At 40.5% G+C, this 144,179-nt stretch overlaps 1 protein-coding gene across 3 annotated transcripts; it reads left to right on the top strand.

The window, feature by feature from the left end:
* The first annotated feature begins 24,158 nt into the window (after positions 1–24,158).
* On the top strand, positions 24,159–100,093 carry UBE2E3 (ubiquitin conjugating enzyme E2 E3). 3 transcript variants are annotated; one of them, XM_060177625.1, is made up of 7 exons: positions 24,159–24,398; positions 24,865–24,908; positions 25,629–25,847; positions 28,067–28,117; positions 92,676–92,808; positions 97,485–97,632; positions 99,454–100,093. In XM_060177625.1, the coding sequence occupies exons 3-7, from the start codon at positions 25,654–25,656 to the stop codon at positions 99,549–99,551; spliced, it is 624 nt and encodes a 207-aa protein (XP_060033608.1). In that variant the 5' UTR covers positions 24,159–24,398; positions 24,865–24,908; positions 25,629–25,653; the 3' UTR covers positions 99,552–100,093. The 3 variants fall into 3 exon arrangements, with proteins under 3 accessions (XP_060033608.1, XP_060033609.1, XP_007522215.1); XM_060177626.1 differs by lacking the exon at positions 24,865–24,908 and having other exon boundaries at positions 24,258–24,398; XM_007522153.3 differs by lacking the exons at positions 24,159–24,398; positions 24,865–24,908 and adding an exon at positions 25,070–25,128.
* Positions 100,094–144,179: the final 44,086 nt, after the last annotated feature.

The raw sequence follows: 144,179 nt of genomic DNA, 5'->3' as shown, positions 1-144,179 counted from the left end.
GTACAACATCCAAACATTAGCTAAGGAAATAATAACAGGAGTGAGTAAAGAATTTGAAAAAATTGTAATCATAAATGCAGGAACAACAAATGAGAATATGGAAGAAAATTTTAATAATCGCATGGTTATTAGAGAGCTGAAAGCTGAAATTGCTGAGCTAAGAAGGCAACTAGCTGAACAAGCTAAAACAGTATCAGAGCAGGGCAACAAAATAGATGAACTCCAGAAAGCAGTAGAGGGCAGAGAGAATAGAACCAATGAGGCTGAAGACAGAATTAGCAAGATTGAGGATGAATTAGAGACAACTAAAAAAGAAGTAAGAGATCTCAAAAAGAGATTAAGAGATGCTGAAAGCAACAACAGAGTCCTATGGGATGACTTCAAAAGAAACAATATACGCATTATTGGCTTACCAGAGGAAGAAAGAGAAGGGGAGGAAGAAAGCGTTCTCCAGGCCATAATAGCTGAAAAATTCTCTAGTCTAGACAACACCAAAGACATAAAGATTCAAGAAGGCCAGAGGGTCCAAAACAGAATTAACCCAGACCTAAAGACACCAAGACATGTCATACTTAGATTGGAAAGGAATAAGGATAAAGAAAGGATCCTCAAGGCTGCAAGAGAAAAACAAAGAGTCACCTACAAAGGAAAACCCATAAGATTAGCAGCAGACTTCTCCATACAAACACTACAGGCCAGAAGAGAATGGCAAGATATCTATCGAGTGCTCAGTGAGAAAGGCTTTCAGACAAGAATACTATATCCTGCTAGATTGTCATTCAGACTAGATGGAAGCATCAAAACCTTCTCAGACAAGCAACAGTTGAAGGAAGCAACCATCACCAAGCCTGCCCTGAAAGAAGTTCTGAAAGGTCTCCTATAAACAACCAGACCACCACAAATAGGACATATATCAAACCACTCTAAAACTCTACAAGAATGGCGTTAAAATATCTTCAATATTTATTTATTTATTTATTTATTTATTTATTTTTTATTTAAGAAAGGATTAATTAACAAAACCATAGGGTAGGAGGGGTACAACTCCACACAATTCCCACCACCCAATCTCCATATCCCACCCCCTCCCCCGATAGCTTTCTCATTCTCTATCCCTCTGGGAGCATGGACCCAGGGTCATTGAGGGTTGCAGAAGGTAGAAGGTCTGGCTTCTGTAATTGCTTCCTCGCTGAACATGGGCGTTGACTGGTCGGTCCATACTCCCAGTCTGCCTCTCTCTTTCCCTAGTAGGATGGGTCTCTGGGGAAGCTGAGCTCCAGGACACATTGGTGGTGTCTTCAATCCAGGGAAGTCTGGCCGGCATCCTGATGACACCTGGAACCTGGTGACTAAAAAGAGAGTTAACATACAAAACCAAACAAATTGTTGAGCAATCATGGACCCAAAGCTTGGAAAAGTGGAGAGGAAGTATTAGGGAGGTACTCACTGCAATCTCTAGTATACTTCTGCTTTTTTACTTTGGTGCCATACTCCAAACTCAGTCAATTTCTGCTTTGCGTTTCTACTTCTTTTTTTTTTTTTACATGCATAACATTCCCCAGATTCCCATTTAGCAATACAACCCCCACTATTTCATTCATCATTTTTCATGGACCTGTATTCTCCCCACCTACCCACCCACCCCAGAGTCTTTTACTTTGGTGTAATACTCCAATTCCATTTCAGGTTCGACTTGTGTTTTCTTTTCTAATCTTGTTTTTCAACTTCGGCCTGAGAGTGAGATCATCCCATATTCATCCTTCAGTTTCTGACTTATTTCACTCAACATGATTTTTTCAAGGTCCATCCAAGATCGGCTGAAAACAATGAAGTCACCATTTTTTACAGCTGAGTAGTATTCCATTGTGTATATATACCACAGCTTGCTCAGCCACTCATCTGTTGTTGGACACCTGGGTTGCTTCCAGGTTTTGGCTATTACAAATTGTGCTGCCAAGAATATATGTGTACACAGATCTTTTTGGATGGATGTGTTGGGTTACTTAGGATATATCCCCAGGAGGGGAATTGCAGGGTCATAGGGTAGGTCCATTTCTAGCCTTCTGAGAGTTCTCCAGACTGTTCTCCACAGAGGTTGGACCAATTGACATTCCCACCAGCAGTGCAGGAGGGTTCCTTTGACCCCACACCCTCTCCAGCATTTGCTGCTGTTACCTTTTCTGATGTGTGACATTCTCACAGGAGTGAAGTGATATCTCATTGTTGTCTTGATTTGAATTTCTCTGACAATCAGAGACTTGGAGCATTTTTTCATGTGTTTCTCAGCCTTTTGGATCTCTTCTGTGGTGAATATTCTGTCCAATTCCTCCCCCCATATTTGGATGGGGTTATTTGTTGTCTTGTTGTTGAGTCTGGTAAGCTCTTTATATATGTTGGTTATTAAACTCTTATCTGATGTATGGCATGTAAAGATCTTCTCCCATTCTGTGAGGGGTCTCTTGATTTGGGTAGTGGTTTCTTTTGCTGCGAAGAAGCTTTTTAATTTGATGTAGTCCCATAGGTTTATACTTGCCTTAGTCTTCCTTGTAATTGGATTCGTTTCATTGAAAATGTCTTTAAAATTTATGCGGAAAAAAGTTCTGCCAATATTTTCCTCTAAGTATCTGATAGTTTCTGGTCTAACATCCAAGTCCTTGATCCACTTGGAATTTACTTTTGTATTTGGTGAAATACAGTGATTCAGCTTCATTCTTCTGCATGTTTCAACCCATTGTTTCCAACACCATTTGTTGAAGAGACTCTGCTTTCCCCATGTAATAGTCTGGGCCCCTGTCAAAGATTAGATGTCCATAGGTGTGTGGCCTCATTTCTGGGCTCTCAGTTCTATTCCACTGGTCAGTGTGTCTGTTCATGTTCCAGTACCAAGCAGTTTTGATGACAATGGCCCTATAATATAGTTTGAGATCTGGCAGTGTGATGCCTCCGGTTCTGTTCTTTTTTCTCAAGATTGTTTTGGCAATTCTAGGTCTTTTCTGGTTCCAGATAAACATTTGTAGCATTTGTTCTATTCTCCTAAAAAATGTATTTGGGATCTTGATGGGGATAGCATTAAATTTGTAGATGGCTCTGGGTAATATATTCATTTTGATGATGTTAATTCTTCCAACCCATGAGCCTGGAATATCTTTCCACTTCTTTGTGTCTTTTTCAATTTCTTTGAGTAGTGACTCATAATTTTCAGTATACAAGTCTTTCACTTCTTTGGTTAGGTTTATTCCTAGATATTTTATTGTTTTTGTTGCTATAGAAAAAGGAACTGATTTCTGGATTTCAATTTCTTCTAACTTAGTGTTTGCATAGAGGAATGCCACTGACTTTTGAATGTTGATTTTATAACCTGACACCTTACTGTATTGCCTGATGATTTCCAAAAGCTTCTTGCTAGATTCCTTAGGTTTTTCCATGTATACTATCATGTCATCTGCAAATAAGGAGAGTTTGACTTCTTCTCTTCCAATCTGTATGCCTTTAATTCCTTGCTCCTGCCTGATTGCTATGGCAAGAACTTCCAACACTATGTTGAATAGTAATGGTGATAGTGGGCAGCCCTGTCTAGTACCTGATCTGAGGGGAAATGCTTCCAGTTTTTCACCATTGAGTATGATGTTGGCTGTAGGTTTGCTATATATAGACTCCACTATCTTCAGGAATTTTCCATCTATTCCCATTTTTTGTAGTGTTTTGATCATAAAGGGTTGGCTAGAATTTTGTTCAATATTTTCGCATCTATGTTCATCAGAGATATTGGTCTGTAGTTTTCTTTTTTGGTTGTGTCCCTGTCTGCTTTTGGTATCAGGGTGGTGTTGGCTTCATAGAAGCTGGCAGGGAGTATTCCAGTGTCTTCAATCTTCTGGAAGACTTTTAAAAGTAGAGGTATTAGTTCTTCTTTGAAAGTTTTGTAGAATTCATTTGTAAAACCATCTGGTCCAGGACTTTTATTTTGGGGAAGATTTTTGATAACTTTCAATTTCATTAGCTGTGATGGGCCTGTTCATGTTATCCACTTCCTCTTGACTTAGCCAACCAGATACAGCAGTATATCAAAAAGATTGTTCATCATGACCAAGTGGGGTTTATCCCAGGCATGCAAGGTTGGTTTAATATACGTAAATCAATCAATGTGATCCACCACATCAACAAAAGCAAGACCAAAAACCACATGGTCATATCAATAGATGCAGAGAAAGCCTTTGACAAAATACAACATCCCTTTATGATCAAAACACTACAAAAAATGGGAATAGATGGAAAATTCCTGAAGATAGTGGGGTCTATATATAGCAAGCCTACAGCCAACATCATACTCAACGGTGAAAAACTGGAAGCATTTCCACTCAGATCAGGTACTAGACAGGGCTGCCCACTATCACCATTACTATTCAACATAGTGTTGGAAGTCCTTGCCATAGCAATCAGGCAGGAGCAAGGAATTAAAGGCATACAGATTGGAAGAGAAGAAGTCAAACTCTCCTTATTTGCAGATGATATGATAGTATACATGGAAAAACCTAAGGAATCCAGCAAGAAGCTTTTGGAAATCATCAGGCAATACAGTAAGGTCTCAGGCTATAAAATTAACATTCAAAAGTCAGTGGCATTCCTCTATGCAAACACTAAGTTAGAAGAAATTGAAATCCAGAAATCAGTTCCTTTTTCTATAGCAACAAAAACAATAAAATATCTATGAGTAAACCTAACCAAAGAAGTGAAAGACTTGTATACTGAAAATTATGAGTCTCTACTCAAAGAAATTGAAAAAGACACAAAGAAGTGGAAAGATATTCCAGGCTCATGGGTTGGAAGAATTAACATCATCAAAATGAATATATTACCCAGAGCCATCTACAAATTTAATGCTATCCCCATCAAGATCCCAAGCACATTTTTTAGGAGAATAGAACAAATGCTACAAATGTTTATCTGGAACCAGAAAAGACCTAGAATTTCCAAAACAATCTTGAGAAAAAAGAACAGAACTGGAGGCATCACACTCCCAGATCTCAAACTGTATTATAGGGCCATTGTCATCAAAGCTGCTTGGTACTGGAACATGAACAGACACACTGACCTGTGGAATAGAATTGAGAGCCCAGAAATGAGGCCCCATACTTATGGACATCTAATCTTTGACAAAGGGGCCCAGACTATTACATGGGGAAAGCAGAGTCTCTTCAACAAATGGTGTTGGAAACAATGGGTTGAAGCATGCAGAAGAATGAAACTGAATCACTGTATTTCACCAAATACAAAAGTAAATTCCAAGTGGATCAAGGACTTGGATGTTAGACCAGAAACTATCAGATACTTAGAGGAAAATATTGGCAGAACTTTTTTCCGCATAAATTTTAAAGACATTTTCAATGAAACGAATCCAATTACAAGGAAGACTAAGGCAAGTATAAACCTATGGGACTACATCAAATTAAAAAGCTTCTTCGCAGCAAAAGAAACCACTATAGAAACCAAGAGACCCCTCACAGAATGGGAGAAGATCTTTACATGCCATACATCAGATAAGAGTTTAATAACCAACATATATAAAGAGCTTGCCAGACTCAACAACAAGACAACAAATAACCCCATCCAAAAATGGGGGGAGGACTTGGACAGAATATTCACCACAGAAGAGATCCAAAAGGCTGAGAAACACATGAAAAAATGCTCCAAGTCTCTGATTGTCAGAGAAATGCAAATCAAGACAACAATGAGATATCACTTCACTCCTGTGAGAATGTCACACATCAGAAAAAGTAACAGCAGCAAATGCTGGAGAGGGTTTGGGGTCAAAGGAACCCTCCTGCACTGCTGGTGGGAATGTCAATTGGTCCAACCTCTGTGGAGAACAGTCTGGAGAACTCTCAGAAGGCTAGAAATGGACCTACCCTATGACCCTGCAATTCCCCTCCTGGGGATATATCCTAAGTAACCCAACACATCCATCCAAAAAGATCTGTGTACACATATATTCTTGGCAGCACAATTTGTAATAGCCAAAACCTGGAAGCAACCCAGGTGTCCAACAACAGATGAGTGGCTGAGCAAGCTGTGGTATATATACACAATGGAATACTACTCAGCTGTAAAAAATGGTGACTTCATTGTTTTCAGCCGATCTTGGATGGACCTTGAAAAAATCATGTTGAGTGAAATAAGTCAGAAACTGAAGGATGAATATGGGATGATCTCACTCTCAGGCCGAAGTTCAAAAACAAGATTAGAAAAGAAAACACAAGTCGAACCTGAAATGGAATTGGAGTATTTACACCAAAGTAAAAGACTCTGGGGTGGGTGGGTGGGGAGAATACAGGTCCATGAAAGATGATGAATGACATACTGGGGCTTGTATTGTTAAATGGGAATCTGGGGAATGTTATGCATGTACAAACTATTGTATTTACTGTTGAATGTAAAACATTAAAAAAAAAAAAAAAAAGAAAGAAATTTAGTGGTAACTTCATGTGGATGGCATTAAATCTGTTCTCTGGGTAGGATAGTCATTTTGACACTGTGAATTCTTCCAATCTATGAGCACGGGATATTTTCATGTCTTTGTATCTCTATTTCCTTGAAGAGAAGGACAACCACCAAATGATCTCACTTATATGTGGAACTTAAGAAATAAGTTCAGAGAGGAAAATCACAAAACGAAACTGACACTGAGTGTGGTGTACTGCACCAAAGTGAAGGACTTTGGGAAATGCGAGGGAGGAAGGGAGGGGGTGGAAAGAAACTTGAGGTTCTGTTGCATGATGAATGTGGAGATAAGATTGATCCTATGTATCAGCAGCTGTGCTGGAAAACACTGAACCCCCATAAAAAACGAGAAGCTAATATAAGTTTTAAAATGTCACTGGATTAAAGGCAATATGATCATTGTGAAAAAAGGAAAGAAGGAAAGAGGGAAGGAATGAAGGAAGGAAGGGAGGAAGATAGAAAAGAAGAAAGAATCCTGAGCTAGAATAAAGATATGTTAAAAAAAAATTATGTTCCTCAAACATAGCTAAGAGTGGCTTAACTAAGCTTTTAATTCTCATGTGTTGGAATCTAATCACTGCATTGTATATTAATCATATTGATTATATCAAAACAAATCAATCACTGCTCCCGACTTATGAAATAACTTTAAAATTAGGGATCTTCTCCTGTTTCTACTATAATTAATCTTCTTTATGGGACAATGCTTATAAAATACCTCAGGAATACATACTTTACAAAAACGAACAAATTTCAAGGGTTTTAATAGCACAAAATTGGGATTTATCAGATCCCCATAAATTGAGAATGATTAAAATATACTTGCCAAGAAAACTGCTACTACATCCAATTACCATTTGAAAGTTATTAATTTGCTATCATGTCTACACAGCAGTATATACATTAAATATTTTAAAAACATTTCTGCTAAGTATCTATTCAAGACTACTTCTTTAAAAAGGAACTCACAAAGTAGAATAAAACTGAAGAGGTTTTATATACTGAGATAAGGGTAGTATTACAAATATACTGCAAATTTAGTAATTAAACACCTTAGTAATATAAGCATTGCCTTCCGATGTAACAGACATGGAATTAAAGTTATGATTATCAAAGAAATCAGAAAAATAGCTTAATGTCTTTCTACATTCCAGTAACCTGTCACTGACTTTTATTCTTTTAAAATTTTTTTATCATCTTTATTTATTTATTGGAGAGAGACAGCCAGAAATTGAGAAGGGGGAAATAGGGAGAAAGATGGGGCCGGGCGGTGGTGCACCGGGTCAAGCACACAAAGACTAAGCACAGGGACTAGCGCAAGGATTCGGGTTCAAACTCCCGCTCAACCCCACTTGCAGGGACCACCCCCCACAAGCGGCGAAACAGGTCTGTGGGTGTAGATCCTTTTCTATCTCCCCATCCTCTCTGTCCTATCCATCCAGTAAAATGGAAAAAATGACTGCCGGGAGAAGTGCTGGCACCGAGCTTCAGCGATGAACCTGCAGGGAGAGAGAGGGGGAGGGGGAAGGGGAAGGGAAAAGAGAGAGAGGTAGGGAGAGAGAGAGAGAGAATATGAGAATGACAGAGAGACACCTGCAGCATTACTTTACCACTAGCGCAGTTTCCTCCCAGCAGGCGGGCACCGCAAGTTTGAAACCCAGTCCGTGTGCATTGCAACATGTGCGCTCAACCAGGTGCACTACCACCCGGCCCCCCTGAATTGATTCTTTTTATTCTTTTTAATCACTTTATTGGAAGAAGACAGTGGTCCATAAGATTTTTTTAAAAAAATATTTTATTTATTTATTAATGAAAAAGATAGGAGAGAAAGAACCAGGCAGCACTCTGGTACAGGTGCTGCTGGGGATTCTACTCAGGACCTTGTGCTTGAGAGTCCAGTGCTTTATCCGCTGGGCTACCTCCTGGGCCACATGATCCATAAGATTGTTATTGTCATTTCCCTCCAACATTGTATACTGGATGCTCAGCCTGCTTTCAACTCCTACCTTTAGAATATTTATTCTTTTAACTTAATAAATGCATGTGTTTTTCTTTCTTGTTTTTGTTTTTTTTTTTTTCTTTCCCCTTTCACTGATTTCCAGCACGTCTGCCACCAAGTAGTTCTCAGTTGTGACCACCCTGTAGATGCTTTAGTGTCCCGGAGCTCATCTTCCAGAGCTTAAGATTCAATTGATCAGAAGAGTGAAGAGTGATCTGTATATAACGTTTTTTGTTTGTTTGTTTGTTTTGTTTTTTGTTTGTTGTTGTTGTCATCCGTTGTTTTAAGCAGAGCACTCTTCAGCTCTGGTTTATGGCCATGCGGGGGATTGAACCTGGGACTCTGGAGCCTCAGGCATGAGAGTCTGTTTTGCATTACCATTATGCTATCAACCCTCCACCCTATATCACGGTTTTTTAACAACTTCCCAGTCATCACCAGAATTTTAATATGCAGCCACTAATATAAAGGACTAGATAACAGAAAACACATCTGTGAGTCTGGTAAAAATAGTTAGTTTGAGTGGTTTAACAGTGATTCTTTTGCATTTAGCTACAGATTCTGATGTAGTTTATATCTGTTTCTAGATAATGGAGACTTGGTTATGTTGCCAAATAGCCTATCCATTTCTTGAACCAAGAAATATTACCAGATCATTAGCTCATTGTCACTCTGCTTCTAAAAGTATCTTGTTTGTTTCTGGAATTCTGTAACAAATTTGTATTTGGAGTGGAGCACCAGAAAATTTAATAGGACTACTGTCTTGAAGGAGGGGAGTGGGAGTACATAGTAATAAGGCTTAAAATTTATAATTTATCATCTTAGGCAGTAATCCTGGCCAAGTTTCTTAAAAGACAATTTGATATACTAGTAGAACTTCTGCCAAAATAATCTTTTAGAGAGCCAGTGTAACTTTAGGTATGATAAACTGGCCCCAGCGCATGAATTTATGAAACAAATGTTACTCCTGCTATCAGGAACAGGCTATGTTACTCCTTGATGTTTTTACCACAGTACACACAAACACTAGATTTTGCATAGCAAGTGGCAGAGATGCCACTAGGCCCCAAATAATAATTTCTATTCACCCACAGTTTTATAATGTTTTCAAAGCATCTTGACAATAAAGTTCTTTACTTGGTTTCTGTGGTGATTTAAAGTCACCTCATTTCTTGGTAACGGTCCCTCTTAAATAAATGTTTCTACAGCTAAAGCAGTGAACTAATAAGGTAATTTAAAAGGAAATTCACGATTGGTTGGTGAGAAGCTATCACGCCACTGTCAAGAAGGATAAGGTAAGTCACTATGATATTTATACCTGGCGTTATTGCTGTTTCTACTTAGCATATATACCTGTGGTTCAGGCTTCACATCAGTGTACATCAATACTCCACTTTGCATAACTCTTTAGTGTTATGTCTTCTAAATAAATGATTGGCAGTCGCCATATCAAACACTCTAAGACTTCTTCAGAGGGAAGTGTCACTAATGGGGCTTGATGTCAGTGAATGAATATTCATTCAAATAAGCATCTGCCCCTTCCACAAGCCACTGTAGTAAATCAGTTTTAAGAAGCTATACAGAGTGGTCTGGGAGGTGGTGCAGTGGTAAAGCTTAGGACTCTCAAGCATGAGGTCCTGAGTTTGATCCCCAGAAGCACATGTGCCAGAGTGATGTCTGGTTCTTTCTCTCTCTTCCTGTCTTTCCCATTAATAAATAAAATCTTAAGAAAGAAAGAAAGAAAGAAAGAAAGAAAGAAAGAAAGAAAGAAAGAAAGGGCTATACAGAGATGAATATCACATCACCTTTCCTCAACCCAAATCAGTCTCTTTAAAATGAAACCTTTTTCCTTGGAATTTTATATTACACCCACCACACTGAACCACATTGTGGCGCTACTCGCTGATGTCAGTCTCTGGTAACGATTGTTCTATGTCTGCATCACCTAGGTTAGGTAGTTTGTCAAGTGATGTGGTTGTGAATACTATAATCTCAATCTTTGGTGGTTTTTTATTTTATTTATTATTATTATTTTACTTTTTTTTTAATTGGAGAGTTAATGTTTTACATTCAATAGTAAGTACAATGGTTTGCACATGCATAACATTCCCCAGTTTCCCATATAACAATACAACCCCCACTAGGTCCTCTGAATCCTTCTTGGACCTGTATTTTTAGCATATATTTTAGCATTATTATTGTGGTAAGTGATTTGTATGTGCGTATATATATATATATATATATATATATATATATAGTGTGTGTATATATTCATGTATCTTGCTAATTAGAATAAAAATACTCATATTAAATCATTAACCCATACACTATTTGTGCCAGACTTCCTCTGGATATTTGTAAATGATTATTAAATTTATATACCCACATATTTGTACAGCTATAACTTGTCAATGTTTCTTTGTTGTTTTCAGAGATATCAGTGTTCTATAAACTATCTTCAGTTAACATTAAATATATACAAATGTTTGTTCTTGTTCTAAAGAGTCTAATCTGGGCGTGGGTAGATAACATAATGGTTATGCAAAAAGACTCTCATGCCTGAGGCTCTGAAGTCCCAGGCTCAATCCACCACATGACCATAAACCAGAGCTGATCAGTGATCTGGCAAAAATAAATTAATTAATTAATTTTAAAAAAAAGTCAAATCACAGTTAAAGAGACAGCAAAAGATTTTTATGCCTAAGGCTCAGTGGTCCCAGGTTCAATCCCCAGTACCACCACAAACCAGAGCTGAGCAAGTCTTCATGTCTTTATTTGTGTTTCTCTCACTAAGACAAATAATTGAAATTTTAAAAACTAATCTAATCAATATTCAGATGATCTCAAATCTAAATTTAGAGATTTTTTTTTAAATGTTAAAGAGAATGTTAAATTTCAACATGAAGAAGCTGTGCATATAAGCTTAGGCCATCCATTCCAAGATTTGTTTCAGAGTATTTTATTTTGAAGGGGTCTTTCACTTTGGGAGAACTTTCTTCTACTGAGATTTAATGATGGGGCAGTAATTGAGGATCAGCTCAACACAGGTTTTTTGTTTGTTTGGTTTGTTTTTGCTTTTTCTAATAAAGTCTTGCTTTACTCTCTAAAAATAAAACAATTGAAAAATATTAACTGTGGTCCGGGAGGTGGCACAGTGGATAAAGCACTGGATTCTCAACCATGAGGTCGTGAGTTCGATCCCCGGCAGCACATGTACCAGAGTGATGTCTGATTCGTTCTCTCCTCCTATCTCTGTCATGAATAAATAAAGAAAGAAATTATTTTTAAAAATATTAACCTATATTGTCCCACACGAATAAGAAATAATATTGAGTAGCCTGGGAGGTGGTGGAGAGTTGGACTCTCAAGCAAGAGGTCCAGAGTTTAATCCCCATCAATGCATACACCAATGATAACTCTGGTTCTTTACTGATCACTCTTATAAGTAAGTAAATAAATAAATAAATCTTTCTTAAAAAGAAACAATTGTAAAAAATTTTTTTAATGGTAGTAAAGAGAGGAATGGTATATAAGTTGACTTAATAAATGCAATAATTTAAAAATTAAGCCTGGAGGCCGGGTGGTAGCGTACCCAGTTAAACTCACAGAATGTGAAGCGTAAGGGCAAGTTTAAGGATCCCAGTTCGAGCCCCCAGCTCCCTACCTGCAGAGGGGTTGTTTTGCAAGCAGGTCTGCAGGTGTCCATCTTTCTCTCCCCCTCTGTCTTCCATTCCTTTCTCAATTTCTATCCAACAACAACAGCAGCAGTAACAACAACAACAATGGAAAAAATGGCCTCCAGGTGCAGTGGATTTGTAGTGCAGGTACCCAGCCCCAACGATAACCCTGAAAGCAAAATAAATAAGTAAATAAATATAAATTTAAGTAGAAATATAATTAAAAAAATTAAGCCAACATTATAAGAAGCTAGATGGGGTAGTAGATAAAAATGACAAAAAAAAAAAAAAAAGAATGATATTACAAAGGAAATGATTTAGAAAGAAATTGGCAGGAGAAAAAGTCTCCAGGACAGTAACAAGTCATATCTGATATTATTACTGATGTTGCTAATTTTTTGGTCATCAGTGTGGCTTCACAGTGATTTTTTTTCGTGACAGAAGGACAGAGATAGGGAGACAGAGAGAGACATCAAAGCACCGAGGCTAGGATTGAACCTAGGTTTTGCTCATGCAAACACACTCTCCAAGTGAGCTACCTTGCCCACACCATTGCTAATGTTTTTTTATTATTTTTTAAATTTTTAAATATTTATTTATTTAATTTATTTTTCCCTTTTGTTGCCCCTGTTGTTTTTCATTGTTGTAGTTATTATTGTTGTTGTTACTGATGTTATCTTTGCTGGATAGGACAGAGAGAAATGGAGAGATGAGGGGAAGACAGAGAGGGGGAGAGAAAGACACTTGCAGACCTGCTTCACCGCTTCTGAAGCAACGCCCCTGAAGGTGGGCAGCCGGGGGCTCAAACCGGGATTTTTACTCTGGTCCTTGCCTTCCAAAGACTGTCCAAAAGAACATCTCTTTAGGAAACCTAAGAGCAGAGCACTTCACCATTCTTCACTGGCTGCCACTATTTCAGTTGTTCCCAAAGGTCCAATTTATTTCTGTCTGATTGTGAAACCAGTGATGCTTTTAGATCCGTGGGCTCTCCTCTACCCCCTCCTTTGGAGTGTCACTTATTTATTTAGAAGTGGCATAACTGCCTTGGAGGTGGCACAGTGGACAAAGTGCCGTACTGGCAAGCATGAGGTCCTCAATTTGATGCCCAGTGTCATATATGTGCCAGAGCACTGCCCTTGTCTATCTGTCTCTCTTTCCCTCTCCTCCCTCTCCCTCTCAGATTTTCTATTTCTCACTCAAAGCACTTATCACGTGTAAGAGAGAAAAAAGCCTTCATGTTGAGTGGCAAGGGAAGCGACTCAGCTGTTAGAGCGCAGGGTCTCCATACCTAAGGTTTGCTGTTCCGTCTTGGGCACCACAGGTGCTGAGTGATGCTCTGACTTGTCTCTCCTCTTTGCCGCAAATCAATTTCTCTCCATGTAATAAATTAAACATCTTTTCTTTCTTTCTTCCTTCCTTCCTTCCTTCCTTCCTTCCTTCCTTCCTTCCTTCCTTCCTTTCTCTTTCTTTCTTTCTTTCTCTCTCTCTCTTTCTTTCTCTCTCTTTCTTTCTTCCTTTCTTCCTTCCTTTCTTTCATTAGAAGGATAAAAGTGGTCTTGGAGGTCGTGTAGCTGATAAAAGTATTGGATTCTCAAGCATGAGGTTCCAGATTCAATCCCCATTAGCTTTTGTACCAGAGTGATGTCTGGCTCTTTTCTTTCCTATCTTTCTCATTTATAAATAAATAATTTTTTAAAAGTAAGATAATCAAGTAATAAAGAATTGTGTTTTTATTTTTTTGCTAATGTTCATAATTTACTAGTAATATGACCTTGAGCAAGTTAGTTAATCTATGTGTGTCTGATTTATTAATGTATAATCATAGTACTTGCCTTATTAGGGCTACTGAGAGTATTAAATTAGTCACTGGATATTTAAAAAAATAACAGCATAGGAGACAATAAATGCAATCAAAATGATTGCTATATTTAGTCAATAAAATGGATAACTTACTGCCATGTGAAAATATTTCAACTGCTTTTTTTTAACCATATAATTATCCTAAGATAGAACCACTTTTTTAAAAAAAATTTATTATTCATTTATTATTGGCTAGAGACAGAAATTGAGAGGTAAGGGAGGATAGTGAGAAAGAGAGATAGACACCTGCAGCCCTGCTTCACCACTCATAAAGTTTTCCCCCTCCAGGTAGGGACCAGGGACTTGAACCTGGGGCCTTGCACACTATAATGTGTGCACTTAGCCAGATGCACCACCTCCTGACCCCAAGAACCACTTTTCCATCTATTCAACTTTTGTCTGTTTTTTCAGAACTTTTTTTAAAATTTTTAAAAATTTATTTATTTATTATCCCTTTTGTTGCCCTTGTTTAACATTATTGTGGTTATTGATGTCGCTGTTGTTGTATAGGACAGATAGAAATGGAGAGAGTCTCAGGCAGAAGTTGAAAAACAAAATCAGAAAAAAAAAAAAACACAAGTAGAACCTGAACTGGAATTGGCATATCGCACCAAAGTAAAAGACTCTGGGGTGGGTGGGTGGAGAGAATACAGGTCCAAGAAGGATGACAGAGGACCTAGTGGGGGTTGTATTGTTATATGGGAAACTGGGGAATGTTATGCATGTACAAACTATTGTATTTACTGTTGAATGTAAAACATTAATTCCCCAATAAAGAATAAAAAAAGAATAAAGAATAAAAAAATAAATAAAACTTAAATTAAAAAATTAAAAAATAAAAAGAAATGGAGAGAGGAGGGGAAGAGAAAGACAGACACCTGCAGACCTACTTCACTGCTTGTGAAGTGACTCCCCTGCAGGTGGGGAGCCGGGGACTGGAACCGTGATCCTTACACCGGTTCTTGCACTTTGCGCCACGTGGGCTTAACCCGCTGTGCTACCGCCTGACTCCCTTTTTCAGAACTTTTGTGTGTTTGCTGTGTGTGTCTAAAGGACCTGCCATTTACCTTCAAAACTAGTCTTCTTACTGAACTGGTGCTTTTTGTACCAATGTTAAGGAAGCATGTAGAGCCCTCTTTCACATCCTCTGGCTTCTCTCTAAGATAGTTGAAAGCAGTAAAGGCACAATGCGAAGGGACTGTTTGTTGCATGAACAGTAATGAATGAAATTCACCAATTTTTTTTTTTTTTAAGGAAGTAAGCTTTTGTCTTTGGATCTTGAGTCTTTCCTTCTTAAACAACTCCACTATATTATAAATCTTGTAGAGCACAAATGTTATTGTATTTTGCTTGGTACACATATACTACACTGTGCTTAGTCCTCCAAAAGGCGCAGACATTCCCTGTTTCTGCTCAATGAATAAGGTTTCAGATAGGCAAATAACTGTATTTCTTAAGTTCGGTTTTGTGGGACTTCCTGTATGTGTAGTAGAATTTATTAGTTTGAAGAAATTTAGTCTAGAACCAGTTTAACCAAGAAGTAGAAATCTCATTAGATATAAACATTATAAAAAAGTGCTGGGAAGAGAGGGCTGGACGGTCGTGCATCGAGTTAAGTGCATCTAGTAGGAAGCACAAGGACCCATGCAAGGATGCTGGTTCAAGACCTCGGCTCCCCACCTGTGGGGGGGGGGGGCACAAGTGATGAAGCAGGTCTGCAGGTATCTTTCTCCCTCCCCCACCACCCCTTCATTTCTCAATTTCTCTTTGTCCTATCCAATTAAATGGAAAATAATGGCCTCCAGGAGCAGTGGATTCGTAGTGCTGGCATTGAACCCCAGTGATAACCCTGGAGGCAAAGAAAGAAAGAAAGAAAGAAAGAAAGAAAGAAAGAAAGAAAGAAAGAAAGAAAGAAAGAAAGAAAAGGACCTAGTGGGGGGTTGTATTGTTAAATGGGAAACTGGGGAATGTTATGCATGTACAAACTATTGTACTTACTATTGAATGTAAAACATTAATTCCCCAATTAAAGAAAGAAAGAAAGAAAGAAAGGAAGGAAGGAAGGAAGAAAGAAAGAAAGAAAGAAAGAAAGAAAGAAAGAAAGAAAGAAAGAAAGAAAGAAGAATGGCTGGGGAGACAGCATAATGGTAAAAGATTTTCAGGCCTGAGGCCCTGAGGTCCCAGGTTCAATCTCCAGCTCCACCATAAACTAGAGCGGATGAATGAGTGTTCTGGTGCCTTTGTCTTTCTGTATGTCTCTTTCATTGAATAAACAAATATTTAAAAAGAGATTTTCATTTTAAAAAATCCTGATAAAAATGACATTTGTGTAATCTTTCCAAAATTCTAAATACCTAAAATTATTGATACACTTTTGCACTTAAATTGACAAGTGGTTTTGAGATATGTAACTTTTTTTTTCATATGCCAAAATAACTGTGGTGATATAAATTGAAGTTGCTTGTTATGCCAGCCTTTATATAAGAGAGAAATCCAAATTTTTAAAAGCCAAATTAAATGTTCACAATTAACTTGTGCAGATATATATATATACCATATATATATATATACACACACACCATATATATCCTTAAATCATTGCTGGCACAGTTCTTGCCATTAAGCACTGTTAGTGCTTGAAAAAATGCATTACCAGCCATGTTAGCTAATTTAGTTTGCTCAACAAACTAAAAAGCAGTTCCTTGTGATTTCATAAGGATTCCAATATTGGAAAGAACCTCCGTACTCTTTGATTTTTTGCTGGCAAGTAGACTGGGAAGTGGAAGGGAAAGTGATACAGTCAGAACTAGCCAACATGGGAGACTTCTGGGCCATGGACACGATAGTCTGGTGAAGGGCTACTGAAACTTGGACCAAATATCTAACATTTTTTGTTTTCTTTTTTTTTTTTTATTTTTTTTATTTATTTAAATTTTTAATTTAAGAAAGGATTAGTGAACAAAGGCATAAGGTAGGAGGGGTACAACTCCACACAATTCCCACCACCCAATCCCCATAACCCACCCTCTCCCATGATAGCCTTCCCATTCTCTAGCCCTCTGGGAGCATGGACCCAGGGTCGTTGAGGGTTGCAGAAGGTAGAAGGTCTGGCTTCTGTAATTGCTTCCCTGCTGAACATGGGTGTTGACTGGTCGGTCCATACTCCCAGTCTGCCTCTCTCTTTCCCTAGTCAGGTGTGTCTCTGGGGAAGCTGAGCTCCAGGACACATTGGTGGGGTCCTCAATCCAGGGAAGCCTAGCCAGCATCCTGGTGGCATCTGGAACCTGGTGATTGAAAAGAGAGTTAACATACAAAGCCAATCAATTTGTTGAGCAAACATGGATCCCAAGATTGGAATAGTGGAGAGGAAGTGTTGGGGAGGTACTCACTGCAAACTCTAGTGTAATGCTGCTTTCAGGTATATATTTTGCAGTAGTTTATGGATACGTGTGCACATACGCTCTCTCTCACAGAAACTGGTATATGTCTAGGTTATGGGACTTTGTTAGAAAGTGAACTACCTGAGATGAAATTAGAATTTTTTGTTTTCTTCATTTAATCTTTTTAGTGAGAAAATTGAGGGAGAGTAGTGAGAGTTTGGCTCCATCCTACACAGTATGAGAGATCTCACCCAAGTCCTGGCACACGCAAAGCACTATCTTCTAATCATATTTTTCTATCAGTCCTAATACTTTTGCCAGTGAATCCAAAATTGATTGAGGTTGATTTTCATCTCAATGTCTAGCGTTCAGCTTTATAGGACATATAACTTGATATCTTCTGTGTAGGTACATTATTAGACAGTTAGAAACATGTTGCCTGATAGTTTAGGAGATAATTTAAGCTAATATTCAGTTTTTAGCCATTGTTCTATAAGAAGTTTGGTGAGCAAATGTGACAGTTGCTCTCTTGACATCTGTCTCAGAAGACAAAATCAAATGTAAAATAATCCTAACTCATTTGAACATATGGAATCATTGTCCTTCAGTTTCTCTATTTTTGGTCACCTAACTTTGGCATGTGCTACTTTTGTGAAAATGTGGTTCACTGGTATACTAGACAGCATAAAAAGATCTTTTTTATTGTTGTTATTCTATTTTTAAAGTATTTTTATTTATTTATTATTGGATATATATATATATAGAGAGAGAGAGAGAGAGAGAAATTGAGAGAGGTGGGGGAGGTGGAGAGGGAGATAGAGAGAAATTGAGAGAGGCAGGAGAGGGAGAGAGACAAAAAGACCCCTGCAGACCTGCTTCACCACTTGGGAAGCTTTCCCACTGCAGGTGGGGAGTAGGGGCTTGAACCTGGGCCCTTGAGTACTGTAATGTGTGCAGTTAACCAGGTGTGGTACCATGTGGCCCCTATTGTTGTTTTTCTGTAACATTCCTTTCCATTGACTTTGAGTGTTAAAGTAACTTGGTCATCCGTTTTTGTTTTTTTTTCCATCCAGGAATTAGCTGCTACATATTATATGGCAAACACTATGAACGGCTCAAAAAGCATATTATGATCCTGGTCTTCATTTTAGTGATAGGAGAAAAATACTAAAGAGATATTCCATACAAGTAAATATTTGCTTACAAACAGCAATACATTCACATCAGGGGGAAAATGGCCTCCGGGAGCAGTGGCTTCATAGTGCAGGCACTCCGCCCCAGCAATAACCTTGGAAGCAAAAACAAAAAGCAATGGCGGTGCAGGGAGAGAGTGAGTTCAGTAGTTCAGCATTACCTCAGCTACCTGAAACCGGACTTGGTCCCTGGTACCCCATGTGAGCAGCAAACACTCTACAGATGTTGGAAAGATGCTTCACTTCATCTTCCTCCTCCTCCTCCCACCCCCAGACCTGCTCTTCTAAAATGTAGTATAAAGCTTGGGCCAGTGATGTGGATGCATGAGCCCAGGGGATCAATTTCCTTCACTACATAAAATAAAATAAAAGTGTTAGTTTTCAAAAAGAATATGTCCTTAGTGTGTGATGGGAATGAAGAGCACATTCAATTTGGACTCATAAAATAACGACGACTTGATACGCATACGTATCACTCAAGAAGAGGATATTAAAGTACTGGGCATTTTGAAACAAGGAGTCTGGGTCTCACAGGTACACAAAGGCTGAAAGGGAGTCTGGAGAAGTTTGAAATTTCAACCTCGATTCATTAAACTGTCATAGCCAGCATGTCACAAAGTCACCAGTTTCTGTACAGGTCACTGAAAGGATGGCATCAGAAAATGTTTATAAGTGTAATGGTCTTTTTCTCATCCTAGTTCATAAGTATGAGAAATACCTTATCTAATGGAGTGTCTTATCTCTGGAGGCAAATAAAAACACATATATCTTGAATTTGGACTAAAAAAATAAAAGAAAATATTAGCTTAGAAGCAGAAAATATTAATCTGATGTTACGTATGCGATACTATGAAAAATCTCAGGTTAAGCTGATAAAATATGAAGTAAATGTCCAGGTGAGCTATCTTGCAGTTCCAGAACACCTGCTTTGCCAAATGCCCCACCTAGCCTCAAATCTGGCCTCCAGAACACTGGAGGAAGTTTCAGAGCTGTGGTGTCTTTTCTTTTCTCCTTTTATCTCCCTATCTCTTTCTATCTGAAAAGTCTACTCAGTCTTGAAGAACTGGTAACAACAACAAAAATAAAGAGATGAGGCATAACATCTTTTCTTGGTCTTATTGACTAAGCAGGAGCTGATCTCATTAAAAAAAGGGGAGGTCCCCGTGGGGAGACTGATGGTCCAAAACAGTAGTCGTAGTACTCACCGCTTTATTTATTTATTTTTAATGATCTTTATTTATTTATTGAATAGAGATAGTCAGAAATCGAGAGGGAAGGAGAGATAGAGAGGATGAGACACAGAGAGACACCTACAGCCCTGCTTCACCACTTGTGAAGCCTTCCCCCTACGGGTGGAGACTGGGGGCTCAAACCTGGGTCCTTGTTCACTGTAACATGTGTACTCAACCAGGTGAGCCACCACCCTATTTATTCTTTACTAAATCACTGCTCAGCTCTGGCTTATGGTGGTACAGGGAATTGAACCTAGGACTTTGGAGCCTCAGGCATGAGAGTCTGTTTGCATAACCATTATGCTGTCTACTCCTGCCTGTACTCACCACTTTACATTCATGTTTGAGTGAATGGACCATAATTTACTAAAGCACACTCTTTATGTTGGGTAGTGTGAATGATTTTCTTTTTCTAAATAGTGTAAGTCACACTGGGGTAAACATGGTCAGGCATTTGGCATTTTTTAAAAATCATTTGGATTATCTCTTTAGGATGAAATCCCAGAAGTTGAATAACGAGGCTAAAGGGTATGAACCATTTGATGACTCCTGAAACATGTCGCCACCATGCTTCTCCCTGCAAAGATTAATCAGTTTGTGGTGCCACTGGCAGTAGAGGAAAGCGCTCTTTTAGTAATACTCTTCCAGGTGTGGCATCATATTGGTTTTGGATTTGTAAATTTTATGGGCGGACAGGAATGTCATTCACTAAAATTCTCACTGGTGTTATCTTTCCTAGATTTTAAAAAAAGACAGTATATAGTTAAAATATCAAATTTCAAACATTCTTTAAGTATCATAATGCTTTTTAAAGTATGTAGTTGTATGTGATATATAATAATTCTTTAACTTGGTGCATCTATGTGTGTTGAGAAGCATGTTGGATTTTTTTTTATCTAGTTGAATACATTTTGTTTCTTGTTATATGTGTTTTCTCCTATGATTTTTTTTTCTATTTAGTTTTTAATGTAGTGTAGCGTAAGTCATTTTAATCTATAGTATGTGTTCAAATTATTATGATTTTTGAATTTATGTGTAATTTACCCTGATGTATCTAAGACATTGTTCACTTCATATTTTCCATACTGATTTTATTTTATTTATTAATTTCTCCTTCTCCTTCTCTTTCTTCTTCTTCTTCTTTTTTTTTTTTTCTTCCAGAGCACTGCTCAGCTCTGGCTTATGGTGGTGTGGGAGACTGAACCTGGACTCTGGAGCCTCAGGCATGAAAGTCTGTTCGCATAACCATTATGCTATCTGCCCCACCCTATATTTTCCATACTGATAACTAGATACTTCAAACATCACTAATTGAACAAGCTTTGTGTTTTGTTTGTTTGTTTGTTCTGTTTTAGAAAGTCTTGTTACTGGGGCCAGGTGGTGGTGGTGGTGGTGGTGGTGCGCCTCGCTAAGTGCATATATTACAGTGTACAGGGACCCAGGTCCAAGCCCCTGACAGTGGGGACCTGCAGGGGGGAAGCTCCACAAGTGGTGAAGCAGGGCTGCAGGTGTCTCTCAGTCTCTCCCTCTTTAACTCCTCCTCCCCTCTCAATTTCTCTGTCTCTATCCAATAAGAAATGAGAACCTTAAAAAAAAAAGTCTTGTTACCTATTAAATCATCTAATTCTTTCTCTCTCTCTCTTTTTTTTTAAAGTTATTTATCTATCCTTGAGGCAAAGCCTATTGCTTTATTTTATGTAGAACCTTTTTACAAGACTTTTAAAATGGTCCTGTCCCCAGAAATGGCAGTTTGGGCAAAAGAGGACCTTTCTTTTCTTTTCTTCTTCTTCTTTTTTTTTAAAAACATATCCCAACATACACTTCTATAAATATTTTTTTAAGTTTATTTTAATGAGAGAGATTCAGAGACAAAGACCTTAGGGGAACTATGGTGCTTCTATTGGTGGTGGTGGTGGTGGTAAAGGCACGTAACTTTGGTGGTGGGAGTGGTGTGAAACTAAACCCTAATTCTTATAGTCTTGTAAATCACTATTAAGTCACTAATTAAAAAAAATTTACAGAATTGGAAGAGAAAGGTGGAAAGAGACCATTCTAGAGCATTGCTCAGCTCTGGTTTCAGGAGCTGCTAGGACTGAGTTTGGCACTGAGTAGCCTCAGGGATAAAAGTCTTTTGCATAACCATCATGCTATCTCCTCAGCCTTAAGAGGAACCTTTGACACCACCTTTTACTTATGAAAAAATGAGCAAGTCACTTGTTTGAGATTACACGCTTTAGGCAGGATGAGTTTAGAATCCAGTTCCCTTCCCTTTTGGCCTAATAGTGTTTCTTTCTTTCAGAGATGAAGCTACCCAGACCAGTCTCCACCCCGGAGTTTACTGACCCCACCCAAATCCTATCAGCAACTGATCTTTGGATCTTCAGGCTATTTCTATATTAAATTTCCCGAGATAGTTCATTGTGATATATAACTTTTTTTTCTCACAGCCCTCCATTCCAAACAAAGCAGAACCAAACTCCAAATTGGCTTTCTTTTGCTGAAGTATTTCATAGTGCAAAAGTTGGGGGAAATCTGTATATATTTTCACTAACAAGCTCTTTCCACAAGCACCCTCTGAGGCAGCCTAATTAAAAGACACACACACACACACACACACACACACACACACACACACACACACACCCAGGCTCTTTCTTCACTATTTCTTGAGACATGTTGTTCATTTCTGACTAGACTAGCCTTTCCTCCTTACTGACCTGATGAACTTTAATGATCCAATTCCTCTTTAGCACGGACCAGAGAAATGGTTTTAGTCACACTGTAATTGAATACGTAAAATTTGAGTGTTCAGCACCCAGCAGCACAACTTTTGATAGTTAGCTGAAAAGACAGTATCTTTGGAAAATAACAGAAATTTACATTATCCTAGGCAACTCTGTACCCCCTAAACTTTTCTAATGGAGAGATGGGGGGTGTTGGTGGTGAGAGGAATGAATAATTATGTTGGTTCATTTCTTGTTTTTCGGTTTTTTGTTTGTTTGTTTGTTTTGGTTTGGTCTTTGACTGTAGCTCCTGTATAATGATTCCACCATTCTCAACCCCAAAGTGAATTCCACCTTCTCATCAGCACAGTCCTTGGACACTTGTGGGTGGGAGACGCAGCTACTAATTCATTAGAGTCAATTCTTCATAGCTGGAGGAGGATGTCTTAGTTGGAAACAGGAAGTTTTTGTACTTTTGGCTACTTTGTGCCTGGGGCAAAAACTACAGTGTCCACCCAGCAAGCACAAGACAGAAATGTTAAAACAAAAATCTTCATTACCTCCCCAACCCCAATCTGAAGCTTTTTTGTGCGGGGTGTTCTGACTTGGTTCCAGCCTTGGTTCCTAGCTCGCGGGGTGGTACTGCCCAAGTCTGATCCACCTGCCCTCACCCCACCTCCAATTCCCCACTAATTTTAAAAAACAACTTAAATTGGATGATTATTATTATCATTTTTAAAGTTGGTTTGGATCTGCAAGTTTCCAAAGCATCCGCACGACTGTCACTTTCGGGAAGGCTGTGGGCCAAAGAAAAGTTGAGGTCGGCCACCTAGTCTGGAACCCGAGACCCCATCTTGGCTCTTGAAGTCATGCTGTGCTGCACCCGCTCCTCCGCAGCCTTCCCGGGCGGCGACGGGCTCCCACCTCGAACCCGGGGCCCTTTCTTGGGATTGGGGGAGGGGGGGCAGGGCCATGCTGCTCCGTCCCCGCCCCAGCCCCAAGGATGACCTCGGCCCGCCCTCTACCAAGGACCGGGGTCCAGCCTGCGGGTCGGTTAGCCCAATGGGCAGCCTCGCTTTGGAGGCAGGCGCAGGCCGGAAGCCACCCCGCGAGACGGCGCCCGCGCCCCCGCCCCCACCGCCACGGGATCCGCGGCCAAGGGCGCCGAGGGGCGGGCGCGCGCGCGCGCGCGGGGGGGGTGGGGAGAGCCGCTGGGTCCCCGTCGCGCTCTTTGTCCTGGCCGCGCGCGGGCGGCCGCGTGCGCCCCCCGGGTGAAAGGAGGCGCGGGGGCGCGCTCGCGGACACGCGCAGGGACGGCTCGCGCCCGTCGGCCCTCGGCGGCGCGCGCTCCTCCGCCAGGCCGGCAGCGAGCACGCGCGCCGTCGCCGCCGCCGCCGCCGCGCCCGCCCCTCCCCCGCGCTCGCGCGCTCGCCTCGGAACTTGCTGACTGCGCGGCCGGGAGGAGCCGAGCCGGGCGGCGGCGGCGGGCGGCCACAGCGCGCGGGGTCTCCCGCGTCCCCTCCTGCGCCGCGCCGCGCCGCGCCGCGCCTCGCCGAGTTCCCACCACCGCCGCCCGCCGACCTTTCCCCTTCCCCCCTTCTCCTCTCTTCCCCCCCGAAGGCGCGGGGCGGCGCCACCCTCCGGCCGGAGCCCGGCACTGCACAGCCCCCTCCGACTTTCGATGTTCCACACTCCCCGGCCAGAGCCTCCTCGGCGGCTTTTTTTCCCTCCCCCCCCGGCCCCCCCCCCGGCCGCCTCCATTTCCTCAAGGAAGGGCTCCGCGCTCTCTCCCTCCCCCACAGCGTAGCGGCGCGCGAGCGGGCCGGGCGGGCGGCCGAGGTAAGGCGGCGGGGCCGGGGGGCCGCGTGGGGGGCGGCCGGGGCGGCGGCGCGGGCGGGCGCGGGCGGGCGCGGGGGCGGCGCGGGCGGGCAGCTTTGTTCGCGCGGGGCCCCGAGCCGCCTCCGCGGGCCCCGGCCGGGCCGCTCGCATCACTTGGCGGCCGGCGCGGTGCGGCGCGGCGCGGTGCGGTGCGGTGCGGCGAGCGCTGCCCCTGCCCGCGGCCCCCGCGCGGCCGTCCCTCCCCCCTCCCCCCCCCCCACAAAGGGCCGCGGGGCTGCTCGGCCGGGCGGGCGCGGAAATTTGTTGCGCTTCTCGGCGGAGGGCGGGGAGCGGGGTGGAGGGGGGGGCTTTGTGTGTCTGTGTGTCTGTCTGTGTGTATGGGGGGGTGTTTGTTTGTTTCATCCATTTTTTTTTTTTTCTTTTCCCTTTTCGTGATTTTCGGACAAAATGTCGGTCCGTGATGTAGAGATGGAACGAGGAACCTTGGTGGCACGGGGAGCTTTGCAGAAGGTGCAGTTTGCATTCTGCTTTTTCCCAGGGTGGCAGCTCGGTCTTGGCCGGATGAATCTAAGCTGCTTGCTTGGCTCAGGCAAAGCTTGCTAGTTGATTGATTGATTTATTTATTTTTATAGATTCCTAAGTTTTTTTTTTTTTTTTTTTTTAATTTAAAGGCTGAACGTGCACCGAGGAGGAATCGCCACCTTAAATAAGCATATGGGCGATTAACAGGGTATGTTTTCCTCCCGGGAAGGGAATTGAGTAGCATTGACCAATGTCAGTGTGTAAATATTTAGACGTTATTAGTGACTTTTAAACATTCCCCCCCCCCCCCAGCGAGATCTGTTATTTACATGTCATATGTTATTCATGCTCGTTGCCTAAGTTCCCTGGGCAAATCTGTTTTCAAGCCTTTTTGAGAAAGTGGACAATTGATAGATTGTCCAAGCGGTGGAAAAAGAAAAAGGAAAAAAAAAAAAAGTGAGTGGGTTTTCCTAACTTGAGTTCGGTAAATCCCTGAACGCTGCTGGGGAGACACCACCATCTCCTCTGCTGCAACCTTGTCGTAAAGTGAGAGAAGTGTGAACACTTTTGAAGCTTTTTTTTTTTTTTTTTTTTAATTTTTTTGAAAATTTCCATTGCTAGGGAGAGGAAAAAAATGCCACTTTTCCAATTTTGTCAGACTCAACATTTTCTTCTTCTTCTTCTTCTCCCCTTTTTCATCTGGAAAAGTTTCCCCAGGAGTAAGTTCACCAAGATGTCCAGTGATAGGCAGAGGTCGGACGATGAGAGCCCCAGCACCAGCAGTGGCAGTTCAGATGCGGACCAGCGAGACCCAGCCGCTCCCGAGCCTGAAGAACAAGAAGAAAGAAAACCTTCTGCCACCCAGCAGAAGAAGAACACCAAACTCTCCAGCAAAACCACTGCTAAGCTCTCCACTAGTGCTAAAAGGTAACGGCGAGAGAGCGACAGGCAGGCAGGCAGATAGACAGACAGACAGACAGACAGACACAAGCTCCTTGCCAGGCCGTCTTCTCCTACAGGGAGGGACACCGCTTGGATTCACACCCGGAGCCATAGGTCAGAGAGCTGGTGATCAGTTTTTACTTGCACTTGAGTGAGTTGTCATTTTTTTTTTTTTTTTTAGGGGCTGTAGCTGAGCCACCCCCTATCCTAGTAGATGGTTTTCAGTCAACTTTGTTCTTAGCATGAGCGTGTCCTTGCATAGTTGGGACCAGCGTCCGGAGAGATTGTTTGAGGAGTTGGCAAAGGGTGACTCTGTGTAAATGTGTAAATGAGTTGGTCGGTTGAGGACGGCTTCCTCTCAGAGTCATCAGCTCTCCTTCCTTGAAGGTGACACTCCTGGATGGCTTGCACGGCCCCTTTGCAATGAAGCGTAGTGGTCAGAAGTGATCGGGGCTACTTTGCTAGAAAGTGTGCACATTCATATTGGGAAAAAAAAAAAAAAAGATTTAAGATGAGGTTCCCAATACGCTTTCAGTTTTATGAACATTATCCCAAGGTATTATTATTATTATTATTACTATTATTATTATTCAGTGGTGGTCTCCCCTCTGTCCTTGTCAGGGCGAATGAGACTGGAAAGTAGCCACCTACAGTTTTTCCATGGCACATGGCGATTGAGAACTTTGATGGTCTCTGTGCCTCTCCAGTCTAAAACTTGTGGATACGTTTGACACATTAATACTTAACAGCAGGAGAAACATATTTTGTGGGGTATAAGTGAAAGATCATTTGTTTTCTGTTGATTTTTATTATTTGTGATGGTGAAAAAAAGATCTGTCAATGGGACTTCATCAGTGGTAGTAGTGCTGGAATATCTGTGACATTAGCCAATATATGTTTTCAAGGAAATATTTTATGAGAGAGAGAAACTGAGACACAGAGAGAGACAGAGAAAACTCACACTCTGGCATATCTGTAGTGCCTGAAATTGATCCCTGGGCCACGTGAACACAAGGAATGCGCTCTACCCACAGAATGACCTCCCCGGGCCACAATATTAACCAATATCGACATTGTGTTACGTTTTATTGATCACAACTAACAAAAAAGAAAGCGTAAAATAGGGGCTGGGCCGGGCGGTGGGGCACATGGTTGAGTGCACACATTGCAGTGCACAAGGACCGGGGTTCAAGCCCCCAGCCCCCACCTGCAGGGGGAAAGCTTCAGGAGTGGTGAAGCAGGGCTGCAGATGTGTCTGTGTCTTTCTTCCGCTTTTATCTCCCCCTTCTCCATTTCTGGCTGTCTCTGTACAATAAATAAAGATGATTAGAAAATTAAAAAATATATTCTTATATGAAAAAAAGTATCAAATGAGTCAGATACGGTGTTCTGTAGGAATTCAGAGGTGCACTTGTGGAGACAGTCACCTTATTATCAGCAGTTATGAGTAACTTGAGACCATTTTATTTAATAACAGCTGACTTTGAAATAATTTGTAATCATTCTTAATTTGCTGTAACCTTGTTGAAGAATATAATAAACACTTCTTAAGCTGTTAAAGCAACTTACGTTTGAATGGAATCAGAGAACTGCTTTCTAAAAGCTATATGCTATATCTTAACACCCCCCCCCCCCATTTATTAGTTAAGAGCTAGGAAAACAGATTTGGTTAAAAAAAAAAAGAGCCGTCAGTGTCCTTTGGAAGTTTTTCACTTGTAAAGATATTTGTGAATCTTTAACTTTTTTGACAGGTCAATTGCTGTGAAGTGTTATGTGGCCTTGCATTGCTTGCTGAGTCAAGTCTTACCTTGGTTAGAGTGACTTGAAGTCACTGCCAAATACTCTAGCGCTTTCCCTCCTCCCTTCATGTCTCATTTGCATATAAGCTTGAAAAGAGAATTTCCTTGGTAAAAAGTGTCTTAAAATCTTTTCGCCGTCCTTTACTGTGTACTAGTGGAGGACTAGTTCTCCAGTCGGGTGAACGACTGACTTATTTACAGTAGCAAGTGAGAAAAAAAGCTGCAAAGTTTCTGCTCAGGGATTTGGGCTATGCCTCTGAGAACAAAGAGGAAGCAGCCATGTTAGCATTACTGAAGGCAAAGCCAGCCTGCATTCAGCTGCGCGGTGGTAGAGGGCAGTGTGAGTCCCCAGTTCTTCTGCAGACTATCTCAGATCCTTTTTGTCTCTTTTCATTTCACTAACAGAATTCAGAAGGAGCTGGCTGAAATAACCCTCGATCCTCCTCCTAACTGCAGGTAAGAAGCAAACTCTGTTGTTTTGATTTTCAAATCGTAGAAGAAATAGCAAGAGATGAATGTGTCATCTCTGGGTGTGAGTGCCACAGAAGAGGCTAAGTCTGTTCTCTAGCTTTGCAAGTGGCTTAAACCACTTGTGCCATGTATAAATACTCTTGTGCCATGTATAAAGCATAGTGTTGATTTTGTGCTTACTGAGATGAGTGAGAATGGTAGAATTTCTTGTTCTGTTGTAGTATTTCTGTGGACTTTATTCAGAAGTGTTTTGCAGGAACTTCTAAAATTTTGCTAAGCTTTAAAGTTATTGCTTGTGAGCTATCTGAATTGACCTTCCAAATTTAGGAATTGCTGAATGTGATGCTACAAAGTGTAAATGCGGTGGCCTAGAGTAGAGTTAGTTGTTTCTCTGATTTATTCGGTTGCTTGCCTGAAGGACAGATTTTATGTGCTTTGCTAATTATTTTAGTTGTTTTCTAGAGAATCCATTATTGAAAGTATTTACATTTTAATCATCCGTCCTAATTACCAGGAAATTTAGTAATTTTGATACTTGAAGTAGATGTACAAAAAGTATTAAGTGAATTGGAATTATGGGAAGAATTGGCCTTAGTGAGGCTCCATGAGAATCATTTAAGGATAAAGGATATATTGTTTGTTAAGGAACTTTACAAGTTGGCCAGGTTGATAATGTTTCTCCTGAAAAATTATTTCAATTCATCTATATAGTTTTCTGTTTTTAGCAGTGAGCGTATAGCTTTCAGAACTCATCAGTTTTAGTCTTGGAGGAAATAAAGAGAAAGAGTGATGTGCTCGAGGAGAGTGACTACTAGAAATAGTGTCATGATTTGATAGGAAATTGCTTAGTGTCTTGCCTGTATTTCCTGTACAAGTTGTGATGGTCGGTCAGACGTAGCTCCAAAGTTTTCTTGAGATGAGGGTTTAATCCAGTGACTTGTGTTTAATAGATGCTCAAATAAGATGATTTTAGCCTGATTGATCCGGTGACTTAAGTTATGCTCATTTGTTATAAACTGCTTCAGCTCCGAAAGGAAACATGAATATAAACCAATTTTAAACTGATACGGGTGTGTTGCCGTAACCACGTGTGATTACTGATGACTTTAGTTGTCGCTGGTTCACGTTGAGATGGGCTCAAAGTATTAAACACACGTTGAGTTTTGATTTTTAAAAACATTTATTGCATGTTGAAATTTCATGTTATATTTTGGATGTGTTGGATGTATCTATTATGTATGGGCGTATATAACATGCTTTACGTTTATTTATTTTTACTATTTCAATGTGACTATTAGATGATTTGAGATTACTTGCAAGGTTTGCCTTTTATTTCCATTGCACATGACTGCTTTAGAGAATAAAGAAATCGAAGTATTTTTCTCCCAGGCTTCTAAATGGTGTGTCAAATCTGTAGCCACTTAGGGGAGCTAAGTTGAATATGCTTTCTGGAAGAATGACTTTACCTGAGTGTGTTCTCTTATTTCCCTCGAATTGGAAACATGTAAAGATCTCTAGTTAAGATTCTTACTCTAAAATTGCGTGCAAGGTAAACCTTCCCTGAGGACGGCAGTAACTAGTACACATGCATATATCTAGAACATCCAGTAAATATACGAATGTCCTCAGAGCAACAGGTTAGCTGTGCTGAAAAACAGTTTTACAGCTAACCTACAGATGGTTCCACATTATCACTAAGGATTATTTTGGAGCAGAGTGATGATTTCTAGGGAATAACATGTTCTCACTTGTTTTTTTCTTTTTATTTCATTTCAGTTCATGAAGTAATGATTCACATTTGGTGGTTTGTTACTGTGTAAACCTTGAGCTTGCTTATAAACTGGGAAATCATCGTGCTTTTTTTTTTTTTGTCACCTGATGATTGTTGCAAATGACATCTCTCAATTCTCTTAATTCTTTTTAACATGTCAGTTTTTTTTTTTTTTGAGGTATGTGTGTGACGATGAGGTATTAAAAAAACATAGGGTTAGTTGGGGCTGGGAGAAGTCGTTTCTTAGTAATTTGGGACGTTTTCTCCTATATACTTTAGATAGAAATTACGAAGATACCTTTGTGTATTTTCTTGTAAATGTCTTCAGGTTATTCTGGTGGAAGATCCTTGGTACAGAAATTTGGAGTGTTGATTAGTGGGAGGCATTTTAGAATTTTGATAGGTGAGCCTGAATTTGTAGTTTCACCTTCATATACATTTAGCAGATTGTGGTGTGATGGCCTCACACTTCACAGGTTGCATCGATGAGAATTTTAGCATTAAGGTGATTATGCAGTTTAACTCAATTAATTTATGTTATACTTAAAATGGGGTTTTATATTCATAAGTTTTAAAATAAGTGAATTCATATGCCTGAAATCTAATGCTTTTGACTTTCATGTGTAGTTAATTAATCAGAATTCCATTATGGCTTTGAATATGAATTTTACAAGCTTGTCAAAGTACGTGACAGATTTAATTCTTCCTTAGGGAAGAAATATAAATTGTATCTGTGTACATTCAGGAGAAAGTGGCATGAAAGTCAGAAAAACTAACTTTAAACTAGATTAGCCTAAATTCTTTCCTGTGTTTAATAAAATGATTTTTATTATATACCTGTGTCTAGTACCTAGGGTAATGCTAAGATAGAATTTGGTGTATCAGTTTTGAAAGGATTTGAGTGTATTTTGATACTGAATTTTTTTCCCAACTATAAAAGTTTGATAAAAGGCTCTTTCTAATACTTTCATGACATTTTCATTTTTAAGTGTTGAGTGCCTTGGACCAAAACATGCTATTAATTTGATGACTTCGGTTTATACTCTTTTAAAAAAATATTTATTTATATTTATTTTTCCCTTTTTGTTGCCCTTGTTTTTTTTATTGTTGTTGCTGATGATGTCGTTGTTGGATAGGACAGAGAGAAATGGAGAGAGGAGGGGAAGACAGAGAGGGGGAGAGAAAGATAGACACCTACAGACCTGCTTCACCGCCTGTGAAGCCACTCCTGGGGGGGGGGGGCTGGAACCGGGATCCTTACACTGGTCCTCCCAGTTTATGCTCTTTATACACTATATTCTGTTTGTTATGGTTTAACTGGTACACCAGTGAAATTGCAGGGTCCCTGGTGCAGGGCAGGGGGTTTGTAAGGAGAGGAAAACTTCAGGAGCAGTGGAGCAGGCATCCAGCTGTGTCTCTCTCCCTTTCTTCCCCCAACTCCCTCTGTTTCTATCATAAAAATATGCAGGGAGCCGGGCGGTAGCGCAGCGGGTTAAGCGAACGTGGCACAAAGCGCGAGGACCAGCGTGAGGATCCCGGTTCGAGCTCCCGGCTCCCCACCTGCAGGGGAGTCGCTTCACAGGCGGTGAAGCAGGTCTGCAGGTGTCTGTCTGTCTCTCCCCCTCTCTCTCTTCCCCTCCTCTCTATATTTCTCTCTGTCCTATACAACATCATCAATAACTACAACAACAATGAAAAAGAACAAGGGCAACAAAAGGGAAAATAAATAAATTAATTAAAAAAAAATTCTGCCCGGAGCCAGGCGGTGGCGCAGCAGGTTAAGCGCACGTGGCGCAAAGCGCAAGGACCAGTGTAAGGATCTTGGTTCGAGCCCCCGGCTCCCACCTGCAGGGGGGGGGGGGTAGCTTCACAGGCGGTGAAGCAGGCCCGCAGGTGTCTTTCTCTCCCCCCTCTCTGTCTTCCTCTTCTCTCTTCATTTCTCTCTGTCCTATCCAACAACAATGACAGCAATAACAACAACAACAACAACAACAATGACGACAATAGTAAGGGCAACAAAAGGGGACAAATAAAAAGATTAAAAAGAACAAATGCTGTCACCCAGACACCCGGAGAGATGGATTCCTTGTTAAGGTGCTGGGCCCTGCTATAACCCTGGTAGCAAAGAAAGAAAAGGAATTGCGCTGTGGGCATCAGCCTGTCTGATGGATGGCACAGCAAGTTGTTAAACAGAAACATCGAGATGCTTTGAAGACACCTGTATTCCATCTGCTGTCCGAATGGTGTCCTTGTCCTTTCCCAGTCACTGCTTGCACGGGTGACAGAAATTTAGAAAGATACTGCATTTTTAACCCAATTAATTTTCCCCATACGTGAAGAGTATTGTTCGGGAATATGCCCATATTGAGTCTGAGGTGCCTAGTGGAAAGGCCCGTTGGAGGGAGCTGTTAACTTTATAAAGTTATAGAGTATTAGTGATAGGCTTTACTTGTGAAATCTCTAAGTAGCTAGTAACTAGTACTTGAAAAGTTTGTTAATTTTCTTTAAAAAGTTAGTGAAAGAGGCAGTTTAATTCTTAAAGTTGGTAACCTTTGATTTGCTAAGTTTAATTTTCTTTCTTTTTTTTTAAATACTTTATTAATGAGAATGATAGGAGGAGAGAGAGAAAGAACCAGGCATCACACCAGTACATGTGCTGCCGGGGGTTGAACTCGGGACCTCATGCTTGAGAGTTAAGTGCTTTATCCATTGCGCCACTTCCCGGACCACAAGTTTAATTTTCTTAACTTCAGGTGAGTTCTACCTCTATTGAGGAGAACTACCACTTTCCACCATTTTCTAGGGTTGATTTAAACTTTGCTGCTGGGAGTCTCTCTCCCCCTCTGTCTTCCCCTTCTCTCTGCCCTATCTAACAATGACGACATCAATAGCAGCAACAGTAATAACTACAACAACAATAAAAAGCAAGGGCAACAAAAGGGGAAATAAAAAAACCTTTGCTGCTTAAAGGAAGAATGATCTTTTAGTCAGCAGGTAAAATTATTAGAAATTCAGAATCTTACTGTAGACTAGAATCACAGAATGAATTGCTGTGAGATGCTAACAGTGAGCTGTATGTGTATTGAGGTTTCAAAGATGCTAGCACTGGGGCTAAGCTGGGTTCAGGTCCCTTCACTTTACTACCTGTATTACCTTACAAATAAGAGAATGATTTTTCAGTTTTCTTCACTGTCAAGTAGGGATTTTCATGATAACCCTAGCTCTACCACCTTCTATTCCTGAACCTTTGTTGTGAGGATTATATGAATTAATATGTTTTAAAGTTTGGAGCGCTGTAAATTGCACCTGGTGTCTCTAAATAGATTTAAAATTGGAGATGTAAGTTAGCAGCAGGCTCTCAGTGTTGGCTTGCCCTGCCTTTCCTTTCCTTCTTTTGCAACTTTAGAATTATTTCTTCTTAAAATCTGTCTTATTTATTTATTTTGTTTTGTTTACCAGAGCACTGCTCAGCTCTGGTTTATGGTGGTGTGGGGGATTGAACCTAAGATTTTGGAGTCTCAAGCACAAGAGTCTCTTCGTGTAACCATTATGCTATCCACTCCCACACAGTGTTGGCATTTTTTTGTTTTTAATTTTACTGATTTAATAAGGATTGACAAAGCCCTTGGATAAGAGGGGTACACAGTTCTCACCACCAGAGTTACGCATCCCGTCCCCTCCGTTGGAAGCTTTCCTATTCTTTACCCCTCTTGGAGTATGGATCTGGGGTTTTTATGGGATGCAGAAGGTGGATGGTCTGACTTATTCAGATAGAAAGGGCTGGCAAGACAGCTCATTTGGGACAGTACCCCTGCTCTGCCCTGTACACGACCCGGGTTGAGCCCAGCACCCAGTACCTTGGGGGAAGCTCCAGTGCTGTGGTCTCTCTCTGTCTTTGAGAAAGAAAAAAACGAGGTTGGCTGAGAGCAGTGCAACCACGGTGGTGACAACAATAGCGGAAGAGAAGGAGGGAACGACAGCACTGCACCACAGCTTCTCTCTGCGTGGTGGGAACCGGGCTTGACAATGGCTTGCAGTTGACGGCCGAAACGGTCACCTTTTCAGCTGAGTTACCTTGCTGGCCTTTTCTTTCTTTTTTTTTTTTTAATTCTGAAAACAACTCTGTGCATTATCACTCCAGTTAGATTCCAAGTTTTTTTTTAATTTGCCTAATGTTATAAATGTACTGCATATAAATAAAAGATCCAAGGCAAATATCTAGGTTTATTTTAATTCATTTTTTTTTTTTTTTACATGAAAGTTAGCACTTCCCCAAGTGCTGCTTGGGCTTTGTAGTCAGAGTTGATTACAAGTCTGTATGTATGTGCTTTAGTGGGAGAATATCCCATCTGTTTGCGTCTAGCCTCTGGAGTGATCCAGTCATTTCTGAAGGTTATGCCCCGTCGGTCAGTCGGAAAAAGGAGACACTTTTCTTTGGCTGGTGGGTGCTTGGTCTTTCTTTCTTAAAAAGAAAAATATCATTTTAGAAACAGTCTCTTTTCAAGAAGCATTCCTCAAGTTGCTTTCCCCTCCCCAGTTCTCTTTCCTTGTAAGAAAAAGGATTGCCTGTTACCGTAATGAAAAAAAGCAAGCCTTCCGTCTCCGCCCTGTAGTTGTTTGTGTCTGGCTTTCCAGTGGGCAACCAAACAGCCTTACATCTCTCTGCTCCTTTGGGGTATTGTGAAGCTGGCCATGTCTATGAATTGCTTTAAAGTTGATAAACTGTGTCTCTGTAGATAAGAAGTTGGAGTTTATAGAGACAAGTTTCAGTCACATAGGATTTCAGGAGAACTTCAGTGCTGATTGCTCAGCAACTCGTGCAGATATCTTTACTGTAACTAGATCTGACATTTTACCAAAAATCTGACTTTGTTTTAGATGCCTCTTTGTCTTGTTTTATTTAAATACTGCTTTTCCTAAACTTGTAAATATATGTAACACTTTGCAAGTATTTGTTTGGAGATTAACTTTTCTCCTTTGAGCCTCTAAAAGGAGAAGTAAATAAATTGGGGGCTGGGTAATGGTGCACTTGGTGGAGCACACAAGCTACAAGGACCCAGGTTCAAGCCCCCCAGTCCCTGCCTACCTGCCTGGGGGAAAACTTTACTAGTGGTGAAGCAGTGCTGTAGGTCTCTCTCTCTCTCTCTCTTTCCCTCTCTTTCCCTCCCTCTCTCTCTTCCTCTCTTTCCCTTTCCCTCTTCCCTTCTCCGCTCAGTTTCTGTTCTGTTGAAAAGACAAAACAAAACAAAACAAAACAAAACCCTAAACATAAATAAATCGTTAAAAGTAAAAGAGAAGAAAGTTGTACTTGCCTCTGATCCTTGGTCTATAGTTGTTTTAATCTTACGGTTATTTGCAGCACACAGCTGTGAGAGCTCTTGCAGCACTTGGAGTGTTCACTTGTTGGCCACTGTTTTGTGGTCGTGTCCCTCCACCCCCACCCCCCCCCCCACTTTTTGGAGGCATTTGGACTAGTTAAATCAGTCCAGGGGTTCTTTGCTGCTTCACTGTCCCATGGCAAATACACTTTGTCATTCTGTTTAACTTCTAACTTGTCTGGGGAAAATAAAGACATCTCTAGTTTGAAATTGCTTTGGGGACTATAGCTCCACATGTTTTGGTCTGAATGGAAAGGCCTAGGGAAACATGAATTTTGTTACCTTTTTATTTTATTCTCCTTAACTTATAAATCATCATGATGATATCCTCCCCTTACAGCCGTGTGTCTCACTTTCTATAAATGCGATTATTCCCTTTCTGAGAGTGGTTATTTAGACTTTGTTTTTCCATTTACAGTCTTAAAGGTCTTTTACAAATGGATCATTTTTTCACATTAAATTTTAGTAGGTCAAGAATCCATTTATTCAGTGTCCCCAAGAGAATCGATCCTAGAAGATTGTTGCTGCACATTTTCTGTGGTCTCCTATTACTTTCCTGTAGTCTCTCAGTTTAAATAGTAGCAACAACAAAGTCTAAGGGCACCACCCTGGCTTTTTGCTCTTATTTTTGTTTCATACATTTGGTAAGGTTTGGTTTAGTTTGTGATTATGGTTGCAGTAAATTCACCTGCTATCACAAGGAGGAAATGCTTGACTCTAAAGTGTCTGACTCTGAAGTAGATGCATGGGATCCATGTGTAAATTCAGTGCTGGTTTTAACTAGTAGACCTTTAAATTTATTTGCACCAGTGTGTGATTAGATTTTTAGAACATGTTTTTATTATAACTTTCCAGATACTTAACATCCTCCACCTTCCCGGGTGCTTAATATCCCCATATCCATTAGAGGAATATGCCAAGTTTTCATTTCATTCTTTTAAGAAGCCTCAAACATTTTTCCAGTTGTTGGTTTAGCCTCTGGCTGAGGTTTTCCTTAAGTTTTTCTAAAAAAAAAATTTATTTTTATGTATTTATTATTGGATAGAGACAGAGAAATTGAGAGGGAGGAGGAATGGAGGTAGAGATGGAAAGAGACAGATAACCTGCAGCCCTGCTTAACCACTTGTGGAGCTTCCCCCTGTATGGGGACCCAGGCTTTGAACCTGGGTCCTTGCGTACTGTAATGTGTGCACGTGACCAGGTGCACCACTGCCTGGCCCCTCCTTAATTTGTAAATCAACCTTCTGTTATGGAGAACTTGAAATGTAAGTATGAGGAGAAACATCAGTGTTGCCTTCACTCATTTTTTTTTTTTTTAACCGGGGCACTGATCAGCTCTGGTTTATGGTGGTGTGGGGGATTGAACCTGGGACTTTGGAGCCTCAGGCTTGAGAGTCTTTGCATAACCATTATGCTATCTACCCCTGCCCTCACCCATTTTTTTTATATAAACAAAGTTTTTATTTTTCTTTTTATTTATTTTCCTTTTTGTTTGTCCTTGTTGTTTTATTGTTGTAGTTATTATTGTTGTTGATGTCGTCGTTGTTGAATAGGACAGAGAAATGGAGAGAGGAGGGAAAGACGGGGGGGGGAGAGAAAGACAGACACCTGCAAACCTGCTTCACCGCTTGTGAAGTGACTCCCCTGCAGGTGGGGAGCTGGGGGCTCGAACCGGGACCCTCATGCCGGTCCTTGCACTTTGCGCCACATGCGTTAACCGATTGCGCTACTGCCCGACTCCCAAACAAAGTTTTTCTTTAGTAACTTAGGTTACTAAAGTATACAGAGTGAAAGAGAGAGAGAGAGAGAGAGAGAGAGAGAGAGAGAGAGACACCTGTGGGGGGGGGATGCGAGGGAAGGAGGCAGGGAGAGAAAGGTAGAGCCAGAACATTACTCTGGCAAGTGCAGAGCCAGGGATTAAACTCATTCCATTTCCTGAATCGCTCACCATTTTCAAGGCTGACCTGTAGCCAGTCTTGCTTCATCTATGAGCCTATTCATCCCACCCTCCCACGTCACACTGATAAATCATTTTAGCTACATATTTAAATAACAGACTGCCAATGTTTTCTCTTTTCTTTCTGTAAAGGGAAGCACTTACTTTAACTTGGTCACTTTATCATTATACCTCAAAATTGAAGTTGCTTAATCAGAAGCATCTCATACATGTTATGGACACAACTGTCCACCACCTTCCGACCTCCTCCTCAGTTTATTTGAATCAGTGTCAGATAAAGTATGATTGGCTGACAGATCTTTTATGCACACACATTTATTTAACATTTTTTATTATCTTTACTTACTGGGTAGACAGCCAGAAATCGTGAAGAAAGGGGGCAATAGAGGGAGAGAGCCAGAGAGACACCTGCAGCACTGCTTCACCACTTGTGAAGCTTTCCCCCTGCAGGTGGGGACTGGGGGGGCTCTAGCTCGGGTCCTTGCGCACTGCAGCATGTGCACTCAGCCAGGTGTGCCGCCTGGCCCCGATATATCGTCTGTGTATCTTACATTTCTGAGTTCCTCTGGTTCTCTAGGACTTGCCTGTTGCTTCCCTGTGACATAGTTTAATTTCTTCCTTTTGAGTTTAGTGTTTCTTGTAAATTTGGGAATTAGGTCAAGGTGTTTGATCAGATTTAGATTTGCGATTATTATTATTATTATTATTATTTTCCTCCTCCAGGGTTATTGCTGGGCTCGGTGCCTGCACCATGAATCCACCGCTCCTGGAGGCCATTTTTTTCCCCCCTTTGTTGCCCTTGTTGTAGCTTCGTTGTGGTTATTATTATTGTCCTTGTTGATGCAATTTGTTGTTGGATAGGACAGAGAGAAATGGAGAGAGGAGGGGAAGAGAGAGAGGGGGAGAGAAAGATAGACACCTGCAGACCTGCTTCACCGCCTGCGAAGCGACTCCCCTGCAGGTGGGGAGCCAGGGGCTTGAACCGGGATCCTTACGCCGGTCCCTGCGCTTTGCGCCACATGCGCTTAACCCACTGCACCACCGCCCGACTCCCCTTGCGGTTATTTTTTAATTGCCTCACAAAACAGCTGCTTCATATGTGTGCTCTCCTGTAGGAGGTTTTTCTGGCTGTCTCTGTAATGCTACAGTTATCACTACACATTTACAGAGAAACTGACGAGAATTATCTTTTACATAACACAAACAGTGGCTGATTCTTTACTTGCTTACCAGTTTGAATTTATTTTTCTTTCTCAAAATAATTCAAGACCCGGGTTCGAGCCCCCAGTCCCCATCTTCAGACAGGAAGCTTCACGAGCAGTGGAGCAAGCACTACAGGAGTCTCTCTGGCCCCCCTCCCTCTCACTTCCTCTCTGACCCATCAAGTAAAGAAAATAAGAAAATAAAAAAAATACTTGTGAGCCTGTTTTTTGTTTTCGGCTCTGCAGAGGAAAAGCCAGGTGTGCCCACATTATAGTTGTAAAATGACTATGACAACGTTTCAGCAAGAAAATGTGTAAATATTGGCAAAGCAGACAGATCGGCCCCCCGCTGCCAATCCATGCAGCTAGCCCCCAGAGTTTCCTTTTTACGTCTAGGAGGTTCACATGACTTAGATAAAGGACTTTGGAGTTAGAAAAGACAAGTCCTAGCCCCACAAAGTCATTAGGGGATTGCAAACCGGTTATTTCACTTCTGTTAACTCAGAAGGGAGACTCACAACTTAATATATCTTTTTTAAAAGTATAAGTATGTGAGTATTAAGATAGGTTGGGCTTGTGGTACGGAAGGCTGAATGATCTGATGGCTTATCTAAGAACATTTGTGAACATTGTGAAAACTGAGGTGGTGTCACCAGTTTCAATGCCACAAATTTAAAAAGCATTGTTTCAGATCCGCAACACTAGTGAGTAGGGAAGAACAAAAACTATTACTAAAGTATAATAATTTATTTTTCTGGTAGGACTTGCATTTAGTAGCTGTCTTTTGCATTTTTATTAGCATTTAGACTGGCTTATATAACACATAGATTGTGTACACATGTACTTATAAGGTTGACATTCTCCAGGAAAATGATCTGGCTACACTTCACCTTTCATATCTCTTAATATACTGTTTTTAATGTGAACGAGAATATTTTACACTTAATATTGCTAATCTTCTAATAAGATGATGTTAGAAATTTGGTGACTTAAAAAATGTTGTCGGGAGTCGGGCTGTAGCGCAGTGGGTTAAGCACAGGTGGCGCAAAGTGCAAGGACTGGTGTAAGGATCTGGGTTCGAGCCCTGGCTCCCCACCTGCAAGGGGAGTTGCTTCACGAGTGGTGAAGCAGGTCTGCAGGTGTCTCTTTCTCTCCCCCTCTCTCTTCCCCTCCTCTCCATTTCTCTCTGTCCTATCCAACAACAACTACAACAATAAAACAACAAGGACAACAAAAAGGGAATGAACAAATAAATATTTAAAAAATTTTGTCTATATATTTTTTTACAAATTTTTTATTACCTTTATTTATTGGATAAAGACAGCCAAAAATTGAGAGAGCAAGGGGAGGTAGAAAGGGAGAAAGGCGCCTGCGGCACTGCTTCACCACTTGCAAAGCTTTCCCCTTGCAGATGGGGACCGGAGTCTCAAACCCGGGTCTTTGCACCCTGTAATGTGCATTCAACCAGGTACAACACCACCTGGCCCCTTGTCTATGTCTTTATTTTAGTAACAGAAGTTTACATGGAAATTACACTTTTCTAGCCATCGCATGTGAAGCTCAAGGGCTTTGAATATCACAAGCAATAGGATATGCAATGACACAGAAGCCAAATTGGCATTAGCTGGAAGTGGCCTTTCACATCTAGCTAGCAAATGAAATCCTAAGGATTAGGCTGGCATTATTTTGGCGTACCAGCCACCTGGTAGGCTGGATTTGCTTTAATGGATTTCTGTTTTGATGAAAATGGGCATCGCTTGTTGGCTGTGCAGCAGAAGCACTAGTATATTAGTAATGATGTTTTCAGTTTTTGTATTTTGTATTGATTTATTTTATATTGCTCACTGTCTACGAAGGCATCCCAAGAGGAGTATAGAAAGTATGGAATGGCAACAGAAAATGAAGTTGGTTTAAAGTAGAAGACACGTCATTTAAGATTTTCTTAATTTTTATGTTGAGACAGTGAGGGGGGCGAGAGAGAGAAAGAGAGAGAGAGAGAGACAGAGACAGAGAGACAGACAGACACCCCGCCATGGAAGCTTCCTTTAATGCAGTGGGGTTGGGCTTGAACCTAGGTCATGCCTATGACAAAGCAAAGTATGCTATTTTGTCAGGCCTCTCCATTAATATATAAAACATCATTTTAAATTTATTTAGAGACTGGCTTAGGAATAATTAATTGTGAAGAAAAGTCTTTAAACTTGAATTAGAATAGTGCTGCTCAGTGGAAATGAAATGTAAGCCACATATAACAGCTTTCCAGCCTTCTTGAAGTCACCTTAAAAATCAAAAAGGGGGCCAGCAAAGTAGCTTGCTTGGCTGGTGTGCTCTTGTGTGCTTCATCTGAGTTCCAGCCCCAACCCTCACCGCTATGGTCTCTCTCACACTTTCTGCTTCTCTGTATCCAACAAGCAAACAAACATCAAAAGGAAGGAAGTGAAATATTTATTCAAATAGTCAAAATTATTATTTCAGCATGAAAAAACACATTATTATTAATCTATTTCACTTGTTTAGTATGAGAGCTCTGAAATGTGGTACATAGTTTACATTTACAGTTAAGTTCAAATCGATCACTTTGTAAGTATTTGATAGCTAGTTAACAGCCACTGTACTGGACAACATGAATTTAGAATGTTTGACCTATGTTCTTACATTTTATCATGGATTCATTTGACTTGATTTTACCTTTTATTTTATGTAGCTTTTTAAGAACTGGGGCACACACACTGTTGTGCAGGGAAGATTAATAATCCCTTGCCTAGAGGTAACTAGCTGTCTCAAAGTGAGTTTAGAACCTAGTAACAGAAATGCAGACTTTTCCTAAAGGATTTTGTTTTGAAGCACTTCTCAGTATGCCATGATTTTTCATTATTGTCTTACCATACTTTTTTTAGCTAGTGATTTAATAATGATCAGCAAGATTATAGGATAAGAGGGGTACAATTCCATACAGTTCCCACCACCAAATTCCATATCTCATCCCCTCCATTGGAAGCTTCCCTATTCTTTATCCTTTTGGGCGTGTGGATCAAAATTACTTACGGGGAGCAGAGGGTGGAAGGTCTGGCTTCTGTAGCTGCTTCTCTGCTGAACACGGACGTTGGCATACTCCCAGCCTGTTTCTATCTTTCCCCAGTGGGGTACAGCTGTGGGGAGGTGGGGTTCCAGAATACTTATTCATACTTTTTGAGAGGGAATGGGCTTGTTTGTTTGTTTGTTTATTTTTGAGAATGGAGTTTCTTTTGTTGATGTGATGAAATAATGTATCTTCATTACTTTTGTGGCAAAAATAAAGTAATACATTATTACTTATATTTGGCTAGACAGTTTATTTACAAAGCAACTTATCTTGCATTTAAATATTGTCAGTGATTTCCTAAGGTGAAATTTCTTTTGTTACAATTCTAATTTTTGTACATTAACACCTTTTAAGCAAAGGTGAACTAACACTTTCAACTAATTTTTCTTGTAATTTTGCAGTTAGCAATACTCTTCTTTCAGACAGTATCTATTGAACAGATACGGTGTGCTCACTCTGAATGTCTGGATAGTACTTCTGTACATGTGTTCAATTCCAGTTATTTATGTCTGAGGAACTCTAGGGAGGATAATTTCTCAAGCTGTAAAACTGGCTTAATATAATTATTACTGATCTTTGTTATAAACTAAAGTTTAAGGTAAGATCTAGTTTAGTTCTCTGATTTTCTTTACTGTAATCTTTATTCGGTACCCCAGTGCCATAGTATACTGTCTTTGAAAACCAAATTTGTCTATTACAAAAAACTTGATTAAAATTTCTTTGTACTTAGTACATGCTAGAATCAGACTATGTCTTCTAAGACTTTCAGTCTTGTACATTTTAATTATCATTTTTTAAATATTTTATTTTTAAAGCTTTTATTTATTAATGAGAAGGATGGGAGAGAGAGAGAGAAAGAACCAGACATCACTCTGGTACATGTGCTGTCGGGATTGAACTCAGGACCTCATACTTGGAAGTCTAGTGCCTTAGCCACTGGGCCACCTCCTGGACCACTAATTGTCATTTAATTTGTTCCTATGTGATGAATTACAAGTGTCAGTGGCAGGGATGCAGGCCAGTCTGAGACAACAGTTACTATTTATTTGCTCTCTTGGGTGCCTTGTTAGGTAATTTAAACCTGTTATTTTATCAAGTCTCTCAGTATCTTATTATCTTTTTAGAAATTGGAATAGTACATCTTTGAGAGATTATGTAACTGAAGACATAAGGATAGAGGCAAGATTCAAACTCAGGTCTGTCTGATACAGATGTTGATCCCACTGCCTCAGGTAGACGGATGCCATCTGGAGTGGGGGTGGGGTGGAGGTGGGAGTGAAGATGTTAGGATAGTCAGTCTTGCACAGTACTGTCACAAATACTTGTCAGTTTATATTTGTGGTGTATTCTTATGGTGAGGACTTGTCTTTTTATAGAGATCAAGGAATTACAGTTTGTTATACAGTGGGGGGGGGGCTCTGTTTCTTCTTGGGCATTTGCTAAATATAGTTCTGAAAGCTATTGCCACCTGTATGGTGAGTCCTTTTTTATTGCTAGCAGCGCTGTCGAAGGGTAGTCTCCCCAGTGGGTGAGGAGGGGGGCCTCCTTGGTAGGCAGAGCCCTTGTGTTCCTTAGATAGGAAAGAATTCCAGGGGATGCAGTGCTAGTGGGCAACTAGCCGTGTTTATTGAGAAGAAAGTTAAAGAAACAACAGTTTTTACAGGAAAAGAAACTGGCTAGGCTAGCACATGTTTTTAAGGGGCTAGTACACTTTATATTTTATTAAGTAAACAAGAGAGTTCACTTAAAGTCTGTTAAAGAATAATACACTTCCAGAGTGGGAAGCGGGCACAGGAGAGCTGCAGTGTTTCCCTCCAGACAGGAATTTTCGGGTGTCCCCCACAGGGTTGACCCCACACCCTCCAGACAGACAGGAATTTTCGGGTGTCCCCCACAGGGTTGACCCCACACCCTCCAGACAGACAGGAATTTTCGGGTGTCCCCCACAGGGTTGACGGGGCAGTTTTGCTGAATAGGTTTCCTTGGGCTCGCCTAGTTCAGGCACCAGGTCTCCCGGTGCTCAGGTGCGGGATAGAGATAGATACTATGTCAGCTGATACTGGCATCCTCAGGTGCGGGATAGATACTATGTCAGCTGATACTGGCATCGCTTGTCTTAACCAACCCTAAAGAACTGCTCTAAAGTTGCCTTTAGGACTGAACTGTCTTTTTTGGTTACTATCATTGTCTTATTCTTTTAGAGTGAGGGGTGGGAATCTTGTCATAGACCCGGAGAAACTGAGGTTGTATACCTTCAGGGACTTTCTCATGTACTTAAGCCTGTAACCGTACTATTTGTCCCATGGTACCTTCTCTATCCATCTTTGCGTCTTAGGCCAGTGTTACTGACTGTCACACAGGCCCTAATATTTAGACCCTGACGGTGCCTGAGAATGAACTCAAGTCTTCTAGGCTTTCTCAGCAGTATCACTGTTGCCAGCGTGAACTGATTTCCCTTCCTCTATCCAGAAAGGGGGTGGGGGGGGGGAGATATCACTGCTCTACCACTTATGGTACTTTCCGTGTGGTGCTAATCCATTGGTGCTCCCATGCTCCCAGGGCCTCGAGAGCATTCTTCCCTCTCCATATATTAAATCTTAAAGTAGATTATATCTTACAAAGAGATACAGTGAAAGTATTTTAAATAACGTTCAAGAGTTTTTGAGTATTGGGAGTCTGTAAGCCGAAATCAGCACTGTGTATTTGTGAGTTATTAAAAAAAAAAGACTTTGTACTTATTGGGACTCATTTGTTGCAGTAGTAGAAAGTGCAAACCAGTTGGGTTAAGGAAAATATTAATTTGTTGGTTTGCATAACTGAAAAGGTCAAAGTTGATTTGACTTTAGGAGATCATCACCATTTGACTTAACTCTTCACCTGCTAGTTCTGCTTTCTCTTAGTTGACTGTTACTAGAGAAGCATTCTCATGCCAGCTAAAGATAACTATTAATACTTCTCAGCTACAGCTTTGTTCAGATACAATATGAAGTGGTGTGAGAATCTTGACTCTTCCAGTATTTTCTTCGGAATTCTCTTTAATTAGTTTTGTCATTGAACCAGTTTTAGTGAGGTATTAGAATAGTGGTCACACTGTTATGTCATCCTATGCAGCTCATTCCTTGAGACTGGAATGCTATGAACTCCACTGGGGGCATATAGGCTGTGAGAAGTAAAAAGAAAAAGGTTACCGCAGTCAAGGGAGCAGCAAAATCAGTATATACGGCAGCTCCATCCTGAAATAATGACATCATTCTACTGAACTTTGTTTTTACTGTTAATGAGGGAAAATCATTTCTAATAAGGGCCACTGTGCACATTCTCCCCACGTCTGATTGAGTTTTCTTCAGGTACTGATTTCCTTCCTTGAATTAAATAGGTTTGTGTTGAGTTCATTGATGTCCCTCAGTTTTCCCACTGAGAGAGGGGGAGGAAGGGAGAGAAGGAGAGGGAGAAGATGAATGTGTATCTTATGTGTGAGTACACCTTGTAATGGAAGAGGATGTATTGTTCAGTTATTTCCCTGAGCCCTGGGTTATATTAACTAGGGGTTAGGCTCTGGCCACTTCTGACCCAGAACTGGAATAGGCATGTTGGAGAAATGAATAAATGATAGATGAATACAAACAATATTGACTATTCAAAGTGTTTGAGGTATTTAGAAGTTTGATGTTTTTTTTTTTTTTTTGTATGTGTGTGGGTGACTTGAAATATAATGGTTGTTTATATAAAGTAGGCTGTGGTAAAAGTGGCTTCACTATGTACTTCTGTTTAAAACCACTTTCTAAGAATCTATCAATGATGTTAAGAATTTGCTATACCCTGTTTAGGCTAACATTCTATATCATCATGTCACTCATTCTCAACATTAAACTGCTTGACTGACTCTTCAGAAACATTTGGGCTTCGTTGCCCTGGTTAACAACTTTATGATATCAGAAATATTGAAGACTTTGTTATGGTTATATAAATGCCTATTTTGTCCACTGTATTCAACATTTTTTGTTTATCTTTAGTTTTTTATTTCGTTTTTAATTTTTCTATTATATTTATTTTCCCTTTTGTTGCCCTTGTTGCTATTGTTATTGATGTCGTTGTTGTTGGATAGGACAGAAAGAAATGTAGAGAGGAGGGGGAAGACAGAGAGGGGGAGAGAAAGATAGACACCTGCAGACCTGCTTCACCGCTGTGAAGCAACTCTCCTGCAGGTGGGGAGCCAGGGGCTCGAACCGGGATCCTTACGCTGATCCTTGCGCTTTGCGCCACGTGCGCTTAACCGCTGTGCTACCACCCGACTCCCATCTTTAGTTTTTTGAATGTTTGTGCCTTAAGTATTTTTGTGAATGTAAAATTATATTTGACTCATGGAACAGCCAAGATGTGTATTAAAAATTTGGGCTAATTAGTTGAATGATGTCATTCATCAATATTACTTTACTTGTCAGTTATACCCTTAGCTAGACATCTTAAACTGCTTCTGGCACTTTTTAGAAGATCCTGTAATCACATTTTGTTGTTTATGTATAGTTACAGCCAAATCAAGAGCTGTTGACGTAAACAGTAGTGGATGAGGGAGAACTAAGCAGCTGTCATGGCCCTCGCTCTGGAAGGGAGAGGACGTTAGCCTACTCCTTTTGCACGGGCCTTTTCAGAGTGCGTGATTCAGAGTTCAGAGATGAAGCCAAACAGGAGTGGGTAGTAGGGTGGTCTGTAGCACCACTAGGGATTTGTGGGAGCTAGAACTGAGCACAAGCACTATAGAACATTCATCCAGAAAGGCTTTATTGCATCACCACTACTTTCAGAGGTAGTTTGTTGTCCTAGTCATGTCTTTGCTTGTTTTTAAGGTGCACCTCCCTGCCCAGCATCTGCATTTACTCCCTTTATGGTTGTGATTTTAGATTTTGCTGACTTCTCTTTTCTAAAAGTTTACAAAAGGCAGAGAAAGAGAGACTGAGGCTGACCCAGATGAGACCATTGCCCTGGCATCTGAGGTGCAAGCAGTGGGAGAGCTGGGCCTCGTGGATGCAAGTCGTCTGCGCCTGTCACCTAGCCACCTCCCTCCCTTTGCCTTTGTGAACTCCATAGAAGCTGTTACGAGGGCAGTCAGACAGGATTCAGACAGGATACGGGGACAACATCAGATCCAGACTTCAGGTGAATAACAATAAGGCGTTAAGTATAAGCTTCTCCCAGATGCACACGGGGCAAACTTGGCTTCAAAAGTTCAAACTTGCTTACCTAAATCGACATTTAACCGGGTACCCTATGCTTTTCTGTTAAGCTTTAGTTTTGAACTAATTGTAGATTCATCCTCAGCTCTGTTTTTATTTGCTAAATTTGGTGATCCTCTCTGCATTTTTTTTTATCATCAGACAACCAGACTGTGAGAGAATATTTGTATTTTACAAATAACAAATATTAATTAGAAATCTTCCATGATTCTTGTACTTCAGAGAAGACTGGTTTCAAAAGAATAAGCTTTGAGGCAAGATTATTTAATAATCTTTCTAGCAATTCAATGTTTTGGAAGTGTTATGAACCCTGTGTAGTCTTGAGTCTCTCTGTCCCTGAGTCTCTCCTATGAAAGGGAGCTGTGTCCCATGCATTTGTCACCACTGCTCACTGGGAGGCCAGGCAAGGCTGGAGAAGGTCGGTGGAGTAGTTGCTGCTTTTCCACTAGTGCTGTCCAGAAGAACTTTCTACAGTGGTGGAGAGATGTTTGATGTCTGGTACATGTGGGAGCTAAGCACTTGAGATTTGACTAGTATGAATAAGGAACTGAGTTTCTCATTTAATTTTGCCGATTTAAAACTAATAGAGCTAATGGCTGCCATATCAGGTGTGGAAATTTTTCTATTTTGATTTCTTTGAATATGTTCTCGGCTTCTCTCTCCCTCTCTTTATCCTCAGGTATCCCAATAGCTCTCACATTTATTATTATTTTTTTTTTCTTACGGAATCTGCTATTTTATAGAGAATTGCTTTGTTTTTTTTATAAACCTTTCCTTCCCCACGGCCCTGGACTCAGAGAATGTGGTGGTTTTCTCTTCTAGCCCTGGTGCTCTCCTCAGCCTGAGTTAGTTAGTTTATTCATTAGGCCTGCTACACAAGTTGTAACTCCCTGTAAAGTGCCCTTCACATCCTGTAGCACTATTCAGAGTTTTCTTTGAGTGTTTTGCAGCTCTTAGGTGAAATGATTTCTGATTTTTTTTTTTTTTTTTGCCACCAGGGTTATAGCTGGGGCTCAGTGTCTGCATGATGAATCCACCACTCCTGGTGGTCATCTTTTCCTTATTGCATAGAACAGAGAGAAATTAAGTGCGTGTGGGGTGGGGGACGGGGGTGATTGGTAATGAGAGAGTCACCTGCAGCACTTGTTTCACCACTTGTGAAGCATCCTCACTGCAGGTGGGTCAGAACACTGCAGATACTTAAGCTAGACCAGCTTCTTGCAAGTAACATTTATCATTCAAATGAGCTATATCGCCAGCCCTGTAAATAATTTCTGATTCTGTATTTAAAACGCATGTAATACTTCTGGTTGGAAATATTATAAACTTCATAATTTTTTTAAACTATGGATAAGTAGCAGTTTCTGGCCCATTTTAATTATACACATTTCCCAACCCAAGAAACTAAATCTTCCTCCACTATCTTTATCATATCATACCCAGTCTCCACCCTGCTAGATTCTGGCACTGTTTTTTGCACTGCTCTCAGTGATAACAGAACTGGGAAACCTTCCCTTACATAGTAGGGCTACAATATATGTCCTCAGACTCCACCTAGAACCAAGTATGTATTTTTCATCAACAGTCAGCTTTAAGTCATTAAAAGCAATGCCCAAGAACCAATATAGTGTAGCAGTTAATAACATGCCTTCTGAGTCAGACTAAATACAGGTTTTGACTCTACACTTTACCAACTACACTTTACAACCCATGGCGAACACACAAAGACCTAGGGAAATGTCAAGAGATAGAATCCAGAAAACCCACTATGAAGGCAATTCAGGAACTCACAGATGAGATGCTAGGCAGTAGCACACTTGTTACCATGTGCAAGGGCCTGGGTTCCATGCTCTCACCTCTTGGCGTGTTTTCTGTCAATAGTGAGGCAGGCTGCCGAAACCATGCAGGTTTTCAATACTTTGTCAGCGTGAAACCTCTTCTTTCTATAATGTAAAAAATCCTAGTACTGTTGGCACTGTTTCAGTAATTTTTTTATGCCTGAAAAAAAGGGATTCAGAAGTTACCATGTGCACTTGGTGTCACAGATACAAAAGGAAGTTGTTTCAGTAGTGTAGTGGTTATCACGTTGGCCTCACAAAAGGAAGGAGTTGCTAGCAGCATTTTCCTCAGCATCCTGATATATTTTCTTTTAAATATGTAAACACAGTTTTCTAGTGGGACTAAGGAATGACACAGTCCTTGACTGATAAAACCAATGTGGAGGGAAAACTCCGTTTTCATAAGGATGTATGGTGCCGTAGAGTATTGAATCCATTCCCCTCCTGCTTTTCCTTATCTTCTGTATTTACTGACATTTTACTCTCATATAGATTCTCTTACAGTCGGTATTCAGACTTTTATGTGTACTTTGAGTTTTCATAAAATGAACCTATTGATTTATAAGTGTCTTGAGCTAAAAATTCCTGCTTGAAAACTTTCCTTCAAGGGTCTTTATGAGTACAGCTGCTACAGATTCCTGCCTTGTTAGTAATATCAGGGAGCGGGACTGGGTGGTGGTGTGTCTCAAAAAATGCACATTGATTTGTTCAAATCACCCTTTCTTACTAGGCTAGAAGACATGTACAGGGGGGTGGGGGAGAGGAGATAGGATAAAGGATAAAGTCTAGGTTCTATCCCCAGCAGCTCCTTAACCTAGATCTGAACAGTGCTTTGGTAAAATGAAACCAGAGACAAGAAGATACGTACATTGATTTTTGAAATTACAAATATGTTAAGTAAAACTAAGAAAAATCATGGTGTTTGATAATGTTCTATATCGGTACTGAGTAAGTCACCCTACAGTTCAGTGACTAAAATAGAAACATTATTTTCCGTATTTTCTAGTCAGGCATTAGTTGAGTGGTTCTGGTTCACGGTCTCCCTTGAAGTTGCAGTCAAGTTATCAATGAGCTGTAGTTATCTTTAGATTTGATTAGATTGAATGATCCTTTTTCAAGATAATTTACTCACATAGCAGTTGGCAGAAGGTTCTGAGCTCCCCACTGACTGTTGGCAGGAGGCCTTAGTTCCTCGCCAAATAGGCCACTTGACAGTTGTCATTAATTGCAGTTAATTTCCTCTAGAGTAAGCAAGGAGTAGGGATGAGAATGTGAAGCATGACCTTTCTGAGTGACTTGAGAGGGAGAAAGAAATATAAACTATTTGGAAGCCTTACTGCCTTATCTGATCTAGTCTTGGAAGTCATTCAGTATCACATCTGTGGATGCTGTTCATCACTGACTGTAGTCACAAAACCCCACCCATATTCAAGAGAGGAGAGATAAACCATACCTCTTAATAGTGAACAGCAAAGTTCTAGAGGAATGTTTGAACCACAAGTAGTGGCTTTCCCCCTCCCCACAAATGCAGTCTGTTGTAGAAGGGAGAGCTGGAAGATCAGCTAACTACTTGGTGCAGTAAAGGAAGGAGACTGACTCTCCTACTAGCGATGGAGCCAGGGAAGGCGTGGATAAGAGGTTTACCTGCAGGTGGGCTGATGCTGCTATTGGTGAAAATGATGTGGATGGTGAAAAGGATGGAAGAGTAGGGGGTGACTTAATGTTGTTGATGTGAATGGTTAGAGATTTATAACACTATATTCTAGATAAAGGCCAAAGTGGAGATGAAACTTTTGTTCTTGTTTTCAGTAGTTACAATTGTTGGACTTAGTGAGGAGGAAGACTTGAACTAAGTTCGTTGCTGGAGGAGATTGATTGAGTTGTTTGGGGGATAGTTATTAATAGTTATTAGATATAGAATGTTGATTAGCAAATAGAAACATTGAACTAGAAATATTTGAGAATTTTAAGTGTATAGAATGGCAGTGCTTGCAGAGTTTATGTAGATCATTATAAACTGAGAGGTTATGGGGTGGAATCTCTCAGGAATATCAGTTTTCCATGGTTCCTTTGGTTAGGCCACATCAGAAATTAAAACTACAAAGAACTGGTGTGACAGGAAGAAAACTGTATATTTACATATAAACTTTTGTGCATGTATGTGTATGTGTACCCATGTGTATATATATCCTCCCAAGTAAGCCTAAGAAAGATATCTCTCTCTCTCTCTCTCTCTCTCTCTCTCTCTCCTTGCCACTAGGATTATTGCTGGGGCTTGGTATGTTGGCACTATGAATCCATCACTTCTGGAAGCAACTTTTCCTTTTCTTTTCTCTTCTTGCTTTTTCTTTCTATTTTATTTGGTAGGACCAAGAGAAATTGAGAGGGGTGGGGGAGATAGAGAAGGGAAGTGAAAGATAAGACACCTGCAGACCTGCCTCACCTCTTATGAAGTGCCCCCCTTGCAAGTGGTGAGATGGGGCTCAAAGCCAGGTGTGCTGTTGCCCGACCCCTGAAGAAGAGTTTTTTGAGGTTGAATCAAAGTCAACTCGGTTGAGAATTGAATAGTTTTTAGATTTGGCCCCTTGGAAATAAACAACTATCAAAATTGTTGTTTGTAGTGGCAGTGGAAGGAAAATGTTAGCGTTCTTGGAAAAAATGAACATTTTCCGTTACTTGTTGAAGACAGATTACTTTTAACTCTGAATTTACCCTTTCAACAGGTAAAGATAGGTTAAAAACTAGCTAATTAGCTTAGGGAATCCCCAAGAAATAACAGACACTAAAAATTAGGAGCTTCCCTCCCCCCCCCAAAAAAATAAATAAAGATCCAGACAAAAAAGGACAAACACTTGATTTTTATTCACATGTGGTGTACAGGGAAAACAAGCAGTTGAACTAACAGTAGTGAGCTTTTGGACTGTGAGGTTAATTAATGCTTTTGTCAGAAAGGAAAGGGGAAGGCTTAGGTGTTGGGAGTGAAAATTAGGTCGAGGGAATGCTCATGTTGTCTTTCAATATTGTGCACTTGAAATTTATGATTCTGTAATTGTGATGCTTCAGTTAAACATGAGAACTTAACACAAAGACATCCGGACTAGATCTAACGATGTTTCTGTTCCATAATAACAGTGATGTCTGACCCTTCCCCGATTACAGGAGTGTTTTAAGACTACCAGTGCGTAACAGATTCTCTCTATCTTACGATTTTTCTTATGCCTATATACTTATGATAAAGTTTTATTTATGAATCAGTCAAAGTAAGAGGAACAACAAAAAGCAGTGATTAAAGTTATGGGGATATGGTCTCTCATAATTGTACTTTTATTTGCAGTGGCATAATGGAATATATTAGAGTTGTGTGAATGAGACTAGAGTGGTTGCCGATGAAGATGAACATTCTGTCTGATGAAACACAAATTCTAAAGCTTACCAACACTTACATGTCACCTCTGGCATTTATGTGGCAGACTCTGTGATAGTGAGCACGGCGATAGATTCAGTGTTAGGGAGAAATACGTTTTACCCCTAAATCTGCGAGCAGTTCAGTTGCTCAAATCTGGACATGGCTCTCAGGGAGCATTGAACATCACGAGAAGACAGAGGAGATTATCCATGCTTTTGGACCAAGACAGTAACTAAAGAAAATCCCAAATTTAGTAGTACTGGATAAATGTAAAGAGGACATCAAAACTAAGGATACTCACCAAAACGAGAAAAATCACTGGAAGAAAATTTCAGCAAAGCCAGAGAAATAAGGAAAGTCGTAATAATAGAAATTAGAGAGTAGTTGACCTGAAAAATACTATAGTAGTATCAAATGTTTTGGTGAATAAGTTGGAGTAGAGAACAGAGGAAACTATCAAGAAAATCCAGCAGAAATAAAAATGGACTGAAACAAGTGAAAACAATGTGAAAGATATGGCCCATCATTAAGAGGAACAATATTTGTATCATAGGAGTCAGGAGGAAAAGAAAGGGAAAGGAACAGAAGTCTTATTTTGAAGAAATGCTAGCCAAGAATTTCCCTTGAAGAAGACAGAGAGATAGACCTTCTAATCCAGGAAGCTCTGATATATCCAAAGCAAACGTCAGTTCACCAAGGCACATAATAATTAAAGTGGCAAAGATAAACAGGCTTTTCAATTTTTATTTTGTAAATATAGGTAAGAGAGGCAGGTAGTGACAGAGGCCACACAACACTTGAAGTTTTTTCTTCAGGGCAATGGGTGCCAGGCTTGGGCCATACACATGGCAAAGCAGTGCACTGTGTGTATGAGTTGTCTTACCAGCCCAAGATAGTTTTAAAGGCTGTGAGAGAAAAACAGAGACATCTTTAAAGAAAATTTGTCTATGAGACTCAGTTGATTTCTCAACAGAAGCTAAAGGCCAGAGTTGGCAAGATACACTCCCAAGTTTTGAATTACACCCCCCCCCCCAGCTTATCTGTCACTCAGCAGTGATGAAGATCTTTCCAGACAGTGAACAGTTAATTTGATACGACTTAAGTCATTCTCACAGGAAATATTGAAGGGACTTAAAGAGAATAATTTGACCCATATGGGGTAAATGAAAGTAGGGAAAACTAAACAGAGTCAAGTAAATAGAAACCATAGAACTGCAGAACTAAGTTTACCAAAGTGGGCTGATGGGAAAGAATGGTTTACAAGGTTGAAGGGAGACCAGTAGGCTTTGGTGGAGGGATATTGATTCTTTGGTGGTGGGTATGGCATAGTAACACATTTTGAAGAGATGAAATCGTACTTTCTCCACCCCTTTTGTTGCCCTTGTTTTTCATTGTTGTTGTAGTTATTGTTGTTACTGATGCCGTTGTTGTTGGATAGGACAGAGAGAAATGGAGAGAGGAGGGGAAGACAGAAAGGGGGAGAGAAAGACAGACACCTGCAGACCTGCTTCACGGCCTGTGAAGCGACTCCCCTGCAGGTGGGGAGCCGGGGGCTCAAACCCTAACCCTTACTTGGTCCTTACGCTTTGCGCCACCTGCGCTTAACCCGTTACGCTGCTGCCTGACTCCCGAAATTGTACTTCTTAAAAGCTTACTGTCTTGTAAACCAAAGTTATCTCAGGCAAAGAAAAAAAAAAAAAAAGATAATCAACTTCCTTAGTGACTGTTTTCAAATACAGTCTCATTTTGAGGTACTGTAGTTCAGGAATTCAGCATAGCTCTTAAAGGAGGAAGTCAAATCATTAATGACAAGATTATGATACTATTAATGTACTAAAATCAGACGGACTTCCTTTTCCTGCTTGTTTTGTAATCCTTTTGACACTGTGAGAATTATTATTCTAGCTGTTGAGTAAATGCTAGTCAATAGATTTCATTTCTGTCATGTAAGAGCAAGTAAAAGCTTTGGTATAGAATACTAGAGCTATACTCAACATAAAGCCAGGGGAAGAATGTGAGCAGTGGGGCTGGGAAGATAATATAATGGTTTTGCACAGACATTTTCATGCCTGAGGCTCCAAAGACCCAGGATTCAGTCAATCCCCAGTACCACCATAACCCAGAGCTGAGTAGTTCTCTGGTTAAAAAAAAAAAAAGTGTGTAGTTAAAAAGTAGATTCCATTTGTAATACATAAGAAGAAAAAAGTTGAGTTGTCATAGGAAGAAGAACATTTTAACTTCACTTTAACATACCCAGGAATTAATGTGACGTGAGTGAAAACCTAGTGGCTTGTAGCTGACTGGGTGGATTAAAATGTTAGATTTAGGGAATAATAGAAGATGAAAAGAAAGGGGAAGTTTTGTCTTTCCGTTTCCCAATCGTTTCTCTGGGAGTATTTTAATGTTTTAATATGTATATATTCAGCACTGATGAAAGGGTTATTGCTTACACTTTCAAACAGTTTTATAGACTGTTATACATAAAAAGCAGTGATTATTTCAGAAAAGGTGGTTGGTTTCATGGGTAAAAAATACAGAGTAGACAATTGCTACAGCAGTATACCAGTCTTTGTGGAGTTGGGTGTATAACAACATAGTAGTAAGTAAAAAACAGGATTGTTGTGTTTGGACAGGCAAAACAATTCAGTCTCAGTAAAATACTGTTTTCTCTTGGCTGTGAAATGGCTCAGTTGGGTAGTGCAGTGCTTCGCCTGCTACGGTGCGTCACCCTGGTTCAAGCCCACACCCACTGCCTTGAAGGAACCTTTGGTGCTGTGGTCTCCATGTCTGTCTGTGTCTGTCTGTCTGTCTGTCTGTCTGTCTGTCTCTCTCCCTCCCTCCCTCTCTGGACACCCCCTATTTTCTATTTAACTTAAAAAAAAGTATTCTTTTCTCTCTTGAAATTGTGTTCATTTAAAATACATTTTCCTACTCTTGTCCATGATTTACAAATTCATTATTCAAATCATGATAAGCCTCCCCAAGTTACAGTTTTTATTTATTAATTTCTTTTTAAAGATTTGCTGTAGCTAGATCAGAGAGAGAGAGAGAGAGAGAGAGAGCTCTTCCGTATCATGTGACGCTGGGGATTAAGCCCCGGGCTTTATGCATGGAAGCCGCGTGGCCTGCTTGCTGTGCTGAGCTGTTCTCTACCCACACGGTGTTTCTTTTAGATTCGCCATATCAACGTTCATGTTTCTGAAACTTAGTAATTTAATAATGGTGTTAGAACTCAAGAGAGCCATTAATTTTAATGTTTATTACTATTTATTCTTAAGGGATTATATGTAGATTGGAAAATGGTTTTGGATTTTGCTTTCTTTATTTAACTGATTTCTAACTGTACCTGTAAGATTGAAGTACCAGTCACGAGGATCCATGAAATTTTATCGTATATGTGAAGCCAACATTGCTTTTCTTTTTTGATCAGGGTCTTTGTTTTGTGACCTTGCTGCTGTGGTTTCACTACTCCTGGCTGATTTTTTTTTTTCAAATAGAAAGAGAAGAAAAAGGCACTATGACATCACAACTTCCAAACTCAAACTTGAGTCATGTACAAATGGCAAAGTAGGCTCACTACCCAGGTGAGCTATTTTGCTGTTTATTTTTTAATCAGTTTTAAGAGAAAAGGTTATCTTGATTTCTTTACAACTTTTGTGAAGATAAAATGTTACTGTATTATTTTGAGAATGATAAAATGCTGTACAGCTGTCATAAAGTATTTTTCCATGATTTTAGAACTTAAATCGATATCTTCTGATTATTTGTCACAAATATTTATGTCCAGAAAGCATAGATTACTTCAAAAATGTGTGTTTTGTAGATGAGAGTTTAAAAATGTTTATCTTAGAAATACGGCTCCAAAGTCCCAGGATTCAGTCAGTCCCAGTGCCACCATGACCCGGAGCTGAGTAGTTCTCTGGTTAAAAACAAAAAGTGTGTGGCTAAAAAGGAGATTCCATTTGTAATACATAAGAAAAAAAAGTTTATCTTAGAAATAAGATTTTTTTTTTGGTCCGTTCCATTTTGGAAAATTAGCAGATAGTTGGAAAAAGTTCATTTGGTGCTCATTATTTGTAGTGGTTATTATAATTATTATTATTCTAGTGGCTTAATAATGATTAAAATGTAGTGATTATATTTTATAATATTGCCACAAATACACTGAATTAGTGGCGACCAAACTATCGCTTTTAGGGAAATATAGGGCCAAGTTCTTTCTTGTCTCTGGTTATAGCTATTTCCTCAACAGAGCAATACAGAATCTTGTCCATATTTCTGCTAAATCGTAGCTTATATTCATTATCAGTTGATTAATATTGAGCCTTGGCAAAGAGTAGTGTAAACTATTCCTTAATATGGTTTCTCTAATACATAATGTTTTCTTATAAAGGAAACATAAACATAATGTTTTCTTATAAATGTTTTCTTATAGAGCCTTCTTCACTTATGGACACCAAGCAGCATTTTATCACTATGTGTGGGAACCAATTTAAACTTGTGATTTATGATGATATTATAAAGTTGTAATTGTGGCCTTTTGGTATGTAGATATGGATCAGTGCTATAGTAATCAATCTCAGAATTTAATTTTTATTAATTTTATTATCTTTATTTATTGGATAGAGATAGCCAGAAATTGAGAGGGTAGGGGAGGGAGGGAGGGAGAGAGAGAGAGAGGGGGTGGGGAGAGAGAGAGGGAGGGAGGGAGGGGGAGATACCCATCTGCAACACTGCTTCACCACTTGCAAAGCTTTCCGCGTGTAGAGGGGGATGGAGGGGTTTGAACCTGGGTCCTTGTCACTGTAACATGTGTGCTCAACCAGATATGTCACCGCACCAGTTCCTCTCTCAACATTTTATTATCAGAATATTTAAACAAATGTCAAAGGGAAGGGTTGTATACAAAAGCCCAAACATCTAAAACAGTGGAGCTAAAATCGAGTTTGGGAAGAACAGTTAGCAATAGTATGAGAGCTGAATCAAGAAGTCACGTTGCCTTGTTCTAGAACGTCAGTGATTTGCCACTCTGCACATGTTTAGAATGATTGGGACGGTGCTTATAGAATTGATTTGGGGGTTGCTAGTATATTTTGAGAAATGAAGTCCCAAACACCGACTCCATGAGCAAATGAAGGTCAGCTATATCCTGAGCAGTAAAGGAGCGAGTTGTGCTGAATTATCTGAAGTGATAAAAATTGATTCACTCTGAAAACACACATTGGAAAATTTATATTATCAAGTACTTTTTCCAAGATTTCATTGCTTTGAGGTGCAGTTTTGAATTAAAGGTGGGTCTAAGTATTTGTTCAGAAACCAAACCGTTTGGTTAGTATACTTGAACTCATACACCTACTTGCTAGCCTAGATACAGTCCCAGACCAGAAACCCTGCTCTTAAGTAAGTGCATTAAGCAGTGAGGTGGCTTTGTTTTCTGAAAATAGTTTTATTTGTATTACCAGTGTTATATTTACAAATAAATAATAATTTCACGGTCCCATAAAGTGATTTTTTTTTTCTTAAAGATGCTATTTATAATAATTTTACGGGAGTCGGGCTGTAGCGCAGTGGGTTAAGCGCACGTGGCGCAAAGCACAAGGACCAGCATAAGGATCCCGGTTCGAAACCCGGCTCCCCACCTGCAGGGGAGTCGCTTCACAGGCGGTGAAGCAGGTCTGCAGGTGTCTGTCTTTCTCTCCTCCTCTCTGTCTTCCCCTCCTCTCTCCATTTCTCTCTGTCCTATCCAACAACAACAACAATAACTACAACAATAAAACAACAAGGGCAACAAAAGGGAATGCATAAAATAAATATCAAAAAAAATTTTTACTTGGTATGTTAACATGTCTTCAACCTTGTTAGTAAAGATGACTAATGTTTTCCTCCAGTACTTCAGAAAACAGGAGTAATTGAATATAATATAGACATTACCAGTATTCTTTTTGATTCCTATGTAGCTATAAGCCAAGGACTGCCAAGCTGACTAAATCACAGAATTTCAAGAGAGCACGACACTATCAAAAACCTTGGTTTTTACACTTAACATCTTCGTAAGAGTATAAGTTTCTGTTGTTAAAAATTTACTTTTTGTGAATGAAGTAAAGCTAGAGTAGACTTCGATGTCTTTTTATATTCTGTTCGACACTCAATATGCATTTACTTAAATGTCATATAGAATGCATTGTTTGCTGTTTTGCTGTAATATGTAATCTTGTCAGTTGGTTGTCAGAAAAGCCATGACACTTCCGCAAAGAAAAGTCCATCAGGCCTGTTCAACAACCCAGTAGAATAACAAGTCATGTTTGGTGTGAGGTGCTGTATACGGGGTGAGGGTGGTACTCTCCAGCTTCCTGGTAGATGGTTTAAAATCACCGAGATGGTCTATGCAGTCTGATGGTATTGGAAATCACTTCCAACAGTTCTAATAATCAAGACAGTCATAGCTTAAATGTCACTTAGCAAAACAGTTCCTGGGATTTTCCAGAAACCATTCTCTTTACTGCCTCAGGTCGATCAAGAGTTGGACTGTATAATTAATGAAGCACTTTTTCTCAGGAATATGTGAATTTTCATGAGTAATCTCTTAGAGGCTCATTCTGATGCTTTAGTGAGTTCCCTTTTCTTAAAAGAAGTACAACAAAGAGTAATGCTTCAAAGATTCAGGGGCATTTTTTCCTTCTTAAATTGGATTTGTTCCCATATAGAATGCCAAGTAGTATTTGAGACAAAGCCCTTTATTTCTCCTCATAGTGCTAGAGAACAGTAATAGAAGATTTGTGTGAAACGCCTTTTATATAAATGATCAGTCTAACCCAATACTGATCATTAAAATGACTGAGCCTTTTCTGTGAGTACTGTATAGCATAAGAATTATTAATTCTGGGGAGCTGGCGGTAGAGCAGTGGGTTAAGCGCAGGTGGCGCAAAGCTCAAGGACCAGAGTAAGGATCTGGGTTCGAGCGCCCGGCTCCTCACCTGCAGGGGAGTCGCTTCACAAGCAGTGAAGCAGGTCTGCAGGTGTCTATCTTTCTCTCCCCCCCCTCTGCCTTTCCCCCTCTCTCCATTTCTCTCTGTCCTATCCAACAACAATGACATCAATAATAACTACAACAATAAAGAACAAGGGCAACAAAAGGGAATAAATCAATAAGTAAATATTTAAAAAATTACTAGTACTGCAAATTGTGGGGCAGGGGAGATAGCATAGTGCTTATGCAAAAAGGCTTCGTGCCTAAGTCTGCAAAGTGTCCCTAAACCACCATAAGCCAGAGTTGAGCAGCGTTCTACTCTGTCTGTCTCTCATTAAAATAAATGAAATATATTAAATTGTGACAAGGTTTTACCATATAAAATTACATTCATGGCTGATGATTTTATTCTAAAATTGCTTTCACTGTGAAGTGAAAGACAATCAAGGAGGCTGGGCTCTGATGCACCCGGTTAAATGCACACGTAAGCATGCACAAGGACCTGGGTTCGAGCCTTGCTTCCCATCTGCAGAGGGAATGCTTCCTTGCAGTGTTCCCCAGTGCTCGAGCAGGGAAGTGGGTTTGCAGGTGTCTATTTTTCTCTTTTCCACACTACCTCCCTCTGAATTGGTTTCCCTGCCCTCGAGAGGGAGGGAGGGAGGAAAGCAGGAAGGGTGGGCGGTGAATTCCTAGTGCTGGTGTGAGCCCCACCAGTAACCCTCCTGGTGACGACGACGACGACGACGACAACGACAACAACAACAACAACAACAACAACAACAGCAGCAGCAGCAACAGAGGGCGGTAGGGAAGCAAATAGAGCCAGTCTTCTGGAGTGTGGTCTTCAAGGGCATTGAATTGTGATGCAGAAGACCTAGTGCCCTCCATCACAAAATGGGGTCCTCTGAGGAGCAGACCAGCATTCTGGTGACTTAAAACTATGGTGGTGCCTGTCCATCCCCTAGGCCAGTGTGTGTGTGTGTGTGTGTGTGTGTGTGTGTGTGTGCATTTTCTGACAAAGGCCACTTGGATATGTATATAATCATTCATGGGGAACATCTAATTATCAGCTTAAAAATTAGCACTTAATGTTGCTATGGAAAAAAACCCCTAGAGTGAACATTACCTCAGCAAGACCTGAGCAGGTTACGCTTCCCCCCCCCGCCACAGGAAAATGGAAGCGAGTGTAAACGGCACAGTACTTGGGACACCTTCTGCTATATTTGTCAGAGTCAACAAGTTAATGTTAAAGAAACTCTGTAGTTTTATTCGTTTTATTCTCCACTAGTGTTCTTTATTTCTGCTCTTCATCTTCTATTACAGGATGTCACATTGTGTTTAGTTGTCACATCTGTTTATTCTGCTAACATCAAGCTTCAAGCATATTTTAAGCTTTTCAGAGGTTGGAAAATGAATGTTTTACTGTTTAAGAAACAGAGAATACCTATACCTACTAAACATCTCTTCTTGTGCTGGGACCTCATGAATGCAGGATTTCACTGCTCAAGATAGGTGGAGAGGGAGCCAGAGAGAGGCGTGCGCGCACACACACACACACACACACACACACACACACACGCACGCGCGCGCACGCACGCACCTGGGCTGCACTCATGATAAGGCATGATATGCTTTATTTCATGCTCAAAATATTTGTTTTGCTTATTTAATATGATATATGAGATAGTTTTGAGAGACAGAAAAGGAAGAGAGGAGAGGAAAGAAAAGAAATGGCAGAGCTATCAAACAATGTGCACGCCTGCAAGTTGTATTTTCTACCATTTGAGCATTTCCCGGACTGCCTGTCTTTTCTTGTTAACTCACTGTCGTTATTATGAAACATCAGTTACTTTCTGTGCTTCCAGGAATTATTTGTGGTTCATTTTTCTACCTCACTAGGATTATGTTATACTTTGTCATGTGCATGACCTGACTCATTGAAGGGAGCTTTGGTGCTGTGGTTTCTTTTACTAGCTCAGCCTTTTTTGTCTGTATATCAAAAAATAAATAAATAAATAAGTAAATATATAGGGACCGGGTGGTAGTGCAGTGGGTTAAGTGCATATGGCGTGAAGTGCAAGGACCGACTTAAGGATCCTGGTTCAAGCCCCTAGCTCCCCGCCTGTAGGGAGGTCGCCTCACAGGTGGTGAAGCAGGTCTGCAGGTGTCTGTCTTTCTCTCCCCCTCTCTGTCTTCCCCTCCTCTCGCAGTTTCTCTCTGTCCTATGCAACAACAACAGCTATAACAACAATAACAATAACAAGGGCAACAAAAATGGGAAAAATGGCCTCTAGGAGCAGTGGATCGTAGTACAGACACTAAGCCTCAGCAATAACCTTGGAGGCAAAACAAAACAAACAACAATCCCCCCCATAAATTAAAAAATACAGGGAGGAGTAACTTAGTATGGGGGGGGGGCGCTTCTGCTTATTCACTAATTCAGATAAAGACAGGGCCGAGTGGTGGCGCGTCTGGTTGGCGCACGTGTTGCAGTGCTCAAGGACTCGGCTTGGACCCTGCTCCCCAAGGGCAAGGGGAAGCTTCTGAGGGGTGAAGCGGTGTTGGCATGTGTGTCTCTCTTCCTCTCTCTCTACTGCCCCTCTCCCTCTCTTTCTGGCTGTCTCTAACCAATAAATAAAGAGAATTTAAAAAGAGAATATTGAAAGAAGCAGGAATGACCAAGATATTAGGGTAAATAGCAAGAGTGTGGAGTGTCCCAGGTGTTCTGGAGGGCTTCTAAGCCTTTGCAGTATAGAATGCTATCTTACCAATTCTGTTACTCCAAAGATTGTTTACAGGTACTTGGTAAATGCTTGGCTAAAAGACCTTTTAAGGAGAGTCTTAAAATTCAAGTTTTATGCTTCCACAGCTGGAATGATAGAAGTGTCCTTTAAAAAGATAGCATTTATTTTTTATTGCTAACGTATATTTTGTAGAATACTTGGTGAACTATAACCAGAAACATATTTAATAGAGATCAACTGATTTTATTGAGAACAGTCACTGTTCATATTTTCATCTAGTCTCTTTAGAATATGATGCATATACATTAGAAAGTATTAGTGATTTAATAGTAGTTTACAAGACTGTAAGATTACAGCGGTAAAGTTCCACTTCATATAAGCTTTTTAAAAAGAATTTTTAAAATTTATTTTCTTTCTTTATTCCCTTTGGTTGCCCTTGTTTTATTGTTCTCCTTATTATTGTTGTCGTTGTTGGATAGGACAGAGAGAAATGGAGAGAGGAGGGGAAGACAGAGAGGGGGAGAGAAAGACAGACACCTGCAGACCTGCTTCACCGCCTGTGAAGCGACTCCCCTGCAGGTGGGGAGCCGGGGCTTGAACTGGGATCCCCATGCCGGTCCTTGTGTTTGCACACTTTTTTTTTTTTTTATCATAGTAATCTATCAACATATTCTTGTTATTCACAAACTGTTAATTTTAGTAGCTATAGTATATAGTTTATTAAAAATCACATGATTTAACTATTTGCACACTTATTTTGAGGTGTTATTTGCTTAACCTCCATATCTACAAGCCCTTACCTGCCCATTCTCTTAGGACACTTTCTTATAAATGGAATTTCCTAATCACATGACTCTTGACATATGAGTAAAAAAGCACCTTGTCTCAAAAATGCTCCCTTTTGCTCCTGCCAATAGTCCGAATAAGATCTTTCCTCTGTATTCATCAAGTACTATAATTACAGATCTGATGATGAGCCAGATTTTATTTTGAAGATTTCTTTTGGCCTAGTTGAGTTTGAGGAGATAGTTGGACTGATAAGTGAAATGTTTAGTATGAACTTGAAGACTCAGGAAGGTAAATACAAAATACAGGTTATAAGTCAGGATATAGAAGCCTTTAGCTAAGATGAAGCAGGATGATATCTATAAGCAGTAAATACTTACAGTGTGTACAATGCTGTGTGACATAATATATAACAGAAAGAAATGTGCTAAAGACTAAACTTAACAGCAAACCCATATCTTGGAATGAAGTGGAGAAAAAATTCATTTTTTTCTGATAATAGAGGGTATAGTGTACATTAATAAGCTGTGCTTATTATTTGTAAGACCTTCTTCTAAGTACTCAGTTTTAATGTATTGATAAGTAGTAATTGATGCTTATAACTCCAAATTTTCTGATCTGATTTCAGTGTTCTGGTATTATACCAAAGAAGTGCTTAATTTTACAGAATAACGTCTTCTTGATCTTAATAGTGAACTTTTTGTTGTTTTTATATTACATACTTTTAAAATGGAACATACTGTAGAAGTCCCTGAATGGTCATTACATGTCTCAGATGGTTAATTCTATTATTAAAGCATTCCAGCACCGTGGCCATATATTATCTACAGTGAAGTGACTGGTTACAGTTCTAGACTTAATAATTACATATTATATATATATGTATATATTTATGTAGTTGACCCTTAGAAACATGCAACTGAAAATACTATACTTTTTCTCTTCATGATTTTGTTAACATTTCTTTAACACACACCATATGAAACATGTAGGAACTGTTACTGGTAAGGCTTTTGGTCAACATCAAGTTATTAACAGCTGAGTTTCAGAGCAGTCAAAACTTTTTTGTGCATTTTCAGTTTGTGTGTGAAGAAGGTGGAATTGGTTTTCTTAACCCCTGTGATGTTTAGACCTGTGCTACTTTTTAGATTTCACCCCCACCTCGCTTCCCTTTCTTCTTTGATAGATGCAGAGACAGGGATACACACACACACACACACACACACACACACACACACACACACACACACACACACACACACACACACAGACTGAGATTGAAAGAGATCACAGTACTGAAGCTTCTTTCAGTGAGGTAGGGGCCGCATTAGAACCAAGGTCATGTGTATGTATATGGCAATGTGGTATGCTACCCAGGGGAGCTATTTTGCCTACCAGACATTTTTAAGAAATTTTTTATTATTTATTAATGGTATGTTACAAAATTGTAAGATTACACTGTATAATGTATAATCTGCACCACACTCACCACCAGAGTTCTGTGTTTCCACCCTCCAATCTTCCAAAAATAACCACCATACCTCTCACAGGTCTTAGAAACAGTTTCTGGATGGTTCTGGCCCACTTGTCATACATTATGTGGCTGTATATGCGTGGCCCCATTTCTGGGCTCTTGATTTTGCTCCATTGATCCAAGTGTCCAATTTTATTCCAGAACCCAGTTGTTTTGACTACTATTGCTTTGCAGTATAAAGAAGTTGGGGAGACTGATACCTCCGTATTTTTCTCAAAAGTGCCTTTGACAATGTGTGGTTTTCTGCGGTTCCACACAAATCTTTGGACAAGTTGTTCAAATTGCTTGAAAAATCTCATTGGGATCTTGATAAGGAATACATTGAAATTATAGATTGCTTTTGGTAGAATGGTCTTTTTAATTATGTTTATTCTTCTGATCCAGGAACAAGGAATATTTTTCCATTTCTGTGTTTTGTTTTGTTTTCCCTATTTATCTCTCTTTTTTAATTGCTGGGGCTCAGTGCCAGCAGTATGAATCCACTGCTCCTGGAGGCCACCCCCCACCCCACCCCCATTTTACTGGATAGGATAGAGAGGAGTTGAGAGAGGAGGGGGATTAGAGGCTTGGGGAGTGAAAGACACTTGAAGACTTTCTTCACTGCTTGTGAAGTGACTCGCGACACCCCCCCCCGCCCCGTGGGGAGTCAGGGGCTCGAACCAGGAACCTTGCGCCAGTCCTTGGGCTTTACACTGTGTGCCCTTAACTAGCTGCACTACTGCCCAGCCCCCTCTTCCCGATTTCTCTTAACAATGTGCTTTGTTTTCACTGTAAAGGTCCTTAACCTCCTTTGTGAGACTCACTGAAGGATTTACCTTTTGGGGTTTGATTGCAAATGGGATTGGGTTTTTTTAATTTCCCTTTTCCTCTGACCTTTTGTTTATTTACCACCACAAATTCATGTGTATTGATTTTGTATCCTGTCCCTTTACTGAATTTATTATCTCCAGTACCTTTTTGGTAGTCTTTGGAGTTCTGTAGGTATAATATGTCATCAGCAAATAGTGATAGTTTTATTTCTTCTTTTCAACATGTGTTTCTTTGATATCTCTTGTTTGATTGCAAACCTTGAGAACCATGTTGAATAACAGTGGCAGTAATAGACATCTTTGGTCCTGATCTTAGAATTTTAGAGAGCTGAAAGTTTTTCCCCATTGAGAATGTTGTTAGTTGTGAGTTTGTCCTAAACGCTCTTTGTAATTTCTGAAGAATCATAAATGGGTGTTGGATCTTGTCAGGTACCCTTTTAGCATCAAGTGATATGACCATGTGATTTTTATCTGCATTTTTGTTGCTATGATAAATTATATTGATTGATTTGCAGATGTTGAACCACCCCTGTTTCCCAGGGATGAATCCCACTTGGTCTTGGTGATTTATTCTCTTTATATGTCATTGCTTTTGATTTGCCAAGGTCTTGTTTAGGATCTTTGCATCATTATTCATCAGAGATATATGTCTATAGTTTTCTTTTCTTTCTTTTCTTTCTTCTTTTTGCCTTCAGGGTTATTGCTGGGACTTGGTGCCAGCACTACGAATCTACTGCTCCTGGTGGCCATCTTTTCCATTTTGTTGCCCTTGTATTGTTGTTGGATAGGACTGAGAGAAATCAAGAGAGGAGAAAACAGACAATGGAAAGACACCGGCAAACCTGCTTCGCCGCTTGTGAAGAGAGCCCCCCCAGCCCTCCTGCAGGTGGGGAGCCTGTACTTGAACTGGGATCCTTACACTGGCACTTGCTTCGCACCATGTGCACTTAACCCACTGCATTACCGCCTGCCCCCCTATAATTTTCTTTTCTAATAAAGCCCTTTCCTGCTTTGGGGATCAAAGTGATGTTGGCCTCATAGAACTTTATTGAGACTCTTCAATTTTCTGGAAGAGTTTAAGGAGAGTTGGTGTTCTTATTGAAGGTCTTACAGAATTCATTGGTAGAGTCATCTGGGCTTGGACTTTTATTCTTGGGAGTTTTGATGACCAGTTTAATTTCTATTCTGGTGATTGCATTGTTTAAACTGTCTTAGGTTAGGCTTGGCAGGTGGTATGATTATAGAAATGCTTCAATCTTAATCTAGATTGTTCAACTTTGCATAGAGATGTTCGGATATTCATGTGTGTATATCCTAATCTTCAGTTGTGATTTCATCTCTTTGATTTTTTTTTTTTATCATAGCTTTCTCTTTTTCTTTTAAGATTCTAATTAGTGGTTTATCTTAAGTGGTTACTTAAAAAAAAAACCCAGCTTTGGTTTCATTAATCTTTTTTTTCTCTTATTGGGGGGATTAATGAATTTTTTGTTTGTTTGTTTGTTTGTTTTCCCAGTTTATCAGGAGAGTGATGTGAAAAGACTCCTTACTCTGTAGCCACACCTCTAGGCCACCAGGAGGATAGATTTTTTTTTTCCTTTTCTTTCTATTTTTTTTTAAATTTTATTTATAAAAAGGAAACACTGACAAAACCATAGGATAAGAAGGGTATAACTCCACACAACCCCCACCACCAGAACTTCGTATCCCATCCCCTCCCCTGATAGCTTTCCTGTTCTTTAACCCAGGGTCATTATGGGATGCAGAAGGTGGAAGGTCTGGCTTCTGTAATTGCTTCCCCGCTGAACATGGACTTTGTCAGGTTGATCCATACTCCCAGCCTGTCTCTCTCTTTCTCTAGTGGGGCAGGGCTCTGGAGAAGTGAGGTTCCAGGACACATTGGTGGAGTCGTCTGCCCAGGGAGGTTTGGTTGGCATCATGGTAGTATCTGGAACCTGGTGGTTGAAAAAAAGAGTTAAGATATAAAGCCAAACACATTGTTGACTAATCATGAACCTAAAGGCTGGGATAGTGCGGATGAAGATTTGGGGTGTCCGTTTTGAAGATAGCCAATAGGCCCATGGCTATACTAGTTTTTTTCTGAGCCTGGTATCTGATATGCAGGTGGACCCAAGTTATTATCTGGGGGAGATGATGTCATGGCTGGAAAAAGGGCTAGAAAGCTGGATCAGGGAATAGAGTAGCTCCCAAATATGGGAAAGTTGTATAAATATTGTTGACTATAGACCCCATTGATTTGATCTGGGGCCCATATTCAGCTTAGAAACCTACATAACCTCTGCATCCCTGTAGGTCTGATCTCACATTCTGTGATCATGAGTAAGAATGTTCCACGCTGCCCCAATTTCAGGACCCATCTTTCTCAGGTGGTAGATAGAGTATGTTATCCAGCCTCCATTCAGAGGATGGAACATTCTCTACCATTGATCCACATTGAGGGCAAGATCCTATGGGGGTCCACTTAGGAGTCTGTTGTGTTGTTCCTGATGGAGGTGACCAGTGACAATGGGGAGAGGGATCTATTTGATGTCTAGGCCCATCATGTCTGTGTGGGGATCTCAGGACTCCCTGACTAGGGCCCCAGCTGATGGTGTGGCCTGATAGTGACTAAAGAGTCATCATTGAGAGTCGGGCGATAGCGCAGCCGGTTAAGCACACGTGGCGCGAAACACAAGGACCCCCAGAAGGATCCTGGGTTCGAGCCCCCAGTTCCCCACCTGCAGGGGAGTAACTTCACAGGTGGAGAAGCAGGTCTGCAGGTGTCTATCTTTTTCTCCCCCTCTGTCTTCCCCTCCTCTCTCCATTTCTCTCTGTCCTATCTTAACAATGACGACATCAGTAACAACAACAATAACTACAACAACAATAAAACAAGGGCAACAAAAGGGAAAATAAATATAAAAAATAAAGTTAAAAAAAAAAGAGTCGGGGCTCGGGCAGTGGTGCGCAGCGGGTTAAGCGCATGTGGCGCAAAGCGCAAGGACCGGCATAAGGGTCCTGGTTCGAGCCCGTCTCCCAACCTGCAGGGGAGTTGCATCACAGGCGGTGAAGCAGGTCTGCAGGTGTCTGTCTTTCTCTTCCCCCCCTCTGTCTTCCCCTCTTCTCTCCATTTCTCTGTCCTATCCAACAACGAACAGTGTCAACAATGGCAATAATAATAACCACAACAAGGCTACAACAACAAGGGCAACAAAAGGGGGAAAAATGGCCTCCAGGAGCGGTGGATTCGTGGTGCAGGCACCGAGCCCAGCAATAACCCTGGAGGAGGAAAAAAAAAAGAGCCATCATTAAAGTATGCCAGTCTCTTGCCCTTATTCAGCTCTTGTAGTCCTTACTTTGATAAGTTTAGCTTTGGAGTGAGTGAGGGAAGTATAGGCAGTAGGTGAGGAGAGTTAACTTCGAAGATCCCATTGTTAGGATTCGCTGTATCATACTCGACACCACCATAATTTATGTCCTTTGACATGGTTTATATATAGCTGTGTCTTACAAAGTAACGCCACCAGTTGCTTCTTTTCTACCTGGTCTAAGATTTTAGAAAAGTCATCATTTCAAAGAACATATCATTATTAGAAATGTATTAACAATTTGAGATCACTGTTAAAATTCAGTCTGGTTACAGGTTTGAAGTCTTAAGTGCTTAGATTGAAGGAACATACTTAGCCTATGGTCTGTGCATTAAAAGGTTTGAGACATTCAATCAGTTTTTTCCCCTCTTATATTTTCAAGAGTTATATATGAGACTACAAGTTAATAGGAGTGTACATTAATACCCCACCGTGTCCCAGTACACACACACACACACACGCACACACGCACACACGCTGAACATCTACCCTCACCTTCCACCCAGAGATTTTTTACTTTGGTGCCCTACTCCAAACTCAGTCAGATCTTGCTTTGAGTGTCCCTTTTTTAATATATTTATTTATTCCCTTTTGTTGACTGTTTTCTTATTGTTGTTATTGATGTCGTCATTGTTGGATAGGACAGAAAGAAATGGAGAGAGGAAGGGAGACAGAGGGGGAGAGAAAGATATACAACTGCAGACCTGCTTCACCGCTTGTGAAGCGACTCCCCTGCAGGTGGAGAGCCAGGGGCTCGAACCAGGACCCTTACACTGGTCCTTGCGCTTTGTGCCACTTGCTCTTGACCTGCTGCGCTACTGCTGAACTCCTGAGTTTCCCTTCCTGTTCTTCTTTCTCAACTTCTGTTTATGAGTGGGATCATCCCATACTCACATTTGTCTTTCTGACTTAGGTCACTTAACATAATTCCTTCTAGCTCCATCCAAGATGGGTCAGAGAAGGTGGGTTCATTGTTCTTAATAGCTGTGTAGTATTCCATTGTGTATATATACCACAGCTTTCTCAGCCATTCTCTGTTGTTGGGCACCTGGGTTGCTTCCAGGTTTTAGCTACTACAAATTGTGCTGCTATGAACATTGGTGTACACACATCTTTTTGGTTGGGTGTTACAGAGTCCTTGGGGTATATCCCTAGGAGAGCAATTACTGGGTCATATGGAAGGTCCATGTCCTGCCTTGTGAGAGTTCTCCAGACTGCTCTCCACAGAGGTTGGACCCATTTACATTCCCACCAGCAGTGCGGAAGGATTCCTTTGTCCCCACAGACTGTCCAGCATTTGTTGCTGCTGTCATTTTTGATGTATGCCATACTCACAGGGGTGAGGTGTTATCTCAGTGTTGTATTTATTTGCATTTCTCTGACAATCAGTGACCTTGAGCAATTTTTCATGTGTTTGTTAGCCTTTTGGATTTCTTCTGTAGTGAATGTTGTGTTCATATAGGAGGGTAGATTTTATCCTGAGCCACCACCGGTTCTGTGATCTTGATGTCTGGTCCCTTGATGTCAATATAGGGTTTCCCTGCCTCTGTTAAGCCTCTGAAGGGCAACAGCAATGTAGACTGGAGACCCACAGTTGTAAATTGGTGAGTTTTTAGGTGATTTTGTTTCCTTTTTAGCAGTCGTTTTGTTGCTAAAACTCAGACTGGCAAGTGGTGTCTCTCAACTGCTAAACTCCCAGACTGGCATTGGCTGTTCCCGAGTAAGGTCTAAGTCCCAGAAATCTCTTCCTCAGCCCCTTTCTGTCCATGAGCCACATGCGCTTGTACTCACCTGTGGATTTCTGGATACACACACACACACACACACACACACACACACACACACACGTTTTCAGGTGATTTTTGTTGCTTTTCCTACTTGATCAGGACTGGTTTCACTAATCTTTTGGATTGTCTTTCTGGATTCTATTTCATTAATTTCTGCTTTGATTTGACTTTTTCCTCCCTCCTTCTGACTTTTGGGTCTCTCTGTTGCTCCTTTTCCAGTTGACTCACTTGTGATGTTAGGTAGCTTACTTGAGGGCTGCATCGCTATAAACTGCCCTCTTAGGATCACTTTTCTGTGTCCCACACCTGGCAGTCGGCCTCTTCATTCTCATTGTTTTCCAGGTGACTTAAGTGCTCTTTTGATTTTTCTTCAGTGTCCTACATTCTGTTATTCAGAAGTGTACTGTATCTCACCAGAGAGGTTTAGTGTCTATGATGTCAGTATATTTTCTCCCTGCTATAATTCCACCATCTTGGGGTTACGAGCAAGGAAGAATTCCCTTTTCCAGCCTGTCCACAGAAAAGCAGGACTTGTTTCCTAGCGGTGTGCAAGTGCCTGTGTAGTCCACGCAGGACTAGTTCTCAGCCGGGTGGTATTTGCGAGCAGTGCAATATTTTGATAGCCCTGAGTTCAGAGTCTAAGGCTCCCAAGTATTCTGATGGGAATCACTTTGTAGTCTTTTAAAGTGGTAATAGGAAAATTGTACAGGGAGACTATGTGCCCATGACTGAATCCCTCTGGGCTGCTTGGTTTTGCCAAATCTATAATTCAAAAGTTGAGAATGAGTTTTGACAAAAAGTTACTATAACCTTTTACATCTATCTACAAAATATGAGCAGTAATTATAAAACCCTGGTAATTACATCTTATCTAAGGATTGGGATACTTCATAATTTCATTAATTGTTTTTTTAGATAGAAACACGCACACACACATGGGCACGCACCCCCCCCCCCCAAGCTTCCTTCATTGTCCTTGGGTATGATCTTGAACCTGGCTTTGTACTCATGGCAAAGTGGCACATTATCCAAGTGAGTCCTTTTGCCTGTCCTATTTAATTTTCAACAGAGCCCTGCTCAGATCTGGCTTATGGTGATGCTAGGAATTGAACTTGGGACCTCTGGTGCCTCTGGCACAGAAGTCTATTATATAACTCCCCGTGTTATTGCTCCTAGTTAGAATTTTTATTCTATCTTTTTTATTCTTTTGAATCTTGAACTTTTTCTGCTCCCTAGTTATTTGTTTTTGAATCTTGTGTGCACATTATATCACCTGACACATTTTCATACCTCTCTAAGCTGAGAGCACAACTCACACTAATTAAATCTGAATTTGGTGGTGTTGGAGGAGGAAGTTAGGAGCTAGGATCAGTAATTTTGAAAACTTCATAGGTGATTCCACTGGGCAGCCAAGGTGCTGACCTGTGGTGTCAGATGTTAATTAAAACCATCAATTAATTTAGTAGTTAAGTGGTAGCTTATTACAGCCATCTGGAGACTCTCACCATGGTGATCTTTCCTACTTCCCCCTTGTTATTTGACGTGTTGTGACAAAGAAACAGGAAAGGGGTCAACTTGCTAAGTATTATTTTTGTTACACTCTTTTTGGGGCTGCATCTTAGTTAAGTAACTTTGCATATGCTCAGTGTGATTTCATGGTAATAATTTTATGCTGTTCAATATTTGTTTGCTACATGAGGAAAGATAATTTTTCTTCTGTTCACCACTATTCAGTGTATACTAGTGCTGAGCACACAGTAGGTACTCGGCAAAGGTTTTACAAGAATGAATTCTTCACTCCTCTCTATACGAGCTTCCTATATTCGAAATTTTGTAAGTAAGTTGTCCACTAAGAAAAAGATCTTTCATTATAAAGCAGGATATAAGTAATAAGTAGGTTTGTTGAATTTTGAGATCTTTTGTTATTTCAGGAAATCCTAATGGATATTACTATTACTGGGTTGCTGGAAAAGGAGACATTTTCCTGTTTTCTATGCAAAAGTGCATCATGACTTTTCTGACAACCCAATAGGTCTTTTTTAAAAATTTAATTTAATTTTATCTACTTATTCCCCCTTGTTGCCCTTGTTTTATTGTTATAGTTGTTACTGTTGGCATCATTGTTGGATAGGACAGGGAGAAATCGAGAGAGGAGGGAAAGACAGAGGGGGGAGAGAAAGATAGACACCCGCAGACCTGCTTCACCACCTGTGAAGCGACTCTCCTGAAGACGGGGAGCCGGGCCTCAATCGGGATCCTTATGCTGGTCCTTGCGCTTTGCACCACGTGTGCTTAACCCACTGCGCTGCCGCCTGACTCCCCCCAGTAGGTCTTGAACAGAACTGCAGTACATGCCACAGACAGTTCCTCCTGGAAGCCACATTTCCATGGAAGGCCCTTTATCAGTCTTCGAAAGCAAATGAAACCAAACATGCAGGGAAGTACATAGGCAACTAGGTACTATTAGAGTTCAATGCTCAGTTTCATTTCATGATTGGTTAATGCTTGGCATATTTATCAGTTTATTCGTAGAGCATCTCTCAGCTATAGTCTCTTTCAGAGTAGAAGATAGACCATAACAGTGAGACAAGCCAGTCAAATATTGCTGGGAAATTGGCACACCTTTTGGGTGAGCCCTTTATAATGTGCAGAGAAAGGGGAGAAGGAAACTAAAGAGCAAGTAAAAGATCTTACTAAAATCCATATCTTGACATTTTTAATGTTACTTTATGTGTAATATAATGAAGTTGCCTCCCGTGCCCAACTTCTCATTCTCTGTTTTTTAGGAGCATGGGGTAGGGTGGCAGACCGCAGCACCTCTCCACTACCCAGTCCTCCTGTGTTATGACTGGGGCTTCAACCAGGGTCTCTTGTACAACACAGCATCTGCTTCACTTTGGGGGTTGGGGTAGGAAACCCTACATATTCTCTCTGCCTTTTAAGAATCCACATGACCTAGACCTTATCTTGTAATGTATTATGAAAAGATGCTTAGTGCTTTAGTCATCTAAAACTATTCATTCCCCTAACTCCCTAGTCTTCAAAATGGGTGAAAATATATAGTAAGCTATTTGAAATAGAAAGCAGCTTTCCTCTCTGCTTCAGAGCACCATTTTTCTCAGCAGAGAAAAATCACTGCTAATAGCCTTCCCTCTGGCACCCTCCATGGTCATGGCTGGGGCTTGGGAAGCCTGTTATGACAGACCCACCACTCCTGGTGCCCATTCCTCCCATCTTTCCACCCTCCCACCCTCTTTTTTTTTTAGTAGTGCAGAGAGAAGTTGAGAGGGGAAGAGGAATAGAGAGGGAGAGGGGGAGGGGGAGGGGGAGGGAGAGGGACTGCTGCCATGAGTGCTTCACTGGCTGTATGGCGTCCCTCCTGCAGGTGTGGAACTAGGCGTGGTAATGTACATTCAACCAGGCCTGCTACCGCCTGGCCCCCATTTTATATGTCTATTGAGAAATAGTTAATATTGCCAACATGCAAATATTTACATAGCATTTGTAGTTTATACTTATACAAGAAGCATTTAATTCTATAGCTTTTAATTGTCCCTTTTCCTTGGAGATCTTTCCAAATTTCTTTTTTAATTTTTTTGTTCTAAGTTTGTGTGTACCTTCTTACCAGATGAAGTCTTCCTTAGTATACATCTCACCTTTTTAAAGTTTAGTATATGTCTTCATGTTCTTTCTTCTCTGCTTTGCTCCACTTTGCTCCCCCCACAATATGTATGTTACAGATCTGTCACATATCATTATTCCATCCCAGATCGACAGCTTGTTTCCTGCTTTTTCCATAATTGTTCCATTGCATCTTTAGGACTTGAGTATAACCTTTGTCCAGGGTCTTCTGAATTATATCTTCAGCCCAGAACCCTACTTTCCTGAGGTGTAGGGGTATGTATGTGTTTATTCCTTATCTTTCTCCAAGACATCTTAACCCCAGGATGCTCAAAATAGTTCCCCCGTCAATATCCATGTTGCAGTAAATAGCATGGCATCTCAGTCATATATTCCAGAAATCGGTGACACTTTCTTGTTACTTTTTCTCCCTCACAGCCCAGATTTCAGATTATAAATCTGGTTGATAAATCCTTTCAAATATACCCTCTTTTATTTACCTCTAATACCATTTAGACATTTTGCCACTATCTTCACCTGTGGTCATCCTCTTCCAGATAATTTTTTTTACTATTCTGAGGAAGGTCTGCAAAGCGTGAATGATAGTAACCACCCACTACTCCCGTTAAGTCCTTCCATAGCTTCCTATGGTTCTTAGAACAACAGGTTCCTTGTCATCAGTTGGGCTCTTTCTACACGCCCATCCCCATGTCTTTGTGTGTGTCCCCCTGACCTTATTTCCAGCCTTCACTCATTTGGCTCCTTACTGCCTGGGGGATTTGCATAGGCTGCCCATCTCCTGCCTCTTTCCCATCAGCCTTCCTGCTTACTGTCAGGAGGTGTTTCGGCTGTCTGCACAAACACTGTTTGCTGATCAGGTCACATGCCTGTGGCCCTCAGCAAAGGTGAATCTTCCTTTGTAGCATTTATCCCAATACCGTTTTCTTTTTTTCATAAGTGTCTGTATCCCCAATTCGGTAGTATGCTCCCTGAAAGGCAGGATATTCTGTCTTCAGTTTTTAGCACCATGTGCCCAGAATAAAAATAGTAAACACACAAACTTTTAATGATGAACGAGTTTATTTCTGTTTTATCTCTGAATCTACTGTGGAATGTTTACAAAGCACTTTATACATTGCTTGTCACAAAAACTCAAATACAATTTTTGATTCAAAATGAATGAGTATACACATAAGACACAGTACAAGTTAAGAGGCAAGTACCATTCATCAGCAGACTTCACAAAATCTTAAATTAGGAGAAAGATGTCGTTCTTGATCAGGAGAATTGAAATAGAAGGTAATTGAAAACTAGCATATATTGAGATCTGTCAGTTTGTTCTCAAAATAATTTCTCCTAGCTTCTTCTCTCCTTAAATTTGAAAACTTCCAGTTACTTTATTTATTTATTTTTACCAGAGCGCCGCTCAGCTATGGTTTATGGGATGTCTCAGGCATGAAAGTCTCTTTGCATAGCCAGTATGCTATCTACCCTCACCCCTTCCAATTACTTTATACCTAGAAAATAGAACTTTTTCCCTAAGCACACAGCAATAGCACCTACCCATTTAAAAAAAAACACAGTTGTTTGAGACTTGGTTGTCTGACATCATGGTTCAAGTTGTATTTCTCTCTAGATGATTATGTCTGTTGACTGTGTGATTTCTGGAGCAGCTGCTTAACTGCTGTCAGCCTTGGTTTTCTCATCTGTGAAGCTGGACCACTATGCCTATGTCTCATAACACCCACTGTGAGGAAGAGATGTTCAGGGGTCAGTTAGCACAGTGTGACTGACTCTAGGCGGCGTACGGATGCACGACCAGCCGATGCAGACGGTTGCTGCAACTGCTGTTCTTGTGCTCCCCCCTTTTTGGGGGGGCTCCTTGTTTTTACCAGAGCACTGCTCAACTCTGGCTTTATGATGGTAGTGTAGGGAATTGAACCTGGGACCTTGGAGCCTTAGGCATTAGACTCTGTTTGCGTAACCATTATGCTACCCTTCAACAGCCCCCCCCCCCCGTATTTGATTCAACACATCTTTCCAATCCAAAGGTTGCTTTGGCTTCTAGTCTAGTTACACATGTCCACTTGTAACTGGATGTGCTTAATGTAATGAAATTTGTTCTACACACAAAGAATATTCCAAAGTCCAGCCTTGTTAAAGTAGAGAACCTGTTGGGAACCAAGAATGCCCGTTCCCTTGCTACTTGTGTGGTAGGGAAGATTGAACGCCATAGGCTTCAACTGAGAAAGCAAGAGGGTACCAGGGAGAAAAGGGCGCAAGCGTTTGGTTGGAGTTGATGGTGACATCCTTGATGACTGTTAGTTAAAAGAAAGGGAAGAAAGAAAGAGAGAGAGAGAGAAAAGAAAGTCAGGACTTTCTAGGCAAAACAACTTTCAATTTTTATCTTTTCATTTTTACTGAAGTAATATTTTAACCCTATAGGTTTCAAATCTTTATAGCCTTTAAAATCAACATCTCATATCTTACCTCATGCTCGCCACCAGAATTCTAGTTTCTCTGTACACGATGAACACACTCTCTTCTCTCATCCTATGGGTGGCCATTTCATTTTAATGATTATTTTTCTTCTATGTTGCAGAAGCTTTTTAGTAGTCTTGTTTATTTGGCTTTTGTTTCTCTTGCACTTGGAAACACATGCTCAAAGGGAAGGTGTCACTTAGGTCAGTGTGGGGTGTCTGTTGTTACTATTTTTTTTTTAATTGCCACCAGGGCCATTACTGGGATTTGGTTGCCAGCACTACGAATCCATCACTCCCAGCAGCCATTGTTCCCCCCCCTCTATTCTATTTGGTAATACAGAGAAAATGAGGGAAAAGAGAGACACCTGCAGACATGCTTTACTTACCACTTGTGAAGTCTCCCCCTCAATTGGGTGAGGCACTGTCTGGCCCCCTTACACTTTCTCTTGATTGGGAAAGCCTGGTGACAGCTGCTTACTTCACAACTCCACAACAGCTTGAGTATATTTTAGTTCGTTTGTTGTTAACATTCTACAAGAAATGTGAACAAAAACTAAGGCCTTTGTAGTATGAGTATAATAAACTAGAGGCTTAAGTGTGAAGTCTTGACTGTAGTATTAAAATAGTGAACAGCAGTGCACTTACAGGTGTTAATGATTAATTTCATCATATTCACAGTTTATTTCTAGTGCCAGTGCTTGACATAGTCATAGTTTAAAATGTCATTGAACTGGACAAGCCCAGATTATTAAATAGAAGGTGGGTACAGGTATATTTATTTAATTAATGAATTAGTTTGTTTTTATTTACCACCAGAGCTATCAGTGGGGCTGAAGCCCCGTGTCTACACGGCAAACCTGTCACTCCCAGTTGCTGTTGTCTCCATCCCTCCTTCACCATTTATTTGACAGGTCAGAAATTGAGAAGGGGTCGGGGGGACAAAGAGAAGCGCTCACAGCACTGCTTCCCCACTCATGAACGTCCCCCTGCAGGCAGGGACCAGGAACTTTCACCTGGGCCCTTCAACTTGGTGAAATGTGTGTTCTAGTGCATGCACCACCCCTGACTACTTTGTCCTCTGCACTGAAGAATACTTGGACCAAGATTTTTACTACTTACATGGCATTTCTTATGACACTCATGTACCATGATTGACTGCATTCAGTGGTGAATGTCATAATAGGTCATATAGAAAAAGCTCAAGCTTTAATAAGTTAATGATTTTTAAAAGAAACACTGGTAATTACTGGATCAAAAAGCAGGCCAACAGTAGCACAAATAGTACTCTGGGGTGGGATTTGTGTGGAAGTGCAACCCTCTTATCCTATACTTTTGTCAACATTTCCATTTTATAAATAAAAATTAATAACGATATAAAGCAGGGAAAAATCTAGAAAGTTTTGCACTGAGTTTTGCAAAGATACTAAGTTGATACAATGACTTTTTTTTTTTAAATAAAAAGAAGTGTACCTTTATAGGAAGGTACTCTTGATTACAGCTTTCTGAGTAATTATGAAGATGTTTCTGAAAAGATTTCAGTATGAGTATAAATTGTCAATACAAAGAAATCAGTTTGTTTTGCAAGTGATAACTGATGTACTTTTTCAATTGTTTTGGAACTTGATTTTATATTTTAATGGTTTTTCCTCCAGACCTCACATTTTTAAAAAAGAATTTATTTATTTATTTATGAGATAGATGGGAGTAGAGAGAGAGAAAACCAGGCATCACTCTGTACATGAGCTGTTGGGGATTGAACTCAGGAGCTCAGGCTTGACAGTCCAACACTTTATCCACTGCACCATCTCCTGAACTGCAGATCTCCAGATTTTAAGTGATCATATGATTTAAACAAGTCTGTTATAAATAAAGAGACTAAATTTGTTCCTGCTGTTTTTTTTTTTTTCCTCCCCACCCACACCCCCACCCCAGAGTCTTTTACTTTGGTGTAATACTCCAATTCCATTTCAGGTTCGACTTGTGTTTTCTTTTCTGATCTTGTTTTTCAGCTTCGGCCTGAGAGTGAGATCATCCCATATTCATCCTTCAGTTTCTGACTTATCTCACTCAACATGACTTTTTCAAGGTCCATCCAAGATCGGCTGAAAACGGTGAAGTCACCATTTTTTACAGCTGAGTAGTATTCCATTGTGTATATAGACCACAACTTGCTCAGCCACTCATCTGTTGTTGGACACCTGGGTTGCCCTGCTGTTTTATTTAGCAGGGTTCTTCCCTAAAGTTGGGGAGGGATTGCAATACTGAATGTTCAAACAAACAAAATAGCAGGAACAAAAAAGTTAGTAATCTAAAATTTTTTTGGGGGGGATTAATGTTTTACATTCAACAGTAAGTACAATGGTTTGTACATGCATAACATTCCCCAGTTTCCCATATAACAATACAACCCCCACTAGGTCCTCTGTCATCCTTCTTGGACCTGTATTTTACCCACCCACCCACCCCAGAGTCTTTTACTTTGTTGCAACACGCCAATTCCATTTCAGGTTCTACTTGTGTTTTCTTTTCTGATCTTGTTTTTCAGCTTCTGCCTGAGAGTGAGATCATCCCATATTCATCCTTCTGTTTCTGACTTATTTCACTCAACATGATTTTTTCAAGGTCCATCCAAGATCGGCTGAAAACGGTGAAGTCACCATTTTTTACAGCTGAGTAGTATTCCATTGTGTATATAGACAACAACTTGCTCAGCCACTCATCTGTTGTTGGACACCTGGGTTGCTTCCAGGTTTTGGCTATTACAAATTGTGCTGCCAAGAACATATGTGTACACAGATCTTTTTGGATGGATATGTTGAGTTCTTTAGGATATATCCCCTGGAGAGGAATTGCAGGATCATAGGGTAGGTCCATTTCTAGCCTTCTGAGAGTTCTCCAGACTATTCTCCACAGATGTCGGAGCAATTTGCATTCCCACCAGCAGTGTGTAGGAGGGTTCCTTTGACCCCACACCCTCTCCAGCATTTGCTGCTGTTACCTTTTCTGATGTATGACATTCTCACAGGAGTGAAGTGGTATCTCGTTGTTGTCTTTATTTGCATTTCTCTGACAATCAGACTTGGAGCATTTTTTCGTATGTTTCTCGGCCTTTTGGATCTCTTCTGTGGTGAATATTCTGTCCATGTCCTCCCCCCATTTTTGGATGGGGTTATTTGTTGTCTTGTTGTTGAGTCTGGCAAGCTCTTTATATATGTTGGTTATTAACCTCTTGTCTGATGTATGGCATGTAAAGATCTTCTCCCATTCTGTGAGGGGTCTCTTGGTTTGGGTAGTGGTTTCTTTTGCTGTGAAGAAGCTTTTTAATTTGATGTAGTCCCATAGGTTTATGCTTGCCTTAGTCTTCTTTGTAATTGGATTCGTTTCATTGAAGATATCTTTAAAATGTATTTGGAAAAGAGTTCTGCCAATATTTTCTTCTAAGTATCTCATAGTTTGTGGTCTAACATCCAAGTCCTTGATCCACTTGGAATTTACTTTTGTATTTGGTGAAACACAGTGGTTCAGTTTCATTCTTCTGCATGTTTCAACCCATTGTTTCCAACACCATTTGTTGAAGAGACTCTGCTTTCCCCATTTAATAGTCTGAGCCCCTTTGTCAAAGATTAGATGTCCATAGGTGTGGGGGAAAAGTTAATAATCTAAATTTTATTAAGCATTTAATATGGTGCGTTTCCTTCATCGTTTTAAATTATTTATTTTTATATTACAGAATTACATGTCAACAGGGGTTTGAATCCACCCCATTCCCGCCACCAGAGTTCTGAATCTTCACTCTCCCCACTGCAATCCACCACAGTTCTCCTAAGGTTGTAGACATGGGCCAACCATCATCTCTACAACTATCTGTCCACATTTATACATACTTAGCCTCTTTTTTTTTTTTTGTCCTTTCTTCTTCCCTGATTCAGTTCTCTCTTCCCCTCCAAGCTACTCATGACAACGTAACTACCTCTATATGTCCCTCTCCTTTTCCTTCTCTCTCTGGGTGCTGATGGAGCTGGAGTTCAGAGCCCTCTAATCTTCATCCTGTCACTTCTCCCCCACTGGGAGTATATGGATCAAGGTTGTTGGGGGAGCAGAATGAAGGTAGGAGTTCTGGCTTCTGTAATTGCTTCTCCACTGAGCATGAGCATTGACAGGTTGGTCCATACCCCCAGCCTGTTTCTGTCTTTCCCTCGTGGACCAGAGCTCTGGAGGTGTGAGGGTCCAGGACATATGGGTTAGGCCATCTGCCCAGAGAAGTCAGCATGGAGTCATGCTAACATGTGTAACTTGGTGTCTGGAAGGTGGCATGACCTAAGTTGAGACAAAATGGTTAATGAACAGGAGCCAAAAAGTAGGATTAGAGTGGGTGAGATCAGGGATTTTAAGGTAGAAGAAAGCTAGGAGAAACATTTTAGGCATGCTCCTGGGGGCACACAACTATGGTAGTTTTGCTGGAGTTTGGTAGCTGCCCTGAGGTTAGATAAGAATATTGTCTGAGAGAATGGTATCAGTAGAGAAAAGGGGCTAGAAAGTTGGATTAGGGCAGGGAGTAGCTCCCATTCATATATATATAATTCTGTGGCAAAAAGTAACTATTTACCTCTGTCCATCTGCTCCAGAGCCTATATAGTTATATAGATATATATATAGATATTTAGCACCAGAGCCTGTGTAACCTCTAAGTCCCTGTTGGTCTGAGCTGGCAGCTCATGGTCACAGCTGGGAACATGACAGGCTCCAGTTATTTCAGGACCAGTCTTTTCGAGTGGCAGGCAGGATACCCCAACCTCCCCTTGGAGACTGGGGCTGTCCTTGCTGTCGTTGCTTTATGGTGATGACAAGGTCCTGGGAGGGCCCACAAGATGCTGTTCCTTCAGGAAGTGACCAGTGGTTTTGGAGAGAGGGAGGGACCCTTCAGGGTCTAGGCCAGTTTGGTGCTTTTCAATAGTCCTTAGTGCCAGATAATATTACAGACTGGCTACGGAAGAAGGGCAAACGCTAGAAGAAGAAGAAGAAGAATAGAATCATTGTTAAAATCTTCATTAGCTATCTAATAGATTTGTTAATATTTTGGGCAGAGCTCGATTATTGAAAATGCTTGTGAATTGGTGGCTTTAAAATTTATTGTGGAGAGTGGGTGTTGAATTGTACACTGGAGAGCACACTCCACTGTGCTCAGAAACCTGGACGCAAGGCCCCGATCACCACTGGCCAGCTTCACGAGTAGTGGAGCAGTGCTGCAGGCCTCTCTTTACCCTACGTACCCCCTCCCCATGGCACAAAGCGCAAGAACTGGCGTAAGGATCCTGGTTCAAGCCCCCGGCTCCGCACCTGCAGTGGAGTTGCTTCATAGGCATGAGGCAGGTCTGCAGGGGTCTGTCTATCTTTCTCTCACCCCTCTGTCTTCCCCTTCTCTCTCCATTTCCCTCTGTCCTATCTAACAACGACGACATCAGTAATAACTACAACAATAAAACAACAAGGGCAACAAAAGGGAATAAATAAAAATAAATATTAAAAAAAATTAAAAATAAAAGAAATGACCTCATATATGCAAGTATGTATCCTTTTTAAAAAAAAAAGAAAAAAGAAATGGCTGCCATGAATGGTGAAGGCATGCACGGACCGAGCCACATCAGTAATGTTGCTTTAGTTTTGCTATTTATTTATTTATTTATTTATTTATTTATTTATTTATTTATTTATTTATTGCAACAGGTGACTAATTCACTTTTTGGAAGTACTAAAGTCATTCACATTTATGTTATTGCTATGACATTTGATAGGTCATAGTTCTAGTTCCATTGGGGGGGGAAACAATTCGGTAGGGTAAGACCAAACTGCATATTTTAGTGTGTTACTCCGTTAAAGGGAAGAATGCCTGTCCAACTTGTGAAAAGTTGGGTAAAGTTTATGGTGACAGTGCTCTACATGAATGTCAGTGCCAACGGTGGTTCACAAAATTACGTGCTGGTGATTTTGATCTCAGTGATACTCCTAAATCAGAGGCCCAATTGAGTTCAAGAACAACAAAATAAAGGCACCGATAAGTCAAACCCATGTTGCACAACACAAAGAGATTGCCAAAACATCGAACACCCTTCACCCACACTCTCACAGCCACCTGAAGAAGCTGGGATACCTGAGCTAGCGTTCCTCATGAACTCAGGCTCACTTGATGCACATGGACACCTGTGATACGCTCATTAAACGTGAGGAAAATGAGGGTTGGGCGGTAGCCCAGCGGGTTAAGCGCACAAAGCTCAAGGACTGGCGGGCTGGTGTAAGGTTCCGGTTCGAGCCCCCAGTTCCCCACCTGCAACAGGGGGGACCCTGTTCACAAGCAGGTCTGCAGGTGTCTGTCTTTCTCTCCCTCTCTCTGTCTTCCCCTCCTCTCTCGACTTCTTTCTGTCCTATCCAATAATAATAACAAGGGCAACAAAAGGGGAAAAATAGCTTCCAGGAGCAGTGGACTCGTAGTGCAGGCGCTGAGCCCCAGCAATAACTCTGGAGGCAAAAAAAAGTGAGGAAAAGGACCTTGGTCCTGCCATAATGATCCACCTCAAATGACATGGGGAGCAAACAGTCATCAGGAGAAGGCTGTGATGTCCGAGTGGTGGGATTTTGAAGGTGTTGAGTCTTTCCGAGCTCCTGCCAAGGAACCAGTCAATTTGAATGTGTAGTGCTGGCAGGTGGGCAGCTAGAAGAATCCACCATCCACCCAGAAATGTCCAGAGCTTGTTAGTAGAGGAGTTGTGTTCTGTGGTGACAGTGCGAGACCACACATGTTTGATCACCCATGCTCTGGAGAGGTGAGGTTTTGGGATACATTGGTGAGGTCGTCTGCCCAGGGAGATCAGAATGGAGACATAATAGCGTCTAGAACTTGGTGGGTGAAAGGCAGTAAGATACAAAGGCTTTCTTTTCTCAACTGCTGAAGACACCAATGAATCCTTTGCCTGTCTCAGTATCCTGTCATATAAAGTGCCTGATACAGGGAGTCAGCGGTAGCGCAATACGTTAAGCACACATGTCACGAAGCACAAGGACAGGTGGAACAGGCGGAAGGATCCCGGTTCGAGCCCCCTGCTCCCCACCTGCAGGGGAGTCGCTTCACAGGTGCTGAAGCAGGTTTGTAGGTGTCTATCTTTCTCTCCCCCTCTCTGTCTTCCCCTCCTCTCTCCATTTCTCTCTGTCCTATCCAACAATGATGATAACAGTAATAACTACAACAATAAAACAACAAGGGCAACAAAAGGCAATAAATAAATGAGTAAATAAATATTAAAAAAAGAAAAAGGGAAACTTGAATGGAGTGGTATGTACTGCATTAAAGCAAAAAGGCTTGAGGTTGGGAGGGAATCAAGAGGGCCTTGCAGTCTTAATGTACCCATGTGTAAATCATTAACCTCACAAATAGAATGGAAAAGAGGGAGAGTGGGGGAGGCCAGTGTAGGGATGAAGTAGTCACCACAGCTCTGAATCTTTTCCTGTAACCAAGAACTCAGACCTGGGCCACACACAAGATAAACTAGTTGTCCTTGCAGGTAACTAGTTTGATTGCTGCCCCTCACCCCATGTAGTTTGTTTGTGTATCTTGGTTCACAGCCCTTGATCAGATGGATCTTTGCAAATACTGGGCTATGGGAAAAGTCACAACACATTTTCACATAGAAAAACAGAAAAAAGACACTATGACTTTTATGATGACTCACTATTTTCTTCCAATATTCTTGATCTCATTGTCTTGACGTTATCTTTTGTAGAATAGAAGACCTTCACTTCAGTAAAATCTAGCGTACAAATTGATTATTTCATGAGCTATGCCTTTGGTGTTGTATCTAAAATGTTATACCTCAAGTCTAGCCTTTCTTCATTATCATCTAATAGGAACTTTCTAATTTCACTTTTTTAAAAATTTCTTTATTGAGGGATTAATGTTTTACAGTTGAAAGTAAATACAATAGTTTGTACATGCATAACATGTCTCAGTTTTCCACGTAAGAATACAGCCCCCACTAGGTCCTCTGTCATCCTTTTCCAGGACTAATTTCACTTTTTCTACTGGGGTTATGGCCTATCTTGAGTTTCTTGTGGGAAGTCTATGGTCTATATCAACGTTAATGGGTGTTTTGCCCCCTTGAGGAAGCAGGGCTTTGCACAAGCTTCATCGCTCTGGGCCAATATTTCATTCAGTTAGAATCGCCACAGGGGTAGGCCGGTCACACCAGCCTTTAGTTGAAAAGGCTGTGGGTAAGAGGGTTAATGGTAGGTGTAGTCAAATGAAGTTGACCTGAGTTAGCAGCTTAGTTTCCAGACCTTTCATTTTTGTAGTCATATAATCAAGCCAGGGATGCAGTGTTTCAGAAAGAATTTTGCATTGGTAAGATTTTTTTTTTTTCCATTTCAACTGTACTATAAAGCTAAGAATATTTTAACAATTGGACAATTTAAAATAGAATTTTGGGGGTTGACCCGGATAGCGTGTGCCCGCTTTGCCATGCGTGTGAACCTGGCTGTCACCTCACTGGAGACTTCAGTCCTGTGGTGTTGCCTCCCGTCCCCCATCATTCTGTGGGGTGGGGGGAGCTAATGGTTTATGGTCTGTTGATACCTGGGTAAAGTCACTCCTTCTCCCAGATAGATGTTCACAGAGCACTCTCACTTCACTCCTAGCTCAGGTACGCTTCACACACCAGGATCCCAGCATCCTCTCCACCCACTGCCTTCCTGTCCTTCCCCAGAGCCCATTACTTTGGTTCAGTATATCATATCCTGTTCAAGTTTCACATTGTATGTATTTTCCCTTTCTGTTCTTGTTTCTAAAGTTCCACCTAGAAGGGGAATTGTCTGGCGGTATTTGTTCTTCTCTTAGAGCCCAGAAGCCCTGGCAGTGACTGTGTGTGTGTGTTGCTTACCACTACAAAACATTTTTAATAGTTATATCAAATCTTTACTCCATTACTATATATTTTTTTCAAATTTATTTCATTTCAAGATTTTTTTTCCTTAAAAATAAAATTTATAGAGGTTAGCATGAACTTTTACATTTGGCTTAGTAAGGATTTGAATGATTTGTAGATAAAAGAATTGTTCAAAAATGGGTGTATTTATAAAATAAGCATAAGCACTTGAAAGTCTTCTAGCAGATCACACCAGTGCTGGAGAAGGATAATAACTTCCATAGTAATAATAGTTGCTGAGTTTAATATTCAAGTGACGAGAGGATGGATTTTGCTAAGCCAGTAGTCCTTCACCTGCAAATGTTTAAAATAATCACACTTGTTGTGGTCTGGGAGGTGGTGCGGTGGCTAAGGCACTAGACTCTCAAGCATGAGGTCCTGAGTTCAGTCCCCGGCTGCATATGTACCAGAGTGATGTCTGGTTCTTTCTTTCTCTCCTCCTTTCTCATTAGTAAATAAAATGTTTAAAAAAAAAATAAGCACACTTGTTAACAATATGAGCCACTATTAACAGAGAATTCCCAGATGTATCCCTAAACTTCTACCTGCTTTTACTTTAGTTAGTTTTGTGTAAAGGATATATCTTATGGGAAATACAGTATTTAAGAAGAAGAAATAATTATTTTCAGGGGTTAAACCGAATAAATGTAATTCTCATTTCCTTAAAATATTTAAGACAAAAGTTTTGAGTCCTCAACACGTTTTAACTGTTGAGCTTTCTTGTTGATATTAGTGCATATTTATGTTTCTGTGAACAAAGCCCCTCTTAATTTTGTCTCTGCTTTTTAATAATTTGACCAAGATCTGCTCTGAATTGTACTTTTGCTGTGCTAGTGAAGTAAATTACAAAGTAAATGAGCCCTTCCTTTTGAAGTTAAAATATAAAGTTAAAAAAAAAAAAGCTTTCTGTTTCCTGCATGTAACTACTCACCACTTCATTCTCCCTTTCCCCCCTCACTCTATCATTAAACTCGCTCTGTGAATGCTCTCTTTTAGAGCATTAAAAAGCCCATTCCGCTGTAAATTAAAGAGCCTAGGCCACATCTTAGACCCCCTGGAGCGTATCCCGTTCTGTTGATACCTGTAGCAAGTGGGACCAGTAAAATATCCTGAGTAGAGCGTGACAGACAACTCATGGAGAGAAAGTGGGAAAGGATGCGACTCAAGTGGGACTTGTGAGTGACATCTCCATTAGACCAGCCAGTAACAGCTTTACTGGAAGTTGACTTTGACTTAAGACTTGCCAGAGGTGAGAGAGCAAACTATGGAGCTCTCTTGGGAATGCCACTCCAAGCAGAGACTCAGCCGGTGCAGGGTGCAGACGCAGGAGTGGAAGGGTACACTGCGAGGAGCCACGCCTGCTTCAGACAGTAACCAGGGAAACGAAACAGGCGGAAGGGGTAGAGGTGGTCAGTAGCGATAGTAGCAGCAGATTGATTCCCAGCGCAGTGCCCTCCCTGTAGGTTATGAGACTGACGCAAATAACCAGGACTTGGGGAGGATTTTAACCAATGTACACAATCTGATTTACCACCCCCACATCCAGTGGTGCTCTCTGGGATTTTGTGCCTGCAGGTTTCTAGTGTTCTTGGTAGATTAAAAAAAATGATGTATAGTTATGGATATATAGCTATATATGGGGGGGGGGGAGACAGGCCGGGAGAAGGCACCACAGCACCGCTTCACTACACTTGACAGTAAATGCAATAGCTTGTACATGTCTAACATTTCTCAGTTTCCACATAACAGTACAACCCCTACTAGGCCTTCTGTCATCCTTTTCCAGGACCTGCACTCTTCCCCCACTCCCCACCCTCCACCCCAGAATCTTTTCCTTTGGTGCAGTACACCGACCCTAGTCTGCTTCACCGCTTCTGAACGTGCCCTTTGCTTGGTATGCTTATGTGGTAGCCAGGGCTCAAACCCAGGCCCTTGCTCATGATGAACCGTATATTCTATTGGGCGATCTGTCTTTTGGCCCCAACTTAGTTAATTAATTGATTAATTTTTAAAATGGAAATATTGACAAGGCTACAGGATAAGAAGGACACAATTCCACACAGTGCCCATCCCCAGAGCTCCGTACCCCCTTCCCTCCCCTGATAGCTTCCCTATTCTTGATCCCTCTGGGAGTATGGACCCAGGGTCATTATGGGATGCAGAAGGTGGAAGGTCTGGCTTCTGTAATTGCTTCCCCGCTGAACATGGGCTTTGTCAGGTCGATCCATACTCCCAGTGGGTCTCTCTCTTTCCCTAGTAGGGCAGGGCTCTGGGGAGGCAGGGCTCCAGGACACATGGAGGGGTCCTCTGCCCAGGGAAGTCAGATTGGCATCATGGTAGCATTTGGAACCTGGTGGCTGAGATTTCCAGATTGAAAGCAGCTTCCTTGCAGAGCTCACACTAGGTGTTGTCTCCAAGCTGCCCTCTTCCAACCTAATTTTTATTGATTGATCTGTCTTTGGTCATACTGAATAGGGCACTGTGGTGGAAGCAGTCAAAGCTGTAAGCAGGGAGACTGTTGTAAAAGGCAGAAGATGCTGGTGTTTTGAATAAAGAACCAGTAGGAGTAGGGGGTAATAGAACATGGAGAACGCTTGCAGATAAAACTAGTAGAATTTGCTGGCATACTTGTTAGTGTTGCCAGTGGTGAGGTTCTAGACTTTTGCCCTGAGGAGCTTAAAGGTTGGACCTGCCATTACTGCAGTAAGGAAGATTGTAGGACAAATTGGAGTACCAGAAATTCAGGGACTGAAGCATAGCTTTCCGAAAGAATGCCTACCTTACCATATGAAACCACAGAGCCCAGGTGCTACCAAAATATCAGCTTAGGAAACGTTAAATTTGAGATGCTTTTCACAATTGAGATCGCTTACTAACCATTTAGATATACAGCTCTGAGGCTTAAGATTGAACTCTGAGCCCTTGGCTGAAAGTGCTGGTTAGAAGAGAGAAGAGCACCCGTCAGAGGCTCCCAGCCTAGCAGAGTAGACTCAGCTTGAGTTAGACTGAAGCCGGTCCTGCCTCGCCACTCCTCTCCTTCTCCCCTCCCCCTTCTTCAGCTTCTCTCCCCTCCCCACTCTACCCTTCTGCCTCCCCATTTCCACCATCACAAGAACTGGATTTTAGCCTTTATTGAAAGTGCTCAGTGTTTACTGTGTGCACGGCCCTTCTTTGAGCCCAGACTCCACCTCATTGAAGGAAGCTTAGGTAATGTGGGCTCGTTCACTCTCACTCTGACTCTTAGCTATCTAATATGTGTGTATTCTCTCTCTCTCTCCCTCTCCCTCTCCCTCTCCCTCTCCCTCTCCCTCTCCCTCTCCCTCCCTCCCTCCCTCTCCTCAGTACAGTAAAAGTCTTACAACATTAAGCTACAGTGCTATTAGGCTGGAAAGTCATCGCCATACTCCAGTTAGGCTGTGTGAAATGGATCCACTGTCCTATAGTCAAACAGTGTAAATAATAAGAAAGGGAATTTGTGTCAGGAGTTTGGTGTGGCAATCCCAGCTATGCATCATTTACATTCTGTGTCTTGGTTTCTTTTAAGTTTTAAGAGACGTGTCTATCCTTAACTAGATCTTTTCCAGTCTGATATTATGTGGCTTGTTAAAATAGAACAATTTCCAAATTTACCCTCTATCCAAATAGCTGAAGATAACAGTTCTATTAAGAAACAAAAAATACTCCTGAAGAAATTTGGTTTCTTTCAAGAACTTCTCCCCTTGGGTTGCTTTACTAACAAGTATTTGAAAAGGTTGGTTGAATATTAAATTAGAGGTAGCAGCATGAAATTAACAGCATGGAAATGGAGCAAGACCACCAAGGGCAGTAAAGACTGACTTATGGATTATGTCCAATTTATGTCATTCTGAACTTTGATACATCTGACTAATTACCTATCTCTGAGCTCTCTTCATCTAAAAATCAGGTAATAGTAGTAATACTTTCTGGGTTAAATGAGATGTGCACTGTGATGGTTTGAACAATGTGTGGCTTGTAACATAAGGATGGGCAAACCTTAGCTAACATTATTGTTATTAGTGTGCAATGTGTGTAGTTTAAAAATACTTTAGTAAGGAAGCAACTGTTATATAGACATCTCTGACACTATAATTTTGTAATGATAATCTTGAGTGGCCAAGAAGAAAATTAACTTAGGCGCTTGGAAATGTTATTGAATCAGGCTATTTTCCCCCCTCCTCCTTTTATAAAAGCAGCACTTAATTTTGCATTTTCTTTTAAGTTAAAGACCTTATTCTCAAATGATAACATGGCAGGAATTATTTTTGCAGTTAGTTCTAGATGCTAGATAAACTCATAACTTATATGGCTGTTCTCAAACATTTATTTTCCTCAAAAGATCAGCTTGCTTTGTTGTGCATATACATTCATCATTATAGATATTTGGAGCATCTTATAAACACTTTGATTATATTATCCAGTTTCTATACCCACTGTGCATGAACTATTTTTCAGACTATCCATTTAGTTTATTTATTGCCACGAGCTTTATCTCTTGGGCTCCGTGCCTGCACAATGAACCCGCCACTCCTGCCAGCCATTTCCCCCGTTATTTTATTTGAAGCTTCCCCCCTCCTCCACTCCCCTCCCCTGTTTTTTGCTCCAGGGTTGTTGCTGGGGTTCAGTGCCGGCACTACAAACCCTCTGCTCTCGGAGGCCATTCTTCCATTTTGTTGCTGCTCTTGTGGTTGTTATTGTCACTATTGTTATAGCTGTTGTTATTGGATAGGACAGAGAGAAAGGGGAGAGACAGAGAGGAGGGGAAGACGGGGGGAGACAAACATGTGCAGACCTGCTTCACCACTCATGAAGCGACCCCCCTGCAGGTGGGGAGCCGGGGGCTTGAACCAGAATCTTTGTGCCGGTCCTTGGCGTCTCGCTATGTGCACATGACCCACTGTGCTACCGCCCAGCCCCGTGTCCTTTGATAGGGCAGAAAGAATTGGGGAGGGGAGGGGAGGGGAGATAGGGAGAGAGGCAGAGAGATGGCAGTACTTGTTTCACTGCTAGTGAAGCGCACCCCCCCCCCCCCCCCCCGCAGGTGGGGAGCAGGGGCTTAAGCTCTTGTCTTTGTGCTTAACTAGGTGAGTGACTGCCTGGCCCCAATACATTGAGTTTTGATAGTATCTTTTACTTGATGTTTACAACTTGCCTTTCATATACAGTTTATATACTGTTATGGTTAAATTATTTGAACTATACTTAAATGTATATTGCCATTAATAGGATTTTTTTTTAAAAGCAGGTCCGAATTTATATCAAATCAGTCTTGCAGATTATTCCTGAACTGCTGATGGTCATTTTATTTTTGGTCATCTCCTGGGTCTGGGCATCATGGCTCTGGGATAACTTTTTTTCTCTTTTTCTTTTTTTAAAAAGATATAGAAAGAGACAGAGTTAGAACGAAAGCGACCGCAGAACTGAATCCACTTCCTTCAGCATGGTGGGAGAGTCAAACCTTGGATTTCCCACATGGCAATGCAACACACTATCCAAGTGAGCTGTTTTGCTGTCACAGTAGTCACTTTCAAAGAAGAAAAATTTGGGGCTGAGGATATAGTGTAATAGTTATGCAAAAACATTTTTATGCCTGAGTCTCTTGAGGCCCCAGGTTCAGTCCCTAGCACCACCATAAGCCAAAGTTGAGCACTGCTGTAGTTGGTGTCTCTAAGTGGGCCCCACCCTAAGGTTCCAGGACTGGGGAAAATATAGGCTCTATAGTGGAGATGTGAGGCTCCTGCTGTCTTAGGGTTCAAGAAGACAATGGATAGTTATTGTTATCATGTTATTTGGTGATTGGGTTAACTCTGAAAAGTCCCTTTTTTAGGGTTTGCTGTATAATACCCAGCATTTTGTATATAGCGGTGCCACCAGTTGCTTCTGTTTTCCCTGGTCTCGGCTTTTGAGAGAGTCAACATATCAAAGACTCAGCCTATGTATTAAAAAGACTCAGTCTGTGTTTTAAAAAGTTCTAGACATATGATCAATTTTTCCCCTCTCACCCTCCCTCCCTCCCTCCCTCCTTCCCTCTTTCCTTTTGTGTCTCATTAAAATAAACATTTCAAAAAATAAGTAAGATTATATATATAATTTTATAATTCAGAAAAGTCACAATTTATGACATAAAAGTTATAAGGTAAAGAGCTTTGAATGTGTCTTAATACTAGCAAATAATTATGTTTAAATTTGAATTGAATTTATTTTAAAATTAATTTTTTTGTTTTCTAAAATGTCTGATGGTATTGGACCCACAAGGACTAATACTGTACTTGACTGTGGCTTTTAACATTTCCATTTAAAAGAATCAGAGCTCCTGAAGGAAGTGCATTCCCAAGGTGGGGAGCCTGGAATACCTCTTATGCCCCCAAAAGTATGCTTAGAATACTGATGGTGGCCTATCACAAGGATACCGAGGCTCCCACCAGCCCAATCTGGAGTGATTTGAGCAGCAGACTAATGATAAAGGTGGAGGAGTTATAAGTCATTAGAGAGAAGGGGAGAATCCGTGACACCCCCCCCCCCCCCCCCGTAAGAGAAGAGCCATCTCAGTGACGGGCTGTTAAGTGTGGAATAGTTGCTAAAACGGGAAAGTAATGATTTCATCACCGTCATAATAAAGGTTAGTTTAGTCAGAAATCAGAAATGTAAAATCTGGGGAGAAATTGTGACAAGGAGCAGAACATTTGTACGATCTTAAAGTGTTTGCTCAGTGGCCAGGGAGATGGTTCAGTTGGAGAGCTGGGACTTTGTAATGCTCCCAGGTCCATATCCAACACCCTTCAATGTGGAGATGCCGGAGTGATGCTGTGGTTCCCCACTTCCGTAAATAAATAAGTAAACAAATAAACGTGTTCATTGTTCTAAAGCTGCTCACTGCTCACAGGAGTTCTGCAGTAGGAGATTGCATAGTCATGCACTGTTAGACCAGAAATGCATGACTTCCCTCAAATCATAAGGAAGCAGGTTCAGAATGACAAGCATTATATTTTTAAAAAGAGCTGTATTTTTCAAAAGTGTTGATACTCTAACCAAAGGAAGGCTTTCATTTTCAGGCTTCTTAGACACAGGACATAGATGATCTTGATCCCAAGACTAGGCTGTATCTGGAAAAAAAAACTAAGAAAAAAAAAAGTAAGACCACTATTGAGTCAGCTGATAATATTATACTGTAGATTGAAAGTTATTGTGCTGTACTGATAGTAAGTTTTCTGAAATTGTAGTTGTTCAGTGATTGTATGGGAGCTTGTCTTGCGGAATGTCTGGTAAGGTGTTTATGGGGAGAGGTTTACAGTGTGTATCTGGCTCAGAAAATTGGATAGAGAGACAGTGTGAGAGGTGTGTAAAACGAGCAGATGGGACAAAATGCTGTCAGTAGATTCTGGGCAGTCACACCAGTGCTCTCTTGCCTTTTTCTTGTAAAACTTGAGGTTGCTGTGTCTACAAATATGTTTATACCAGTGTGAATGTACTCTTTGAGGCTTATTTCTTTTATACTAATGTCTCACTGTAGGTTACCTTTGATACTTAATTGGCTTACATTGTCAACATGATTTCCTACAAATATGTACATTGACTATTAATTTCTTTTCGCACAGTGCTGGGCCTAAAGGAGATAACATTTATGAATGGAGGTCAACTATACTTGGTCCACCAGGATCTGTGTATGAGGGTGGTGTGTTTTTTCTGGATATCACGTTTTCATCCGATTATCCATTTAAGCCACCAAAGGTAAGAGCCTAGACGTGCATTCTTCAGTCCTTCAGTTCTTTCCTCTAGTAAACAGTTCTCAACAGGTTAAATGTGTATTGATAGAATAATTCTTACTTCATTGGTTTTCATGCATTAATACCGACATGCTTCTGTAACCAAGAATTTTAAAACTATTTTCAGTAGTTCACTTCAACATTTTATAAGTAACTGCATTAAGGAAAAAAAAAAAAGGCTGCTAATTATGATTAAAGTTATACCTCTTTGCACAGTAACTGGTAAGTTTTAGATTTATGATAAAAGAAAATTATCCCATGAACCTTCCCTAACAAACACTGTTAAAGTGGACTTATTGAACTGCTTCAAGAAATAAGGTTAAATAGTCTGTCTTCTGTGCTAAGTGTCATATATTTAAAAATAAGAAAATCTTAGCAGAAGGAAGCTAATAAACTTATTTTTAACTCCCTATAGGAAGGTGTTAATGGGAGTAATGTATCTGGACTAGCTCTGTCTCTGTTGTCTTTGAATATGAACCAGATGAGTTGCCAGCAGAACAGTTGAATTGTGACATCATGGCTGTCACCATTGTAAAATTTAAACATAAAACTTACTTGAATCAGCTTCTACTCTGATTCCTCAGTTGAAAAATCACCAAAATAAAAGATGTACATATTATGTTTTGGTTAGACTTCTTACATATTAGGGGAAAGTGCATTAGCAACTCTGATACAAACATCTGTGGCTTCCTCGTCATCAGAGTGCTTTTTCTTCCTTACACTGTTTAAATTGATGTCATTTAATTCCTGTGTTCAAGTGCATGTAGATATATATGAGTAAAATTTCAAGAGTTATACTTGGATTTTAATCAGCAAACAAATTCAAAATGAGCATTTAATTAAAAAAACTATCTTTCAAAAGTGTTGATATATAACCAAAGAAAAATTCTCTCTCTCCCTCCGTGTGTGTGTGTGTGTGTATATATACGTACACACACACACACACACACACACACACACACACACACACACACACACACACACACACACACACACACAGGAATTGAGAGTAGGGTGATATAGGGAGAGAGAGAGAAAGACCTGCTTTGCTGCTTAGAAAGCACCCCCCTCCTTGCTGGTGGGGAGCTGGGGCTCAAACCCAGACTTTTGTTCATGGTAACGTGTGCCCAATTGGGTGCATGACCCGCTGAGCCCCCCAAAGCAGATAGTTGCAGGCTTCTTACTAAAGGAGATTGCACACAGGGCACAGATGATCCCAAAACTAGATCATGTCTGGAAGAGAATTTATTAAGATCATGTGGACTGGCCAGTGCACATAGTACTGTCGACCCAAACAAGGGATCCAGGTTCAAGCCCCCTGGCACCGCACCTGCAGGCAGGACGCTTCAAGTCTGCAGGTGTCTATCTTTTTCTCCCCCGCTGTCTTCCCCTCGTCTCTCATTTTCTCTCTGTTGTATTCAATAAAATGGAAAAAAATGGCTGCCAGAGCAATGGATTATATATATATATATATATATATATATATATATATATATATAAAATTTTAAAAAATTCCCTTTTGTTGTCCTTGTTGTTTTATTGATGTCGTTGTTGTTAGATAGGACAGAGAGAAATGGAGAGAGGAGGAGGAAGACAGAGAGGGAGAGAGAAAGATAAATACCTGCAGACCTGCTTCACCGCCAGTGAAGCCACCCCCCTGCAGGTGGGGAGCCGGGGGCTCGAACTAGGATCCTTGCGCTTTGCGCCACCTGCGCCTAACTCGCTGTGCTGCTGCCCTACTCCCAGCAATGGGTTCTTAATGCTGCCATCGAGCTCCAGCGATAATCCTGCAAGCAAAAAAAAAAATTCTAAGAACATTATTGAGACATTTGATAATATTATGAGACTGACGCTGCCTACAGCGCTAAGGAGGCAGCTTGATAGCATTGCAGATTATAGGTTATTGTGTTCACTGAAATTGTATTTGGTGATTGTATTGGGGTTTGTAGTGTGAACTATCTGGTGAAGTGGCAGAGTTAGTTATTTGAGGGCTCAGAAGAGATGTATTACCTGATAAGGTAGCAACAGTTCCACCTAGTGGTATTTACCTCAAGCTGCAGTGAGAGGTGTGTGAGATAGGCCAAGGGGCGAGATGCCAGCTAGCCCGACATCCTGGCTGTACACATTCAAAAGACACACACTAAATGCTTCTGTGTCACTCTGATGAGATTGTGGTAGTAGTCAAATCTTATATAGTGTATAAAACAAATCAATCTTAATAAAACAGCCTTTTATTTGTAAACAGTGCATCTATTTCTAAATTTAGATAAATTTAAGAAAATAGCAGTATAAGCAGAAACAAGTGGCACATTTGTTTAAAATACTATTTTAGCAGTACAGTTCAGCTGTTGGAGTACCAGGCTTACTTGCTTGTTTGGATCCTGGTGCCACACGTTCCAGAAGCGACTGGCTTGTTTTTTTTCCTGTCTCATAGGGAAGTAACACACACTCTCCTAGGTAAAAAAAAATCTTTGAAAAATGCTTTTTTTGTGCTGAAATATCAATATTTTTTATTTTTTTACTTTATTTAATTTGATAGGACAGAGAAAAATTGGGAGGATGGGGGGATAGAGAAGGAGAGAGACAGAGACCTGCAGCTCTGTTTCACCATCTGTGAAGCTTTCCCCCTGCAGAGGGGCTCCAGGGGCTTGAACATGTTACATGTGCACTTAACCAGGTGCGCCACCACCCGGACTCTCAACATTTTATTTTCTGACTCCTTTGTCAGTTACTCATTTTGGCTAACAGGTTTTATAATATTGTGAAACATTCAGATATTTAGTTGGACAAGTAAAAATGAAATCTAGTTTCTGTTGTTGGCTTCTTGTGAGGTACTCTTGCTTCTCTCTAGAACTAAGTGTGTGTGTGTGTGTGTGTGTGTGTGTGTGTGTGTACACGTGTGTACACACATGTTTGCATGCTCAGACAAAGTATTAACTTCTGAAAGAATGATTAAAATTTGATTCTCCCCATTTATGCTGTTCTCTTCAGTGTCCATAGCTGAAAGTATTCAAATAATGTTTCATTCTTTTTGTAAACCCCTCATCCACTGGGTAGTCAGTTATAAATGATCTGAATATAGAGATTTCTCATTTTCTAGAGCATATTTGTCTAATAGAAATAAAATACAAGATATACATGAACTCTAGAACTTTCTACTATATTTTAAAAAGTGGAAAGTGAAATTTAAAAATGTATTTTATTTATCCCCTCCGTACAAACTATTGTCATTCAACATGTTATTAAGAGTATTAAAAATGAAATGATTTTACATTCTCCTTTTGATATTGAGTCTTTGAAACCTGGAATCTGTTTTGTACTCTTAGCTTGGCCCATCCCAGATCAGTCCATGTTCAGAGCCCTCTGTTCGCAGGGAACTACTCTATGTGCTTACCGGACAGGGTAGTTTACAAGTGTGGTGTCTTCCACCTCCTCCATTAGACAAGTGCTTTCTTTCTAATATTTAATCATGCAGGGCTTTAGGAATAAGCTTACAAGACTATATTTACAGAATCACAGTGTATTTCTAGTTATTTTTTCCTTTGTTTTGTATTGAAAGAAGGGCTTCTTGGGTCTGATGATTATTACTGGATCTAGTGTGGGGCCTTGTGCATCGAGGTACTGTCTGTCAGCGCTGGGCTACTTCCTGGCCCAGTGCAGTTAGTTCTAAAGGATCAGTACACGGTTTTTATGTCTGAAACTACTGATTACTAGTTAAATGCCCAGTTGACATTTGACTATTTTGATACATATCATGCTTGTTCCTGTAACTTGTGCTTTCCCCACATATTTCAGGGGTATATAGGCTTAAACCTTTGTCTTATTTTGTGCATACAAACATTGCTTATACACACACAGTGAAGCTGTTCAGCTCTAAGAAAGAAGTTGTCTCTTGCTACAGCATGGAAAGAAGTATGTGTGTGTGTGTGTGTGTGTGTGTGTGGGGGGTATGCTAAATTAAATAAGTCTAAAAGAAGAGGCCAGATGATTGTACCCAAGGGATATAAGACAGGACAAGGGAATGGTGGGCCAAATTAAATTACAAACACTGAGATTCTGGTGCCAAATTCAATAAAGAGAGAATCAGATGAAAGAGTAGAGAACATCCAGTGGACTGCAGAAGAGGAGTCTGCAGAAGTGGCTATCTTGGTCATGGAGGGGGTGAAAATTTCTACTCAAGCAAACTATACTACTTTAATTAATAAAAAACAATGCAATGACTCATTTTATGTTAAATTCTTCACCAGTTCCCCACACCTTTGACTTGAAAACATTTTTGTCCTCTCTTCCTGTCTTTATACTCAGTGTGTGTGTGCCAGTGTGTGTACTCACACTTGTAGTATAACTGTACACAGAGACCTACATATAATTAGTAAACCACTTACTCAGCCCCGTGAAGTCAGTCATTCATTTTTGGTTTAAACTTAATACAGTTCTTGCTGGAGTGGGTAAAACAAGAATCTCTTTCAACTGAATCAAATAATACGGTTCAATTTTATTATGATTTGTACTAGTGAACAGTTGATTCTTAAGCAGAATAGTTTGTTGTGTAGTATTATTGGTGATATGTTGTTTACTTTTGCTGGTGAAAGATTTAACTATATTCTTTCTCTTCCTCCTCTTCTTTGTGACTCCCTTTAGGTCACTTTCCGCACCAGAATCTATCATTGCAACATCAACAGTCAGGGAGTCATCTGTCTGGACATCCTTAAAGACAACTGGAGTCCTGCTTTGACTATTTCAAAGGTTTTGCTGTCAATTTGTTCTCTTTTGACAGATTGCAACCCTGGTAAGCAAATCTTTTTTAGTACAGACAAGCAGCCTTTACCACAAAAGCATTTTCTGTTAGATTGTATGCAGATTGAGGCGTGCTGTTTTAGATCAGCATAAATAAAACATTTTGTGAGGGAATTACCAATGGCATTCACTTGGATTAAATCAAATGTTTTATAGAAACTTAAGTTTGTTAATAGTATGCTACTCTACAATAATTTCCTTCCCATTCTTAGTGGAGCATTTCCTAAATCATATAACTGTATAAATCACTTCTGGCAGAAGTAAGGCAATGTCTCGAACACCACTCTGGGCTTTGATTCAGTGTGTTAGACGTAGTAGTGGTGGATATTAAAAGCATAATTGAGTAAGAGAATCGGACTGGATGGCGATTATGTAAACTTGTAGGTAACGCCATTATCGTACAGTTAGTTCCTAACATTCCAAAGAGGTGCGTAACTCTCTCACAAGATCTTTAACACAGTTAGGTGTAGATAATGTTTCCTGGAATTTCACATGCCTTGTCTTATTAAAAGATCATCAACAGAGACTAAGATACACAGAAGGATTTACATAAAAGAATGCCCATTGTTATCATTTACTAAGAAGATTGAAATGTCCAGGTTGTTCTTTAATAGAGAGCATACTTATGGAAAAGCAGCCCTATGTGAATGCATGAGGAAAGCTTTCTACAACATTTTAATTAAAAATATTAAAATTGAAAAATGCCTGTGAATAGTGATCATATTCTAAACGCTTATGTCTTTAATATCTCTGGCTAGCAATGCTGTAAATAGTTAGAAAATTTCTGCCAGAAAGAGAAACTTCTAAGTAGTTGGATTCAGGAATGAAGCGAGTTTTATTTTTGCTGGCTGCCATTTGGTTCTTTATAATAGTGTTATTTATTTTTCTAAAGATTTTATTTATTCATGAGAAAGATAGGAAGAGAGAGGAAGAACCAGACTTCACTTTGGTACATGTGCTGCTAGGGATTGAACTTGGGACCTCATGCTTGAGAATCCTATGCTTTATCCTCTGCGCCAACACTAATGGTGTATTTATTCTGTGTACATACTTTACTTTAAAAAAATTTTTATATAATTTTTTTATTATCTTTATTTTGTTTGATAGAAACAGCCAGAAATCAAGAGAGAACGAGGTGGTAGAGAAGGAAAGAGGCAGAGAGACACCTGCAACTCTACTTCACCACTTGCACAGCTCTCCCCCTGCAGGTGGGGACCAGGGACTTGAACCCAGGTCCTTGTGCACTGCAATGCGTGCGTGCAACCAGGTGTGCCACCACCTGGCCCCGATTTTACTTTTTTGAAGCAGAAATTTAGAATAGAACCTCAGGTTCAAGTTCTAGTTCAGAGTTCTGTTTAGAGCAAATGACAGTTTTTCAAATGGAGAAATCATAATGTACATATTATCCAAAATGAAGAATACATTTTGAGTAGTATTGGACTGTTAGGTATGAGTTTATCTTAAAATTTTCATCCGACACTTTTAATATCTATAAGATAGAAATGTAGCCACTTAGCACATTTTCATTGTTGAATAAAATACCCAGAGTAAAACATAGTCTGATTATATTAAAGGCATGCACCTGTTACAAAGATAAAATTTATTAACTCAACATTTTTTGTGTGAACAACCTTTAAAAAACTTGAATATTGAAATATAGTTATGATTATCTTTAAATATTTTTCTTTTGAAAAGTTAGTCACTTTATATACTAGTGAAACATTACCCCCCCATTTTAATTTAATAAAATAGTAATAAGGCTGTAGCTTCAAAACACCATATAATAATTTTATATTTTTCTCCACTTTTTCAGCGGATCCTCTGGTTGGAAGCATAGCCACTCAGTATTTGACCAACAGAGCAGAACATGACAGGATAGCCAGACAGTGGACCAAGAGATACGCGACATAATTCACATAATTTGAATGCAGTGTGAAGGGGCAGAAGGCATCTTCTCACTGTGCTGCAAATCTTTATAGCCTTTACAATACGGACTTCTGTGTATATGTTATACTGATTCTACTCTCTGCTTTTATCCTTTGGAGACTGAGAAACTCCCCAAAAAGGTAAATGCCACCAAGAGTAGAACTTTGTAGCTGTAGATTAGTTATGTTTCAAACGCCTACTTGCAAGTCTTGCTTCTTTGGGATATCAAAATGTATTTTGTGATGTACTAAGGATACTGGTCCTGAAGTCTACCAAATATTATAGTGCATTTTAGCCTAATTCATTATCTGTATGAAGTTATAAAAGTAGCTGTAGAAGACTAGGAATTATGTCATTTGTATTAAACCCAGATCTATTTCTGAGTATGTGGTTCATGCTGTTGTGAAAAATGTTTTACCTTTTACCTTTGTCGGTTTGTAATGAGAGGATTTTCCTTTTACCCTTTGTAGCTCAGAGAGCACCTGGTGTATCATCTCAAACACAATAAACATGCTCCTGAAGGCGTAGTTTCCTGTCGTAATATTTTAAGTCAGTCTTGTTAGAAGGTGTGTCTGAGATGATTGTTGATGAAACAAAAATGTGGATATGAAGATTGACTACTAAAGACTAGTACAAATAAATGAAGTATTAAACTGAAAACATTTAAAAACGTATTAAATGTGTAGTCTTTTTCTTTAAGTTTTAATGAGAATACGATGAAATTAAATATGCAAACATGAATTTTAAACCATCGATCTCAAAATACTTTGATAATATTAAATTCAACATGAAATTGTAACTCACTCTTGAGCCTGACACTGTCTTGTGGAGCATCATTCTCCACGTTGGTAGTTTCTGCCCAGCGGTGGGCAATATTGTCAGAGAACTTTAAGCTGATACCTGTTCTTTGTCTTTACTGCTTTTCTTCCCTTCCCTTCCCTTCCCTTCCCTTCCCTTCCCTTCCCTTCCCTTCCCTTCCCTTCCCTTCCCTTCCCTTCCCTTCCCTTCCCTTCCCTTCCCTTCCCTTCCCTTCCCTTCCCTTCCCTTCCCTTCCCTTCCCTTCCCTTCCCTTCCCTTCCCTTCCCTTCCCTTCCCTTCCCTTCCCTTCCCTTCCCTTCCCTTCCCTTCCCTTCCCTTCCCTTCCCTTCCCTTCCCTTCCCTTCCCTTCCCTTCCCTTCCCTTCCCTTCCCTTCCCTTCCCTTCCCTTCCCTCTTTTCTTTTCTTTTCTTTTCTTTTCTTTTCTTTTCTTTTCTTTTCTTTTCTTTTCTTTTCATCCTGGTCTTGAATTTTCATGGTGTGTATTACCATCCTGACATTACTCTTGACTAGAAGATCACTCAAGAGGCAGTCGTGAACACAATTTTTATCTGCCCTCAGGGTACAATAGATCTGATCTGTGTGCAGGTGTGGTATTATGCTTTCCATGGAGAAGATACTAAATCATAAATGTCTTACAGGTTAAACTCCTTTGTATTTATGATAATTTAATGATAAATTTCTCATAGAAGTTTAGAGTTACTTTGCAATTCTGGCATTTGGTAGTTTACAAATATGTTAATATTTTTCTATGACTAGGATGCTTACTGAAGTAGTTGTCTGGTCAGATAGATTATATAGTAGGGGTCAAATGTCTTCTTCCTTAGTCCTAAATGTGGGAATACATTACCGTCTTAAAATGTATAAAGTGGAATTAGTATAAAAACATTTCCTTCAAGATAGCTAAAAAAAAAAAAGCATATAGTTGTATTTATTTTCATTAAATATAGTGGACTCCTGCTGAGTGTTTTACAATAGAAGTCTTAAATCTGGGTTGAAATAGATGAACACCTATAGATCTTTCCTTCACTAAACTCTTCTCCCCAAAATCTCTATTACCAAGAAACAGCCATCAAAAAGAGAGGGTCTTGAAGAATTCAGACTTAACACCTGTGACAAGCTGAGCCTTAATTAAATAACTATTTTAAGCAGTATCTAATACTCTTTGTTTAAGGAGCTGAAGTGAGGGTCATGAGATAAGAACCTAGGTACTCTGTAAGTATTTCTCTATAGGTGAGCTCTAGAAAGTAGTTTTTCCTCCACGTCCAGCATTGTTTCCTAGAGGAGGGAACTTCTCTCCTGGTGCTAGACCAGTTTCATCTTGCTGGAATTAGGATTTTCCCGGATGCTGTGGCTTGCTTAGAGACTGGAGACTGCCTTTGTGGCCTTAAAGGAGACTTTCACTTGGGCTTGCAGTTTATTCTGTGAAACAAAAGGGTTGGGTTTTGTTGTTTGGCCTCAGACATTCTAATGTTACAAAGTTTTGTTATGTTTATTCAGATTTCTTGTTAAGAAGATAAGTTGTAATTTTTTTTAAATATTTATTTTATTTATTTGTTCCCCTTGTTGTTTTATTGTTGTAGTTATTATTATTGTTGTCATTGTTGGATAGGACAAAGAGAAATGGAGAGAGGAGAGAAAGATAGACACCTGCAGACCTGCTTCACCGCCTGTGAAGCGACTCCCCTGCAGGTGGGGAGCCGGGGTTCGAACCGGGATCCTTATGCCGGTCCTTGTGCTTTGCGCCACCTGCGCTTAACCCGCTGCGCTACAGCCCGACTCCCGATAAGTTGTAATTTTAAATGAAATGAAGTATAAGTCATTTGACTCTCTGTTCTCCAGTTTCCTTAAAATTAAAGAATTTTTTAAAATCTCATTCTCTAGTTCTGCAAACTGTAGCTCTGCATCCTGGTTTCATAGGCATTCATCTATGTATACTGTAAGTTGCAACTTTTTTCTGTATTAAACTTTGCTCTAGATAGAAATCATAATATTTAGAATCCTTGACTTTTTTTAACCTATGAAGAACAAATTTTATATAACTTTGTAGTTGTTCAGGAGCGACCCCGTCGAGCTCCCAGTATCTTAATTTGGAACATGCACTCAGAGAAGCAGTGCGGTAACATACCAGGCACCAAGTCACTGATGTGCGTGGCCTCTAATGTCCTCTAGAGAGACTTAGAAGAGGCGATACTTTCAGGAATAACTTTCCCCAGATTACATAGCCGTTATCATGTGGGGATACAGTACTCCACTTTTTCCCTTTTAACTGCTAGGCTAAAAATATTTATAATATGGCCAATTAATATAGAACATATTTGCATAGATGAATAAGTAAATAGATGCACATAAGATTAATTGCCAGTTTCTGAAAAACTACTCTGATATGACACACATTTCCATGTTAGCAAATCTCATTTTAAAGTCTCAAATGCAATCTTAAAAATGTCTTATTAACTATTTCTAATGAGTGAAGTATAGTTAGTCATAGCTACTGTTTTGATAAGTATATAAAACATTTGATGAATGTCTTTGCAGAATGTCAGTATAATCTGGCTGTCTAGACAGTCCTGTTAAGAGAACAAACCTTGGTGTTGGCAAAATAACTCACTTCAGTAGTGTGCTGTCTTGATAGGCATGTGACCCAGGTTCAATCCCTGGCTCCTGCTACATTGAATTAGCTTTCTCTTTGCTTCTGACTATCTAGAAAACAAAGTGTGTAATCAGAGAAATAAAATTCTTTTGACGTGCGACTCTTTTGATGCGAACTTTGAGGCGTTCTGTATTTTGAGTCAGACCACTGACTTTAAATAATGTTTTTTAATAATAAAAAACCAGCTGCATTGCCAAATTTAAAACAATTTCACCCTTGATTTTAAACATTAACTTATGACATTGTCATCTTAATGTAATACATTAGCAAATTTTAGTTGACATGTTGTGGTCTTTAAACAGAATTAGGCATGTTCCCAACAATTATTTTTATGAAACCAGTGCTGACTGTTAAGAACTATGTATTAGCTCTACAATAGCTAACACTACCCACTTACGTCTTAGAGAGATATTTATATGTAAATTCATTTATTTTAAGGACTTATACTATTTTTTAAAACAATACCCAAGTAAAAATAGTTTATAATTATATATTTTTTTAGCTACATATTATTTGAAACATCAGTATGTATTGCTCCTCAGCCTTTTAGCCAAGATCAAGTGTGAAGCATCAGTGTCTATACTGCAACTTTTTAGGATAAGGTTTTTTTTTGATGGTGTAAGTGTAAGTTAACTCTAGCTTCTAATGGCATGCGTGAAGTAGACTGCTAGTCATTTCAAAGCAGATAGAATTGCTGGGAGTGGCCTATTTATTCCACTGCCAACAATGGCCCTGTGAGAGCCTTGCAGAATCAACCTTGTAATTAGAAATGAGGGATCCTCATGGCATCACAGCTGGCCTCACTTCCTTCTTTTTCTTCCTGAATCTCCATTAAACTCAGAAGCACTTCCAAAGGAAGTATCCTAGACTTCAGCGTTGTTTCACTTGCATGAATTTGCTGCCTTCGTGTTCTCCTGAGACTCTTTAGGTCTTGTGGCTGTAAGTCCAAGGTCATTGTTGATTCAGAAACTCATTTAACTAAAAACCCTAGACAATTTTTTAAGTGACAGTATCTTAGAAATAAGATCAAACATTTGGATCTTTTTAAAAATTAGATAACAAATTACACATACTTAAGCACAAAGAGTGAAATTTCCTTGATGGTATTTGTCATTTATTATATATATATAAGAAAGAATGATTTGGTTATTATTAGGCAGGAGAGTTCTTGGGTCAGAAATAGACAGAACTGTGTAATGGCTAAAGAAATTGTTGAGAAAATCTCATATTACCAGTGAAATCTATTCAGAGCAATTTAGATTCACTTTAAATCACTCTAACTGTAGTTTACCTCATTGAAATCCAGTGAGCCCAGGCCAGTCATGTAAACCTGCCCGACATCAAATGATACAGGCAGTCTCCTTCGTGTTATCCTCTAGTCCCTGAAGTGTGTATCGCGTCCTTCGTCACCAGATTCCTTTGAAGAAATTTCCATCTTACTGTTAGGTCCCTTTGCCTTTAGTGTATCTTTCTTCTGAGACAGCAGTACCAGCAGCAGGCCATGTGCCCTTTTTAGAATCTTCTTTCTCTTTCTTAAGGGGAGATGGTTGTAGAACATAGTCATGCTTTGTAACTCGTAATTAACCTTTGCAAGTGTATCCCACGACTACTGAGTGCTTGCTGATTGGAAGACGTTCAAGCGCTGTGATGACTACAGGGGTAAATAAATGCACTGCCACATCCATCCTTAATAGTTTATCATTCTTGCCCGACCAGTTTTTTCCTCTTTCTTCATAGCAAAGAACACATCTTTGTTCATGAATATCCAGTGAGAACTTGCTGACTTAGTATGAGAATATTGACATAATAGTTTGCTAAGATTTACTCATCTCTGACAGTAAAGATGCTGCTATTTGATGATTTAAAAATAATTATTCTCAGATTCATGTTGTGGTACACTCAGTAAAGTGTATCTGTTATCCATGTATGAGGATGTGGGTTCAAGCTCCCAGTCCTGTATGGAAAATGTCTGTTCTTCAGTTTCAGTCTGCCTTTTAACCAAGAAGGTGGAGTTGTATAGGCATCAAGCCCCTGGTAGTAAAAACCAAAACAAACAAAAAACACTTTTTTCTGTCCAAGTACTAACCAGACATGACCCTGCTAAATAAGCTTCTAAGGTCAGACAACAATGGGGGTGTGTTCAGGGTGGTATGACCAGAGACAAACTATTTCAAACTACACTTAGTACTCAATGTCTCACCTTTTTTAAGGCATCTTACACATATTCCTAGATAACAAGCTTCTGGAAGATAGTAGTTATTATATTCGCAGTCTTTTACCTTAAACACCCCCTGCCCCAGTACCTAGCAGGGTACATGTCTGCTGAATGAACAACTAATGTATCATGGATATAACTTTCTCCATAAGATTATCCAGAGACCAGGGGAGGCCTGGTTAGTTTCTTGATACTGATTGAATACTCCATGTGTGGTGGGCGGTGGAGACTATTCTGTTACCTTGAAATGTGAGATGTTCTAAAGTGTAATTCCCGGAGTCTCCTTAATGTTTCCTTGCTTATTTGAAGTAATTTTGCTGGTAATTTTGAAATTGCTTGTAATTTTCAAAGTTCTTAAATGTATCAAAATGTTTGTCGTTAGAATTTGCACAATACCCCATTATCTTTAATATCTTCTTCAATTGACGTATTTTTCTTGGTTAAATAAAAACTGTAAGAAATGGAAATAGAACGAGGGATGCGAAGTGTAACGTTATGACTACAGTTAGTGCTGCTGTGTGGGATTTAGGAAATTTCTTGAGTATCTTAAGAGTTACCAAAATGAGAAAAAAATTCCCCCCTTTAAAAAAATTGTATGTGTATGAAGAAGGTAAATCTCTTGTGGAATTTTTTTTTTTTTACAGTCAAACCATCTTGCTGTATGCTTTAAGCTTACAGTTATGCCACTTCTCAGTAAAACTAGGAAAGAAGTTGAAAAAGAAAGAAATACACGTTCCTGATTATGGTTTTTTAGGGACTCCTCAGAAAAATGAAATAGGATAACCTAAGAACAGACTAATCTGGAAGATGTTTAGTCAGTAACAAACACAGCTGGCATGCAAGAAGTACTAGGTTTGGTCACTGGTGCCACCAGTAGCCAGAACTGAGCTGAACAGTGTTCAGCTCCTGGTCATAAAGTTCTAAAAATAAGGTCAGAAGCAATATTTAAAGGCAAGGGCACCTATGTACCATCCAGTAGTGGGGGGGGGGGGTCCGGAGTGATTCTTGGATGTTGAAAATGGATTATTGGGGAGTCGGGCGGTAGCTCAGTGGGTTAAGTACACGTGGTGCAAAGCACAAGGACCGGCATAAGGATCCCAGTTCGAGTCCCCGGCTCCCCACCTGCAAGGGAGTCGCTTCACAAGCGGTGAAGCAGGTTTGCAGGTGTCTGTCTTTCTCTCCCCCCTATGTCTTCCCCTCCTCTCTCCATTTCTCTCTGTCCTGTCTAACAATGACTGCATCAATAACAACAGCAATAATAACTACAACAACAATAAAAAACAATAAGGGCAACAAAAGGGAAAATAAATATATACAAAAAATTATAAAAAAAAAAAGGTTTATTGAAATAACACTCAAGCCTTCTCATCCCTGTTCCCCCAGCCTCTAAGGAAAGAAAATCATAGAGAATGAAGAGTCAAATAGAGCTAGTTTTTTCTTACTGTACTGTTTATTTCTATAGCAGTGTCATTGAAAGGCCATCTGAGTAAAAGCTCCCTAATTTCCAAAGCATGATTTCAACAACTCCTTATTAATCTTACTCTTCTAGCACGAGGGTTTCGTAAGTCAGCCAAGAAGCCCAAGTATGCTGATTATTTATTGTTCCCAGGCCTGCGGCAGACGGAAGAGGGGAAAAGGATAAACCTGTGGCGACATGGGGCATTGGGAGATGCTGGACCAAAAAGAAGAGTGCTGACAATTACGGGCCCAAGTAGGCAAAGATTTTCTGGTGGATGAGATTGGGATACTTGTGGCAAGTTTTTACATGAGCGTTTTATGTTCTTATCTGCAAAGTTATGAAGAAAAGTGATTTATGCGGAGCACTGGAATGAGAGTAAGGCTCTATGTAAGGATGTCACTGGTTTTCCTCACCTGACACAGTTTTTAGGAGGTTTTTTTTTTGGGGGGGTGGGCTGCTGGTTATACCTAGGACTCGAGGCTCAGATGTGGGAGTCTTTTTTTTTTTTTTTTTTTTTTTGCATAACCACTATGCTACCTCCTCCCTTTAATGAGCTTGTTAGAGTTCTGCTCAACTCCCCCACCAGACCACTTAATTGTCAGATGTCTTTTTAAAAAAGACAAGAATATTTTTCTTCTTTGCTTTCCTATTTGTGTTTGGAAGTCACCTCTCAATTCCTAGAAGTTAGGGATCCAATACATTTCATTCATTCAGTTTAGTGTACTTTGTACTTAGCAGTGAACAACACACATGATGATCTGTGTCCTTACTGCATTCATTTCCCATGGCAGGGAGAGAGGAAAACAGGAAAGAAAGAAAAAGGTATTTATGTAGTAAGTGTTGTGGAGAAAACTAAAACAGCAGCGAGGTAGAAGTGTGTGTTCAGACGGAAGAGGGCAGCTTGAGGTGCGGCTATAAAGAAGGGTAGGCAGAAGAGACTTCATACAGATGATTCAAAAGTTGAAGATATTGAGGAATGAACCACGTAAAGGTAAGGGGTATAACAAGGGAAAGTACACATGTTAGGAGCAAAAACCTGGCAGAGAGCAACTAGGAGAGGCGTAGTGGGAGGTGAAGCCAAGGGTAGGACGGCTAAGCAGATCACAGGCCTCATAGTCCCTGGAAAATGTTTGGGTGAACTTGGGTCCTTGCACACACACTATATTGTAATTTCTTACCTTATTTCCTGTAAAAACCTTGTCAGAGAGAAGAGAGGCCTAAATCCCAACTGACTTATCTATTTAAGCTTTCCTAAAGAATGTTTAATTTTTTTCTAAAGATGTTTTATTTTTTTCCTCAGAGCACTGCTCAGCTCTGGTTTGTGGTCATGTAGAGAGTAAGGGGATTGAACCTGGGACCTCAGAGCCTCAGGCGTGAGAGTCTGTTTGCATAACCATTATGCTATTTACTCCCACCCCAAATGCTTTCAGTTAAACTTTTTTCTTGCCAGTGTCTTGCTGTCATTATTATGTGTTTGTGCCCAGCTGTACTAAATATGGCATGAATTTTCATTCTGAAAAATAAAGGTAACCTTTTCTTTTTCATGCACACAAGCTGAGAATTCCTGTCTTTTCCCCCTTATTTCTGAAAGACCTCAAGTTTTCTGTTCTCTCCAGTTCTGGTCTTATTCTCGCTCTTGGTGATCTCTTACTTGAAGAGACCGTTTTAATTATCTTTCTGTTGTCCAGACAGAGTACTCCAATCTGTTCTTTATATCACTTCCATTTTCATCTTCTCAGAGCTCTTTATCAAGACACTGTTTGCTTGTCAGGCTGCAGTGACTGCCCCTTGCTTCTAGAATCCGCCCAAACTTCTTAGAAGCCGTGCGTTCTGCAGCCAGCCCCATACGCTTCCGTGTTGCAGCACTGATCGCAGCGGCAGCTCTGAGTGCACTTCTTTTGTAGTGAGATACCAGAGTCACTTTTGCCAATGGAGGCAGTCTCATCACTTAAAAATACCTTTTCGGAGGGAGAGCAGTAGTGAAACTCTTTGAGAATACATCCCTTAAGTTTGAGGTTTTGATACCATCACTTTGAATCTCTGACATTTTAATAATTGCTTTTATTACTATAACTTCAAAAACTGATGCATGCAGCCTTATTGCTGGCTACCTTGAGTTTCAAGCATTGGAAACTGGATTGCTTAAGATACTTTGCTAGGCACACTAGTATTTTAAGTCTGAATTGATATACTTGGTGCTTTATGACAGATGGTGTATTGCTTGTGTGCCTAGGAGCATTTGGCAGTGCTGAAATTGAGCCTTCTGTTCAGTTCAGAATAATTCAGTGATGAGTGGGCAACTTTGTACATATTTCTTGCTGGATTTGAATATTTGAAAGTGTTTGAGCTCACATACTAACTAATGTAAACACCTCTGTAAAGCATTACCAGCATAGGCAAGTGCATAATCAGTAGATACACCCTTTAAATTATTTTGGCGTATGCTACTTACTACTGCTTGCTATTATATCCATATAGTGATATGTTTCTAGTAAGGCCAGCAGTTATTTGACCACACTTACAAGAAAAGTAGAAAAAAAAATACGGGTTAAAGAATAGTTGTTAGCTAGGATAATGTTAGTTTCAATCAAAAGGGAGGCTTTTCTTTTTTATGAATTCCTTAATTTATTCTTCATGTTTATCTCCAGCTTGGATTAAAAGATTTTTTTATTATTATTTATTTATTTATTATTTAAGAAAGGATTAATTGACAAAACCATAGGGTAGAAGGGGTACAATTCCACACAATTTCCACCACCCAATCTCCATATCCCACCCCCTCCCCTGATAGCTTTCCCATTCTCCATCCCTCTGGGAGCATGGACCCAGGGTCATTGTGGGTTGCAGAAGGTAGAAGGTCTGGCTTCTGTAATTGCTTCCCGCTGAACATGGGCGTTGACTGGTCGGTCCATACTCCCAGTCTGCCTCTCTCTTTCCCTAGTAGGGTGGGGCTCTGGGGAAGCGGAGCTCCAGGACACATTGGTGGGGTCTTCAGTCTAGGGAAGCCTGGCCGGCATCCTGATGACATCTGGAACCTGGTGACTGAAAAGGGAGTTAACATATGAAGCCAAATTGCTGAGCAATCATGGACCCAAAGCTTGGAATAGTGGAGAGGAAGTGTTAGGGGGGTACTCACTGCAAACTCTAGTGCACTTCTGCTTTCAGGTATATATTTTGCAGTAGTTTACGGATACGTGTGAACATATGCTCTCTCTCACAGAAACTGGTGTATATCTAGGTTTTGGGACTTTGTTAGAAAGTGAACCACCTGGGATGGAATTAGAGTGTACTATAAAAGGAAAGGTCTCACCCGAGTAATGAAGCTGAAGGGTTGTCATTCCACACGGGAAGTCTCTGGACACAGTCTGAGGTGAAGCATGTTGAGGTGGCACTCGTTGTGTTGGTTAGGTTGTGATGGGCAGATGCAATATTATTTGATATGGATTGGGAGAGGCATACGGGAAATTGGTCCCTATCCAAGGATTCTAGGACTGGGGGAAGTAGAGGCTCTATAGTGGAGATGTGAGGTTCCTGCTGTCTTAGGGTTCAAAAAGACAATCGATAGTTAATGTTATCACATTATTTGGTAATTGGGTTAACTTTGAAAAGTCCTTTTGTTAGGGTTTGTTGTACAGTACCCAGTATCTTGTATATAGCTGTGCTATTGGTTGCTTCTGATTTATTTGGTCTAGGCTTTTGAGAGAGTCTGCATATCAATTACACAGCCTATATATTGAAAAGATTAAGTTTGTGTTTTGAAAAACTTTGAGACATACAATTAATTTTCCCCCTCTCGTATTAATTAACTAGTGATTTATATGTCTACATTTTGCTAGGAGTGTACATAAATACAATTCCCACCACCAAAAGACTGTGACCCATCCCTCCCACCCACTCACACCCCCCCCCCCTCCACTGTCCCAGGAAGCTGCATGTCTACCCCTCACCACAGGGTTTTTACTTTGGTGCCCTACTTACAATTTGGTAAGGTCCTGCTTTTAGTTTCCCTTTCAGATCCTCTTCCTCAACTTCTGTTGATGAGTGGGATCATCCCATACTCATCTTTATCTTTCTGACTTAGCTCACTTAACATAATTCCTTCTATCTCTGTCCAAGATGGGTCAGAGAAGGTGGGTTCATTGTTCTTGATAGCTGCATAAAGGAGGCTTTTTAAAAAGTTAAAGAAGTGAGTTTAAAGGAACAGAGGTGTTCAAATCTCATGTTAGTCGTTCTTCAGTTTGGCTATTTCCCTGTTGACACTTCTTTTCAGGCACTTTGCTAAGAGCAGTTTCTTACTGAAGGCTTGACTTACTTAAGACCTCTAAGCAATAGCATCACTAAGTCCTGTATTTTGCTCCTTAAAATTATAAATTGTTTTGTATTCCTTTTAACTTGCAACTTACTAGATAGAACCTTCTTAGTGATTAGTTAGAAATGTTAATTTTTTCTTTCCATCTATTTTCCATTTATGATTTATATAACTCTCTGGCTGTCATTTTGGGAACACTTAACTGTTGATTAGGATGCCAAAAGCCTGCAAGAAGAGCAAGACTTTCCAGTGAGGACTTCTGAAGAAAAAGACTCTTATTCTGCACTGGATTGTGGGTTGTTACAGTGATGCAGAAGGAGGAGGACTGACTTAGGAGGGCATTCTAAAGCTGAGAATACATGTAGCCCATTTAAACTCTGGACAACAGTTTTACTCCTCTTCACTTAGGTTAAAATTATTGTATTGGGCTGGGGTAGATAGCATGATGGTTATGCACACAGACTCTCAAGCCTGAGGCTCCATCAAGTCGCAGGTTCAATTCCCCACACCACCATAAGCCAGAGCTGAACAGTGCTCAGGTAAAAAAAAAAAAAAAAAAAAAAGTACTGTATTGCCTGCTGTCACAGTGCTAGAAGGATAAAGAGATCAATAAAGTTTTCCCCTAATCCTGTAAGTCAGACTTGTCTATTTGCATTTCCAAAGAAACCAAAATCATAAGGGCTGATGGATTCTGCTGGTGAGAATATTAGTATTGATTCTATAATGTTATTGTACATTATTTTTCTGATAGTAGAGGTACTCAGACCACACCTCTAGATTCATTTCATGTAACATACCCATGAACTGCTCTGCAGTAGTCTCTGATGCTGTGTGTTGTAATTTGAACACGTGCAAGACTCAGTTTCTATCTACTACAAGGGAATACTTGGTTAGTATGAGTTGTTTTAGTAGGACACACACACATACCCCCAAATGACTGATGGTTTCTCGTAAAACGCCCAGATCTCTTTATATTACACAAAAAGGGTATTAACCTTAGTTCCAAAGTCAGGGTCCTAGGCAGGCACTTTTTAAAATGACTGTTTCTTCAGTAGAATTTGTCATCAAATTATGTTACACATAATGAAACTGACGAGCTGCAGTGGCATATTTTACATTCAGTGTGAAACGACAACTTTTTTTGTTGTATTTTTTTGTATTATCACTTGGAGAAATTAGCATCATTGATTTATTACAATAGCATGATACTTCAACAGTGGCTTCTGCATCTTTAGAAATATTGGACTCAAGGATCAAAGTAGTTTAATTTGACCATCAACTTGTAAAAGAAAAAGGTTTCAAAATCTTTCTTTACTGTCTTACTCTTAAGTAGAACTCTAAATATTTCTTTGGGTCTAAATTTTCTCATTTATCTTATTGAACAAAAACAGCAAACAACATAGTAGTGACAGAAAATTTTATTTGGTGGTAAAACACTGGGCAGTATGAAATAGCTGAAAAGAATGTTTTTAAAGTAAGAAGATATTATACAGTTGCAAATTTTAATAATAATGTGTTTACAGCTTGAAGCTTCACTGTTAGAAGATTGTTTTTGCATATGCTAATAGGTTGTGTTGCATCTTTTTTGTTGTTTGTTTTTTTGTCTCGGCTCAGAAGATTGAAGTTTAGTACTAATTGCTGAGAAGGATTTATGTGAGTATATTTCTTCTCCCCCCCCCTTTTTTTTTTTTGTAACTTACTACCTGGTGGAGGCTGTTGGGTTGTAATTAAGCACTGTAACTGCCGTGTGAGACTCTTAGAGTGGCCAGGGCGGTGGCTCCATCAGTAGAGAGCAGGACTTGCACACAATGTGAGACTTTGGGTTTGATCCTTGGTACCACGTATGTGGGAGCATTGTTTTGGCCTGTTTCTCTTACAGTGTTTTTTTGGTTTTTTTTTAAGATACCTTGTTCTAGAGAAACTGTAATTCTAATTTCTGTATGACTTTTCTGATTTCCAGACATAAGTGAAAGAGTCCAGGAGTTTAAAAAAATTATGAGAAGGCTTGGGGAGATAGCATAAAGATTTCTGCAAAGATTTTCATGCATGAGACCCTGAAGCTGGGAATGAATGCTCACCATCACCGTAAATCAGCTGTGCGGTGCCTCTGATCTCATTAAAATACGTAAAATACTTGCTTACAATTTTAGAAGCATTTTTGGGTGTGGTGGGAAAGAACTTATACACATTCTTCTCAAGGTAAAAATTGTACACCTCTAATCATCAAGGTTCTTATAATTCTATATTTCTTCCAGACCAACTGTAAGATGTTTTAACTTTTTTGTTTTTTCTTTTTCCAGAACAGATGTGAAAGGGTCTGCCAGAACCAAGGGCTAAGTACACAATTTCTTATTCCAGCTTCCAGAATTCCTTCTCAATATTCCCATTCATTGGAATAATGAAGCCAATAGTGCTATAAAGAAGTGCCACCCATTTCTGAGATTATTCAGTATTTAGCCTTCTCTTTTTGACTTCTCTTACTTCAACTCCATCCAAGATGAGGCAAAAGAGATAACTTCAACATCAACATTTTAAACATCTACTCAGTATTCCATTGTGTATATATGCCAAAACTTTCTTAGCCACTCATCTATCCCTCGACACCTTAGTAAAATACAAAGTAAAACTTGCAGGAGTCAGGCGGTAGCACAGCAGATTGAACGCACGTGGCGCTGGGCACAAGGACCGGTGTGAGGATCCAGGTTTGAGCCCCCCGCTCCCCACCTGCAGGGGAGTCGCTTCACAGGCGGTGAAGCAGGTCTGCAGGTGTCTATCTTTCTCTCCCCCTCTGTGTCTTCCCCTTTTCTCTCGATTTCTTTCTGTCCTATCCAACAACAACATCAATAACAAGTGATAACTACAACAATAAGACAACAAGGGCAACAAAAGGGAATATATATATGTATACATATATATATATATATATACACACACACACAAAGTAAAACTTGCACTGGGTTTGGTGTATTGCACCAAAGTAGAGGATTCTGGGGAGGGAGGGAGGGGCTTGAGGACATTAGTGGAGGTCAGGGGAGAGGGGTCTGGTATCCTGGAGCATGATGGTGGAGGGTGACCTATATTGGGGGAGAATGTTCTGCAGATACATGTCACAGGAAGATGCCCATGTTTCCACAACTGTTGTGTGAACCACTAACACCCCAGTAAAATGATAAAGAAGCCCCATCTAGGTAGTGAAAACTCTGGAAAAGAAAGTAGTCTGGCATAGATAAGTAGGCCATCTTCACTGAGACTTCTCCCAGTTTTATTAAAGTTAATTTTGTTAATATGTACTGTAGCAAAGATAATTTGATTATAGCAACTATAGTAATAAATACTTGTCAAGCTTGTGTAATCACATGCTAACTATATAGGAGTCAAATTGACTTTCTCCCATGGTCACTCATCAGTTATTTGTTACACCACTGGAGGAAATGAGGCAGCAGCAAATGTGCCAGACCTTTGTGAAATCCAGGAGCTTAGAAGGATGTTCTGTTGCACCCTCCGTTTGCATGCACACCACACAACACATGCTTACCTCCACATGTGCGTGCTGTATTCATGGTGGTTGCTTTTTCTTTACCAGAGCACTGCTCAGCTCTGGTTTACTTTTTTTTTGTATTGGATAGAGGCAGCCAGAAATCGAGAGGGAAGGGGGTGGTAGAGAGGGAGAGTGACAGACTCCTGCAGCACTGCTTTATCAACCTCTAAAGCTTTCCCCCTGCAGGTGAGGATGGAAGGCTTGAACCTGGGTCCTAGTATGTTAAATTTTTTAGTGTACTATCAGCAAATAAACCCAGAGTCTCGTGCATGTGCTGTAATGCTGACACATGTAATTTCTAATTTTTATTGATGCATTGTTGTATTATCACATGTAGGTTTCAGGTGTATATCATTGAAAGTCGACATTTTTTAAAAAAAATAACTGACTTTTATTAAAAAGCACTGTTATTAATTGGTGCCGCCGTCTTGGAGGAGGTACTGTTGCAGCCATCTTGGAGGAGGCATTGATGCCACCATCTTAGAGGAAGCATTGATGCCGCCATCTTGGAGGAGGCATTGGTGCAGCCATCTTAGAGGAGGCACTGGTGCTGCCATCTTTGAGGAGGCATTGGTACTGCCATTTGGAGGAAGCATTGGTGCAGCCATCTTGGAGGAGGGATTTGAGCAGCCATCTTGGAGGAGGCATTGATGCCGCCATCTTAGAGGAAGCATTGATGCCGCCATCTTAGAGGAGGCACTGGCGGAGGAAGCATTGGTGCAGCCATCTTGGAGGAGGCATTGGTACTGCCATTTGGAGGAAGCATTGGTGCAGCCATCTTGGAGGAGGAATTTGAGCAGCCATTTTGGATGAGGCATTGGTGCTCAACATATTTTTTTGTTCATTCCTGTGGTACAGTTTAAGATGAATTGTTCCTTAATTGCATCAGGAAGAAGTTGGATACAAGACAAAACGAGAAATCTGCTGGAAGTATGAATATTAGATCTAAATTATGTCTGCTTTTTTTTTTCAATTTTATTTATTTTCCATTTTGTTGCCCTTATTGTCTTTTTACTGTTGTTGTAGTTTTTTTAAATTTTTAAAAAAATTTGCTATTGATGTTGTCGCTGTTAGATAGGACAGAGAGAAATGGAGAGAGGAGGAGAAGACGGGGAGAGAAAGACAGACACCTGCAGACCTGCTTCACCGCCTGTGGAGCGAATACCCTGTAGGTGGGGAGCTGGGGTCTCAAACCAGGATCCTTCTGCTGGTCCTTGTGCTTTGTGCTATGTCTGCTTTTTTATCACAATAAACAAACTATGCCAGGTGAGAAAGAGGTAATACAACTTAGTGATCTTAACTTTCATAAAAAGATACGTGGTAAGTTGACTGAATCAACACCAAAATTCCTAGTATTTCCTTTTTTATATAGTTGATTAGTGGAAGACATTGAAGGTGACATATCCACTGTGCCAGGCATAGTTTGAAAACCAAACCTGAGAAAAACTGCATAAAATAATCTCTTACATTGTTGAAATACGACTCCAATGAGGCAGAAGTTAGTTCAGATGTAGACAATACTCTTCTCCTTCCACACCCCCCCCCCATGCTTTTCATCATCTGACTCAGATTTTTCTCTTTACTCTTGTGATTCTCTTCTCCATTCCTCTCTTCTCGTTTCAGGAACTCACTTCATTGTTCAGACTGAAAATTGCCATCTCCAAATGAATGAATAAATAGAAACAAATTTCCTCATTTTTAATTTTTAAAAATATTTTTCCTTCTTATTGTATAATACAGAAAGAAATTGAGAAGGGGGGTGAGGAGAGAGAGAGACTCCTGCAACACTGTTTATGTGTTTATGACCACCACCACCACCACCACCACCACCACACACACACACACACACACACACACACACACCTCGAAGGTGGAAACCAGGAGCTTGAACCTGAGTCTCGGTGCCTGGTAACGTGCCCTCCACCAGGTGTGCCACCACCAGGCTTCTAGTCTTAGTTCTATGAGAATATGATAAGAGATGGTGAGAGGAAGAGAGAGCACTGAGCACCACTTGGTCATCCCGCGGATCTACTTCGTTCACCTGTGTTGCTCTAATGTGCCACTGGGGGTTGGACCAGGGCCTCATGCATGCAAAGCATGAATTCTGCCACTGATAAACTTCCCTAACTCCAAACAGCTTTCTATATGTCAAAGTAGATTCACTATACATATATATTTTTTAAAAATTTATATTATTTATTTACTGGATAGAGTCAGCCAGAAATTGAGAAGGTAGGGGAGCTAGAGGGAGAGAAACAGACACCTGCAGCCCTGCTTCACCAATGGCATAGCTTTCTCCCTGCAGGTGGGGACTGGGTGCTTGAACCCCGGACCTTGAGCACTGTAATGTGCGCTCAACCAGGTGCACCACCACCCACCCCCTCAGTATACTTATTAAAGAAGTAATTTTAGGGGCAGGAGTAGATAGCATAATGTCTACACAAAGAGATTCTCATGCCTGAGGCTCCAAAGTCCTGGGTTCAGTCTCCTGCACCACCATAAACCAGAGCTGAGTAGTGCTGGTTTTTCTGATGTTTCTCGCTGTATCTTTCTCTTCATCTCACTCAGAAATAAAAAATAATTAAAATACTTTAAAAAGTAATTTTAGATAAGCATTTAATGCCAAAAAAAGTTACTCATATATTTGCTTAAAGAGTTACTCCCTCTCGATTTAATTACATTCTAGCCACAAAGAGATATATTTTTGTTTTTGAATGGAGTAAAAAAAAAACCTAAAAAACTTACTTTCCCCACTTGCCCTTTAACTCCCCTCCCTTTCTTGCTCTCCTTCCATTCAACCTTACTTGTTGGCACTCCCTAGAGTGCTAGTAAACGCCACCTGTGGACTTGCTTCTTTAAAAGGAGTGAAAGTGCCTTTGGGGCGCCTTGTGTAGCTGTAGCACTGAACAGTCCTCTCCCACCCCACCCACAGTGTCCTCTAGATAACATGGTTTACACGGCCTAAGACTTGGTCAGTATTTATAATTGAACAAGCAAGCTTATTTACCTAGGAAGTGTCTTTATAAATTCATTTCTGCCTTTGGTGTTTTGTTTAAAGGCCAAAAGACGCTTCTGTTTATCTATGCCTCCATCAGAACTGGTTGTTTTGGGGTATATGGTACCCCCAATAACACACTATAAACCGCCACTAGATGTCAGTGTGTCACTACATGAGACAGGTGCAGCTTCTGGACCTACTAGAGACTTGGAGGGTCTGGGGGGAGGTTAGAATGTCTTGCAGAAAATAGAAATTTTACACATGGACCCACAACTGTATTTGCTTTTTACTATAAATCAATAATCCCCCCAGGAAATTTTTCTTTAAAAAAAAATCATCTCAGGTGGAGAACATTTGATTTGTACACTAAAAGTAGTTGAAAAATTAAACGTATTCTTGGATAATTAAAAAAAAAACTTGGAAAGGTAAATACAATTATAATTTTAACCACACTAATACAGGTAAGACTTAGTAGTACAAATTAGTAATATGCTATATAGTTACCCTAATGAATATTGAAATGAAAATTGCCATTTAAAAATGTATTGCTTCCCTGAGGATTTCACAATGCTTGTATTCTTGATTTTTGCCATATTCCCCAATATTTAGGATGCAGATATTTATTTTACATTGTGTACAGTAACCTAAAGTGTGAGGACATGTGGTTCAAGGTCGCCAGAGGAGCCTGACTTTTTATTCCTACAGTCTTAGAGCTTAACACCTGGACTGCTGCTCCTTTGGTGTTTGCAGTGTGTTGAGAGGCACACCCCCTTCCTTTGTCATTTGTACTAACTCCCTTGTAAGACAACACTAGAAGAGTGACATAGAATTCAAAAGACTAGGGTAGTTGGCTTACTGTAGGGGTGCTTAAGGTGCCATTTTAAATCTTATAACAATTGGTAAGTTATGACATGGTGAATAACCAACATGGCAACATATACACAATTTTACTGGTGGAAGTAACAGCTTATAGGACAGTTGTTGCCACATGGGTGGAACCACTTGTCTCTCCATGGTAGGTGTCTGCACGCCATATTCACACTATTGGAGCTGGTTAAGTCAAGCTAACTCGAACATCATCTTTATTTTTTTTTTAGGGAGGAGAGAAAAGCAATTACAATTTGGTCTAGAAGGTTTAAAGTCTTGGGTTTGGGAAATTATCTTTCGGGGTATGTTTCACATGTAGGTTTCACACTATAATTTTCTTGAAGATTCTGTATCTAATTGTATATTAGGGTTTTAATTTTTTTCCCCCTCTAAATAGTATAAGCATAAAAATGGAAACTATGCAAACTTCTTTGCGGATAAAGATACACAGAAAAGATGTAGCTATGGATAAATTTAAATTTCCCCTTTACTTAGAAGTGCTTGGATAAAAAGAGTGGGTCTTCCTTTATTATAAAAAGAAAAGAAAAAGAAAGTGTCTCAGGGCTGGATGGTGGTACACCCAGTTAAGCACACAGAGTACTAAACACAAGGACCCACACAAGGATTTGGGTTTGAGCCCTGGATTCTCGCCTTCAGGGAGGATATTTCATAAGCAGCAAAGGAGGTCTGCAGGTGTCTCCCTCTCTGTCTCTATCTCCCCCCCTCAATTTCTTTCAGTCCTAGCCAATAAAAATGGGGAGGGGGGTGGCCATGCGGAAGGGTGGATTCATAGTGCTGGCACCGAGCCCCAGCGATAACCCTGGAGACAAAAACAAAATAAAAATTTGCGGCATCTCAATTTTCAGGAAACATACCGGTGAGGTGCTTTGTAGACAAAAGAAATTCACAGTCTGGTTTGCTGGCTTCAGCTATTTCAGTTACAGTATAGAAATCAGAGTGAAGCTGATCATAGTATCCATGTTCGCTGTGGATTTTACTTTATTATTTGTTTTTGCTTCTGGGGCTTTTCACCTTTGTAATTCCATCACTCTCATGGACTTCTGGCAAAGGGAGGGAGACACAGATGGGGAGACCTCCCTCACAGCGAAGTTCCACTGCTCCTGAACCCTTCCCTCAGCATGGTGCTCCTGTGTGAGGACCAGGGGCTCAAACCCGGTCCTCACAGATGGTAAAGTGCGCACTTCTTCTTCTAGCGTTTGCCCTTCTTCCGTAGCCAGTCAACAGCGTCAGGTTGAGCCTGATGTCAAGTTTCGAGACCTCCTTTGAATCTGGAGAGGTGGCAGTCGTTGACTCTGTGGGTCACAGTCTGTCTGGAGCCGCAGGGGCAGTTCGGGTCGTCTCTGGCTCCCCAGCGATGGAACATAGCGGCGCACCGGCCATGGCCTGTTCGATAGCGATTGAGGAGGGCCCGATCATAACGTGCCAGGTCAAAGCCGGGTTGACGCTCGCAGGGGTCTGTGATGAGGTGTTTGTTCTTGACCTCAGCTGACTGCCAGCTCTGTTTCCAAGAGTCTGGAACAGAGAAGTTCAGTGTAGGCGTAGGGGACCAGATTGGGTGACGAGACGTCAAGCGATGGACAGGGTGGGCGAAGATATCCGCGTATATTGGCAGGTCTGTAGTGGATGAACAGTTTCTTGGGTAAGCCATCGCCTGGACCCCAGCTGTGAGTTTAAGCAAAAACAAATGACTGTCCACATACCAGCAGACCGATGTGGAGTATAGTGTATTGTTATTAACAGAAGGTTGTCGGAAAATTCAATGTTTTTTTTTTTTTGTTTTTTTTTTTGCCTACAGGGTTATTGCTGGGGCTCAGTGCCTGCACTATGAATCCACTGCTCCTGGAAGCTGTTCTTCCCTTTTTGTTGCCCTTGTTGTTTATTGTTGTTATTCTTATTGCTGTCATTGTTGTTAGATAGGACATAGAGAAATCGAGAGAGGAGGGGAAGACAGATGGGGAGAGAAAGATAGACACCTGCAGACCTGCTTCACCGCTTGTGAGGTGACCTACCCCTGCAGGTGGGGAGCCAGGGGCTGGAACCCAGATACTTAATCTGGTCCTTGATTTTTGTGCCATGTGTGCTTAACCCGCTGTGCTACCGCCCTGCCCCCCAAAGTCCTGTATTTTTACTATGCAAAAATGCGTCATGACTTTTCCAAAATCCAATAGTTTACAGTTTGTGTTTTCACTTTGCCAAGTGCAAGCTTAAAAGATTTCCTAGAAAAGTTGTAGAGACTTTCAAGGTTAGAAATCAAGAGAGCTGTTGATTTTGGGATGCTTGAAGGTGTGCTTCGTTTCAGAGTTTCTATTTAACAGTCAAACTGAGGTACAAATGAGCTCTTAGGGCTCAGAGAAGTCTTACCTAGTAGGAGACCTGCCTTACCAGGAAGGGGGCCCTTGGTTTGAAACCTAGTACCACATGAGAGCACCCTGATTGATATTAGGGGTAGTTCCACAGAGGCTAGAGTGGTGCTGTGGTGTCTCAGCCACCATCCCCTCATCTTCCTGCCTATCAAAATAAATTGTAAAAAAAAGAAAAAATACATACCCAGGAGCAATGGAGTTATCCTTGTGCAAGAACTCGGCACCTTTGCCTCCCCAAAATAACTGAAATAACTTTTAACGTACTTTTATGAGATGCCTCACTTCAGGTAATAAGCAATAATACTGGATCTTGTATAAAAGCCTGGTGGACAGTGATGATCCGTGGAAGAAGTCAGGCCCGAGTAGCAGAGCTGCCTAGTAAAGTTCGGTGGATATTTTCCTGCTACCATGGCCGTACTGTGTTCATGGGATCCAGAAAACTACATTTCAGTCTTTATCAGGAGTGTGGGTGGAAGGAGGAGGCAAGAAAGTGCTTTTTTTTTTTTTTTCAGGATGCTGCAAAATAGCTGGTGTACAGAAGACTGTGAATCACCCCTCCCCAGGTGAACACGCAGACTGAGTAAATTCTTGGACTCCTCTAGTGACGAACCTATTACTGACATCTTGAATACTGGGCTCACAGTGAGCTCGAGTTATTAGATAATTGAAGCAAATCTGGGTGATAAACGACCCTTAGGAGGTGAGTTCTTAACACTTCTCAATTTGTGTTAAATGTAAAGGAAGGAGTCCAAGCTGAAAGACCAAGACCAGCCCAGCCTAACACGTCTGAGGGAGAGCACATCAAAAACTACAGCTTCCACACAAAGTCTATGTTGCCTACCATTTTCTCACAGTGCCTAGGATCACACCAGATTCATTCTTTGGCTTAGAGTATAGGCATCTAAATATATGTATGTAGACTTCTCTCAAACTATACTTTATAGCCACACTTTTTTTTTTCATTGACTATGAACTAAAGTACATTAGCTCACAAAAATCCTGCTCTTAGCCCACTGTCTTCCCCCACTCCCCAGCCTGACTGAAATTGCTAGGTAAAGGGGAGAGTGAAAAGAATGTGGCAGAGTGGAAAGAAACCCAAGCATTCTGCTGCTTGAGAGCACTGGCAGGGGCGTGGGGGTGAGGTGATGGGGTGTCTGTGGCGAGGGGTCCACCCTTTAAGAGAACAGAGATCAAATTCCAGCTAAAATACAGCTTCTGATTCTTAGGCCAAAGAGTCTTCATTTCTAACAAGCTCCCAGGTCATGTTCACGCTGGGAGGAGTTTAATCTCTTTCACCTGTTGTCCACAGGGGCTCGTTGATTCAGAACGAAGTAGTCCATTTGAAAACAGGTGCTTACTCTTGACTGAGACCTAAGAATCATTTGAAGAGCTTGTTAAACCTACCTGGACCTTATCTCAGACATTCTGATTCAGTAGGTGAGGTCTACAAAGTTTCACTTTTAACTGCTGGTAGGTTAGACTGGACAGACTTTACACAGCAGTGTTTTAGACATCATATCCCCAAACCCCGCACCATGTCTGCATCCTGAAGACCCGATATCCCAACATGCTGCAGTTCTAAGTTGTGGGTATTGCCTGACATGCTACAAAAGGTGAGCTTGCACTTCACATTTGGCCAAAAGATAACTAAGTACTCTTCCTGTTTATGTTCGTATTTCTTATACATGGGAAGGCTTCCATTCAAAGCTGACTGGTCAAGAATAGAACTTTTGTAGGCGTGAAGTAATATAGAGTACTTTCCTGTGGGGTTCTGGTGGGTTGAGTTGCTTGAAATGTTTAACTTGTGAACTTTCAACAAGAGTTAGGAGTGGCGGTGTTTTAAATTTTGCAAGCTCTGTTTGGCAAAATTCTCTTCAAAAACTTTTAATAGAAATATTTTAAAGACTTAAAGATTCTTAGGGTTTTTCTTTTAGTTTAAGAAATCAACACATTAAACATGTATTAGGCAACCATCTGTATGTCACTGGGAGAAACTTCTTGAGGTACTTACCACTAAGACAGTATTTATTCTGTTCTTGTTAAAGGGTACGGGTGGGACTAAATGTAAAAAAAAAAAAAGGCTTAATCTAAGTTAACTTGAAAAAAAATTCAGTCTCATTCATTACAACACATTAAAATATAAAACAGTTACACAAAATTTGGTATCCACCCAGCAGTTCCCTTTTCATTTTTACCAGTTCTCTTTTTTGAAATATCTTGGCATATCTTTTAGTTTTATGAAAAAATATAGTAATTTTATTATGAAAAATATGGTTATCATTATTTGGCCTTTACTTGTTTTTTGATAATGGTTGCTCCAGTTTAAGAGTCATCAAATTAAATTTGTTTCAAGGGTTAAATACGAAAGATTTCAAAAAGTAGTCTTCAAAATATGTCATGTTGTGTCTGGGGACTTCTTTTTTGCTTTTCTTTTCCACTTTCTGATTGGCTTTACTCCTTTTCACTAAGGTGGCTGTTCTACTGGGCAACAGTGTTCCGTGGTTTTTAAGATTTCTTGGCAGTGGTCATGCATTTAAGATGATTAGTTCCCCACATTGAGAGAGCTAATACATGATAAAGTATTCCGCACTACAGTTGGCTATTACTGCAGAAAGAGCTACACAATTTTTGGTTTCATTACAAAACACATACTGTAAGAAACAATAACAACATGATCCATCAAACAGTGCTTGTTAGAGGCTGGCCTGTTTAGTAAGGCTTATCTGAGCAGATTGATCAAAACACATTTCCTTCCATGTTTCCAGAAAACTCCATGGAGAAATATGTGTACACACTCATAGGAATTTGTAGAATCAGCCCATCTTGGTGTCCTTGGGAGAATTACTGTGGTTGTATTAATTTCTGAGGTAGTTTACAGTGTTGTCTAAATACTAGTATTTAGGTACATAATGTTTCTATCACTAAAAGAAAAAGCTTCGCTTCACCCTCCTGCTCAGACCCATCTTTGTTCAGTGAGCTCATACAACGAAACTCGTTGCTTTGAAAACAACTTCAATCAAGTCAGGGTGGCTGCATGTGTGTCTCTTGATTGGGTATATTTCCCACCTGCACTGCAAAGTGCTTGAACGCAGGGGCCGTTCCTACTGATGTGCCAAGTCCTGTTTCCTGTTTCCTGTCAGCCATGTCTCCCACTACTGTGCACTTTCAATGAGAGAGAAGGACCTTGTTGACTACTAAAATGTGAATCCATATCTTGAAATGTACGTTCTTGTATTGTTTATTTCTGCATCTAGTGCTTCTCTACATGTTTAATGAACATGTGATTCCTGTTGGTAAAACTACTTCTAGTCAAATTGAAACAACTGCCTTCTTTTTATCTGACTTAAGATATCTGTAAAATAATGATTTTAAAAAAACAGTAACTTCCAAAGGGGTAAGTCCCCCGGGGTAAGCTGGCAATGGTTGATTAGTTGGTTGGCTTTTGAGAGCAGGGGCAGGGGTTGACTGTATGCATTGAGGATCTTTTCAGGCTTCCAGGGTGAATTTGTGTTCAAAGTTCCTGCTTGAATCAGGATGCAGATGAGGAAGTAACTTAGTCCCAAAGCAGTGGTCACACTGCACAGCACCACAGACTATAGCACTGTCTGTGACTCGGTCATCTAGTACAGCAGGGAAAGGCAGCACTGACATTCTGAGAGCACGAGTCACTGCTTAGTCTCTTACCCCCTTCTCAGTGTGCATTGAATGCTGTACATTAAAAAGAAAGTGGCTGGGGTCGGGTGGTAGCACAGCAGGTTAAGCGCACGTGGTGCAAAACTCAAGGACCTGCGTGCCTAAGGATCCTGGTTCCAGCCCCGGGCTCCCCACCTGCAGGGGGGGTCGCTTCACAAGCAGTGAAGCAGGTCTGCAGTTGTCTATCTTTCTCTCCCCCTCTCTTTCTTCCTCTCCTCTCTGGATTTCTCTGTCCTATCCACTGACAGCAATAACAACAACAATAATAAGGGCAACAAAAGGGAAAAAAAAAAAAGCTTCCAGGAGCAGTGGATTAATGGTGCAGGCACCAAGGCCCAGCAGTAACCCTAGAGGCAAGATAAAAAAAAAAAAGTGGCTATCATGACTGAATTACTGAAATTTTGTTGTTTAATTCATTAAGATTTTAACTTAAGGTTTTAGACAAACCTTTAAGTCAAGTTTCAGGTGAGATTGGGTGTGTTCAGGGTGGTATGGCCATAGACTTAAGTTTCAAATGTCCTTGTGCTGAACTAACTGCCACTCCTAAGTGTTAGCTGGAATCTACCTCACTAGAATTAAAGAAATTTATATAGGGTAGAGACAAAGATCAAGAGGGAAGGGGAAATAGCGAGACAAAAGAGAGACATGTACAGCACTGGCCCTCTGCTTGTGAAGCTTCCTACCTGCAGATGGGGGCCAGAGGCTTGAACCCAGGTCTTTGTGTATAGTAACAAGAGTACTCTGCTTATAGTGCCACTGCCCAGCACCCTGGACATTTCTTCATTATAGGTTCTTCCTTGTCCAGTACTACAGGCACATCAGACACAGTCAGACACAATCAACCACTTTAGAGTCTCTCTGTATATTTTAAATATTAGTCAATCAATTTATCTGTGTATTGATTTATTTTAGTATTGCCATCTGGGTTGCTGGAGCTTGGTGCTAGCACTACAAAGCTATTGCTTCTGGCAGCCATTTTTTTTCTTTCTAATTTTTATTATATAAGATAGAGAAATTGAGAGAAGAGAAGGAGATAGAGAGAGGAAGAGGAAGACAGACACCTGCATTCCTGCTTCACTTCTTGTGAAATGGATGCCCCGCAGGGGGGAGCAGAGGCTGGAACCCAAGTCCTTGTGCTTGGCAATATGTGTGCCTACCCAGGTGTGCCACCGCCTGATGCCTTTCCCCCCACTTGGCGTGTTTATTACCTGAGGTCCTGAACAGTGTTGGCGGTGGTGACAGGCCCATCACAATGGTTTCTGTTTCCCATTAGAGAAGACACAGTGCTTATGTTATCCAAGATAGAAACAGCGTATCCTCAAGTATGGTCTCAGCATCCATCACCTTAGTTAACAGCTAATACATGAGTGTCTGACACACACACCAAGTCTGCTTTAACAGACTATTGCCATGCACTGTTTCTCTAAAGAGGAAAACGCCCAAAGTAGCAATAGGTGTGGGGGTGACTTAGAAAGGAAGTGAAAGCAGGACCCTTAAAACACCAGGGGAACCTCCCCACCTGCAGGGGAGTCGCTTCATAAGCGGTGGGTGAAGCAGGTCTGCAGGTGTCTTAATCTTTCTCTTCCCCTCTGTCTTCCCCCTCCTCTCTCCATTTCTCTGTCTTATCCAACAACGATGACAACAATAATAACTACAACAATAAAACAACAGGGGCAACAAAAGGGAATAAATAAATAAAATAAACATTAAAGAAAAACCAGGGGAACACGGGGTTGGGGAAAGTGCATAATAGTTATGCAAAAGACTTTTATGCCTAAGGCTCTGAGGTCCAAGGTTCAATTCCCAGCATCACCATAATAAGCCAGAGCTGAGCAGTGCTTTGGTCTCCGTCTCTGGGGCCAGGTGGTGATGTACCTAGCTAAGTGCATACACCACTGTGTGCAAGGATCTGAGTTCAAGCCCCTAGTCCCCACCTGTAGGGTGGTGAAGTAGAGCTGCAGGTATCTCTCTCCCTCTCTCTCTCTCTCTCCATCTCCTACACCTCTCAATTTCTCTGTCTCTATCTAATAATATATAAATAAAAATTTAAAAAGAAAAAGTGGAGAAAACACGTGTACACACTTATAGATATACGTGGATATTTACAGAATCAGCCCGTATTGGTGGCCTTAGGAGAACTACTGCAGTTTCCATGGAGGGGATGAGTGCACAAAACTCTGGCGGTGGGAAACTTGGAATTATACCCTTATTATCTGACAGTGTTGTAAATCAACAGTAAAAAACAAATAACAAACTATTGTCAAGTTCCAGGAATATGCATTCAGTGTTATTTTCACATACTCGAATGTTAGAAACAACCTGTCAAGTTATTTACAAGCTGGCCACTGTTGCCGTACGATGCTCCTGGAGACTTGTAATCACAAGCAGTTAACAGGACTTCTTCTGTGATCAATGATCGCACACTTTCACTTTTTAGTTTAATTTTATTTATTATTGTTATTTTTATGCTGTGATGCTGTGATTTGAAAAATTCTTTTTAATTTTTATTTATTGAATAGAGACAACCAGGAATTTGAGAGGAAGGGGGGGATAGGGAGAGAGACAGAGAGACACCTGCAGCCCTGCTTCATGATGTGTGAGGCTTCCCCGGAAAATGGGAAGTGGTGGCTTCAACCCAGGTCCTTGTGCACTGTGATATGTGCCTCAAGCAGTGTGCACTGTGATATGTACCTCAAGCAGGTGTGCGCTGTGATATGTGCCTCAAGCAGTGTGCACTGTGATATGTGCCTCAAGCAGTGTGCGCTGTGATATGTACCTCAAGCAGGTGTGCGCTGTGATATGTGCCTCAAGCAGTGTGCACTGTGATATGTGCCTCAAGCAGGTGTGCGCTGTGATATGTGCCTCAAGCAGGTGTGCGCTGTGATATGTGCCTCAAGCAGGTGTGCGCTGTGATATGTGCCTCAAGCAGGTGTGCGCTGTGATATGTGCCTCAAGCAGGTGTGCGCTGTGATATGTGCCTCAAGCAGGTGTGCACTGTGATATGTGCCTCAAGCAGTGTGCACTGTGATATGTACCTCAAGCAGGTGTGCGCTGTGATATGTGCCTCAAGCAGGTGTGCGCTGTGATATGTGCCTCAAGCAGGTGTGCGCTGTGATATGTACCTCAAGCAGTGTGCACTGTGATATGTGCCTCAAGCAGGTGTGCGCTGTGATATGTACCTCAAGCAGTGTGCACTGTGATATGTGCCTCAAGCAGTGTGCACTGTGATATGTGCCTCAAGCAGATGTGCGCTGTGATATGTGCCTCAAGCAGTGTGCACTGTGATATGTGCCTCAAGCAGTGTGCACTGTGATATGTACCTCAAGCAGGTGTGCGCTGTGATATGTGCCTCAAGCAGGTGTGCGCTGTGATATGTGCCTCAAGCAGGTGTGCGCTGTGATATGTACCTCAGTGTGCACTGTGATATGTGCCTCAAGCAGGTGTGCGCTGTGATATGTACCTCAAGCAGTGTGCACTGTGATATGTGCCTCAAGCAGTGTGCACTGTGATATGTGCCTCAAGCAGGTGTGCGCTGTGATATGTGCCTCAAGCAGTGTGCACTGTGATATGTGCCTCAAGCAGTGTGCACTGTGATATGTACCTCAAGCAGGTGTGCGCTGTGATATGTGCCTCAAGCAGGTGTGCGCTGTGATATGTGCCTCAAGCAGGTGTGCACTGTGATATGTGCCTCAAGCAGGTGTGCGCTGTGATATGTGCCTCAAGCAGGTGTGCCACCAGCCAGCCCCTATTATTATTATTGCCTCCAGTCATTGGGGCTTGGTGCTGGCACTTTGACTCCACTGCTTCTGGGAGCCCTTTCTCTCTCTCTCTCTCTCTCTCTTTTACTTCTTCCTTTTTTTTTCATTTTTAAAGAACAGAGAGAAATTGAGAGGGGTGAGGGAGAAAGAAAGAGCGACACCTGCAGACCTACCTCACCACTCATGAAGCATCTATCTCTCCTGCAGGTGGGGAGCGGGGGCTCAAACCTGGTTCTCTGTGTGGGTCCTTGCACATAGTACTATGTTCACTTATCTGGGTGCTCCTCTACCTGGCCCCCCCATGCTTTCCTGGTGTACAGTCTGTGAGATAGATAGGCATACAAAAAGAAATTCATCTTTTTTTTTTTATGGGTTACAGTACAGCTATTGACACATGGGCACCATCTCTCGCCCCCAACTTGGGTCCTTCACCACCATCATGCCTCCCCCGTCCTCCATTCCAAAGTCTCCCCCGCCCCCCACGTCCACTCTCTTTCTCCAGAGACCTTTGCTTTGGTGCAGTACATCACCATACCCAGTCAAGTCACTTGGTGTTTACCCTCTCTGTCCTTGTTCCTTAAATTCCACCAAGATGTGTGTCCATACAGCATTTGAGAGGAATGGGGGCATAGGGAGAGAGACAGAGAGACTTATCTCATTTAACACGATTCCTTCAAAAAACTTGAAAGTCATCTTTTTAATTTGTTTATAATTACTACTACAGTCAAGATATCCATGTTATTGCAGTAGCATTCTTTTCTGTCTCTCTCTCTTTTTTTTTTTTTCTTGGCATCAGGGTTACCACTGGGGCCTGGTACCCGTATCATGAATCTGCCACTCCTGGCAACCATTATTTTTTTAATTGCCTTTTTACTTTATAGAACAGTGAGAAATTGAGAGGGGAGGTAGGGAGGTAGGGAGAGAGAGAAAGAGAGGAAGAGAAACACGTGTAGCTCTGCTTCTCCACTGGTGAAGCTTCCCCCTACAAGTGGAGACTGGAGGCTTGAACTCTGGTCCTTGTATATGGTAACATGCACTCAACTGGGTGCACCACCACCTGGTCCCAGCAAGATCTAAAATGATAAATCTTTCTGTACAACTTCACTGCACCTGGTGGCCATTTTTAAAAAATTTTTTATAACCAAGAGTATTTTTCTTCCCGGTTATGTACTACTGAAGCTTGATGCATTATGTTCCCCATTGCAATGCTCAGTGAAGCTGTAAGCAAAACTACATCCCATAGGCAGCATAGCATACCGTCATTACACCGCTCTGATTTCTTGAAAGTCAGGAGACCCAAAGTGACTCACAAAGAAGAAAAGAAAAAGTGTTTCTGTAGACAGCTTTGTGGCTTCAAATTGAAATCATAGAGCATTCCATAAGATCAACTGATTGATGTGCCTGCTATATTGTTACAGGTATGAGATGGTGATTGAAGACCCTTGCCAAAACTTAAAAACATTAGAAGGGGAGGCTGGAAGATGACCCACTTGTCTGAGGGCCATGCCTCTTGCCATGCATGGTCCTGGTTAGAGCCTCAGCACCACATGAGAGAACCCACCGCAGCACCAAGGGAATCTCTGGTGCTGTGGCGGCTTCTGTCTTTCTGTATTAAAAGAAAGAAAAGATTGGCCCAGAAGTGGTGAAATTGCACATGAGTGGTACCCCTGTGCCATAAAACAAACAGAAAAAGAAAAGGGGGGTAAAGAGGGAGATAACCCAGGGCTGGAATAATCAAGGCTTTGTAAGGAAGAAGAAGCTATTGAGTCGACAATTCTAAATATTAAGGAACAGAGAACAGTGGTAGGAACTTAATGGGACACATGCAGGTGGGGAGCCGGGGGCTCAAACCAGGATCCTTACACCAGTCCTTGAGCTTCACGCCATGTGCGTTTAACCCGCTGTGCTGCCATCTGAACTTTTTATGGTAAGTAAGGCAGCTCCCTATATGTACATCAGTTCTATTGTCCTCTGTAGTTAGTATTTTGAAACCCCCAGGGCTGGTGTTGCATGTGTCACAGGCGGTGAAGCAGGTCTGCAGGTGTCTCTCTCTAAACCCCTCTGTCTCTCCTCCTTTCTTGATTTCTCACTGTCCAATCCAACAACAACAGCAATGACAACAATAATAAGTACAACAAGGGCAACAAAATGGCCTCCAGGAGCAGTGGCTTTGTAGTGCAGCACTGAGCCCCAGCGATAACCCTGGAGAAAGAAAAAAAAAAGATTTCAGATGTTGGAGAGAGGAATTCAAATGGCAAAGCACATATCACACAACAACACAGTTGCAGGAAACATTCCTTTGGCCCCACCACCACCAAAGGATTCACTGGTATCTCACCTGTCGGGTTCCCCATCCCCCATTTCTATCTTACTGGTTTTCTCTCTTCCCTTCTCTTCTAACTTTACTAATCTTTGTAACTTATCTGGAAGGAGACAAAACAAGAGATCCTCCCCTGCACTACATTGGGGAGATCATACAAGCATGCCATCTTCCTGAGCAAACGCAATTTTCACCCTAAGAGGAACTCTGGTGCCAGCTAAAAGTCTTAGTGAGGAATATATCTTTCATACATGTAAATGACAAATTAGAGATAGAACAAAAATCTTGTCTCCAGTTTCTCCTGACTGCTATAGCTGGCTCTTCTGGCTTCACTAACTCAAATGCTCTACCTCTGTTCTTCCTAAACATCAGGGTGTTTTTTTTTTCTTGGTGTGCGTGTGTGAAGATTAGCTCTCTTCCCCCTTGCCCCTCTTTTGACCCTCTATCTTGTGATGATGAAAGAGATAAATTCCCCTTGCTAGGAAGACTCAATAAAGGCCTAGTGTCATTTAATTAATTTGGGGGGCTGTCCTGAATTTTTTTCCTAAATCACTTTATTGAAAAAAATGTTGATTTATAGGCTAGCTGTCACAGGGGTATATTTTCACATCTACCAAGCTAGGTGTCAGCACACCTGGCCCATCATCATGTCATTCGCTCCCTCCACTATAAAGCACTGTGCCCCAACCCATTCTCAGTTCCCTCTAACCTCTCCTCATCTTGAATCTTTGAATCTGCTGGGGAAAAAGGACATTTCATTAGTATTATAGACCTGGTGCCCTTTGGTCCTTAGAGGCAGCTGCTATTCGATACTCTTTAATAACTTCTTGTCCAACTCAGTGTGGATTTTACGTTCTGCATCCTCTTATTTAATTATCTCTGTAACTATGTAAAATAGGTATAATTATCCCCATTTTTGTGGAAATAAGAGGATAAAATAGTTTAATACAGAGAATTACCAACAGGATAGACATTTGAAAGCAAGTTACTATATTTATGTAGTACACATGTATACTGTATAATAATATATAATATATATAAGCTACTATATTAGCTTTTATCTCAAATTTTGATTTCAGTCTCACTTAAGTGACAGAATAATTGCAGCTTTATTAATATGAACATAACTGCCAGTAATATTATCTCCTAAATTAATACTAGTGTGTAAATCCTTGACAAACATGCTTCATATTGAAAATCCTGTATGCATGTCACCATACTGTAATCAACACAGTTTAATGACATTATCTTTGTTTTTTCAAATTATTGATATTTATTTGTTGGATAGAGACAGTCAGAAATCGACTGGGGAGGGGAAGATAGGAAGAGAGACAGAGACACCTGCAGCCCTGTGTCACCACTTGCAAAGCTTCACCCCCCCAGTAGGTGGGGACTGGGGGACTCAAACGGGGGTCCCTGTGCATTGTAATATTGTAATGTGCACTCAACCCGGTGCAACACCACCTGGCCCTATTACATTATCTTTGCTTTTCTATTTTGTATCTTTATGATCTCTTTAGAGCATATCTCACATTAATTAACTTAAGTTCATCCCTATAAATTTTCAAGTCCATGTCCTTAAAACATTACTGTGTTTTGCACATTGTCCAGAGAAGCAGAACAGATTCAAGGAACATACAATGGAAGGCAGGAGAAGAGAGAGAGGAGAGAGAGGAGGGAGAGATTATAAGGAATTGACTCGTGTGATTATGAACACTGGTAAAATCAAAATCTGCAGAGTAGGCCAGTGGGCTGAAGACTCAAAGATTTGTTACTTGAGTTCAAAGACAAGCAACAGAATTCCCTCTTCCCCTAGGAAATTAGGGGTTGGAGTTTACACACACTCTCTCTCCTATCCTCTGTCAAAAGCCTACATTTCATTCCCACAACCTGTATTGCATTTGAATTAAATATGCATTCAGTGTAACATTATCATAACAGCATAAAAGTCTTCTATGGCAAAACAATACATTATTCTGTGAGTTTTCTATAAGTAACATTCCTACCTTGAGGATTTCTGAATTTTATTTTGTTTACTCAGTTTTGTGTATTCTTACCATTACTACTCATTTCCAAACTATTTACTAGACTCCCAAACCCCTTTTAGTATAGTTTAACATGTAGTGAATTTGTTTTAATTTTTTCCCTCAAAGCCAATGAACACTCATAGACCTTTTGTTAAGTCCCTCCCTCCCTCCCTCTCTCCCTCCTCCCCTCCCTCCCTCCCTTACTTCTTCTTTTTCTTTTATTTTTCTAGTTGCCATCAGGGTTATCACTGGGGCTCAGTGCCAGCACTACAATCCACTGCTCCTGGCACCATTTTTTTCCATTTCTTTTCCTTCCTTCCTCTCTCCCTTCCTTCCTTCCTTTCTTTCTTTTTTTAATTCTTTAAATTTATTTAAATAAGGAGACATTGACAAAACCATAGGATAAGAGGGGTACAACTCTACACAATTGCCACCACCAGATCTCCGTATCCCATCCCCTCCCCTGATAGCTTTCTATTCTTTATCTCTCCAGGAGCATGGACCCAGGGTCATTGTGGGATGCAGAAGGTGGAAGGTCTGGCTTCTGTAAAAGCTTCCCCGCTGAACATGAGTGTTGACAGGTCGATCCATACTCCCAGTCTGTCTGTCTCTTTCCCTAGTGGGGTGGGGCTCTGGGGAATCAGAGCTCCAAGACACATTGGTGGGGTTGTCTGTCCAGGGAAATCTGGTTGGCATCATGCTGGCATCTGGAACCTGGTGGCTGAAAAGAGAGTTAACATACAAAGCCAAACAAATTGTTGAACAATCATGGACCTAAAGGCTGGAAGAGTTGGGGGGTCCTCCATTTTGTAGATAGCTAGTAGGCATATTTTAGTTCTATTTCAAAGAGCCTATAGCTATCCTAGTTTTTTCTTTCTTTTTTAAAAAGATTTTATTTAATTATTAATGAGAAAACAGGAGGAGAGAGAAATAACCAGATATCACTCTGGTACATATGCTGCCAGGGATTGAACCTGGGACCTCCTTCTTGAGAGTCCAATGCTTTATCCACTGTGTCACCTCCTGGGTCCTTTCCTGTTTTATTTGATAGGACAGGAAGAGGTTGAGAGTGGAGGGGAGACAGAGAAGGAGAGAAAAAGAGAGACACTTGCAGACTTGCTTCACCACTTGTGAAGCTTTCCCCTCTGCAAGTGGGGACTGGGGGCTCGAACCAAGGTCCTTGTGCGTGGTAGTATGTGCATTTAACCAGGTGCACCACTGCCCAGCCCCAACCCCCTTATTTTCTAGACTTAATCATATGCCATAATATAAGAACTTCTTCCATGTTTATTTTACCTAATTCTTTGTTCTAGAATTCTTACCAAGTCATGTAAATGTAGTGCAAAAATAAATTTGTTATGTTGCTTTCAAGGGTTAGCACTTATTCTAGTGATTATTCATGAAATTCACTTCAGACTAAATTGTTGGAACAACCTCAGCATAAGAGTATCTTACTTTGCTGTATTTTTTTTTTTTTTTTTTTTGGACACAGCATCGGATTTTTTTTTTTTTAGATCTGTGTCTAAAGAAAATCCACTCATTTTTTTGTTATTGAATATTCTCCAATGCTCTAACATCTGATATTCTAGATGTTAGTTCCGGACCACATGCTAGTTAGGATCTGCTTTACCTTCAACAGAATATAATATTGATTTTAGCACAAGTTCCCAAAAACCATAGTTAAAAGAATCAAGTATCTTAGAAATCTCTTGAGAAGACACTAAGCAGAACCTGGACTGGAGTTGGTGTATTGCACCAAAGTAAAAGACTCTGGGGTGGAGGTGGAGGGGGGGGAGAATACAGGTCCTGGAAAAGGATGACAGAGGACCTAGTGGGGGTTGTATTGTTATGTGGAAAACTGAGAAATGTTATGCATGTACACACTATTGTATTTACTGTCGAATGTAAAACATTAATTCCCCCAATAAAGAAAAAAAATTTTAAATTAAAAAAAAAAAAGAAACTTCTTGTAGAATTTAGTGCCTGGAAGAGTGACTGTCCTAATCAGGGTTCTCTAGAGAAACAGAACAGGATGCATGCGTGTGTGGACAACAGATGGGCGGGAGGGAAGGCTGAAGGTATTTGCTAGTTGTAATGAAGGGCTTCACAGCGTTATGGAGGCAGCAGGTCCAGAGCCAATCTGGATCAGAAGGACTGAAAAGCTGGTGGGGTGGCAGAAGATACTCCAGTTAGAAGATAGACGGGCAGAGAGAATTCTGACAGCCATTCTGTTTTTCTTTCTTTCTCTTTCTCTTGAAATTTTTTACTTAGTGATTTAATATTGATTATTAACTTGTAAGAAAATAGGGATATAACTCCATATGTTCCCACCACTGGAGGTCTGCATCCCCATCCACTCCATTGGAAACTAGTACTTCTCTCAACGTCACCAATATGGGCTGATTCTATAACTATCTACCAGTCTATATCTAGAAATAGAGACAGACAGACAGATACATAGATTTTTTTATTTTGCCAATTTTTTTTCAACAGTCTTGCCTTCACTTCCTCTCTAAGTCATCTCGACACCTATTACTTCTGGGTGTCTTTCCTTTTTTTTTTTTTTCCCCCTCTTCTCTCTCTCATAAGAGAAAGACTGCCTGGCTTTCGTGTTATTCAGATTTGATTCCCTTTTCATTGATGGGATAAAAAGATTACTGGTGACAAATGTTTCAGTGGGTCCTGGTGGAATGTAGGTATTGAGCTCTGGTGTACTTTCCCTATCAATTACCTGAGAGTATGGACCAAAATTATTTTTGGGGTGTAGAAGGTGGAAGTTCTGGCTTCCTGTTATTGCTTCTCTGCTGGACATGGACATTGGCAGGTTGATCCACACCCCCATCCTGTTTCTATCTTTCCCTAGTGGGGTAAGGCTCTGGAGAGGTGAGATTCCAGCAAGCGCTGGTGAGGTCATCTGCCCAGAGTAGTCACCATCTTGTCCTTATAAGAACTGGTTGAGGCTGCCCACACCGGAGATGCCAGTCTACTATCTTTTTATTTGCAAGTGTTAATCGCAGAAATATCCTCACAGGCATACCCAGAATCCATTGAATCAACTATCTGGACATGCTATAGTCTAGTCCAGTTGACTCATAAGATTAATTATATTGATTTTTCGAAAAACAGTAACAAAAGAATTAGGTACATCAGTGGTAGAAAAGTATTAGATCTTAAAACAAGAGTCAAGCATTCCAATGTATTTCTCACTTATTAACACAAGTGAAAAACTTTCTCTTTCTCACCTGTGATTCATTCCTTTGGGGTTCCTTATGTCCTTCAGTGCCTTGATATCAGTTTTCCAGGCCTCATGTTCCAAAACCTGTGAAGTTGTTTTGTCCTCCCTTTCTGAGTCGATTTCCAAACTTCCCCAAGTACTCTTGACTTCTTTAGAACTTCTCACAGATTTCATTTTACAAGTATGCCAGAATGAAAAATAATTAAAAAAAACATGTTAAATTAAGTATATAAAAATGATGGTATATACTTAATGCTTTTTATTTAGTAGATGAATATTTTTTATTTATCTTATTTTATTTTATTTCTTTATTGGGGAATTAATGTTTTACAGTCAACAGTAAATACAATAGTTTGTATATGCATAACATTCCCCAGTTTTCCATATAACAATACAACCCCCACTAGGTCCTCTGTTATCCCTCTTGAATCTGTATTCTCCCTACCCACCCACCCACCCCAGAGTCTTTTACTTTGGTGCAATACGCCAATAGTTCAGGTTCTACTTCTGTTTTCTTCTGATCTTGTTTTTCAACTTCTGCCTGAGAGTGAGATCATCATATATTCATCCTTCTGTTTCTGACTTATTTCACTTAACATGAATTTTTCAAGGTCCATCCAAGATCGGCTGAAAACAGTGAAGTCACCATTTTTTATAGCTGAGTAGTATTCCATTGTGTATATATACCACAACTCGCTCAGCCACTCATCTGTTGTTGGACACCTGGGTTGCTTCCAGGTTTTGGCTATTACAAATTGTGCTACTAAGACCATATATGTACACAGATCTTTTTGGATGGATGTGTTGGGTTCCTTAGGATATATCTCCAGGAGAGGAATCGCAGGATCATAGGGTAGGTCCATTTCTGGCCTTCTGAGAGTTCTCCAGACTGTTCTCCACAGAGGTTGGACCCATTTACATACCCACCAGCAGTGTAGGAGGGACCCTTTGTCCCCACAACCTCTCCAGCATTTGCTGCTGTTACCTTTTCTGATGTATGACATTCTCACAGGAGTGAAGTGATATCTCATTGTTGTCTTTATTTGCATTTCTCTGACAGTCAGAGACTTGGAGCACTTTTTCATGAGTATCTTGGCCTTTTAGACTTCTTCTCTGGTGAATATTCTGTCCATGTCCTCCCCCCATTTTTGGATGGGATTATTTGTTGTCTTGCTGTTGCGATTTGCAAGTTCTTTATATATTCTGGTTATTAGGCTCTTGTCTGATGTATGGCATGTAAAGATCTTCTCCCATTCTGTGAGGAGTCTCTTGGTTTATGTAGTAGTTTCTTTAGCTGTGCAAAAGCTTTTTAATTTTATGTAGTCCCATAGGTTTATGCTTGTCTTAGTCTTCTTTGTAATTGGATTTGTTTCATTGAAGATGTCTTTAAAATTTATTCGGAAAAGAGTTCTGCCAATATTTTCCTCTAAGTATCTGATAGTTTTTGGTCTAACATCCAAGTCCTTGATCCACTTGGAATTTACTTTTGTATTTGGTGAAATACAGTGGTTCAGTTTCATTCTTCTGCATGTTTCAACCCATTGTTTCCAACACCATTTGTTAAAGAGACTCTGATTTCCCCATTTAATAGTCTGGGCACTTTTGTCAAAGATTAGATGTCTATAGGTGTGGGGGCTTACTTCTGGGCCCTCAATTCTATTCCACTGGTCAGTATGTCTATTCATGTTCCATTACCAAGAAGTTTTGATGACAATGGCCCTATAATACAATTTGAGATCTGGGAGTGTGATGTCTGTGGTTCTGTTCTTTTTTCTCAAGATTGTTTTGGCAATTCTAGGTCTTTTCTGGTTCCAGATAAACATTTGTAGCATTTGTTCTATTCTCCTAAAAAATGTGCTTGGGATCTTGATGGGGATAGCATTAAGTTTGTAGATGGCTCTGGGTAGTATATTCATTTTGATGATATTAATTCTTCCAACCCATGAACGTGGAATATCTTTCCACTTCTTTGTGTCTTTTTTCAATTTCCTTGAGTAGTGACTCATAATTTTCAGTATACAAGTCTTTCACTTCTTTGGCTAGGTTTACTCCTAGATATTTTATTGTTTTTTGTTGCTATAGTAAAAGGAATTAATTTCTGGATTTCATGTTCTTCTAACTTAGTGTTTGCATAGAGGAATACCACTGACTTTTGAATGTTAATTTTGTAGCCTGACACCTTACTGTATTGCCTGATGATTTCCAAAAGCTTCTTGCTGGATTCCTCAGGTTTTTCTATGTATACTATCATGTCGTCTGCAAATAGGGAGAGTTTGACTTCTTCTCTTCCAATCTGTATGCCTTTAATTCCTTGCTCCTGCCTGATTGCTATGGCAAGAACTTCCAACACTATGTTGAATAGTAATGGTGATAGTGGGCAGCCCTGTCTAGTACCTGATCTGAGTGGAAATGCTTCCAGTTTTTCACCATTGAGTATGATGTTGGCTGTAGCTTTGCTATATACAGACTACACTATCTTCAGGAATTTTCCATCTATTCCCATTTTCTGTAGTGTTTTGATAATAAAAGGATATATTTTTTCAAAGGCTTTCTCTGCATCTATTGATATGACCATGTGGTTTTTGGTCTTGCTTTTGTTAATGTGGTGGATCATGTTGATTGATTTACGTATATTAAACCAACCTTGCATGCCTGGGATAAACCCCGCTTGGTCATGATGAACAATCTTTTTAATATACCTCTATATCTGCTTGGTTAGAATTTTGTTCAATATTTTCATATCTGTGTTCATCAAAGTTATTAGTCTGTAGTTTTCTTTTTTGGTTGTGTCCCTAGTAGATGAATATTTTAACAATAAAGAAAAATGACACTGGATGTTTTCTGTCAGTTGTGCCTACCTGTCTCTGTCTAAGGTGCAGACTCTTTGGGATGATAACATTAACTCTTTGCCAAGGCTGAGCTAGATCTAAATGACCCTGATATCATTCGCACTCTATTAAAAACATCTTCTACAAACCATTGCTGCTTCTTTTCAATTTCTGACAGTTCTCAACCTTAATACCTTTATACATTTATGTAGAAACAAGTTCTGTCTCCAAAGTATTTTTCTTTTCTTTTTTTTCTTTAGTGGGGGGATTAGTGGTTTACAGTCAGCAGTATAAAGTACAGTAGTTGGTACATGTGTAACATTTCTCAGGTTTTCACATAACACTCTACTCCCTGCCCCATCCAGGTCCTCCTCTGCCATCATGTTCCAGAACCTGACTGTACTTTTCTTCTACTCTTTTTTTTTTAACCAGAGCACTGCTCACCTCTGGTTTATGGTGGTGTGGGGGATTGAACCTAAAACGTTGGAGCCTCAGGCATGAGTCTCTCTCTCTCTAAGACTTATTTAAAATTTTTTTTATTTATTTATTGGATAAAGACAGCCAGAAATCAATAGGGAAGGGAGTGATAGAGTGGGAGACAGAGAGACACCTGCAGCCTTGCTTCACCACTCACAAAGTTTTCCCCCTGCAGGTGGGGGACCGGGGGCTTGAACCTGGGTCCTTGTGCATTGTAACATGTGCGCTCAACGACGTACACCACCACCCAGCTCCAAGAGCCTCTTTAATCATTATGGTATCTATTCCTGCAACCCTGTACTATTCTTCCTGTCTAAGCAGTTCATCCCAGAGACCCAAGGAACTAAACCATCCTGATGCTTCCAGCAAGATTATCTCTCAACCTGTGTCTGCAAAAAAATGTCAATTTATGAAAATTAGTCTCAGCATTTTATCACTTTAATTTGATGCCCTTTACAGTTACTATCTCCCTTTGGATATTGTGTGCCTTTTTATAGAGAAAAAGTGGAGAGCTGAGTTTTTGTCCTAGTGACACTGACTTTACCTTTGCATTCTTAGTGATCACACTTCTAATGAAACAGTTAAGAGATGCTTATTGATTTTTTTAAGATAGCCACTAGCAATCCTCAATCATCTACTTTTTTGGTTTAATATTTGTTTGGTTTTGAATAGAGAATATATCAGTATTGACAGTTTGAGCCACCAACTCTCCCCTTGACTTCCAACTCATCTAGTTTCCTTCTACGGGTAATTTTTTTCAGCTTCTTATCTGTCCTTCCAGAGAAACTGTAGACATATAAAATGAAATATGCATTTTTATAAAAGTGACAGTATGGCAAAACACACTATCTACACTTTGCTTTTGACTATTTAATCAGATGTGTTAGAATTTGTTCCATAGCAACTTAAATCCATTTCATTATTTTTATTTATTTATTTTGGATAGACACAGAGAAATTGAGAGGGGAGACTAACAGGGAGAGAGATAGACACCTGTAGCCCTGTTTCACCACTTGTGAAGCTTCCCCCCTGCAAATGGATACTGGGGGGCTCGAACCTGGGTCCTTGCACACGCTAATGTATGTGCTCAACTACGTGTGCCACCACCCTTTCTTCCTTCCTTCCTTTCTTTCTTTCTTTCTTTCTTTCTTTCTTTCTTTCTTTCTTTCTTTCTTTCTTTCTTTTCTTTCTTTCTTTTTCCAGAGCACTATTCACTTCTGGTTTATGGTGGTGCAAGGAATTGAACCAGGGAATTTGGAGCCTCAGGCATGAGATTTTCTTCGCATAACCATTATGCTATCTACTCCCACACTTCATTCTTTAGTTTGCAAATGTGCTCTCATTTACATAAGTAGTTCTATTAATCAGCAGTTAATCTAGTAGATGCAGTTGACAATTTTGTCCATAAATCAGTTCACATACGTGGACAAATGTATCTGTAGGATTAATGTGTAGGGAACATGCCTAGAAATTAAATTATTTAAAAAAAATTGGCAATTATATTAACTAGGATTTTGGTTAGAATAAAAATGATTTTAACTAGTGCTTTAATTGTAATGGATAACTTTATGCAAATGAACGGAGAAGAGCCTAAGACTTGCAGATTTCATTTGTTTCTGTTTTTACCTTCTTCTCCCTTATCCTTTCCTTTGCCCTCTCTTTCTGCCATTTCTCCTATTTTTGTTTTCCCCTTTCTCCCAGTTAAAAATATCCCCAAAGCCACTATTTAGTTTCTACTTAATGGAATGATTGAGAGCTCTGTAGCCACTAGGTGGTGGTACAAGAACATGAGGAGAAGCAGTTTTGTAAACAGAAGGAATTTGTTTTGATTTCCTACTCAGTTTTTAAATCGCTGCACACTTGGGCCCTTAAATGCCTCCTAAGGGAGGGCATAGTGATTGCTGTTTAGCGGTTGAGCCGACATAAAATTGATGTTGAGCTTTACCACAGCTGTTATAGACTACTTTATGTGGATGTTGAGACTTTGCTCATTGTTGGAAAACGTTAACTCTTCAGCAGAAATCTGGTAAGTTTTTCTTAGTGATTTGAAGGGCTTGCTTCTATTTGTGACTGATTTACAGATCTTACAGCGCTGCATTTGAGACTACTTAGAATTTTTAATCTGGCTTTATGTAGCTGAGATTTCAGTAAAGCAACAACTTCCAAGCTCCTTATTCTGAGAATGGCAAGCGATATATATATATATATATATCCTTACTGCGACTTTATCCTGGTGACTGCAGTTCGGTGTTTTACATAACCTTGCAAAATTGATCTTCATCTAACGGAGGAGAATGTATATTTTAAATAATTTCAAATTTTTATGTAAGGGTATTTTCTGTGTGTTAGTTTAATTCTGAGAAATCTACTTTGTCCCTGTTAATATTCTGAATCAGTCCTTAGAAGGCTTGAGTTGGTTATTTCCTTAAATCACACATACACACAGGAGAAACCCAAGTATCACTGCCTACATTCTGTGGTCACGGGAAGTCTCTGCTGACATAGGGTATAACGTGGCCGGTGCAGGAGTGTGTTTACAGTTACCATGTGGGATACTCTGTGTTCACATTGGATCTGTGAAATGTACTACAGTGGCTCTTCCACTGGACAATGGCACATTGTGTCAGTGGCAAATCCGCATCTTCCTGAGAGATAATCTCATGAGAAAGTACTCACTGATTTGCTTTTTACCAGTCAGTTAATTTCTGGAAAAGTGTTAAGCTATGTCACCTTATTTCGTGGCTATTAATAGTTCTACTTTTTTTTTTTTTTTTTTTTTTTTTACTAATACTAACTGGATAAGAAAATAAAGAACAATTTGCACTATGTTGTCTTATGTGTTTTGATGATAATCAAATTTTCATGTTATTTTATTCTGTTTTATTTATTACTGGATAAAGACAGAGAGAAATTGAGAGGAGGGGAGGAGGAGACAGAGACAGAGAGACACCTGCAACCACTCATGAAGCTTTCCCCTTGCTGCTGGGGACCAGGCGCTTGAACCCAGGCCCTCACACACTGTGAAGTGTGCTCTTAACCAGGTGGTGCACCACCGCCTGGCCCCCTAATAGTCACATTTTCTTACCACTCAACACATATAATCTTCCTGTAAGAGTTCTGTGATCTGGTATTCAGTAGCAGTTAGTTCCATCACAGCCGAAGACTTCATATAAAGGATTTACTGTTTAAATAAAAGGAGACGGTCCTTCTTTGTACCTGTCCACACTTTAGCAAACAAAATAATCACAGAGTTCAAATCAGTGGAAGAGGACTAATTTAACAGCCTCATTTAAGATGAGAAACCTTTACAACACTGTTCCAGGAATTAAGATCAACCGCATCTGATTCTTTGGTTTTATTAGGAATGATAGCTCCTCTTGTGACCCGCAACGTTTAAATCAATTGAACGATAGTGAAATCTCTCCCCTGAAATGGTTATTACACAGCTTGCAATCTTTTGTTCAAGAGATTAAGTTTGCATCTCCTCACATTATCTCCCTGTAATTGGAAAACTTTCATTTTGACAGAGAAAATGTGCCAGTATCCCTGTGAGCTTTGCCACAAGCCAGTGCTGAATGCCATCTGGAGGATGCATGCCTACGTCATGCAGCAGCCTCCTGTCGGTTTATATCTGGAACTTTGCAAAAGAACAACTAATAGCATCTTAAGCTCCATTTGTCTAGCTCGCTAGTGCTCTTGGCAGAGGTCATAACCAGCAGTGGTTTTGTTGATTTGCTGCATCCAATGTAATTAGGTTAAAGCACTCACTGACAGAGCCTCTGATAATGGCGTAAAAGCCTCAGGCTTAAATTTACCCATTGTGTCCGATTTAAGTTCAGATCAACAAAGCCATACTGATTTCATCACTGGAACAATAGAGCTTAATAATTCTTAAAGGTGCTTATTTGGGACAAGATTTTCTTTACCTTGGAACTCAAGTGTTTTTCTTTCTTTGAATTTATTATTATTTTGTTTTTTTTAGTCACTGGCTTCTAAAGAAGTGGTTGATATTTCCTGCCAGGAAAGCAGTGTTGTGTATATAAACCATACATTGCTTCCAAATCTTGCTTTTCAGTACATTGTGGAGAAATGGTGATCCATTTTGATCAAGGCCCGTTAAGTAACTTTGAAGTTTGCAGGCTTTCTATTCGGGAAGGTAGAGGTAACGTTATTACTTGACCCTTTAACCCTTACTTACTGGAAAACCCCCATCGTGCCAGAAGCCTCTTTAAAAGTGAGTCAGTTGCACACTCTGAGTAAGACAGAGAAACCATTATGGAGGGTTAAGTTTAGGGCAAAGCTGGGCCCAGAGCACCAGACAGACTTGAGCTCTTATTAAAGAAAACCACAAAAGAGAATTTCTACTTACTTCAAAGCAGGGTAAAATACAACAGAAACAAGACTGAACATTTTTCTGTACAAGTATTGTAAAAACAGATCAGCAGGGGTCTGTGCAAGAGAGGGAGAGCCTGGTCTTGGTCTCAGCAGGAAGGCAACACTTGTCTGGAATTGCTGCACTGATGCTTGTCTTGAACCGGCTGGAAGAACCGATGAGGAAGTTAAGCACAGAGTCATAATAATAATCTATGTGGGATGCAGCTTTTATTACTGATTTCCAAATTTCCTCTCACTTCTACGGGTCCTTGTTTCCGATATTAAAAACAGTCCTTGTAGAGAAATCACATTTCCAGGAGATGGTGGACTTTGTATCTCATCACGGAAGTTTAGCTTGCTTCAGTGTTCCAGGTATGATGTTCTTGATAAAAACAAGAAGCATAGGGAGTCGGGCGGTAGCGCAGCGCGTCAAGCGCACATGGCACAAAGCTCAAGGACCAGCGTAAGGATCCCGGCTCGAGCCCCTGGCTCCCCACCTGCAGGGGAGTCGCTTCACAAGCAGTGGAACAGGTCTGCAGGTGTCTATCTTTTTCTCCCCCTCTCTGTCTTCCCCTCCTCTCTCTATTTCTCTCTGTCCTATCCAACAACAAAACGACATCAATAATAATAATGACTACAATAAAACAACAAGGGCAACGAAA

This window comes from Erinaceus europaeus, chromosome 18 (genome assembly GCF_950295315.1).
Source record: "Erinaceus europaeus chromosome 18, mEriEur2.1, whole genome shotgun sequence".
In the NCBI taxonomy this organism is placed as follows: domain Eukaryota; kingdom Metazoa; phylum Chordata; class Mammalia; order Eulipotyphla; family Erinaceidae; genus Erinaceus; species Erinaceus europaeus.
This window is presented reverse-complemented; position numbering and strand designations above follow the sequence as displayed.

Bases quoted from the DNA above. Each gene is read 5' to 3' on its own strand.
- UBE2E3 (XM_060177625.1), top strand. From the start codon at position 25,654: ATGTCCAGTGATAGGCAGAGGTCGGACGATGAGAGCCCCAGCACCAGC. The intron at 25,848-28,066 runs GTAACGGCGAGA...TTTCACTAACAG, and splicing joins CTCTCCACTAGTGCTAAAAG to AATTCAGAAGGAGCTGGCTG. The intron at 97,633-99,453 runs GTAAGCAAATCT...CCACTTTTTCAG, and splicing joins TTTGACAGATTGCAACCCTG to CGGATCCTCTGGTTGGAAGC.